This window comes from Falco punctatus (assembly GCF_963210335.1).
Source record: "Falco punctatus genome assembly, chromosome: 9".
NCBI lineage: Eukaryota > Metazoa > Chordata > Aves > Falconiformes > Falconidae > Falco > Falco punctatus.
In genome coordinates this window covers 36,917,584-37,061,762 of record NC_137589.1, presented here as the reverse complement: position 1 = coordinate 37,061,762, position 144,179 = coordinate 36,917,584, and the positions used below count along the sequence as shown (strand labels likewise).

Here is a 144,179-nt window from a genome sequence, read left to right as displayed (position 1 = left end):
ACCATGCCATTTTTACAATAGAAGTTTTCATAGGCTAGAAAATATTAGTTCCCCTTTCATCACTCAGAAAGAGTATTCCAGAGGGCAGACAGAAATCTGCACTAAATACCAGTGTGCAGCATCTGGCAAAACCAACTAAAAAGACAGCCTCTCTCACAAAGTACTTGCAAGAGCCGAGGTTTGCTTCCAGAGCTGACCTGTAGTAAGGCTGCAACAGCAACACCGTGTTGTAGTCCAGCTTCCTTCTTCAGGCAGAGATGTTTGAGGTGAGGCAGAACATCTGCCGTGTTTTTCCTCCTTTCATAATGCTCAGTAATCAGTGAGGTTCTCCAGAGCTATTGCAACTCCATGTTCTCACAACTTACTTCCTTCATGATTTTCTCCTCTCTGCTGGCTTTTCAGCACATCTGGATCCCTTTGATTTCTCTTTATGTGAATATCACCCATCTTTCTCCCTGATTTCTCTCAGAGATTTTATACACATTGTTATCTGCAACTGTCGTCTCTGCCTCGTTGCTATTCTTTTTCCTGAGCTGCAAGTGGTTTGCATGGTGGTTTCTCCTGTCACGTTTTTTTTAGGCATCCTCCAGCAACATTCCTGCATTTGCCCATTTTTGCCTAAGGTTTTGTTTACCTTCTCTGTCTGCTCTGGGTCTGCATGTTTTGAGACTGTTGGATTTCTCATAATTGCAAGGTTTGGGTTGGGTTTTTTTTTCAGGTTTGGGGTTTTATCTTGCTAAGATATATGTTTCTTTTTTCTTCCTGTGTTGGACTGTTCATTTTTAAAGGTTTCTTTTAATCAAACGAAAAGAATTAAAAATGAGGAGGGAAAGCCCAAGAATTTAAATTCCAGTCTTCTTTCTACCACAAGGAATCAAAAATTCTTTCTATTTAAGACAGTCACAGATTTTATCATTGTGACTGGTTTCTATTAACTTTGTAAGTAGAAAGACATTTAGTACAGTTGAAAGCTGTCTCTTATATGATGACAGACTTTGCCTGTTTTAATATTTTTACTGGTTAACTACCAAATCCCAAGTCTACCACTGTCTACAGCCAACATTTAGTGTTCACTACTCCTCTGGCAAGAAATATGGCTTAGAAATATATCTTCCATACTAAGCTTTTGAAAATGTGTAGTATTTTGTGTTAGAAAAACAACAGTCTCAACATGTGAAAGAAATTGCCACAGCAAGGCCTCCTCAAGAGAAAGACACAACAAAAAGAGGGTGCAAAGGGTCAGGAAGAGGGTTTGCCTCAGCAAATACAGGACGCAAGAGAGTCTACTTTAATTAATACTAATCCACACACCTCAGGTAGGGTGAACTGGTTATATAGATTGACAAAATGGTTAAACCAACAATGGTGCCATGTTGGGAATCAGGGATGCTGAGCAGGATTTTGTTTCTAGAAGCCAGGGCCCAGTTCAGTCCTGTTGAAACCCCTGTCATTGCCACCTGCAAGCAGAACGAAGCCCTCATACCTGTCTGCAGACTGCTCCCACACCTGGCGTCACGGCCTCGGGCAGCTGCTCCCACTCCTCACCTTGCTCAGGGAAATGGGAGCAATGGGAGCTAAACAAATTTGGCCAGCCTAGAAGAGACATCCAAATATATGTAACATGCAGAGTCATCTGTTCTGGAATTTATCTCAGCGGCTGGCATATATGGTTCTACAAAAAGAAATATCCCTGAAAATACTGTAATTTATGTAATATTTCTCAGTGTAAGCAGTATTGGCTGGACTATTTCCAACTCCAAGCTCAAGTCCAACCGATCGCATGAAGGCACTGCCAGCCCAATTCTGCTGTGAGGAGAAAAAAATGCATATCTCTCTGGGATAGTTACACTGGTAAAAATGGCCATGCAGGTAGAGCTGATGTCCAAACAGCTGCTTCCAGCACAGCTTGTTCAGAGACCCAACTGCAAGCTACTACTGATGGACCCCCTGCTCCTGGATGGCTGCTGGGCAGGATGGCATCTCCAGCACAGTGGGCCAAGGTCTCACATGTGGTCTCCTCCAAGCCAGGCTGCAGAGGACTCAGTCAACCCAAATATCATCCAACCCCGCCTGCTCTGCAGAACTACAGTTTTGGCTTTTAATCCTGAGCGTTTGCTTCTATTCAGATACAACTGTTGCTAATTTCATTCTTAGCTTATTATTGGAGAAAGGCTTTCCTATTTAATTATTAGAAACAGAGAATCCATAATATACTCAGAGCTGTGAAAACTTAATCCTGGATAATTTTTTACTCTTCAAGAAATGTTGCTAGGACTGATCTATTCTTTCAATCAAGTACACCCATTTAGTTTATTTTTAACATTCCTTTCATTATGTTATGAGCTTCTTAAGGATAATGAAATAATTGCTTGTCTCTTTGATTGATCTTTGTTTTGAAAGGGAACTTTAATAGTGTTATTTCTAGAGCAGGCTTACATATACAATTAAAGGAAAACATGACGTTAAAACATATTAAAGCACACGTTCCAATAATTAGACTTAAAATCCTCATCAGCTAGAGCATGGTGCAGGGAGGAGTTGCTGTAAAAATTTACGAGGGAAGAATTAATATTATTTTGCTTAATAAGGCAAATATGTTAATAATGACATTTATTAACATTGTATAGCTCTAGCGATCGGTGTACAAGCTCCTTTCCCAGACTGCTTTGGAAAGCTGTTGACATACTACAGAGAATGCCAAATTCTTTTTGATTTGGCATTTTGCTTTTTTTTTAGCATGAAAACATGTCAGTAGAAAGTTGTGTAGAGTGCTTTGACAAGCTCCATGCTTTCAGAAGTAAGAATTTTAGTTTGCACAATTCCTTGGGATAACACATGATGGGGAAAGTTCAAAACCTGACATAACTGGGTATATCTGAAGTGTGGGCATGCATGCCTGCAAACTAGGAGGAAAAAAAAAAGAACGAAAAGAGCAGAGATCCTGAACCTGGATGCACATGCTGTCAGCTTGAAATACAGCTGTGCTGATGATTAGACTGTAAATGAGATAGTGTAGGCAGGCTGTACTAGACTGTATAGGCATGTACCTCCTGCTCCCACAAAGAATTATGAAAGAACTGGGCAGAAAAGCCTTTCATCCTCAGATGACAACCTCCTGTTCTTTAAGGACACTGACATAAGGGCAAGTCTGTAGCATTGGGATCAAGAGTTTTCTAAGATGTACTTTCTTTCCCATCTTCTGTAACCTGATTTTTCAGTAACAAGGCTGAGATCCCAGATAATCAAATTATTCAGGTTTTGGGTTTTTTTGTCCAGTTGCAGTTGCATTCCATTTAAATATCTGGGGTTTGGCAGGGAAGGGCGGAAGGGTGGAAATTTTTCACTTCTTTGAATCCTAGACCAAATAATCTTTTTTTCATTTAACATCAGGGAAATCACTCAGAGACTGTTAGTTTTGTTGGATTTGCACTGGACAAACAGCCTGCCCTCTGCCTCGGGGGAAAGAAGTGGGTCTGGGGCACCCCAGGGAGCTCTGTGTGGATGTATATGGCTCAATCCTCTGATGAGGTTTCAATGATGCTGTAGCGCTTTTTCCATAGCAAATGGGGATTCACAAATGATAACGACAGTTTCTAGCATCACGTGGCACTAACAGTGCAAAACTACAGCAGCAGTTATGCAGTGTCTAACAACGTGATTTGCCAACATAGGAGGGAAAGTGAAGACTCTGAGTGAACCAAGGAGGTTTAGGTCATACTCTGTACTTGGCCAAACTGGAACCACAGGTTTAACATTTCTGTTTTTGAGAGGCTGGGCCACTGATTGAAGCTGACCAGCATTACTTCTGCAACGTGGATGAGATCTGGTCTTATCTGAGAGACATCCTGGCTGCAGGCATGCTTAAGAAGCAGTTCAAGCCTGGGACTATCTGGACTTTGGAGTTCTTGGTGGGAATGGACACCATCCTTGTTTTTCAGGATGCCTGTAAGCCTGCGTTAGTAAACACAGATGACGACAGTTATGCCTTTGGGAGAATCTTGGCACATTGGGACTGACCGTTTTTCTGATGCAGAACTGAGATAGCAGGAGAAACCTTTATTCTCTAGCTGAACAAGAACATCTTGAATCTGTTTATGTGTGTATGAAAAAAATTAATCAAACCTCTATGGGCTAGATTCCTCAAGGATGATAAACACTCGGCTGGCTTCAGACTCCTGCACAAAAAGTATGGGTTAACTTGGTGAGCTGTTTGACTCCAGATAAACCTGAGGAGCAAGGCTGTGGGGCACATGTAGTGAAATATTATCACAAGGAGAGGTCAAGCCTTTTCTGTGCATAGAGCAGGTACTGAGTCACTCCAGTTTTACCCACTTGGGTGTCTTTCACTTTGTGTTACTAATAAAGCCAATAAATATTACCCCCTTCTTTGCTTTTATTCAATGTCCCAGAGGTCAGAACATGATCTCTGCCAGGATGAGTAAGGATCCTGGCTTAGTGGTAGATAACCTCTGAGTTTCAGTTTAAGGAGGATTACTAGGAAATCAAACACAGAAATCAAACAATGATTTCTCTGGGAGGGGGTGGGGGAAGGCGAGCCCAACCTCACCTCTGCACAGCTGATACAGCTGATAGTTGAATGTAAAAGTGGCCTGGTTTAACTTGTGAGGTCAAACTGAGCCTCCTGCTTGGTTTGGTACCCTGTCCCAGCTCCCCTGCAGCTCAGAAGCTGTGGAAGGCCACATAGCTCAGTGAGACAAGTAGCTGGTCAAACCTCAGGTTGCTTGAATCATTCTCCTTCACACCATCATTCCCTATACAGAAAGATGCTGATGAGAGTTACCTCCCAGGGGTGGATTCAAATCCACTTCCCCAGAGAGGTCTGAACCTGCATCTGCCACACCCTGGCTGAGTGCCTTAAATTTTTGGTAAAGTATCTGGATATCCTCCGCAGCGTCGTAAACTCAGGCCAAAAAGAGTTTCCAGCTGCAACTATATGACTAATTCGGCCTGGGACTACTATTTTTTTGGGGCAAATATTTTATTCACAGATGAAAAATAATTGCCCTCCCCTATTAAGAAGACAGAAGGGAAGAGGCTCTACTGCTATGGGAAATGAGCCATGAGATCTTGTAGACAAGGTTAGGACACTGCACTAATATACACCACCTTTTCCCAAGCTACAGTTTGAAAAATCCAGAGTTCTCCCTGTCTCGTCTTGCATATAGCCATACACTTACATATGGGTTTCCAGGATATCTCAAAGTCACTAGCATGTTCTTATAATGTGTGCTAATAATTACATACATTTTATGGCTGTAATCCCTGGGAGTACAGGTAGATGTCTCAAATACACAATATCTTTCCAGAAAAAAAACCATTCAAATTACAGAATCATAGAATCATTTAAGTTGGAAAAGACCTTTAAGACCATCTAATCTGGTCCTAGGTTTTAAAAGACATTTAAAGTTAGGGTTCTAGGCTCATATTTAGGCTTATAAATAATAATTCAGTTTTCACATGTGCTACATTCAGCAGCGTCTCCTAGCTTACGTGACTGCAGCTGGCCAACATTTTTGAAAATTGGGATATTTAGGAGCTTGAATGCAGACTTGAGATGAGGATTTGCAAAGGGAGTTATGTGCCCAATTTCTATTGAGAAAAGGTTTAAGACTTTCATGAGCATAACTTTTAGGTATCCATTAGGAAAATTTCAGCTTTGCTGTAAATGCCTCTGGATTCCTGAGATTTCATTCATTTGGCAGCCAGGCACCCAGTTCTGTCATCTGACCTGAAAGAAATTTGCCGAGTTTTGTATAACTTATGTAGTCTTTCTTTGGAAAATAAATAAATCATTCAAATGGAAATACTCAAATAGCTGGGCATATGTCCAGATACAGTATGCCTAGCTTAGTGGCAAAAAAGTTATGGCACACATCCTGTATTGTCGAGGACACTGAATATTTTGGCTGCCCTAATAGAAAAACAATAATTCAATCATGTATTATAAAGGAATTTCCTGGAGAAGTTTGGACCCACTCAATCATCCTATTAGGTTTTTCCTTAATGTGGAAGAACAGCACATTAAATTCATTACATACATTAAGCCAGCTACATTTATTTCCAGATGGGCTTCTATAAAGTGGTTGAAATGCCTAAAAAAAGACATTTTGAAGATGCTTTTATGTGTAACTTAAATAGCATAATAATGACACTGCAGTCTTACACCACTGTATGTCCTCTTGCAATGGAAGGACACATTTAACACAACTAGCTGTAAGTATTTTAGAAATCAGTAATAATGGGCCCACAGGGCTAGGATCATTGTTTTATTTTGCTGGCAGGGGCCCACAGGACCAGGATATTATGCAAAGGCAAGAGAGGATGTGTGAGGAGATAGTTATGCTAATATACGACATTTTCTGCCTCCCTCTCTCCTCCCTGGAGTAACTGTCTTAACATTACACATGGTGATTTGTCCTCAGCAGCTCCAAATTATCTACACCTGTTGGCTCTGGCACATTAAATAAAAACCCAATTAAGCATTTCTCTGTTCACTGAGTATGAGGAAAATGCAGTTCAGTGTGCTCTGCTGCAGCCCTACATCTCTCACCGAAGTGTTTTAGATAGCTTTCAGATGGAGACAAGTTCTACCAATACCAAGCCTCTGGAAAACAGGGCTGCAGAATGATCTTTATGTAATTTCAAGGATTTAACTTGCCCAGAATGTAGCCTTGCACACTCAGTCCTGGCCAGGGCCTGGGATGGTGCTGCAGGAAAGCAGTCCGGTGCTCCCATCGCAGCTGATAAGGGATGGTGGCTGTGATGAGCAGTCTCAAGCTCCCTAAGCAAAAGCAAGGGAGCTGTATCACCTCCAGAGATGACACTATCTTTTCATGCAACACTAGCTAGAACCCCTTTCCTTAAAGCTTTTCAAAGATCAGAGCCTCCCCTCTGTGGAGACTGTCTCATATTGCCTGACTCTCTCCTAGCCTCAAAGCCACAACTCTCAGCAAGCTCTTGGTGTTCACAGGATAAATTTTAATTTCTCAGGGTCCTTTAGGTGTTCCCACACCTCACAGTCACCTTCATCTCATGAACGTGACAGGTGTCTTGCCATGTCTCCCTGGCTCAGAGACCTGGATGCTGCTGGTTAGCCACAGGACCAATGGTCACTTCCCACTGGGGTCTCAGGCCAGAAGTAGAGCACTCTGAGGGGCAGCCGAGAGACTGTGCCTGAAAGTGGTCATCTAACCAAGCAGCAGGTTACCAACATGTACCCACTCTTTCTACCTCAACCCATATGCTCAGACCTACTCTCACCCTGTGACCACCCCCATGCCACCTGTGCCCCTTCAGGGATGCCCATGGCCACCAAGCAATGCGACATGGGAGTCTTGTGGGGTAGCTTCTCAGTAACAGGATCAGACATCAGCATGTTCCTCAGTCACCACCTGCATCTTAACCATCTTGCACTCTCACACCCAGGAATTTTTAAGTAGAAATATTTGATGTGATTTTTCAGTTCCTTCCCATCTCATTGAAAACAGATCCAGACAAAGGTAATTATCTTAATGGCAACCTCCCTCCTACCTGAGGCTGCTCCGAGGAGCCCGTGGAGGTTTCTGAGCAATATTAACACAACAGTGTACATGCTGCATGTGGCTCCCTCAGCTGCACAATCAGCACTGTAAGTTAGCAGCAACACAGCCAGGCTTAAGGAGAACACCCCATGAAAATTCCTGATTATTGTTATGTTTGCACTACCAAGTTGTACCATCTTGCCTGCCTCTCCATCAGAAAAGCAGAACTGCCTCACCAGAGTGAAGATGAGCTTAACGTGGGAGGTTGGTGTGTGCTGTTCTGGTGTACAGCACCTTCTCTGCTGATAACATTACACACACTGCAGATGTGCAGGGATGGGCTGGTGTACTATTTAAGTAAAACATCACCCCTGCACTGAAATTGTGTAAAATCTCATGTAGACTGGGCTTCAAAAAGACTCGTTACTTTAGTAGCACAGGATATTTAGCTAAAGTACTTTGCTTTTTGGTCTACACGTTTGTGTATGTACAGTGCCCAAATGAGATCAGGACACAGCTGTGATTCTGAAATGTCACGGAGCAGATGGTTGCACTCAGCTACACTGGGCTGGGTGCTGTTTAGGTGCCACTTCACCAATTCTTCTCTGTCAGGGTTACCAGATATGTGGAAGTTCCACAGCAAACGTCTTCACTGATGCAGACAGGGAGAGCCATTAATCACACACAGCAAGTTCACTGCAAACTATCATTTCAACTTAGTGCTAAGAAAAGATTACTTCCCTTGGATCTGTCAGAAAAACATTTCAAGTTGCTGCAATGCCTCTCTGCAAAGCAGCAGAAGGCTTCAGTATTTCAGCAGTGCCAGTGCAAACAGTTTCTTCATCACCTTCACTCAAGTGTCTCCTAATGATACTCCTGGAGCTTGCGTTGCACTCCAGTACACATATGCTGTCACATATTTCAAAAACATCTACATTTTATGCATATATAAATATACCTACTTTGCATTCATGCATGTAATATGGGTGTTACTTTCCTAAGTCTACAAGATCTGTAGCTTTACCTGTGTATATGCATGTCTTCTGCATACTTAGAAATTGTATCAGCAAGATGTATATGCCAAGATTTTTCAGGAAGGAATCTGAATTGGGTAACACCTGGAAGAGAAGCCAGAAGTTGTGATATATGCCCATAAAGTACTGCTACACACACTGGAGCCCATGTTGTGTTCCTTCTAGTGCTGGCAGCAGAAGCAGGCAGGATGCTTTGTGGTGGCACCCCGGCAGTCCTCCTGCACACCCGGAAGTTTTTATGGAAGGTCTCCTGGTTGTCCCTCTGTATGCTACTGGTACAATTTGCCTATAGTATAATTAAATATTTTGGACTGGTTCTGTAGGCTTAGGAAATGTTAAAACCACATGTATTTGTAAGAACTCTGGGTTGCCTGATGTGCTGGAAACTTGTTAGGTGCCTATAATGTGTTTCCTGTCAAACTGAATCTTTTCCCTGGTCATTTCTGCCAGGTTTTCCATAATCCCAGAGGGCCAAAGTCTTCATCTATCAGTTCCAAATTACTGGAACCGTAAGGTTGAAAATATCACAGTTACTGAAAGCTCAGAAACTCTAAATGGAGGGTCTATTTATAATACTTTGCTATGTGGTCTCCTGCTGAGCTGAATCCAGTGTCGCGTCTCTTCAAGCCATAGGTCCTTTGTTCTGCACTGATGGAAACAGTTTCATACAATTTCAGATGTCCCACCGGGACAGTTCATTGTGGTTGTCACATTAATCATTCTTTTATCTGAACTTGCAATGTCCCTAATTCTAGTCTGTGTTTGTAGTCACACTCCATCTGTAAATTTGTAAGTTTGTAATTTTCTTCACCTTTCTTAACAGTTTGAACCCGTCCTTCCTCATTGTTTATGGTATCCAGAGCAAAAATGAGGAATTAAAGATAGTGTTCAACTGGACAGGCCCTTATGAAGTCTTTCTGCATATCAGTGAATTTATATTGTTTATAAAAAATGGAGAAAACCTGCTAAAAAAAGTGAAATAATTAAGTGCGCTGTTAAAACTAGGTAATAATTTGTTGCTCTTCCTACAGGGAAGCTTGGCACATTTTTCTACCTTGCATGTTTTCCAACCTTATTTTTCTCCATCACTAACATCCATTGCTGGAGAGCACAGCCTTTCTCTGAATAAAGTTCTACAGACATACTGAGATTATAGACTGCGTTCTGATTTCCCGTATGTTAAAGAAATACAGTATGATGCCAATTACTTCAGGGGGGAATGGCTCTGGATTTATACCACTGTATCTGAGATCATAATTTGACTCCTCATGAGTAATTGAGGTCATGTGTCTTCCTTTTTAACTTCACCACTGTAATGCCTACGCCTCATGCTGGAGGGTGAGTAGCTTGAACCATCCCAGATGACTGAGTCATGAACATTTTTTCTAGATGAATACATGAGAGTTTATATGAGAGCAAGTAATTGCTCTTCATATGTGCCTGGGATATTATTTCATTAAGCAAACTACTCCCTGTTCATGCAGAAGCCCTAAAGATCAAGCAGCTGTTAGTGCCAAATTAAGTTTTCCTTGGGGTTAGAGCACAAAGTCAAAACTCTTGGGTCCTTTTTCATTAACTTCCTTAATTTGTGACTTTGGACAAACTCCCTGGGATCTCTGTGCATCAGTTACCCATCTATAAAGCAGAGTGAAAGCTTACTTTACAAGGGAAAAAAAGAGATGTGAAAGTTAAGCATGTGGGGCCAGATTCTGCCCTCTTACTTATACTGAAACAGTCCCTGGCTCTGTGCTCCTTAACTGTTTGGCTCCATGACATTACCGAGGAAAGCCGGACTCAGTGTAAGTTTGTATGTTTACCCCTGGCTCTCGGGTTGGTAAAACAATCTGAAATTCTCTGATGAAAGCTGCCCTATAAATACAAAGTGTTCTTGTGACTCAGGTTCACTCTTTGTTTGGGTACTGATTCAACATCTCACTTCCTCGGCTTATGAGACAGGTTGTTATTACAACACTCTTTCCTACCTCCTAACACCTACTTAAACAGAAATCACTTCTTCTGCTCTCACATTCAGGGCACAGAAATCTATTTAAACTTTCCTTTCGACATGAAGGAAATCATTAAAATCAACCCAAATCCCTCTCCCCCTCAGGGACTGCTGTCTTGTTACACCAAACCTGTACAAGTAAAGCCTATAGCATGTCTTTAACTTTGCTTTTCTTAGGAAGGACCTAAGCTTTTGAGGCTGAAGAGACTTCTCTGAAGCCATGAGCAGCATGGGAGAGCAAGGGCATGGGGAAAAGAGAAGTTCTTCTCCCTAAGGAAGAGTTTTAATAAGCCTGAAGAAGGGAATTAAGACTTCAGATCGAGGCTTTAGCACCATGTTGTATAAGTGACACCCTTTAGCATAAAAATCACTGTATTGAGGGAAAGTAGGGCATTATCAGCTGTGTTTATATAATCAAATCTGAGAATATCTCATATCCATTTCACGTAACTGTAACTGGGTACATAACCAGTAAGGCACTAGAGGTCTGTTTTGCTGAGTTTTCTCCCTATAATAACTTTTCCTTCCTATATGTAGCATTTAAGCTATAGTCATCCAGGTTAGTGACAGAAAACTGTTATTTTCAAACTCCCACAGCTGTAGTGGTGGCAGGTTGCATTAGTACCAGGATGGGGTCAAACGGAATGGCACTGAGCCCAGCAGACAGCCACCCAACACCCCCAGCACACCCACACACACACTGGACACTTCTTACCTTGCCTTACTAAGCCCGAGGGTCCAGAGCCACCAATCCCAGATGTGTTCCAGAGACCTATTAGTGCACACACTAAAGAACATATTTATGATACCACAAATATTTAAGTGTGGCCTCTGTAAGTGGGAGGAGAAACTGCTCTCTCCAAAAGCTTTTGGCCACAGGATTTCCCTATCTTGCCAGCCTCCCTGCATCTCCCTGAAGCTGTGGGTTTGGTGGGAAGGCCTCAGATAATCATCTGGCAACTTTCATAACACTCATAAAAAGAGCTGGTGAGAACTCCTTACATATTATCATACGTATTTGAGTTTCCACAGGACAAAGCAACACTTCCAGGAATGGAGGAAGAAAGCATGCAGTAGGTGCTACAGTGCTCAAGGAGTCATCTGTGATGGGAGCTGATGGAGTGGTGAAGGAAGGGTCCTGCCAATGTGTCTTGGAAAGCTCTGGCCAGCAACTTCCCTCTTTGCTTTCTTGTTAGGAAAATTCAACTTTACTAGCCTAATACACAGTGTAATTGTGAAGTGAAGCTGATGGAAACAGGCCACTGTCATAGAGGAATAGGAGGCTCCCTTCAGAAGAGAACAGAAGGCCCAATATGCAGACTGGACCGACTTCTTAGGGAAGTCTGCTGCCTCCCTGGGGCCTGGGTTAAAGATGCAAAAGGAAAGTTTCCTACTCTGGTACAGCCCTCAGGTTATTACCCATTATTGATCTACTTCAGGACCTTAGGATGACTGGTTAAGGGATCAGGAGCACTAGTCGTGTTCTCCTCTGGCTTTCCAGTTACAGGGAATGATGAGGGAAGAAAAAGAAAGAGTCAGCAGATCAATACCTGGCTCCAAGCCTGGTGACACCGGCAGAATTTTGGGTTTTTTGATCACAGGTCCATTTACACGACAGCAGGCCTGCTGGCAGCAGACAGGGTACACCTGTCTCAAAGGAGGAAAAGGATCTTTGCACAGGAGTTAGAAGGGCTCACTGAAAGAGCTTTAAGCTAGATTTGAAGGGGGAAAGGGATAAAACCAGGCTTGCCAGAGATAAGCTTGAGTGCAGCATGGCAATGTTTGAGAGACAGTGTGTTAGTGAGGTCCTTTGGTCTGCCGTCCTAGTGGAAGTAGGGGATGGAGATCCATGCAGCAGCAAAGATGCAAGGATTATTGATGTGTTAGAAACCATGGAAGCACTTGAGAATGGTCATCTAGGAATTAGGCTTCTCCCCAAAAAAAGGTGACAGGATCAGTAGCCCAACTGAAGTGCATCTACACCAATGCACACAGCATGGGCAACAAACAGGAGGAGATGGAAGCCACTGTGCAACAGGAAAACTATGGCATAGCAGCCATCATGGAAACACGGTGGGATGACTCGCACATTGACCACTGGAGGGGTGCAATGGATGACTCTAAGCTCTTCAGAAGGGATAGGCAAGGAAGGAGAGCCCTGCGTGTTAGAGCTCCTTTTGGTTGTCTGGAGATTAACGATGGTGATGATAGGGTTAAGCATTTATGGGCAAGAATCTGGGGGAAGGCCAACAAGACAGATAGCCTGGTGGGAGTTTGTTACAGACCACCTGACCAGGGTTAAGAGGCAGATGAAATATTCTATAAGTAGCTGGGAGAAGCCTCGAGATCACTAGCCCCCCTTCTGTGAGGGACTTCAACTTACCAGATGTCTGCTGGAAACGAACCCAGCGGGGAGGAGGCCGCCGAGGGGTTCTTGGGGCGTGCAGCGGGGACCCCCCCCACAGCTGGTCAGTGCCAGCCAGGGAAGGCGCCCGCTGGACCTGTGGTGTGGGGACAGGGAAGGACCCGTGGGCGCTGTGACGGCTGCGGGATATGAAATGGTGGAGGGTTTGACTCTGGGAGAAGCAAGGGGGGGGTCAGCAGAGCTCCCGGAGGGCCGGCAGTGGCCTGCTGAGGGGCCGGGCTGGCAGAGCCCCTTGCGAGGCAGTCCTGAGGGGCACGGGGCACCAGGAGGGCTGGGTGGTCTTCCAGATGGAAACCTTCCAGGCGCGGGAGCAGCCCGTCCCCCTGTGCCGGCGGGGAAGGAGGCCAGCCTGGCCAAATGGAGAGCTTTGGCTGGAGCTCTGGGATAAAGGAGAGTTTATGGCCTTTGGAAGAAGGGGCGGCAGGCCACTCAGGGGGACTGCAAGGAGAGGTTATGCAGGGAGAAATTAGAAAGGCCAAAGCCCAGCTAGAACTTAATCTGGCTACTGCTGTGAAAGACAACAAAAAATGTTTTTGTAAATACGTTAGCAATAAAAGGAGGGCTAAGGAAAATCTCCATCCTTTATTGGATGCAGGGGGAAACGTAGTGACAAAGGATGAGGAAAAGGCTGAGGTACTTGGTGTCTTCTTTGCCTCAGTCTTTAATAGTAAGATCAGTTGATCTCAGGGTACCCAGCCCTTGAGCTGGAAGACAGGGATGGGGAGCAGAATGAAGCCCCCATAACCCAAGGTGAAACGGTCAGTGATCTGTTCCACCACTGAGACACACACCAGTCTATGGGCCCAGATGGGTGGATCCCATCCCAGTGCTCACCGAGCGGCTCTCCATCATTTATCATCAGTCCTGGCTGACCAGGGAGATCCCAGTGGACTGGAGGTCAGCCTGTGACCCCCATCTACAAGAAGGGCAGGAAGGAGGATCTGGGACACTACGGGTCTGTCTGCCTGATCTCAGTGCTGGAGGAGGTTATGGAGCAGCTCATCCTGAGGGCCATCGGGGCACGTGCAGGACAACTGGGGGATCAGGCCCAGCCGGCATGGGTTCATGAAAGGCAGGTCCTGCTTGACAAACCTGATCTCCTTCTATAACAAGGTGACCCACTGTGGCTGTTGTTGACCTGGACCTTAGTAAAGCCTTTGACATCATCTCCCACAGCATCTCCTGGAGAAACTGGCTGCTCATGGCTTGGACGGGTGTACTGTTTGTTATGTAAAAAAACTGGCTGGATGGCCAGGCCCAAAGAGTGGTAGTGAATGGAGGCTGGCAGCCGGTCACAAGTGGTGTTCCCCAGGGCTCAGTATTGTGGCCAATTCTGTTTAATATCTTTCACAATGATCTACAAGGGGAGTGAGTGCACCCTCAGTCAGTCTGCAGACAACTCCAAGTTGGGTCAGTGCTGACCTGCCGGGGGGCAGGGGGCTCTGCAGGGGGGTCTGGGCAGGCCGGGCCGATGTGCCGGGGCCACTTGCATGAGGTTCAACCAGGCTCAGTGCCGGGCCCTGCCCGTGGGTCACACCAGCCCCAGGCAGCGCTGCGGGCTGGGGCAGGGGGCTGGGAGCTGCCTGGGGGGAAAGGGCCTGGGGGGGCTGGCTGACGGCCGGCTGGGCAGGAGCCAGCAGGGTGCCCAGGGGGGCAAGGGGGCCAACAGCACCCTGGCTTGTATCTGAAATAGTGTGGCCAGCAGGATCAGGACAGTGACCGTCCCCCTGTACTCGGCACTGGTGGGGCCGCACCTTGAACACCACATTCAGTTCTGGGCCCCTCACTGCAAGAGGGACATGGAGGTGCTGGAGCTTGTCAAGGGCTCGGGAAGGGTCTGGAGCACAAGTCCTGTGAAAGGCGACTGAGGGAACTGCAAGTGTTTATATGGAGAAAAGGAGTTTGAGGGAAGACCTTTACTGCTCTTTGCAGCTCCCTGAAAGGAGGTTGTAGTGAGGTGGGGGTCGGTCTTTTCTCCCAGATAACAAGCAACAGGACAAGAGGAAATGGCCTCAGGTTGCACTGGGGGAGGTTTAGATTGGATATTAGGAAAAAATTCTTCACTGAAAGGGTTGTCAAGCATTGGAACAGGCTGCCCAGGGAAGTAGTTGAGTAACCATCTCTGGAGGTATTTAAAAGATGTGTAGGTGTGGCACTTAGGGATATGGTTTAGTGGTGAACTTGGCAGTGCTGGGTTAATGGTTGGACTCAATGATCTTAAAGGTCTTTTCCAACCTAAACAAGCCCATGATTCTATGATTCTGAAAGGCAACTTAAATCTGATATTCAATCCCCTGGTTTGGACTGATAAATGGCTTTCCTGCAATATACTGCTTTACAGAATGGTCAGCTTTTCCCCTAGCTTGAGCGAGAGCCAGACTATGCCTCTGTGAAATTGAAATGATCCTTGCCCCAAGGTTTACATCTTCAGCTGAAAACAAGGGATCAGGTTCCCTCCCTCAGGCTGAGTGGATTCTTACTCTGCAAGTAATCGTACTGAAACCAATGGGACTACAATGCTGTTGAAAGAGGTACTGGCATGGTGTAAAGATCGCTGGCTTAGGTTCCAAATGTCCATTCACCTTGTTTGCTTATTTCTGTATTAAAAAGCTTTTAACCCTACAGGCATTGCAATATATTGGGACTGAAGTGCAATGGCTGAGCTTTGCTGCCTGCTGCACTCTGCTGGGGTATGTAAAGAAATCCAGGGTATGGAAGGATGGAGCAGTTCTGGCCAAAATGGCATTTTATTTCTTCTGGTTGGATTTTTTGTTTAGTTTTTGCTTTTTTTCCTTTCTCCAGCCAAATCCCCACACTGCAAAGTGAGCTGTACTCCACTGGATATCCTGTCTTTAATAAGAAAGTAGCTTTTCCACTGGCAGAGAAAGAAGACAGATCCCATCTGCATGGTCTTGCTGTTTCTTTTTCTGAGCAGTCTGCGGATTAAGTGAAGTACCTGCTTTGTATACCCTCTCTGCTGTTACATGTATTTACTTCTTACATTTCCCATGATATTAATGCCATTTTCCCCGTGGCATTAATATGGCTCTGCATGTAAGGAAATAGGAGGCAAAGAGGAGCTGTGCAGAAGACTTCCTTGGATTATCTTTTAGCTGTCACTGAAACTGGTTGGAAATTTCAGAGAGGAAATTTTAATGCTGGCAAAATGCCACACTGATTAAATCAAAAAACCTCCCAGCAGAAATCAGCCAAGTGTCTCAGGTTTCCAATGAGCTCAGTGGGCTGGCAGGCTGCTGCAGAGCCTGGTGATGGGGAGAGCCCCAGCTCAGTCCCGTTAGATCCACAGCTCCGTTAGATAACTGGGTGTTAGTCACCACTATCTCTATCTGGCTATGTCACTGCAAGAAATTCATCAAGCTGATGTAATCTGCACTGGACCAAGCTTGGGTTCGGTGATGAGGCTCTAAGGCCATGCTCTGCTCCTCGAGAGACTGTAATGGAGCTCAGGAACCCCAGAATTCAGAAGTCCTCTGCTTTGGAAAATACCGAAACCACCCTGAATAAAACCCCTCACAAGGGGCTTCACAAAGGGAAGATACTCATTCCAAAATTTACAATCAAAACACTTCAAGGTGGCAAGGAGGAGCTCAAAGGCAATAATTTTGGATTGCCTGTAACAATTTAATTCCACCTTGTGCATACAATCAAGTCTCCATCCCTCTAGCTCTCTGGTCCTCCTTCTTCTCCCAGGCTGTCACCCAGTCTTTAAATGGCTTGGAGACCCCAGCCTGCCTAGAGGTGGTAAATCTTGGAAGAGTCCAATTATTAATCTCTAGAAGTCTCTACTGAGTATATATGATTTCTCTTTCAATTTTCTCTCTTAAAAATAGATTAATAGTTTTATTCTCTTGTTTTTCAGCTCAAGGCAGAAAATCTAACAGGAATTTTCAGCCTGAATGATGAAAGTTTAGTGAAGCTATACTGAATGGGAAATAGGACCTTCTCCTGGGAAGTGCTGAGCAACCTTGGCATGAGGTGGGACTCAGGCGGTACAGGGTGGGCTGGTAGAGTGTTCAGCAAAGCACTTCACCAGTAAGGCTGGTGAGTGCTGCCAGACCCTGCAGAGCATTGCACCGAGTGTGTAAATGCATACGATCTGCCCTGAGGTCTCAGGGAAGCAAGGCTGATTCCTGGTTTCATGATGTTTTCTATGTCACTGTTTCAGAATCTCCCCAGCTTCCCCTCCCTTGCTGTAAAACCCCAGTCTCTCATCCAAATCTTGATGTCATCTTCTCTCTTCCATCCCTAGTGCCCCATTTCATCTGTTCCTATCGGATTGCCTCTCTTGTCTGTAGGGATGCCAGCAGAGCAGAGCAAAGATATCACAGAAAAGAACCCTTTTGCCTTCTCATCTCTGCTGCCTCCTTCATTGCAAGGCTTCAGAAGCAGTGCCACCTCTCACCAGATGTCTATGTAAGTGTCCAACACAGGTGGGATGGACCTATAGTGAACTTAACTTTAGTGACTTGGCAGGTGCTTTGCCTCTCCTGCTTTTTAAAATTTATAACAGATAGGATTGGCCTTTTATCCCCAAGAAAATAAGCAGACCTGCATTGTTTCCATAGAAAAGGCAGGGAAAGAGGGTGGTGATGAGCTGGCACTTAGTACCAGCCCCAGCACCCGTGCTGTCCTGCCTCCTGGGGTTCCCCAGCTCATGAACCAAGACTGCACGGAGGTGCTACTGCTCCACAGTGGCCTTGACATAGTGTCATCACTCTAAAAGTTTCATTTTTTTCCCCCTGGATCCCAAGGTCTCTTCCCTGATGAGAAGTTGTCTGGCAATGCAAGAAAATAGTCTCTGTGTCTGCTCCTTTGCAGTTACAGACAAGGTGATGGGTGTGCTATGCTGACTTAAGAAAATGAGCTGAAAAGTTCTCACAAACAATAATAATAAGTAAAATAATATTTCATTTTCTCCAAATTAGGAGGGTTTTTGTTTTGCTCTCATAAAAATCTGCTGGTCCTCTGAAACGGATCAGTAGTGACATCCAGTGGCCACAAACTGAGACAGCTATAGTCATTTTGGGTTGTAACACCATGGGTTGTAACAGGCTTTATCACTATGTACATGTATCCTAAAAGTATTCTGCATGCAAAAAAAAAAAAAAAAAAAGTATATATGTTTTATAAGCACCACTGTCCAGGGAGTTAAGAAAAACATCAGATCCACCCAGATATCTTTTCGAGGTCTAGTGCAACAACTTCTTGTCCTTGGAGTTACTGTTCTGCTCTGACCCACACAATGAAGTATGTTGCCTCCCATTCGGGCTGGCCTTTGGAAGCAGCTTGACTCAATAAGGTGTTTTAAAGTGAGTTAAAGGTAAAGGTCTTACAGATGAACTTGGGTTGCCTTTGCAGGTTGCAGCTTGTTTTATCAGTTTTTTCAAAGGGCTTAGTGCCTTTCAGATGGTTTCTATTTATCTGCTTGGCTTCTTGCATGTCTTCTTGCAATGCTGTCTGAACAATGGGGCTATCTGCACTGCCCAGAGTCTTATGGATGTCGTACATGATGTTCTATAAGATGGGTGAGGGAACTGCTAATAATACTTTTTTTTTTTTTTTTTTTTTTTTTTAAGGGAAATGTATATGAAATACAGAGTTTCCTAGCGCAGACACCAATTAAAACTTTCATAGTATTATTCCCAGAGATTTAGAAATGGCCGCTAGGTCTAGATAGTCCAAGTCCAATTTGGCAATCCGGCACTATGAATGATTTTTTTTCTACATCATTATTTTTTCTTTCCTTATCATGTTATCATGGTGTTCCAACCCACGATATGCTAAATACAGCAAAGCACATACTTCAAGTGCCCAGATAGCTCCCTGACCTTGAGCAAGCAGACACCAGAGCACTGTCTTGGATTGCAGCCACCCTGCTTCACTTCTTTCTGATCCAGGGTTGCAGAATGACTTAGCTCCTGATGGGGAATACATACCAGGCCACCGACAAGTGAATCAGCTGGTTTGTACGATTCAGGAGACTTGGAGAAGACCCTGTTTCTCTTTCTTGTTGTGTTAGAAAAATACCGACCAGCCCAGCATGCAGTCACAGGAACAGCCCAGTGGGAGCCAGGCACGGAATATTTTTAACTGATTAAATATGCACTAGGAAATGCTCAGCTCTCCCTCAGAGACAATAGGCTTTTCTTCAGTAAAGTGCTGACGCTGTGACTCTGTAAAGTAAATCCTCAGAAAAATACTGTTTCTCACTTGCAATTTAAGAAGTTAAATTTACACCCTTTCTGACAGCCTCATGCCTCTCACTCAATTCTAATCTGAAGCGACTGCTGCGGTTCAGTTCAGGGTTGAGAGAGATAATCAAGTTACTGTTGGTGGGAGAGTTACTGTGTGTTCGTTGAGGCTGGGGGTTCAGCCACATGCATACTTCTAGACCCTCACAAACACACAGCAAAAATGCATTATCTTAAATCTTTTTTTGCTGACATTTAAATGAACACATTTTTCCTCAAATATGTGACAGGCCAAGAGCATCTGGCTCCACTGATGCTCAGTAAGTAACTCATTACACTGCAGGAGCTCACTCATTTTTGAGCCCTGGGCTTTGGTAATGCTCTGGTTTACGGCACTGGTGTGCTTGGTTTGCACTTGAACCAGGGTATTATATTCAGGTGCCTGAGCAACAAATTTTGCACATAGATCCAAACCTTTAATTCACAGCTATAGGAAGCAATACAGTAACCCTCCTGGTCATTACTCATTGTTTACATTTAGAATATGGATGTTTCAAGCACTGACAAAATGTACAGTGTCTGAAAACATACGTATTAAAACTAAAAAGCAGAGGCATATAAGCCAGCCTTTCAGGTCTTGCTGATGTTTTATCTGAGACAGCAGCCTGATAAAACATCCTACTTGTCTGTTTAGGATGGTTGCTTAAGGACATTATGATGACTGACTTTTCTGGCATGTCACTTTTTGTTTTGTGATTGTCAGGATGGCTGCCACTTCTCTCCTTCTTCCATTTCTTGTAATGCTTGTTTACTTACTTGTTAATGCTTAGTCCTTTTGGGATTAAATGATGCTAAGGCAGCAAATAGGATACAGACGGCAGCAAGCTCCTATTATTTAATGGTAAAGCACCAAACACATATGACTATTTATACTTAGCTAGTACTTACAATCATATGGTAGATCATGCATATTAATTTCTAACAGAGATTGGTATCTTCAGAAAATCTGAATTCTGCTCCTTTCGGAAAATTTTGGGATGACTTGCCAAAAGATATCCAAGGAACTTAGTAATACTGCAGCAGTAAAATTACCACCTCTTTTCTAAAGTGCTGATCAGACCAAGAAGTTCATTATTATCTGGAAGTTTGATTCCTGTTAAGGAAACAGAAGGGGAAAGTAAGTCGTGCCAGTCTCCACGGTAGCTCTGAGCTTCTACCTGGGCATCCCTGGGCCGTGGGATGTGAAACTTCCTATGAGCCAGAAGAGAGTGAACAGATTGCCATTACAGATGTCAGGATAACATCTGAGAAAAATATCAGGATGCAAGGGAGGAGTTAAAAATGGAAAGCTTTATGTCATCAGTGCTAGTTTGGGTGACAGAGCAGGTTGGTTGAAAAGAATGAAGAAGGGACTAATAAGAATACTTGTGTCTAGCAGAGTCTTTATGAGGCAGCGTAAGTCTAGCAGGGGTTAACATAAAAGTAATAGGATTAAACTTGGCTGAATTCAGAGCAAATAGTGAGATTTGCTTTCTCAGGTGTTTGAGATTTGGAGGTTTGGCAGTTCACTAAGAAATGAAACATTAAAAGGGGTGGTTGGAGTATTCATTGTTGTTGTTATCATTATTATTATTATTTTTATTATTATTATTATAATCTTTCAAATCCCTGACATGGATATGGTCCTTAGGTGACCCACTTGCAGAAGAGGTAATATGTATGGCGGGTGGCTGCTGGTTGAAAAGAAAAAAGGCTGTGAACTGGTCATATAGTGCTGCACTGTCTTGGAGCATGATGTATTTTTGCTTGGGTGCCTTGGTCTTTCTTCAAGATTTGAGATTGCTAGCACCATGGCGAAGTAGTGACGTCAACCACCTGCTTCTGGAGATACAGGACATACAGATTTAGTCCTTACTACGTGTGGAAGAGGGAACAGTTCCATTTGTATAGCCAGCAGCTGTTTAATTCTTGTTGCAAGAAATAAAGGTGGAATCCCCTAAACTTCCCAGAAAGTAAGTTTTGCTGGAGGAAAATAAGTTCTATTTCTTTCCTGGCAGCTTTCCCACTGCCTGCTCCCACTCCCACCCCACCCACCCCCAAAAAAAAAAAAAAAAAAGTAAATTAATGTTACAGTGTTGCCCGAATCCATTGACAAGGCCAGCTTTGTTGAGCATGGTTGAAACAATAAAACCCTGTTGTATTTGGTCTCATGTAGGCACTTGGAAGGCAAGTACCAGGCCAAAGCAGGTGTGATCGTTAGCAACACAATCACCTCAGGAAGGCTGGAGCTCACCCTTTGCCTCATGCTTCTAACTCTACCACCAAAAAAGAAAATGTTGTTTGTAGAAGGTGAAACAATATCTGACCTGTTGCTTTTTTTCCCTATAGGATTTCTTCATCCCTGTGCTGGAAAGCTCTGTCACTTTACACACAGGAAATCCAAACAATGTATAAAGATATACTTTAAGGAGCAAATAAAGCACTGACCCTAAGTGTGTCCCACAGCCCATGTAAAGGGATCAACCCAGCTCCCAGTGAAGACATGAGAAATAACAGGGACAAATAATGTACAAAACTCTCTATTAACTTGTGCTAAAGAAAAAAAAGTGCATCTGTCCAGAAAAGTCTCAGCTATTGAGATAACCAGGAAATAGGCTACTTGCTTGGTGGTGGTGGCAACACAACAAGTAGATCCCCCAAATGGAGTGGATTCAATGACTGGGTTCAATGCTGGTTTTAAGTGGACATCTCCCAGGCTCTTCTGAACGTAGACACTTGTCTGCATCATTAGCCATAGATAAAAAACCAGTCTGCGACTGCTGCATATTTTTATGCATGAGGTCATGTCTCCTTTGCTGATTCTAGTTCAGTGGGGGCTCAATCTGGGGACAAAAAAGGAAGAAGCTGAAAGTCTTCTTCATTGTAATGATTGCTTGAGTTTGCCTACTCAACTACAAGCTTTCCTGTTAACATCAATAAGCACTACTAAACCCAATCATTTAGACAATATAATGGCACATTATTGCCTGTGAAGGAATTGCACTTAGGTTTTCCAGTATTCCTCTGTTGCTAGATTTAGTATCACATTACAGGAAGCCAGACTGGACAAACCTTGGCAAGATCTAATGATCTCATGTTCCTTGCTGTTCTGTTTTGCACGCTGATGTGCAGATGCTGATCTGTTTTAGAAAGTGTGGGCTGGCTTTGCATCTTTAGCTATTCAAAAAGAACTAAGTTTTAGAGCCCCATGTCCCAGAAGATCTGAGGATGAAGCTTTAGACTCTATTTTGTTTCTTCAAGTCAAGACTATCTCCAGAAGAAGCTGTAAAAAGGATAATGTGTTTTTATTGTGCTATTTAGTCAGTAAGGCTTTTAATGCCATAGCAAACCTGAGTGATGCAGCTATGGGCCTCTATGTGGTTAACTCCTGAAGCGCTTAAGTAATGTCCTCAAATAATATATTCCATGCTTAATTAAAAAAACCCAAACAACTAACCAAACAAAAAAAACCCCAAAAACCAAACCAAAAACATCCTTAAAACAGAAAATCACAAACCTCAGTATCTGTAATATGATAGGACAGTGGGTTCCCTCCTTTCTTACCCACACAAAAATGTATTTGCTTTGATTATGAACATCCTCCATGTGCTTTTTATCCGCTCAGCTGTGTTAGTATGTGGTACCTGTTTAGCAATAGCCTGTTTGGATCTATGTGTCCAGCAAAATCTTGCAAGTCATGTGGCCTCTATTACATTTACAAATAACAGGGTATGTTTTTCAAGTTCTCCACCTGCTACTTCACCATAGTACACAAGATCATAGGCACTGTCTGCCAGACCAGCGCAGGACTTCATTTCCTTAGATGAGCTAATCAGCAAACAGGCGCCAGCTAAAGCAGAATGAACCAAGGCAATCACAGAAAAGTCATTGGAAGTTTTGTTCTCAGACAAAAATAAGAAAATGAGATTTATTGAGCATGAAATCTGCAGATGCTAAGAGCCAGATATTGCAAATTCTCACCATTGATCACAGATTCTGGACTAGAGAAGCATTAAGTACATCAGTTCTGTTGCTGAAAGTATTAACAGTTGGGCCCGATGTGTAAGCAGTAGACTTTGGAAAGGAGGTGTGTTTGCATGAAAATAAACATTCCTCAGAAAAGCTGTGACTCGAAACTCTTAATGGCTACCAAGAATAATTTTTATATTGTTTACCAAAACCCAGTGCTTCTAAATGCTTCTCTATTAGAAAAGGGTACTTTGTACTGTCGGTAAATGGGATAATAAGGAAGTTGAAAGATGAGTCACCAAGCCACAGGGAAACAAAATGTAGTGTGAGCAACCGCAGCACCCTCACTCACCCTGTGGTCCTTCGATATAGCATAACACAGTTTCCTGCAGCTGTGGCCTCCAACAAGAGCTATACTCAGCTCACTAGTGCAGATGAAGGTATTTATTCCAGCTGCCCCAAATGTGCCTACCTGACCATGTTATCTAAAAAGCTTATAATTTTAGGAAGTATGTTTATCCTGATCTTACAGGTGTGACTTCAAGGCTTGAAGAGCTAAGCCCCATCTTCTCATAGGGTTCAGGTGACAACATACCTTCTGAGGATATGAAGTGACTCTGTTATGTCTGTGGTGAGAGTTAGGGCAGGAATCCTGGCGCTGCTTCTAACAGGGCCATCCTTCTCTCCATGTTCAGTATCCAAATCATTACAATACCCTCCTTGAATGTTGGGACGAGGCAGATTAAAAGCAAAACCACCCTGGATACTGGGCAAGTTAAGGCCAGACACAGAATAACACACAAGCAGAATGCTGAGCCACAATGATCAATAGGGAGGGAAGACAGGGTTGTGCTGCTGAGTTCTGACCAAAACCTATTTCTGTAGATAACGTGTCAAAAAACCAAAACAACAACAAAATCAAAACAACAGAACGAAACACAAAATGCAAACCAAGTGCAGGACGTGACATTACTGCTAGTGCTATTAAAAGTTAAAAGTGGGAGAAGTAGAAAGGAGAAGTCGATGGTGCATGGTAGAGCAGCAAGAACTTGTTTTTAAATCTTCATTGCATCTGTGACCTACTGCTTCACCTAAATTTGAACCTGTGCTTGCTCTTAATGGCACCTATCTTGTGTCAAGTGAACAGTCTCCCCCGGTAAATATATCTTTCCAATAAAAGATGCTAAAGAGAAAGTTACTGTGGGAAGAGTCATGCTGATGGGAGTAACTGCAGGCAGCAAAGAAAAACTTGGCCTGGTGGAAAAGAAATATTTTCACTGTTCTGAGAGAGTTTCACAAATAATTTGGCATATACTTTGAAAATGTCCTTGATGGTGCCCTTTTAACCAACGGGAAAGCAGGCAAGCTCATGTTACAGCATCAGATACGCTGAGCAACTGGTGCGGAGGAAGTATTAATGCCCACAAATCTCCTGTGTAAAATCAAACACAGACAATTACCTTGGTTATGAACCACGGTGGTGTAACAGGCTTCAGCTAGCAGCCTGTCCAGCTGCTCTTTGGCATGGATCCTGAACAGACCTTGCAGTTGGTCCTAAATCTTCAGATACTTTCCTCCTCCCCCACCTGCTTGGCTAGGAGCCGTACCGATTAATGAAGCATTCACAGAGCTGCTGATGGCTGCCGTTTTCCTAGAGATATGGGCAACTCGGCCAAATTGCCATCCACAGGCTCTCTCCCAGGCTTTCCCAGTAAAACAGCACAGGGTATAAGTGAAAGGGGATATAGTCCTGAAGCAGGAGAACTTCCTAGACAATCGTCTCCAGAACAGAGCTGTAATTAGGTGAAGAAATCTGTGCTCCCTTCCTAATAGAAGGGAAAGAGAGGAACCCCCAAATATATCAGCTCACTGCACCCTAGGCAAATTCTGTGGCACAAATGCATTTCTTTGTGTATCTTTTAAAAACCTTTGCTCTCCCTTGAAGAGATTTAGCATGGGACAGAGCTCACTCCTTTCACCTGTCTATGAACACCCTACTCTTGACAAGACCTGCTGTCAAAACTCCACTTATTTTTTTTCTGCCATCCTATCTACCATGTAATTTTGACATGTTTACCTGTGATTCTCTTACCCTGCCTTTGACATCCTTTGTGCCTAAGCTGCTCCAGAGATCGAGCAGAGGTGTGTGTACATTAATAGAGTGGGTAACAGATGAGTACATGCTCATGCTTCTTAGCTTGTGCTCTCCCTCAAGCAGATCATTTCTGCATGGTAGAAGCAGTATTTTCAGACTATGTTTTAAGCATTCAAACCAATGAAACAAAGAGTAGCTTCTCAGAAGTCTATCAACAAACTTAAGAGGGTTGGTTTTTTTACACAGTATGCACTCTTATATATTATTAATGAAAATCAAGACTTGCAGTATATGTCTCTATTCCTCCTATATCATTCCTGTGTACAGCTGTGTATAAATTATTCCTGTTATTGGCCCTTGATGGTTTATCTCTTAAGATGGTTAACTCTTAAGAAGTTAACAGTGAAAAGGAAGAGCTTTCTATTTCTTCCAGAAATGTGAAGTCCCACTACCACGCACAAGGCTGAGCTTAGCCTGCTTTCTACCTGTTCTGCCTGCCTGAAATCTGCATTCCTCCCGCGAACTGCTTTGCCTTCTGTAGGGGTTAGGAACCAGGGGAAAGCAACAGGAGTACCCTGAGATAACGTAGAAAAATGCTGGGTACGAGGAGGTCTGGGAACCCACAACAGCCTTAACTCGATCTTTGTGCTGGAATCAGCAGAGGATGAAGCTCTGGGGAAACAGGTCAGAAGGAGGGGTATGTGGTAAGAACCCACATGCTGCCTCATTTCTCAGAAAAATATTGTTGCTCTTCCTGCTTCTCCTCCAGAAGCAGACATTTATGATCCCCCAGATAAACACAACCGTTTTCTGTTGTTCTTCCTCTCTTAACCAAGCTCTCTGCTCCTGCAGCAGCTCCCCACTGCAGTGCCTGTGGCAGTGTTCACGGGGGCTTGGGGAGGTGCCTTCCAGCTTTCTGCTCCCTCCTCTTCCTCCTCCTCACCACTTTACCTGCTAATTCTGCCTCTCCAGTCCCATTCCTGAGCATAATGTGCCTCCCCAGACTCTTGTTTTCTACCCTTTTTCCATTGTTTGTATGCTACCAATCTGGGGGATCTTCAGCCACAACCTGCTTGGGTTTTCTTCACTGGATCCTTTCTACTCCAGCACTCCTTCCTCCTCCTCCAAAGAGGAGATAGAGCTTTTACAGGTTCATTTTCCAGACCTGCTGTGTGTTGATAAATAATTACGCAATATTTAGTGGATATTTAGTGACTGCAAAGGAAAGCAAGCCTGCAGTGATCTGCAGAAAAACAAGGCAGTGATCATCTTTTCAAGCCTCGACAATGGAGTTTTGTTGGATGACTAACTCAAAGCAGCATCTACAATGGAAAGAGTTAATAGTTCTATTTAAAAAACCATGAACCTGAGACGAAGGTAGAACAGTTAAAAATAACTGTTCTTAATGTTGCTACGGAGACCTTTATTATAGCCATTGTACGTGATGTGCATTGATTATATTCCACGTAGGTAACATTTCTCTCTCAGACTAGCAGAGGCTGACAATACTCCCACTTGTATGAGATGGTGTGTAGGAGCATGCAGGTTGTGGAACAAAACAACAGTTGAGAGGAGGTTTATTTGGTTTTTCAATTCCTAAAAATTTGTAGATGCGCTGTTTTAGTACTCCATTAACAGTTTTTTGCCCTTGTAGGTATCCCTTTTTTAATACATTCTGCCTTTTCTAAAGTTGAAGTGCTTAGGATCACTGTAATCAGTGTGATAAACACAGGTTTTATAATTATAAAATAATTATAAAAATAAGGGCTGTCATTCATATGGCTGGCAGCGCATGCATCTGGAGCTCCTGCAGTTAAACCTGAGTAGTTTCAACATATGACATTCAAACAAAAACTGTATTGACTGCATTAAAGATTTTGTTTGTCTTTAAGCCTAGTTGATTAGGTCACTATTGAAGGCAGAAAATGTATTGCTGGTGCTCATGTAGTTACATGGGCTGCTTTTTTAAAATGCTTTTGAGAAAACGTTGCTGATCAAAAGCGGTTAAGTAAAAATCTTGGCAACAAACCTCCAAGTTTTCATTACCATTTTCTAAGCTTTACCCATTCCAATAAAAATAACGGTATTTGGAAATGCAGCCCTCGCAGAACTTCAGTTTCACTTTTTATGACAGTTTTCATCTTCCTGGCTTTTTTTTTTAATATTTATTCAGATTAAATAACCTTGTACAGATGACAAATTTTAGCAGAAATTACTCAGGAAGTCAAGCTTCTTTAGGGCTTATTTCAGAGAAGTTTTAAATTTCACATTGAAAATATTTACTTCAGTTTTTCCATTTGTTAGATGGAGAGCTCAGTAAGTAAATCCAAATAGAAGTACATAGGCTGCATTTCAGGCAGCTGTGGTTTTAGAGGCACGCTTCTAACATTATTGGAATAACTGAAAAGTTGTAGGCTGGTAGTGGGAGGAATTACTAATTTGCTGCTTTACTGAGGACAACAGACAAGTTCCTCACTTCTTTTAGCCTGCAGGCTGGAATTTCACCTTCTCAGTCAGTCCAGTATCCTCAGCATCACTGAATGCCTGGGAAAAAAAGAATGGAAATTGAACGGAACCAGAAGTATATGAATATCTCTGAGTTTTGCCTTCTGGGTTAATAAAACTATAAGATTATAGTTTGTCTGAAAATGGGGAAATTATTCTTCAGTTAAGAGAGATTTGATTTTTTTTCCCTGCCAGTAGTTTGGAATTGAACATGAAGAACACTGGTTTAACTCACATCTCTGACAGAGGTTTTCATCTATTTGTACTGATAATCTGAACATTAGAACAACCCCTCACTCCTAATATTTTCCCTCATTATTTTTCTTAATTATTTTTGATACTTTCCTTACATAGGCAGTTTACTTAGCCCGTTCACCTGCAGTGTCATATGCACAAACAAGGTAGAAAGTGTGGAAAAACTTATGGCCCAGACTCAGTGTCAAAGGATAAGGCTGATCTCTCTGTTACTACAGAGATAATACAGTTTTTCAACTTGCAAGATGTTTGTGAAACTACAAGTTGCTTCTGTCCTTTCAAATGTCACTTTTTGACTGTGAAACATGAGGTCATGTTTCTGGGTGAATTTAAATTTGGCTGGTGTTTGCCTTGCTCTGAGCAGATTCTGAACAGAAGCAGCGCAGACAGCGTAGTATGAAACCAGACTATTAAATAAACTCTAACAGAAGAAAGACGGGAATTGTAATGTTATGCTTTCTTAGCTGAAACGTGTTACTAATGGTATTTACAGAGATTTCAGTAATACGGCTATTTGTCTTACACAGCTGAACAGAATAACATGTTATTACAAATATGTAGCCCAGATTGATATGTATATGTATTATGTACGCATACATACGTGTATGTATTACAATATGTAGTTCAGATATGTGTGCAATGATTATTATTTGTCATTTAAAACGGTCTTTGGGCCATCTCCTGAAGAAAACTTGAGTTTGTGCAAAACTATGTTATGAAGGAAATAAAACTACATGTTTACAGATTAGCCATGAAAGTCCACATGCATCTTTTTGTTCTCTGAATAAAGAAGCATCAATACAGCCATGGGAAGACTGTTGTGAAAATCTGTTAGTAGGGAGTACAGAAATGAGAATATGTAGGTGTGTGTTTCCATTTACCTTTCCCAAAAGATCACGCAAGAAAAAGCTGATCTACTTTTCCATGCTTAAATGGCCTTGAGTTCATACCAGAAATGGAGCTGAAATGGCCATCTTCCAGCTTTGCAGCGGGAACTGAGGAAACTGCTTCTTTGCTTAGTGCTTGTCAGACATCTCTAAAATAGATACTTTCCCCCCCCAGATTTATTTACATCAAAACGCCTGGTCTAGCTTTGACTGCCTGAAACAAGTTATTTTCATTTCAGTTTACACTGTTAGGCTAGGAGGAGGGTGGGCTGACCAAACAGGAGGGAAAATGAAAGGACCTCTTCAGACGTTTGTGAAAGGTTCTGCCCCGCAGACAAGTTTACCTATACTTAGATGGACAGCTTTTATGTACAGCCCCATGAGGATGCCTACAAGCACTGAGAACCCCAACAAGTCCCGGAGTGGCAGTACCCAGGCGTGCCTGCCCACTGTACTTGCACAGACCCAGTAAGCAGGTGAGCTAACCAGTGATTTCCACTTTTAGTGGCTTGATACCACGCACAAAACTTTGAAGCAGAGAGGCAAAGGTGAATAATGGAGAAATCCCAGAATCTTCCTTTTCCAAGAAAACTCACAGACCTGGGCTAAAATTTCTGAGATACTCCCTCCAGCTTGGAGGATTAGAGCATTTCCCTCAAAGCCCCTACCGTCCCCTTACTTAGTTTTCCTTTCCAGCTGAGCCAGCGTTAGGCTACACGGGAGCTGTGAGCTGCTACGGAAACCCAAGACCTGCCACAGCATGTCACTGATCCCAGGACTGTAGCTGGTGAAATTGGATTACCGAGTATTTGCACAAGTAAGCACTCTCTTGAGACCAGGACAGGGATCTCAGGCTCAGATTGCTGAAGTGCCAGGCGGTTCTTTCCCACTCCCTTTCGCTCCCCCCAGCCCCCGTCACGGCCATAAAGGCTAATAAAGAGTCTGGGCTCTGCACCGAAATGGCTGCAGCGCAGTCGCAGACACGTGTTCAGCCCTGACCTGACCGCAGGGTGCTAACCTCGGGCAGAGGGGAGGCAGCTTCTCACCGTGGCCTGATTTGGCCGAGCTTAGCTGGAGGCTGGCAAGCCTGAGCAGATGCTCTGCGACCAGCTGCTGGCAGGACCCGAGGCAGAACCCCCTGCCCAGTGACCAGCTACCTGCAGACTGATGCAGGGAATTACAAGGGCAAGTGAGGCACAAAGACTCACAGGGACCCTCATCTCAAATATTATGTTCATCCTTGAAGTGTGTAATAACTCTTTAGCCATCGAATCCTTACACAAACTCAAAACTGCTTTTTAATGCAGTTTCTTGAAGCCTCTCCATCAGCCAGAGGCTGCTTTGGACTAATCCAGGAAGTGAACTATGTATTAAAAAAAATAATGTGAGGTTGTGGAACATCTATAACATATTGATCATAGCGTAATCATACATGAAATGTATTAGGGGAAGTAGCTAAAACAATCTCCACTCTGGAAAAGATGATTTGGGAGCATGCAAGAAGGCCTTAGGGAGGCTGCCTGCAGTTCTTATGAGGGATGGTGAATCTGCTTCAGAGCACGTAAGGAAGAAGTTCTTGAATGAACACTAAATGACAAATGTGGTAATAACTATCCTAAACATATCACTTTCTAAAGCTTAAGGAGCTAGCATTTACATGAATACCAGAAATCAGTGAAGCAAATGCAGGAAGAAGCAAAATATGTGTGACAAGCCTCACTTGTGCCTGCAAATTAAAGAACATTTTCTGGACTTAAGATGTAACAGCAGGCAGGGCATAAAGGAAATCTTCATTTTGCCTTGGATACTGGTAATATAAAAAGCCTGAATTTGTTATAGCTATCTGAGAGCTGCAGTTCCTAAGTGAAGGATCTTGTTTCATGATATAATAAAAGCCAGGGTCTGGGTGAGATAGTAACAGAATCCCTAATTAAGAGCCAGGATACTTTAAGCTTGAACATGAGCCTCTTGAAATAAGTATCCAAAGCACCTTTACATCCAAAATGTTAAGCCCTTGATTAAACAAGCAGAACATACTTTTGATGATAATTAAAGATGAGCTTCAGTCAAAATACTGGATTTGTATTTAGGCCAAACTAAACCTTGGATGCAAACCCTTGCTCTCTTTTTGTTTGAACATGTTCTGATCCAAACTGTTTGGGCTCTAAGCCACTATTACTAACCAGCTCCAGTGCTTTACTTGTTACATGTCAGATTGCAAAACTGTTCATGAACAGCAAAAGTATCCCTGCTGTGAGGCAGATCATAATAAATCAGTAAATTGAGACACAAAGTTAAAAACCTCTTCTTTTTCAGAAGTGAATGTAATTTTGGGGTATCTGCATCTTCGTGCATCCAAACAAGTTGGTTTTTTTTCTCCTGCTGCACAAAGTATTCACGATTCCAAAGTAAACTCTAGTTTTCTAATCAGCTTTGAAAAACTGAGGTTTAGGCATCTCAGGTAGGATCCAACCAACATTTAATATGCATTCCAATCCTGAAAACATGGGTCTATCTTCCTTTTCTGAATTCATATGGTGAGTCATTTCTAGGCTAGGAATAAAAACTCCTAAAAAATTCTCAGTCACCATCCTTAGAAGTAACTGAAAGCTGGGGGGGTCAGATTTTCCAGTAGGATAAATGGATGCATTCAGCTCAATGGATCCAACAATTTATTCAAGCTCACAATCGGGTGGCAGTTCTCTATAGCACCAATATAGCCTAAACATGATTGAGTCACCCAAACTACTTTTTCCCCTCCAATTCTGCGTGGAGGAAGTTAGCTTTTAACAGTGAGATGTACTTGAAGTACTTGGAAATTAATATTGAGCCACAAGAGATGGGCTGTCCTCTGTTCAAGGAATAGGCTCAGACAGGTCACGACAGAAGAGCCCTTCCAAGTGACTTGAACAGAAGTCTCCCCAGGGAGCAGCTGGAAGTGGCGTGAGCTCTTTCTGCCAGCACTGGGAACAGACTCATACTGCAACCTGCCCCTTCAAAGGCAGAATTAAAAAAAATAAAAAAATAAATTTACATGGCATCAAAAGAAATCTCACATGATCTAAAGCCTCAAAGGAAATCTCACATGATCTAAAGCCTCAATGTTTTTAAAGAGGTTCACACCAATAAAATGTAGGATCACCCGATAATAAGATGATTTTGCTTGGTACAGAACTGGAAGCAGTGCTGATCACTGCATTTCTTTTTTTTAAACATATCTTCAGAAGCGGACCAGATCAGCTGCTCTGTGTGCAGTGTGGCCTGAAGGACAGTCAAACGGAAAGGACACCCCCCCCAGCAGTCTGTCACCAGTGTGACTTCCAGCAATCTTTGTATTTAATAGCCTTCTATATTTTTTTCCTCATGAATTTATCTAATCACTTTCAAAATCCTGTTTCATGCAGCACCATGACAATGATAATCTAATTTTGGTCTCTAAGAGTTGTAACACAAACACAACAGGAGGCCCAGGAAAGAATGAAATAATTTTGCCAACAGGTATTACGAAAGCAGACAACGACTCCAGTCCAGTAATGAAGAAAATTACTCAACCCATTCATTACAAAACAACCCAGCACCTCCTGCTTTGAAAAATAATCTAGACTACTTTGCAGTTTTGAAAAAAAACAAAAAGAAACCCACCTGTAATTGCTTTTCTAAGCTTGTGACGTGGATGTTTCTTTCCTCAGTGCAATGACTTGAACTTTAAAGCATGCCTCTTCATCTGGTCTGGGGTTAACTAAAAATGCTCCTAAACCCAAAGATGTTTGGATCGGTCATGAATCAGATGAATCAAGCCAAATGTTTTCAGGGTGTCACTACTCTTTGCTTAGAGCAGTACTGGCTCAAACACATGTCCCTTCTGTGAATTTTTGCTACTTGCTACCTGTTAAATTACTGAGCGCCACATATTTTGCAATCTTTGTACACCAGCACTGTTGCAATCTCCTGCAAATTGTTGAAAATTGGTTTTGAAGTTCCACACTTACAGGTTTGTTGTCATCGTGTTCTAAATTGATTTGCAAAAGAAGAATATTTTCCTTGTTTAAATATAGGTGAAATATGCCTTTTAATAAACTCTCCCCTAGTGCTTTTTTTTTAAAAAAAGTTAAAATAGACATATAGGGTCTTTGTTTTTTGGTTTTGTTTTGTTTTTTTTTTTGTTTTTTGTTTTTTTTTGGCATGTCTTGCATCCTATTTAATAATTTCCAGCTGTTTAAAGTGCAAATAGTTGAGTATATTCTACACAGTTTTACAAAGCTCTATGTAACCAGGGTGGAAATTGGTGAGATTGCATACACATTCTATTTATCCAGACTTCCAGAAAATGCAAATAGTAACTTTCAAATTGGAGCCAAAGTAAAATATGCTCTGAAAGGCCCTTTTTAGATGCTATTAAGATGAATCTTCTTCATTCCTCTGACAAATTTAAATAATTTTCTCTCTTATTTCAATCCTATTTTATGTTGTGTAACATTTTTGCACATCCTTTTCGTATTCATGTTAACGCATTTGCTGCTATTTCCCTTTATTCTTTCATTCGCCTTGAAAATGCTAAAACATGCCTGATTCTTGCTTCATAACCTGTCTTCAAGATAACACAGCTCCTGTTGAAAACGTTCCTGGGAGAGCAGAAAAGTGATTACTGAGCTGAACATTTCAGAGGCTCTTAAGCTGCCATCAGGTGCACAAAATGTACCACATTTCCTATTCTGCTTGTTTAACAGAAGAAAATACTCAATTGAGACATCTGCAACATGACTTTTTTTTTTCCCCTGCTGTTCCTCCTGACCCAAAACCAAGGCTGCTATTGCCTTTCTGAATATATTACTCCTTATCTGAAAAGCCATTTAGTTGCAAATCCAAAACCTTTCCATTCTTAGCGCATATGCCTGTATTAGCCATGGTAAAGGCCCGTAACAGAGCAGTTCAAATGTTGGACTAATGACCTCTCTGGTATTTCTATAGAAACGCTTTGTTAAACACCCAGGCATTTCAACTTTCAGTCACAAGACCTATAAAAAATTCATACTCTGAATCTCTAGTTTCAAACCACAGCACTGCATCATTAAGAGCTTTTCAATCCTCCTACCCCACACACTTTATGAAGGGGGAGGGAAAAGAGGGCTTTTATCTTTCTGGCATTTAAATTTCACATTTTCTTCTTCTCTTTGTATTTTTAAGTAGTTCTAGAGGTTGGAAAAAACCCACCACAAAACAACATCTAACTGAGTTTTCTTTTATTCTATTAAAATAAAGAATTATCTAAGAACCTTTTAGCTAGATATTTAACTAAAAATGAAAACAGGTGTAAAAAACAAGCTTTATCATTTAGGTAACTTTTGTCTTAATTGTGGCTGTCTTTCAGAAATTGTAAAACTTCTATTTCAAGACTGAAAGAAAAAGACTACCCCTGACAGAGGAAAGCACCTGGAAAAACATTGTGCAGCTGTCATAGCACATTCTCCAGCATTATGTACAGCTTTGATCTGACCTTTAAATGAGCTTGCTGGATTAGAATGACAGGTGTGTTGTTTTTTTAAAATATATTTCTATTTTCCAGTAAAAACATGGTTATTTTATATGACATGTCTGTAAACCAAACTTGAATATAATAGGTCTTCTGGGTAAAGATGACCACAAGTCTTCTGGGAGAAGAACACTCCCAGAATGTTCAAAATTACTCTTTCTGGAATCTCCACACATGTTCTTCCCACTCACTGTAGTCCTGGCTTGTCATATTTCTTCTATCCTTGTTCACTACTTTTAAAGCAATTTTTATAAACGTCCGTTCTTCCTGGTCCTGTTTGATCAGCTGCCACTTGCCCTGCCTCCTGCATGGATTACATCTGTTGCCTCCCCTGCAGGGGTTACGTGCAGTCTGGGAGGCCAGATGCCTCCTCTCCTCACCTCTCTGACTTCTGCAAAGCCACGGCCTGTCCCACAAAGAAACCGCTGTCCTTGTCGAAGTAGCTCAGTCCTTCACACAACAGCTATCTCACGTACGCTGCAGGCTGAAGTATCATGATGCGTGAAGGTCTCGGCTTTCTTTTCTTCATATTCCTTTCCTGAATATGCTTGGTTAGGTTTTTTTACTGCATTTATTCAGTGGCAGCTTTTAAGCATTAGTACACAGGTGAAGAAAATGGAAACAGGCTTGTCTCTTATCACCAATAATAGGAGAGCTTGAAAAATGCTGTCAGCGTAGTCTTTTCAAAATGTGCTGAGAGCATGTCTCATCAGCAGGACACAGAAAAGTTATAAGAGGCCACAGAACTCCCACGGAAACGGATTTTGTCTCTCCCTCTCCACAGCAGCTTTACCGAAACAACCGGCATCCACCTGCCTGCCCCCGAGGCCAAGCGCGCCGCCTCTCCCGCCCCGCCTCCCGCCTTCCTCGGGCAACGAAGCGCCCAGGGAAACCGGTCACCTTCCCCCAGGCGGGGCGTTCGTCCGCCCCGTCCCCCCGTTCAGCCGTAGCTACCGCCGTCCCTGACACTCGCCTCGACAGCGAACGGCCCCGAGGCCACCCCCCCGGCCTGCTGCCGAGCCGCACCGAGCCCCCAGCCCAGCCGCCGCCACGGCCCTCTCCTTCACAGGCCGGCCCGGCTCAGCCGCCACGGAGCCCTCTCCCAAGGGACAGGCTACGGGCGGCGCTCCGGAGCTCGCACGCTCTGCGCGGGTGCCCCGGGAGCGGCCCGCCCAGGGGAGCCACAGGCAGCCCCGCCGCCCGCCCCGCCTCAGCCCGCCGGGCAGCCCGCAGCGCGGGCGGGGCCCCTCCTGCGCATGCGCCCGCCGCGCAGCACTGTGACGTACCCAGCGACGCCTTCCCGGCTCCGCCAATGGGCGGCCCCGCCCCCTGCCGGCGGCCGCGGAGGGGGGACCCGGATGAGGCAGCCTCGGGCGGCCGCGGCCGTTAAACGCCGGCCTGCGGGCGCGGCCCCCGCCATGGTGGCGGCGCGGTGAGGGCAGCGCGCTCGGGGCGCGGCGCGGCGCGGGGCGAGGATGCTGCTGGTCTACGTGATCTTGCTCTCGGCGCTGGCCGGCTGCTTCCTCACGCTCCTCCTCCAGCTCCTGCTCCTCTACAGGAAAAAGCCGGAGCCCCCCGGGGTGGCCGGAGCCTCCGACGGCCTCGTCTACGCCCGCGTCGCGGCCGACCACAGCCTTAGGGACTACCTGCAGGGCTCGGAGCCGGCCGGCAGCCAGGTGTCTCCGGAGCCGGCCCCTGCCCCGGGCCCGGCCTCAGCGCCGGCCGCCGCCGCGGCTCCCGCCGCCGCCGCCTCCCCGGGCCCGGAGCCCAGCACCAAGCAGCCGCCGCCGCAGCAGCAGCCAGAGCCCCCTCCGGCCCCCTCCTCCCGCCAGGAGACGTGCCACTTCCTCAATGCTATCTTCCTTTTCCTCTTCAGGGAGCTCAGGGACACGGCCCTGGTGAGGAACTGGGTCACTAAGAAGATCAAGGTGGAGTTTGAGGAGCTGCTCCAGGCCAAGGTGACGGGGAAGGTGCTGGAGGGGCTCAGCCTCAGGGACGTCTCCCTCGGCAACGTCCTGCCTGTCTTCAAAGCTGTCAAGCTCATCCAGCCGGTGGCCTGCAACGATGAGGGCTGCCCTGAGGAGCTGGGCTTTGAGGTAGACCTGGAGTACAACGGTGGCTTCCACTTGGGCATCGATGCTGACCTGGTCTTTGGCAAGTCAGCCTACCTCTTCGTCAAGATCTCCCGGGTGATGGGGAAGCTGAAGCTGGTCTTCACGCGCCTGCCCTTTACGCACTGGTCCTTCTCTTTTATGGATGACCCTGTGATACTCTTTGAAGTGAAATCTCAGTTTGAAGGGAGGCCCATGCCTCAGCTCACCTCCATCATTGTGAACCAGTTCAAGAAAGTTATTAAGCGCAAGCACACCTTACCCAATTATAAAATCAGGTAAGATGTCCTGGATTGTCAGTGTTTGGGTGATGTGCCTTAGAATTGCTGTTTTGCTATTTATAGGTAGAGAGAGTTCTCTACAGTATCTTGCCTGATACCAAAAGTTTTCTGTTTATAGTGGGTGTAGTAACCATTGCACAGTGAGATAGTGACATGCCTCAAACTACATAAAACTAAATGGCCAAATTAGTAGGTATAAAAAGTTTGGGGATCCTGTCAGGTGTCCAACGACAGGACCATGATATCCCCCTTTGGAAAAGGTAGATGAATGGCTCTGTGGACAGCATGTGGGTTTGGGGACGTCCTTAAGCTTCTCCCACTGATGAGCTGCCTGGGCAAGGTTTGTGGCTTATGCTTACCTGTAGAGGCAAGGTGGTTGTTATTTAATGTGAGAAAGGATAAAGTTCATTCTCCAGGGAATATTTTTGAGGTCCCATGATAAATGGTGTCTTCTTCCTTTGGGGTTTGCTCAATTTCTTCAATAACTGGGGGGAAATCTAAAAGTTGATAAGAGAAGTATTGCCACTGCTGTGGTAAATAAAACTTTGGGGCACCTCGAAAGGTTTTTTGTCTTTTTTTTTCTTGGTGTAAGATAACATGTTTTCTTATATGGATGCATGTGCTACAGCATAAACTGCACGATATAGTGAATACAATGAAATGTTTAGTGATATTTGTGTAGCAGAAATGGCAAGTGGCGTCTTTAGTTTGATTCCACCTTAATTTCTGATGAAAAGCTATTGAATAGCTTACCACTGTACAGGTACCATGCTCACTCTCTGTCATGTCTCACCACTCTTAGGATACCATGTATCCTTTTTCTTTTGTTTATGCTTTGTAGCTTGTATTATTGTTAAGTAAGGATTTTTGTCTTGACTTTTTTGTTTTTGTTTACCACATTCTTTTGCAATAAGCTTTTTCTCTGAAATTCATTGGAGATGAGTAACTGAAAATGCCTATTTGAATTTTGCAGTGCAATTAGCTCTGCAGTGATGTAATTATTAAAGCCTTTTCAGCCGGTTTTTCTGCAATTGAATTTATAAGAGTTCTCATGAAAGTGGATGTGTAAAATACCCAGGATTTGGAAAGCTCTGACAGGGCTGTAAGTAGTTTCTTCGAGTAATGTGGTGGCCCTTTCAAATTTTGAGGTGCTGAATCGCTTTCCAGCTGGGCGGCAGGGAAGCTGTCAAGAGCAAGTTTGCTTTTGTTCTCTTACTGTGTTGGGAAGAGACTGAAGCTGTAGCTGTGAAGGAGAGCCCGAAGGATAGGCTGGGATAGCACAGTTGTGGTGCAGATGAGCACTTCTGGCATACCTGGAAAGAGCAAGTAGAGCAAGTGATCTTCACACTCTCTAGACCAGTTTTTAGGGTGTCTGTGGAACCAGTGATGATGTGCTCCTCCCCTTCAGCAGATGAAGACAGACATCTTCATTTTTCCTCTGGAAGATGCATTTGGGCAGTAGGGCACACTCGTAATTTAGTTAGAGGTGATGGATTTTCTACACATTTCTCAAACTTTCTGCGCCAGGAGTAGTGGATGAGCCATGTATGAGCCACTGATACACTGAGGGGACTGGAGGGGAAAATAAAGAAGCAGAGCATAGTGTTTGGAACAGAAATGGGTAGAAGTGTGAGGACAGAAGGTAATTGGCACAGAGAACAATACAGGAAGCATGAATTATTACAGAACTAAGAAGAATGAACTGTTATTTTAAAATGTTCTCTTTAAGTTATAAGGAGTTGGGAATTTTTGAATGCTTGAGAGGGAGATAAACTATCGTATCTGGTGTTCACGCTAGATAGTAGGCTGGTAGCACAGGGTGGCAAATGTTCAGTGAAACAGTATTCAGTCCTGTATATGATTATTTTGACCTTTACATTTTATGCTATGTTCTGAATGTGTCATTCTGACCTACAGTTGTGAAGGAGGAAGGCAGCACACTAAGCTTAATGCGCATTAATGAAACTGTCTTAAGAAGGGAAGATTGGGTCATTGGTGTCCTAACTGTCTAGACCTTTGCTTTAAAGCTTCGGTTGGGAGCACAGATGCCTGCATGGGAACCTTCAGCTGTCCACAGTTGCCCAAGGTTTTGTGGAACACAGACTGAAAGCTCTTTTTCTCCACTAACACGTCTCAGATGAGTTTTATGCAGGTAGATCCCTAGACAGCAAAACTTGGTAACAGCTGAGCACTAACAATACACTCTTACGTGACGGCATAGTTAAGAATTGAGATGTTATCATTTAGATGGTATAGAGAGCTGGTTTGGGAAATCAAGCCCCCTGCTGATAAGATGCAAAAGTTGGTATTTTTAATAGAAATTATAAGAATGCATTGTTTTGGAATTGTGGTATGTTAATATATTCCTTAGCAAAGAACGTACAGGAAGAAGTCAGGAGGGTTTCACAACTGCTTAATAACCTGTTACCTTGCTTAAAGCGTAGCAATTTCTCATCTCCAGGGAATGTGCTTATCCTCTCCCCACTTTTTCCTATGGCTTATATGCCTTGTGTTTAAGTACATAGTCAGTATTTGCTTTTGTGTGTTGTTCAAAACCTTTTTGATGTCTCCCTACTTTTGCTCAAGTAACTTTGTAAATAAATCTTTGAATAGCATAATTACAACCTTGTGAACAAAAGCACTTGGTGTGAGAGTTTTATTTTCACCTGGTTAAAAGGGGTACTTTGTTACCCTACTAGCTTCCAGATTTAAGTCTACAAAGGAGTTTTATCTTGTTTCCAGATGCTAAGTAGCATTAAAAATTAAAATGTACCATTTTCTTTGTCTGTGTATTAGGCAACTTGTAGAGGTTATTACTTGTTAGAAAATAGCATAAGAAGAGAACTTTTGCCAATAGCTGGTTCTGAACATCCTATAACTAAGTTTGTGTAAAGCAGATCCCTGCCCGCCCCTTGTTGTTTAATTGTAAAATACTGTATTAAAAAAGTCTTGTATCTTCACGTACACTATCTGTTAGTACAGCCAGATTACTACACATACTTTTGTATTCTTTCCAGTCATGTATAATTCTATGCAGCAAAGCAGTGATTAGTGGGATCATCTTCCGTATCATCTATTGCTAGGAGTGACTTTGTGCGATGTGTGTAACTGTAGCTTGAAAGTGGAAGGTGTCTTGCATTCCTGATGCACTCTTAAGTCTCTTATGAGGAGAGGCAATGTAGACTAGTAAGTGCATTTTGAAGTTTGCCTAGCATTTTATGTACAGTTTTCTTCATAAAGGCAATTGTCTACTAATTGAAAAAGGAAGGATGCACTCTATGTCTAAACAAAGAAGTAGTAATTTGTGTTTTATTCTAAAAGTATGTAAACTCTTTTCTTCAGCTCTTTGAGAAATGTGTTTGCAGCTGGCAAAACACCCTATTTTGAAGCCGCTCTGCCATTGAATGGCGATTGCTGTCTCACATAGTAGAAATTCAGTGAATGATAAGCTTTTTTGGTTTAAGTCATTGTTAGTAAAGGATTTGTGCAATTCAATCAATAGTAGCAAGAGTTACTACTGTTTTATAGTTAACTTTAATCTTAATGTATTTGTTGTTGCTTTGTAATAGAGATGCAGACAGCTTTTCTGAAGACATTGTGGTCTGTCAGAGAAGTTTCTTCCTCAGTTGTGGGGAAGATCTAAAGTGGCAGGTTTTTTGGTTTGTTTTTTGTTTTTTTTTCTTCTCCAGTATACGTGAGTTCTTGTGTACTCTTGAGAAACTAGGTAACTGTCAGTCAGGACTTTTTTATAACTAGCCCTAACCTCAGTTAAGTCATGAAGAACTGTAGGCTTCATTTATTTGGCTCTAAGTACTTCATAACTCTTATTTTGACTTGAATGAGTTGTTTAAATACTTTTTCTTTAGTTCTAATGCAGGTTGGCCCAGGTACGGAGCTTGAGAATGAGCATGGAAAGCCTAGACTTACCCATTGGTTAGTTATGATGTCAACTATTGGTGTTCTGCAGGGCAGCTACTGACCCGCCAGCTGTGTTCTGCTGTCCCGAAATCTCTCCTGCTGGCACACTCAGGAACCATAGGCGGTCAGTTTTGCCCATCAGCATAGCTTGACTTGAGACTGTATTTTTCATGTAAGTTTCATTTACTAGAGCAGGATGGTAGATGCTAATTAGCAGCACAGACTGGAGTTTATCTAGCAGCCTGAATCCAGCCTTTGGTTTTTCATTGTGTCCACTCAAACAGTTCTTTAAAAGGAGTGCTATAGACACTATGTTGGTTTTAACTTTCTATATTGTGTCCTTTTAATAGTAGGATAAAGTGGTTAACACTAAGCTGTAGTTAGTGGCATTGGCTTAGCGTGTTTAGTATTCAAAAACACACAGTAAGGACTGTTTTCGGATGTCTGTCTCCTTGCTTGCTTGTGCTGTTGCAGTGGTCGTTGGTTCATGTCTGTTAGCTCTCTAATGAGCTGTACCTTGATCATTAGCCTATTAGTAAGTTGCTTATTGGTCTCAACCTTGATATTCACCTGCATCATGTCAATTATATAGGTACGCTAATTATGCTGTATTTTCTAGCCTATTTTTAATGGTCAGCTGTAGTTGTGGTGTTTTGAACAGATCCTGATCTTGCTTTGCATAGGTTTTGGAGAGCTTTGTTTTTTGGGCTTTTTCTAGACAATAAAAATACACTTTGCCATAATGAAGATACAGAGCCCTCTGTGTCTATGTAAAGGGTGAAATGGAAGTACTTGCAGTCTAGTCTCCTTCCAGAATTTAATTTCCCAGTGTTTTGTAATCAATGATGTAAAAAATCTGATAGCTGCTGGGTTTTTTTTCTAAATTTAAGGTCTTGCAAGTTCATTCATTTAGATTCTAAGCAGATTAGGTGTTGCCTAAGTAGTGAGTCAGTTCTGTATATTTTAAGAACACTTAGTTTCTCAGTTTGTTACATTTAAAAAAGCTAATATTTTGTATTGATACTAGGCTGTTTGAGAAATTATACTTTGCTTCATTTTAATACATACTACTACAGAGTGGAATAATTTTTCTTCAGAAGTAGTCTCACGAAGAATTACTTCTAACATTTCTGTATCAGATATTTAAATGACATCCTGAGCTCCCTTCCAACAAGAATTATCCTTGGAACTGATAATTTGTAATATAGTTAGTCATGTTAAATAGTTTTATGCTTTATTTGGAAGCTGAAGCTATATTGAATTTCACTGGGAAGAACCATTAGACAAGCCAATTCTAATTTACCATTATAGAATGCAATTTGAGAGTTACATAGCAATTTTTTTTTTTTTTTTTTTTTTTTGGCAAAACTTAGGCTGGGAAGTAATGTAAGTAACTATTGATTTGAAGCGTGTTTTATTATAGAAATGACTTCATAATATGGTAGTAGAGGTATTGGAAAAAGCATAAAATTTAAGAAAGTATATATTATTCATATGATGAGGTTATACTCAGAAATAATTGTCATGTTTGGGACTGTGAGCATTTCTTACTTTCAGAAATCAGCAGCCAGTAGATCCTACATTCTCTACAGCTTCTGCAAAGGGAAAGGGTACAAAGATTCTGTTCCTGAGTGGATTTCTCCCATAGTTGTGATGTGAATCTCCTACTAGTTACATCTGTAAGGCACTCCTGTTTGAAGTTCTCATTCCTGTTGCTTTTGAAAAAAAAGAGGAGGCTTTTATTTGCAATTTCTTTTTTTTAATGTCATGCCGATTCTAAGTGCAAAAATAATCTAGTATACAGATAAATTAAAAAAAACACAAAACAACACCAAACCAGGATCTGAGTCTTTCTGCTGTGCAAAATTTGATAGTAAACCAGCACTGTGTTACTTGAGAGTTTTCAGGCTGTTCCACAGGTAATGCTCTGAATGATGCCAGCACAAAGACTTGTTCCACTAATGGCAAAGTGGCAATAATTGGAATCAGTGGATCTGTCCATAGACAGTAATTTCATGCTTGGAAGATTATCTTTGTAGTGCATGGACAGTAGTTCTTATTCATACAGGAGCTGGATAAATGGATCTGTAGGCAACCCGACACACAGTAAACCATACCAAACCTTGGAACATTAAATTATTTCATTTTTTTTCAAGGGTGCTATATGTGTAAAAGGAAGCTTTTTGTAGTGCAGAGCTTCTTACTGTCTTTATTTTGGGAGTGCTCAGTCTCAGATGTACGTTTTGTCTGGAGGGTCACTGCATACGTGTTTCTTCAGATTAAATGGAAGTATGGGGTATAAAGTATGTAAATCTCCTTATGTAGATGTCAAGTTTTAAACCTATTTGTTCTAGAAGTTTTGAAACCTTTTAGTCTTCCTCCCCAGCTCCAGCGCATTGTGGGCTTTCACACTGTGACAGTCTAATTCTGAAAGAATGCTGGTTTGAAACTTGTTCATTACAAAGTCAGATTTAATGAATGACCAGCTACATATTGGACATTTCCCAATATATAAGTGGCATTATTTTCAGGTTAAGAAGTGAGCCTTCTCCTGTCATTAGTCAACAAGTGTTACATTTTCTTTTCTTATCTGCAAGGGTGAGGAACTAACATGGCGCTGACTTGAGATGGATTAGAGAAGAAACTGGAAGACCAGAGGTATAGTTGGGGACAAAACCCCCCCAAAATATCAGTTGAAGGGAGAGGTGGACAAAGACCTAAAAATAAGTTTTGATGATTGCTGGTTTTGTTTGCTGCAGATAGCAATCTAATAAGCATTATGGTTAATTGGTCTGACAGGAAAGTAAAACTTCCTTGAACTTCTCTTACTTGAAACAGTATTTAAAAGATTCTTTGTGCAATAATAATGAAAATTACCTCATTTAACACCTTTGATGTTTTGTATTTGAAAATTTCTTGATCAGTCCTGCAGTGAACTTCTTTCATGTGGATAGTGAATGAAGGCTCTGAAAAGATTTATTTAGTACTTCATGGCGTTTTGCATGCACTGGCATTGATATTTCTCATTTCTGTTCATCTGAACTCTGATCTTGAACATTTAAGCTGATCCGTCTGTTCAGTGGGAACAAATACTTTTTTTATTCAGTTGTCATAATTTGTATAGTTTTCAATTCTTTTAAATAAAATATGAAATAAGCAGTAGTACTCTTTAGTTTTTGAATGGTAACTTATTTAAAAGTAAATACAGGGCACATAGGACTTAATCACACTACCAAACTAGGCATCTAACAAATGTCTTGTTTGGCTCTGAGCCTGTCTGTTGCAGCAGGTAGGTGTGTTCAAGCACTAGAGTTAGGCTATTCTGAATCCCCTTCTGCAGGCTGTATTATGATTTTTGCGTTTTTGTGGATAGATAGTGTGACTAATGTTCCCTACCTGTCACACAAAACAACACTGGATTTTCCTTGAAGGAGGTTACTTCAAGGCACAGAGGCACAGAATTTACCTGTAAAATGGTAACCAATACATTTCTCTGTAGCTCATTTGATATCAGAATGTATGAATCTCTTGTAGAGCCGACTTTAACTATTTCACATGCTTAATATATATAATTTTTTATTAGCAAATGATGCTTGATCAAAAGCTCTTAAATAAGCAGCCTGGGTAAGGACAGTAGGTTTCAGTAGTCAGTGTGGTAGAACAGTGGGGTGCTTCAGTGGTGGTGAAGCTTAGTCTCAGGCTGCCGATTTAACTATTGGAGCTAGTCCTTTCATGTTACTGGGTTTCTATGGGAATCTGCTTATTCTGCATTCCTGCAGAGATTGCCTGAAGTCACCAGATATGCTCCTGTGTTTACAGTTCGTGTTCACACTTGTTTGATTTGAAACTTTTCACCATTTGGTTATTCTTGGTGTTATTGTTGTTTAGAGAATAGTAAAAGACTTTCAGTTTAAACTTCTATGATTAATAAGCTTTATTGTCTAAAGTGAGTATGGAGAGAATGTTACATACCTATGCGGTTTGTTAATTTAATCGATAACTTGTACCAGCCCAGTCTGCTAAAATCCATTAATTGTGGAACTACAAAAACCTTTGCATGACAATCTCAAACTGTGCTTTTGTCCAGAAGAAAGCAATGATCCCGTATTATAAATGTTAGCTGGGAACAATTAGGTTTTTGAGCAGGTTCCATTCTGTGTGATGTACAAATTTTATGTAATTAAGAAAAAAATGCTTTTCTGAAAGTCTTTGTTTTGATTTTCTAGAGTTGAAAAGAGCTTGTTTGTAACAGTGGATAAATTCTCATTTTGGAAATCAGCGTGGATGCCAGTTTGTGTGAAGGAGATTTGGGAGTAATTATTTTATAAACATTTATCAGGTTAATTGTGGCATAATACACTGAACACAGAATTTATAAATCATTCCTTTGAGTAGTTTCTGCTGCAGTCATTGAGCTTTTGGTTAAACTAAAGAATTTACTGCTTGGAATGGTGCTCATCTTAGTTGAGAGACACAAGTAAGATCCGCAAGTTTTGGAAGCTTTTTCCTGTTGTTAATTACCTTCCCTGTTTAACTATTAACAATTACAGTTGTGTCACAAGCCAGTCAAATCTAGGCTAGAATTCATACCTCCAAGATGTTCAGTGATCCCAGGCAGCATATCTAGTAAAGTAGTGAAAAAAAATCTGCAATGAAGACTTCAGTTGACAGATAGGTTTGTGTTGCAAAAGTTCCTACAGCACAAAGTGCGCAGCCAAAAGTGGAATGGTTGTGTATGCAGTGGCCTGGATGTGGCTGCTCCTGAACTGCTTTACCCAGCAAGCTGGGTATATACTGTGTTGGCTTTGATAGCTCAGACTTCTGCATCACACCTGCCCAAAGCCATTTAGGTGCATCTGCTTCCCTAAGCACTCTCCCTTCTGGAAAGGCTCTTACTCCTGTGGAGCCCAGTCTGGGTTAATAAGCTCTCTCAGGATTTGGGAGCACACCTCTGTTTGCTGCAGGACCCAGCTGGAGCCCAGCAGCATTTTAGACCTGTCTGTGGCCATATATAGCTATAAGAACTGCCAAGGAGGTGCTAGGTATAGCAGAAAAGAAAAGGAAGAGGGGGAAAACCCTCATTTTTTTGTGAGATGAAAGGTAGAAATTGTTTTCTCTGGGTTGGGCTCTGGAGAGCTACTTTGTGATTTTTTTCCTCACCAGCTGTTGTAATTCATTTGAGCCTCGAAACTAAATGGGAACAATTTACCTTTATAATTTCTTAATTCCCTTGTTCAGTTTGCAGCTATGCTGTAGTTCAGCAGAACGGTCTGCGAGAAGCAATGCAAGCAGCCCTTTCCATTAAAGCTATTTTGTGTAATGGGAAATACAGGGATTCTGCCACAGCAATTCAGTCTTCACATTTTTGAAAACTTAACCAGATGTCATAAAAATCTGTCTGCAATAAAGAGTGTATTACAGAGATCAGCTGATGATGGAGCTAATCAGACTGTTACACACATGCAAAGACGGTAATTGATTGCCAGATATGACTAGCATAGAACTAAATTAGGGTAATCATTTGGAAATACTTTTTGTCCCTGTAAGTTTTACTCTAACTTAACACAAAATTGCTACAATTTGAGCTGTAAATTAACAAAATTATTGCTTAATTTCTGTCCAATATTTTAAAAATGTCTGTGGATATCTAATGGAAATCATAATACTTACATACTTTGTTCCTGACTTTCTTAACTTAGTCTTAATTCTAAGCTTCAGTATATTTTCCTGTATCAGTTTTAATGTCAACATAGTTATGAAAAATGCCCATTCAGAAGGAAATGTGTACAAATATTAGTCTGCTTGTGAGATGACATTAAGTACAAGATTATGTGCTGTTTCCCAGTGTCACTGAAATGAAGATACTTATTCTTAAAATAACTAATACCACATATGTAAAATACTTTAAATGATGCTAAACCCTTTGAGAAATATCCTGTCAAATAAACTTTTTATATAGTATTTTATATGTAAGCCTCTGTGTAGTAAGAATTAAAATGGACGCTTACATGAGTGTTACTTTGTGTAGTAAATTACTTAAACTATTGTTGCTCTTTGAGCTAAAATAGGAAGAGTAGAAATTGAAGCTCGTACTCTTGCAGTGACATGGTAGAAGGCTTCTTGGTGGTGTTTGAATCACCACTGTGAATGGTCTGCCTTTGGTGAATAATTCCTAAGTAATTAAACAGTGGGAATGATGCAGTGTAACTCTGAAAACTTCAACAGTTTGTATGTATTTATTTTTTTAAGAATAACTCTGCATGTTTGCTAACAAAACTTAATGCAGTATGGTAGAATAAACAAAACAAATTCTAATGTTGCCAAGCGAAAAGCCCAGTGGATTACAAGGGGAGGTGGGGTGGGAACAGCAATGTTAGTCAGTGGTATTGTTTTAAAACAATACTACAAAAACTCAGATTTTTATTTTTTTTTCCTCCCCCCTGTTCCTCTGAAAGAAGGGCAAATTAGAGAAAATACCCAAATTCGTTATGGGGGTGGTGGGAGAAGATTATGGTAATTTGAGCAGCTGTTTCTTTCACATCTAACCACAAGTCCAGACTGTAATTTGCCATCAGTGATGCAGGATTTGCAAGTGCAGGAATCCTTCCTGCTAATTAATCTTGCAAGCCCCTGCTGTATTTGATTGTCAAGAGTGGTGCCACAGGTCACATCCATACTGAGCTTCTTTGGTATTTGATCCAGTTTGTTTACAGTACAAGCCCATTAATAAATTGCTGTGATTCACAAACGGTGACACCTTTGCTTGGGGGACAGTTGGAAAATATATGCCACGGTGTTTCCCCTGGTTCTCATCAGTGCCCTCCCCACCACTGCAGTCTGAATAGCTGAGCTGTCTGAAAAACAGATCCTAAATTACTTCTGCTTACAATTTTAAGGTGAACTGTCATCTTGGCTTTGATAATGGTACTACTAATCCTGTGCTGGACTAGCTCCACCTCTTTGGAAGCGTGTGAATTGGACCATCTTCTGCCTTCTCAGAAGTGACCAGATAAATGTAGATTGAGCAGCTTCGTGGTTCAAACATTTTTACACCTGACTGGAGGAGTGAAGATAAACCTTGGAAAGCTATCATATCTAGAATTTAGAACAGATACAAATGTTTTTTCACTTTTGGTTTACAGATGTCAGAGACTTGTTTTCAGTAGTGAGACAGTCATTTTCTCTCTAAGCAGTCTAAGGATGTCATGAGTGTTCATATGAACATAAGCTAGGGTTTAGAGCAGAGGATTAAAACTTTTGAGTTCAATGAATGAGTAGTGTACAAAGCTTACATTTTTATTAGAAAATCAACATTATTTTCCTCTGATCAGGACTGCAGAGAAATGATGTTTGTAGAGAGACTTGAGACCTCTTTATCGGAGAGTATATTGCTGAAGTGAGAAAAAGCTAGCATTTTGCTAACATCAGTTACTGGAACCAATCTCTAATCCAGCTGGCTAAAGGTAGATTTTTGAGGTGGCTTGGGTTTATTTGTTTGGGTTTTTGGTGTTTTTTCTCTTTGAATGCCTAAAAGTTGAACCCTACCTGCTTTTCTTTGAGCTTTATGGAACAACAGCATATTCTGCACCTTGTCTCATTTGGAGCAGAGCCATGACGATTTAGGCTTTCTGGATAGGCAGGGAAGTTTCGTCTTCATCCTGTCTGAGACTGATATATAGTAGGATTTTGATCTCTCTTTCAATTTGAACCAGCAGTTGGCTTTAGCTAGGTCACATACAATTTAAAAAAAAAACAGCCCACAAAAAAAAAAAAAAGCCAAAGCACATGAAAATTCGGAGATCAAAAAGGCATTGGCTGCACTAAGTTATCCAAGCTATTTCAGTATTTATGGAATTTGGAATTAGGGAAACTAGTATTCTTGAAATGCAAAGAAGTCTGTGCATGGTCAAATTGATGTTGTTTGTGCTCATAAGAAAGAAGTTTTGATAAGCCTGATTCAAGATTTTTTTTTTACCTGTGGCTATTTTGATACTGACAGCAAGGGCAAATCTTTAAGACTTTCCTTGCTGTATTTACAATTACTTTTGTCATATAATCAGGGAAAAAAATACTATCTTTTTGGAAGGAGCTACATTTGTTTTTTTATTTGTTCCTGTAGAATGGGTCTTAAAATTGTACAAGTGTTTGTCTTGAGTGTCTGGTTCAAGAGATGTTTCAGAGGTGCTGATTTCACCCTAAGAAAGAAGACTGCAGTTTAAGAATCTGGAAATATGTGAAACTTCTTTGAAGAAAAAAACCCAAACAATAAAATCCTTGCGCTTTTTTGAGGTCTTGATTTAAAAAGTGACTGTTCATATATTAAGAACTTATGTGTATGAGCCTCCCACATGCCTGTGGCAGAATATCCTGTAATGCAGTGGGTGGAGTACTAGAACTGATCTGCAGTTTTCCACATAGCGTTTCCTAGAAAATAAATCTACTCTCTTATTGCAATGTTTTTCAGGTTGTTTGTAAGCCAGATTTTCATGGATATGTGTAAAGCTGAAATCAGTAGATTTCTATACTGAATAAGAGTATAGTCTGAATTATGAAACTTGCCTGAATATGTATACTGACGCAGTTCTACAGCTTTGTTCCTTGTGAAGTCAGTGGAAGCTGGAGAATTGCTTTAGCAAAACCTATTGTGGCAGTAGTTTTCTTTTTAAGGCACTCTTTTTAAAAAAAAAAGTACCGATTTCTTTCACAATAAAGATGAGTTCCATTTTTATATTTTAACGTGAAGAATGGAGATTGCATTATAATACCTAAAGCTAAAAATATTAAATGTTAGCTGATAAATACTTCAAAAATCTTACTAATGTGGTCATACCTTTTTAGGAGTGGATTGTAATATTTTAGACTTTTTGTAGAAGTAAACTTCATCTTAAATACACAGAATATAAGAGTAGAGGACTTTTCTATGACTTAAAATATCTGCTGTCAATCACTCTTTTTGAAATCTACACTCTTTACAAGTGCTTGGCTTGTATTTCTGTGAATCTGATTATAAAGGAAATCTAAAAATGACTGAATTCCGTTCTATAGTTGAACCTTTTAAGTACTCCCAAAACTGAAAATAAATTCAGTGGTTACTTCTTCAAAAATACTTTAGATACTAGAATCTTCAGATACAGTAGCATGTACAAAAGTAAACTGATGGTTTACTAAACGCAGTCTGACTTCAGATTTGGTTTAATTTTTGCTTAAAGTGGTAAACAAAATTAGCAATGCTAAAGAGACTTGCATTTTTAGCTGTTGGGCTCTTCTGAGATTTAAGGTCTCTGTGCCTTGTTTATTAAGATTTAATGCCCAATTAATATAACACGATTAAAAAATTTATAAACCTGACAATATTTAATCTTTATGGCAGTAGATTAGTGCTGGAATTCATATAATACAAGTGATTAATCTAGTCTTAAACAGATAGCCCCTAATTTTTACACCACTGTTTTAGATACCAATCTTCCTTTATAAAACCAGAGAATAATTTAAAACTTTTCTCAGAACTTATTCTAGAGAAGTGTTCTTGCTCCTTGGCAAAAGCTCTGCAAAATCCTAGGCTCCTGCATTTAGAAATGAAGCTGTAAGTCTTTGTGCTTCTTCAAGTACGAGATGGAGTACTGAGAGCTTTTGAAGTTTGTGCCTGTCTGTGTTTAGCTCTTCAACAAATTTGGGGTTTCTTTGGTTTTTACACTCATTCTGGATATTCTTAACTGCTGCAATGAACAGAAACATGTAAGCGCATGGTTATCTTTGGCCAGGTAAATTGATATTTCTTCCCCACTAAATAGAGTTCCTCATGCAACTAAAAATGTTGTAGTTAAGTAGGTAGTGGTGGGAGCTGTTAATTTAGGTAATAGGTTAATTTAACTTCTGTCCTCTTCTCTGTTAAAATTTGGCTAAAGGACCACAAAACAGTCATCACAGAACAGTGAATACAAATTAATAGGAATATAGGTCAGACATTTCTAAAACTAAACCACTGAACTGCAGTCTTGTTCCAAGTAGGTGAGTTCCTCCCCCATAGAAGTGGTAACGGGAAGGAAGAATAGCATTCTTCAGGCACTGAAAACACCCAAAATGAAGGGAAGAAAATTGATTTGTTTGTTGTTGGTGTGTTTTCGTTTGTGGGTTTTTGTTTGTTTTTTTTTTTTTTTTTTTTTTTTTCAGATGCAGATTTGATCTGGACTTTGGGTGAGGTAATGATGAGATGAGAGCAAATGAGCCACCGACGTGGCTCGTGAGTCGTAGCATGAATAGGGTGTAGTAGTCTTTTATGTGAAGGAGACATACTGACTCTGTGCAGTGTCTGGAAACGTTTTTGTTGTGCTTTTTATGTGTAAGAGCTCAGTATTAAGCTATTTTAGAGTATAACTTTAATCCTGTGTATTAATTGACTATCTTAATTATCTTTCAGTGTAGTCATCTGACCTAATTCCTCATGTGAAATGACTTTTTTTTTTTTTTTGTATTTGTGTCTTGTGGTATTTCTTGAGAAACGCTTTTGCTACTTAACAGCTTTTTAAATATTGTTTTTATAGGGTTTTTTTTTTCACTTGCTAAAATTTCACATGAAGTTTGATTGTTGAATATTCCTCTTCATATTATTAAGTTAAAATGTTCAGGTTTAACTATAATTTTCTTAAGTGTGCTATCTGAATTTTAGACTTCTGGACAAATAAGATGAAAAATTTTAGTGGCGAGACTGGTAACTTAAAAATTAATTGAAAACACACTATAAGCATCTAACATAAGGCACTTCTAAAGACTACTTTTTTTTTTAATACCATGCCATATCCAAGCAGGGTTTTGGGGCAGGGGGTGTAAGGTGTCTGTTTTCTTGTATAGCAATGATGTTCCTTTGGAACAGATGAAACTTTTACAAAGGCTTAACAAATACCGTTTAAAGACAGTAATATCTGTCCCGCACAGAATCTGCCTTTAATTTTGATAGTTGTTTGGTATCATTTCACAGGTTTGGAATTGCAAAGGAGGCTTTTGTATATATGGATTGAGTTGGTATAATCCTGCATTGCTGCTTAAGATCCTGTGACATGAGCATGAATGTTGTTCTTTTGACCTTGCTGAATGAAAGGAGATGGCAGCATTAGACCCCACTTGAAAGGTGTCTAATATAGGTCCAATGAAAATCTGGCTTGGAGAGCCTAACAGCTCAGCAGTGCTTAGAAAGACACCGTATTTCTTTTAAGTACCTTTTAGTGACACTTTCTCAACTGTTGTACTGTCAGGAGCAGCTCCTTAATTTCCCCACATCATTGTCCTGACTTAAAATCTTTTTCTCAGGCTGTAGCAGGGTGAGTGGACCCACTGCAAAGCAGTTGTTCTCCACTGGTGGAGGCCCACTAACTTTTTTGGTTCCCAGCTGAAGTTAAGAAAGGTAGCTGAGAATAGTGGGTGAGTGTTTAAAGATCTAGACTGCCAAATAGAAACCACATTTATTTTTTTTCTTCTTGTTCAGGGTTTCCAAAGTGAGAGCCCTGAATTCACAAGAGCAACCTACCAGAACTGGCCAGATTCTGGGATGGCTGTTGTGATGAGGGCAGAGACCAGTGGAGATTAACTGAGGGATTAAGTTTGATCTCAAGGTTTCTTTATTGACTTTGTGAATAGAGGCTTACTGGTAGGCTACACGATCTTTTCTTTCTTCATCAGTGTCATGAATTTCTCTAAGCCATTTATTGGTGGACTTTGCTTTTTAAAGATGGACTAAACAGAGGGTAACAAAATACGCTCTTAAAGCTATTACAGAAGTTACAGCAATGTTATTTATACAATATTTACAATAAAGTTCTACATTATAATGATGAACCCAAGATGATAGGATACTTATCTCTCCTTTACGTAGGAAAGTTTGGGACAGGAAGATTCTGAATCATCAAAGGTACCATAGTCTGCAGAGCTTGGGAATAGAGTTTGATTCTCATCTTATTCACTGAATTGTGTTGTTGGCACTATTAGGTAAAAGCCTACTTTTGGTACTTTAATATGATGAAATACAGTCCTGCTTTCGTACTAAAAGTGTGTTTTATTGTCCCTACTGTAAATACTTCACGATTCCATTTTGTCTAGCAACATGATTGTTTTCAAGCAGGAAAATCAGACGTTGCAGAGGTGGGGAGTCTGGCTCTCCGCAGAGCAGAGAACACCCATCACTGTTCTGCAGCACTCCCGCTAGACTGAACAGAACTGCAGCAGCGGTGGCTCTAAGAATGCAGTTCTCAGAGTGCTGTTTGTTATTGGTGACTGTGTTTGTTTAAAAGGTAGGGTAGCTCATAGGCTTTCCCTGCCACAGGGAGAAAGATGGTAGAACCTGTGATGCCTGACTTGGTTATGTCTGTGGATTGCACGTTGCCTGTATGTGGGTTTAGAACACAAGGGAACAGAGTCTTGCCATGTTACCAGCTGTTGCCATCTGAGCCTGTATTAATTCACCAGTTCCTGGTGGAAAAGTCTTTCCAAATAAATTTGGGTTATCTTGTACTTAAGTAGTCTGTCAACAGTTCACTTACCTAATAGGTAATTAAAATCTGCTTGAAATAGTAATTTGTGGGATGTTCAATTTTGGAAATGTACAAACTTAGTAAATTACCTTAAATAGATAAGTGCTGTGTTATAAAACTAGAAAGCTTCAGAGCAGCACTTAAATATTAAAAATGCATTTACTGTGGGATATTTAGCTCTTTGTATATTGCTAATGCCAATGGAAACAGGTAACATGTTAAGTTTTTTGCTAAGGATTTTGCAAATGAGTTGCAGTGATAAGAATTTGAACATAAGTGCTTGTAAATTAAAAATGATGTTGAGACTGCTTTTTAATCCCATATTTGTTTCAGAAAATTTAACTGGTGCAGCACAAAGTCCAGCATACACTCTTAAGTGCTTTGCATATTCTTGTCTATAACTACATCAGTATTTTGGATTTTTCCCTCTTTTATTCATTGTTGTATTGATTAAAAAGTCTGTTTTGAAAATAGAATTCAAAATTATAGTAAACATTGTCTTCACCAAGAAAAACAACTTGTCTGAGGATTATTTCATCATTCTGTGCTGCAGCAAAAAATTGCAGTGTGTGTTGTACTTACGACTTTGTTCCAAAGTCTTGAGAGATGAAACTTGTTTTGGGTATGTAGGTAGATATTCCAATAAGGATGCAGACGTATCTTAGTCTTGTTATTTTGCTTTTGTTTTTTTTCCTTTCTTATTTTCAGTATTGAAAATAATTTGTCCAGGTTTGGTTTTTGTTAAATAGCCTGCAGGCTGTTTTATGGTGTACATATACGGGAAAGACCTTATCAATACCAACACTTCTAAGCCTGGCATTTGCAGAAATTCAAAGAGATGATGGCAACCTATTGGATCTTCTCTCTTTGCCTGTTCTTGCCTCCCAGAAGTACTGAAACAGTAGCTCACTGAGGCTTCTGATGGTGGTCATTAGTTTGAGGTTCCTGTGGAAGACTATCTTTTTTTTTTAAATAGATTTTGGGAGAAGGTATATGGGTAGCTGCTGGTATTAATTGAGAAGTTGTGTATTTGTGCTGAAAAAAACCCAAACCTACAAGTACTTTTTAATTCAGAATTTGGCATTATTTTCCAGTGTGCTTGCCTAACTCATTTTTGTCTAACAAAATCTGAGCTAAATCTGTACTCTGAGGTGGTAAAAGTAATTCCTGAAAGGAACAGAGTACCCTCGCTTGTGCTTAAAGTGAGGAACACGTGGGGTGGTGTGCACTGTGATGGCAGTAAGTCTTGGGGAGTGAAGACAGTGGGTTGTCTTGGTGCTATTTTCCCCACCCTTGTGATGCTTACTGTTTCTTTAATAATTCAAGAAATATAAAGGAAAATTAAGAGTAAAATATCAGACCAGATAGTATATGCAAAAGGCGTATTTTGAGTTGTTGTTCATGGTATACTCATAAGCCTAAACCATGGCCAGTGTGACTTAAAAGCTTCATATTTCTCATATACAGATATAAAAAAAAATAAAAATGAAGTATTCAAAATGGATTTTTTATTTTTTTTTAACTTGACCAATATCAAAACAGTTTTATTCCTGAAGGAGTTAATGAGGGAGAAACTTGGAACCAAATGAAAGTTAGAAGTTGAATTGGATTTCAGGAAAATGGCTGGCGTGTTGAGTTGTATTTATTCACAAGGAGAACAAAAGAAATGTCTTTCTCATGGCTCTGTACGAGGCTGGTGCTCATACAGAAACGAAGTGTCTTGAATCAGAGTGTTGAGCTCCCTCCCAGAGAGTGTGCTGACAGTTAAAGGGCACTTAATTATTTATTTGAATCTCTGAAACTCTTCAGTTCAGGTCCATGTGACTGTTTCCTGAACATATTGCGATCTCCGAATGTGACAAGCAGATGCCTCTGAGCAAACAGTACTTATGAAAGACTTCTTTCTCATGAAATGGCAGATACATCCTGCAGGCAGTGGTGCTCGTGTCCTGCTGTTTCTGAGTCTTCTCAACAGAAATAGTCATTGAGAGGCCATGTCAGTAACGGAGCATGGAAACCAAGGCACAGGGCAGTGCTTGGAAATGACAGCAATACAGGAAAACAGAAATAAGGAATACCCTGCAAGTGCTTTTTCATATACTTTTATATAAAATGCTCACGCAGATCCCATGTTATTGTTCTATTTGCAGGGTTGTGGCCCTTACTGTTAGGATTGCATGTGTGTGTCTGCCATGTGGTGGGCCAGCAGCTGTGCAGCCTCTCCCCCTCCTTCCTTCCCTCAGATCATGGCTGTGTCTGACACTGAAGCACTATCACTTAAAAATGAAATCGGTATTTATAACTCTGCATATTCTAATCAAAGAGAGAGAATTATGTGGTGAGATAATGTGTGTAAAACACTTAGTATCTTGAACATGAACTGCTTTTCCTGTAAATCACATGCTGTGATGAGGGAAATAAAGCTCGGGGCAAATATTTAGAATACCTGTATCTTTATTTTAATTGAAGAAGACTGGCTGAAAACAGCAACTGAATGTTTTTCATAAAATGAGAGAAGTATCAACCTGTGTAACTAAAGTGTACTGTTTATTGATGCATCAGTTCTCCAAGTACAGCGGTGTCATAAAAATTTACACTTTAGGGTCATAGTATCTTTTTGTCTTTCAATGCTGTGATGTTTTATGCAGATGGGTTTAAAAACCTGGTAAGATATCTACTACAAAAGGACTCTTGTGTTAAATCACGTTTGCAATTGTAGACACACTCTGTGACTTGATCAGCTTCCTGCTTTCTCAAAATTACCAGTACTATGAACTATAACTCAAATAATCTATTCCTGTGAAGTAATCTTTGTTATATATTCTCCAATCTTCAGCATTCAAAAATCTTTAGTAGTTTCTGCTTGTGACTTTTGACTAACAAATATGTAGGAATGGTAGTATTTCTCTCTAGGTGTGTTTAAAGATTCTTTGTAATCCTGTTACTTTTTTTTTATTATTTCTGTGTGTTAGTGTTATTTATGTAATGTGAATTAAGATAAGTCTGTTCTACATTTTTCAGGTTCAAGCCATTTTTTCCATTTCAAGTAGTGCCACCCGATGAATATGAAGATAGAGACCTCTGTATACAGGATTCTCTATTGACAGAAGGGCGACTAAAAGTCACGTTACTTGAATGTACAAGGTATGTTTTGTGGTCTTTTGCTAGCTGTAGGCATGTTCTGATTCACGAAATAGCAACTTTGTGTCGTGCTTGCACTCTAATCAGGAAATGTATTTTTTTTTAAGTAAAAATGGTCAAATGAAGTTGCAGTAAGTTTCTGAGGCACTTCTATGTTTTGTGTGGGCGTGTGCATTTGCCTTTCTGCTGAATTTTGCCTGGTTACAAGTTAATCTATGCCTCCTGTTATTTGGTGGTTGAGTTTTTTTTGATTTTGTTCAGCACACTCTTTCCAGGACAGTACAAGTGTTGTAATTATCCTATTGTATTATGTTGTAAGTGAAGGGAAATAATTGTTTCACTCAGTCTTACTTAAATTAATCCACATAACTTTTATAAGGCATTATTTGTTGCCTTTGTTTTGAACAAAATAATGGGAAGGAATAAAATCTACTTCCTTCACTCATTGAAGAGAAAATTATTCTCATGAAAACTGAAGAAAAGGTGTGTGGACTCTTCATTTGCTTGTTTGTTTTTTGGTGTGGTGTGGGGTTTTTTTTTGTGTGTGTGTCAGACTTTAGTTCTTGGTTTATGTTGGATCTTATCCAAGTAGTGCTCAGGTTTTGATCTAGTCATGTGTCGTTCTGTTCTGGTTTGCAGCAAGACCGTTTTTTTAAAAAACTTGTTCTTTTCATTGCTTATACTACCATATGAGCCCCTCTTTGCATTTCTTTCTGTAGCCTTGTACAACTGTCTGAACTGTTTGCTGTACTAACATTGTTTATCCACGCCATGGATTTCCAGAAGATATTTTTCTGCTTCTGAGGATTGTGTGGGCCACAGCAGTGGTTATATTTTGTAATACAATTGCTGCTTACCTGTCTGCCTAGCTTTGTTGATATGTTTTCTGTTGAAGGATCCAAGAATACTAAGTGACTCTGCATCCTTGGCTCCTTTCCTCTTTACCCGTACTGAGGGCACTCATGATCTCCCTTCATAGGCAGTCTCCAATTTCAGTCCAGCAGTGTGTTCATTTTTGTTGTAAGAGGGCCCAAAATAACTACTTTAAGTTGTATGCGGTGGTTCTTGGTTTGGAAAGAAATCTTTTAGATACTATGTCTTTCCTGAATCTGAAATACTGTATAACATCACCAACATATCACTAGTGTTGTTTCTTTCCACTACATTTAGAAGCCAGATTGCTCAGTTTGACATCATCCTCTGACCACTCAAGTGTTTTCAGCTGTCACAGATGCTTATCAGATGGTTGGGAGAGGATGCAGTCACTGGCTTGTCAGGTCTTTTAAGCTTCAGGTCTGACTTAATCAGACTGGTTTATGCAGCTTGGAATTTCTCAACACACAGTTGAAAATTATGTCTGAACAAACACCTCTCAATTTAGATGTCTGACTCTTGGTTCCATAGTAATTCCTCAGATCTTCCAGGTGTCTCATCCTTTTTTGAACTAAACTACAACTGCTGTTCGTACAGTCCCCCTGTGAGTAAATATTCTTGATTACTTTGCATTGGAAGATACTGATGAGGTAGAAGCTGAAAGACATAGAGGATTTTTGTTGTAAAAGAAGAAATATGCCATATATACAAAAGTAACAATGACAAAATTTCCCTTTTTAATCACCACTGTACATACGCGAGCTGGTGTGAGGGTTGCCTGGGACCATTCGCAATGGCTCTTTTCCAGTGCAGCACTGCGTGCTGAAATACGGAACTTTTTCATTCGTATCTGCCACAGGGACCTGAAAATTTTTCTTGGTGATCATTCTTGTTGCAGAATGAAAGATTACTTTCATTTCTGTGTGTTTTTTCAGTTTTGCTCAGTGCACCAGAAGGCTTTTATATTCCCTGTCAGTACAGTAGCCATTCCTTGGATTCTGTACAGAATTTGGAATAGGATTCTTGACTGCTACCAGTCTAGTCTGGTAACAGAGTTCTGCTACTTCTCCTGCTTAGGTCTGAAAAACAGTGGTGAAACTATAGTAATAAAATATTTAGCAAACATTTTTTTAATGTTGTAAACATCTGTTTAAATATCATTATAGTCTTCACATGACTAAATACCTGCACTTCTTGCAGTACTTTCTTTTCTAATTGCAGGCTTGACCATATTAATTTCCTTGCTGTCATGCTATTGAAAGAAAAATTAAATTTTGCACATATTTAAAATGAAATTCATGAAAAGATGGAACTTTGGTGTAAATAATAAGGAATATGTTTTGCCAATTTTTATCTGACCTGTACAAGAAAACTTGTATTTTCAACTGTAATGCCCTCACAGAATTCAGTCATTGCAAAAGTGCAGTTATCTGTCATTTACCTTAAATTCTTAAGGAAAATGGAAAAATAAAGTGACATGCTGTTAAATTTTGCTATATTAATTGCTTTGAGAAGATACACTGTGAAAAAAAGTCTTACAGCATTTAAACTCTGATTATATTAGGCGAGAATACTCTTCCAAAACTGTTATCAGGTGGGCTTTCTAGATTAGCATTTGTTTCAATAGGTAACCGTTGTGAACAAGGACATTTTCTTTAGTTATTTAATAGAATAACATTATAGAATAGTTATTTAGTAGAACAGAGTGTACCTGAGACTCCAGTTTGGAATTTTATGTGTTCTTTTACTTTTATCTTCAAGTGGACTTTAGTGTGCAGCAGTGTCACCTTTAAGTATGTGAATATTGAATCTGCTTTTGACATTCTTAAAATTTGGGGGGAAATTCTGCTTATTTTTAGCTCCTAGAATACTTGCAAATACAAAGGCCACAGCTGAAATTAAAAATTTAGGAGAGGATTGTAAAGGAAATAAATCGTTTGCTTTTACGTACCTGGTTGTACGTAAAACATACGTAAAGGTTGGTGAGTACTTTGCCTGTACCAGATTCTTGTTAATTTGCAGATCAGTAATTCATCATCATCCTACAAAAAGCAGAAACTTGATAGCCTTTGTTATTCATCCTTCTTTCTGGAAGACTATAAAGACTCGCTTTAAGCTCTCAGCTTGAGAGTTGTGGTGACCCACAGCCTCCATGCACTTCAATTGTTTTGTATCAGTGGGCAAACACTTCTTGTCTTGAAGTTCTTGTAGTGCTCAGGCTAAGTAGGACAGCTACAAACAACTGTGTTCGTATCTGTAGATAGATACTCTGTTGAATTACGTTCTTCTGCCTCATGCTTGCTTCAGGGAATCATCCATTTTGCACTTGGAGGAGGAGTAGAAATTAATTTTCTGTATGCATATTTTAATCACTCAGGTGGTAATTTAATCACGTTCCTTTATTGATTTAATTATAGCTGGAGTTATAAATTTTGTTTCTGGCTGTCTTTCATACAGATTTTATAAACTTTCAATCTGTAGGATAGATCCCCTTAACGTCCGGTTGTTTTGGTTGAATGTGTTGTGACACAATCTTAATGTCAGCCTTTATCTTCACCTGTGTCACAGAATACAGTACCTCTGCATGCTAATGGAGGTATTATTCAAACAAAAAATTCCTTAGTGTAGTAGCAGTTAAAATTTCCCCATTGTCTTTCTGAAGCTGGAAATTGAATTCCAAACTCCAGCATGAAGAGCTCTTTAAAACTTAAATGTGTGGTTTTGCTGTCCTGTGATACATTCTTTAAGTTGTGTATTGGTAACCTATTGTAAGCTGAAATCCTGTTATGGCTCGTTGTTTTCCTTGTTATTTTTCCATTGTTTCCATATAACCATATGTTACGGTTCTGGCTGGAAATTATGTTTTATTCCTATTTTGAGGTATCTCCTGTTGTTGTTCTTAGTTGCCACTAGTACAGGACAGCTAAATGGCTACTGTACTGATATTTTAGAGAGACAGTTATTACCCCTGGGAAATTCCTGAGGGTGTGTCTAGGTGACCAGAACATAAAATGCATGCAACCAGTGATCAGCTGTGGAAAAGCTTTGATGAACTGTCTGGTATCAGTGAGGCACTGATGAAACCCTGCGTTACTCTAAAGCAACTACTAAAAGCAGAACAGAAAAAGCCACAGCGAGCTGGAGGGGATGGCTTAAAAATAAGCAAAGGTGGCATGAGTTCATCTGTTCAAGTAACCTTGAAAAAACTTAGTCTTGTCCTCACAAAGTACCTAATCAGTTGATTCTGAGGCTGGATTTCTGCTTACGGTGATCATATCAAGAGCGTCTAGACAAACAAGTGCTGGTGGTCAAGCTGGACACTAACCCAAATGTGATCTTCCCCTAACATCTCCTCCATGCATTCATGTACTCAGTTAAAGACCAGTTAAACAATTCTTCGGAGAGACATAGAGAAGAAATATTTTTTTTACCTCTTCTTGCTGCAGTGTAAGCTAGAGAGCTGTTGCAGCCAGGGAGGTGTTTTCCCTTGGGGATTGGCTTTAGTTTACCATTTCGGATTGTTGGAGAAAGTTGTTCTCAGTAGCTTTACTTGAAACTTACTTTTCAAAGTATGTTTACTTTATATCTCCCCACCTGGTAGGCTAGGCACTTTTCGATCATAAATATTTAACCTAGAAACATTGTTTAACAACAAGATAAACAGGAAATTGACGTGGGTTTCTGTCAGCTTTTGTCTTTATCGTCTAAAGAGTTGTTTAACATATCACAATCATAAATAAGATGCTTTGGATGAAAGCTTAAAAACTGTCCTTGTCAAATGTATGTGAAAAGTTTGTGTGTGTTAAAATCTAACAGCTCTTTTGAAAGAGTGAGATTTGTTTGAAGTTTTATTCCAAAATATTTATCTGCTTCCAGCTACTGTGAGTAGCTGTGTACAACTTTATTGCTGTTTTATAGCCTAAAAGTTATTGGATTTTCTTTTATAGTAGTACTGATACCTACCTGAAAAGCTTTGTAGCCTTCTGGAATAGGGAGTTATGCAGGAATGGCTCTTTCATTTGTTATGAGTATTACAAAAAATTACAGATATAAGAGGATCCCAGTTTAGTGAAATAGGAACGTAAGCAGTAGTAAACTGACTTAGCCTATAGTGACATTCTCTTGAACCAAGAAGAGCTGCAGTATATTGTGAAGTTCAAGACTCAGATGGAAGACTTGTGGCTGTTACTGCTTTTTTAAAAAGAAAAAAATTTTGGAAAAATACTAGTCTGCCGATCGACCACTTTATTTAAGAAAAGGGAAACACAATAACAAAAAAAAACAAGCCCAACCAACGAAAAAAAAAAAACCAAAAAAAGACCCCTAGCTAAAAATTTTGTTATATTTGATATTTATGGAGTTCTTCCACTAGAGGGTGGCAGTGCCTTTCCTTTGGTGTGAAGCTGTATGGACTTCTCTGGGTGTACACATTGATAATAATAATAGAGTGTATAAATGAAGATTGGTAAGTTTAATGTGGTAAAGATAATATGGTATCTGGGATATATGTAATAGTATGACAATTCTTACCATAGGCTTTTCTATTTCAGGTTACTTATGTTTGGATCCTATGAAAGAGAAACAAATGTTCATTGCACAATGGAGCTGAGCAGTAATGTTTGGGAAGAAAAATCAAGAAGTTCTATTAAAATGGTAAAAAAGGGTATAATCTTTGCCTATTCCAGTATATCTTGTGTTCTTAATACATTGTCTAGAAAGAGTGTATTTTTGGACAATCAAATGGGTGATATAGTGGGGAAAAAAACAACCCAAAACGTACTAGACCAGTGTTTTGGTTTGGTTTGGGGATTGGTTTTTTTTTTTGATCCAAAGTATTTCACTGTCAAACTGACATGTATGGATTATATCATGTTCTATTGTCACAACTATGCTTAAAATGTACCTGGTTTGAATACATTGCTAACTGTCCATCTGCATTAAAACAAATAGTGTCAAGTAAGCATTTTTATAGCCCTGTTATATTTGGGTGGGGTAGTGTTTAGAAAATGCTGAGTAAGATACACCTGTCCTTTACTGGCCAGGAGTGTGTTCCCTTCTGGTGTGAGGGCTGAAGACACGTGTGCTCAGAGAGCAGTTCATGTGACTGACTTCCTTCTTTTCCCCTGCATTTTGTGAAAATACAGGCAATTGCCAGAGATCTCTGACTTTTTTTACAGCTTATGAATCCTACCCTGTCTGCTAAAGAAAAATACTTTTACAAGTGTCTGCAAATACAGAAAGTAGTAGTATTGGTGGTATTGTAAGTCAATATTTTACTAATTAACATACTAAGTAACATTAGTTTAGGAGCATTCACCATACAAATAGCCTTTTTTTGTGTGTGTGTGTGTATGAGAATGAGTTACCTCCTCCCTGGCCCCTTGAACAAGAGGTACAATGTATGCAAGAGCCTTTCAGTTTCACATTAGAGCAATATTGTGGTAGTTATCAAATTGAATTAGGCTTATAGTGAGCAGTAAGTAATGTGCTTATTAAAAACCAAAGCAAATCAAAAGAAGAACAATCTACAGAGGCTTTAAAAAGACTTTATGTTAACAATTGGTGTCATGCAAAGAAATCACTGGAACAAAAATCCTGCATTTTACCTTCTGCTGAGTGCCACTAGCTTAAGCTCTGTGCTTTTGTTACATCTGACTGGTGGTGTTTGGACAGCAGTGTCATTTTTCCACTGGAGCAGCAAGAATCCAGAATTTCATCATCTCATTCAGTTTCTACAATTAAATTCCACTTTGCATTGTTTTTAAAACTCCTTGTGACAAATGCTATGATTCTTATTTTTGACTTACTGTATATTATGGTTTGCAAAAAAACCCTATGTGGCTGAGCAACAGACAGAAAGCCTTTTTTTGTTGTTGTTGTCTTAGCTGCTGTATTCTTAGTCAACTGAAAAACTTGAAGGAAGGGTACAGGTTCACCTATGCTTTCTTAGGGTAGCCTCTAATACTGGATGGCTTTCTGAGTGCGTCAGGGAAATGACAAGCAGGGAGCCTGCAGCTGCAGCACAGGCTGAGACTCTTCAGAGAACTGTGGTTCAGCAGCCAGACATCATATAGAAACTGATGGCAGCTAGGGACTACGTTCTCCAGAGTTGTCTCTGTCTTGGCCCCCTCTCTACTCACTCCTAATGCAGTCAGTGGTGTTTATGTGCTTGTGAGTTAGCCATGTCAACTCCCTGAGTTGGCTTGCCGGGTGATGGCTCTAGTGCTGGTGGAAAGGAGAAAGAAGTGTGGGATGGCAGCAACTTCAGCTAGTTTAAGCTGCTGAAGCACAGCACCACCAGAGGTGATGGCATGAAGTGTTCCAGTGGTCCTGAAAGAATTATGGTTTGCTTAACTCTAGAGGTTGCTAGATTCCTTGAAGCACGAGGCAGGAGGTAGATCTGAGTGGTTTTTGTAGACCTATTTGTTTAATCTGGTTTATGCAGTAGTTTTTAGTTGTGTTAAACTTTTTAAATTTGTTTTAATCTAAAGGTTTAAGCCTCTTTGCATGATCGCATAAGGATACATAAAGGTAGGAGCAATTTGGCCTTAGTAGTCTAGCCAGTTTATGGTCTTAACCCCTTCCTAATAATAATAAGTATTTCAAAATTTTAAAGAAACAAGCAATACTTCTAGCATTCAAAAAAAAAAAAACCAAACCAAAACCAAACCCCAAAAAACAACAAACCCAAAACCCCAAACAGTTTTAGGATCCTCTGGACCTGATCATGCTAATACTTACTTATGGGCATGACCCTTTTGTTGGGATAAACAGTGTATGAAACCTTGCACAGAACTGCAGGGTTGGTGGTCTGGCAATGAAGGTGTCAGTACACTGATTTACCTTTACGTTTCTCTGGACAAATTAATTTGGTTATTTTTAGATAATTTTGAGTAGTAATATTGGAGAATATTCTTTTACACTCTTAACAGAAGAGGGGGAAAAAAACCCCAACTTTCCACAGTCAGTGTGGCACTGGTGAGTTTGTGACAGCAGATGGCAGTAACACTAAACTGATGGTGGGTGGAATGGCTTGTTTTTAAATTACAGAAAAGTACTCGGGGTGAAACTCTCAAGAACTCATCTCTTTCAGCATCTAAAATGAAATGGCAGGTTTTTCAAATTTCATAAGCTTTTGGAAGTCTGGCCTGTGATGTACAGAAGGGTTTTCTGTCCATCAATGTTGCAGTCCTTCATTAAGCATCATTCAAACGCTGTGTGTGCCGGAGTGCGAGGACTCCTTGATCTGAGTTGTTGCATCTCTAGCTCTGCTGTCAATATGAAGAATTCATTGTGCTCAGCTACCTTGAACTTAAGGCCACTAGGTAGGTGGCCTAATTTTAAGGTCCTGCTTTTGAAAATCTTGATATCATAGAATATGGAAACTGGAAATTAACAGTACTACCTTTTTGCTTATATTCAGCAGATGCAGGGAAATCATGGAAGTCCCTTTTCCTTAGGAAATCAGGTTAAATATGCAAGTTAAGTTACAAAATGTTAGAACATCTCACTGAGTGGCAAGGGTATCGCCAAAGATCCTCAACAATGTAAGAAGTGTTGCTGACACACTTAACATGAACTTAGTTATCTTTCTCAGAAATTGTAACTGTGTGAATAGTGGAATAGGAAGTTATAAAGAAAAAAGTGATAATTTTCAAACAAAAAGTTTACTTGTATCTTTGTGATTTCTAGCTCTAATGCAGCGTTAGCCACAAGGCAGCTGACTGCAGTACTTTGTATCTTTCTAATATTAAATCCTTCTTTTAATGCTTGTATGTGCAATAATTATTTGAGATGAAGTCGGAATTAATAACAACTTCAGAAACTATGGAGAAGAAATGATAGACTAAGTTGCAGTGAAAAGTAGAATGATATGTTCTGGTTTAAAAGCTCTAAAGTCTAAGAGTCTCACAGTCTGAATCAGAGGATGTATTGTCGTGACTGTTCTACAACACTCCTGAGGAAAGTTCTCATAACTTCCTATACTTCCTAGTGTTTTCATTCTTTATTATGTTAGTTGTGATAAAAGATTAGACAGATTTAATACTTCATAATGAATTTTGGCAAGGATTTAATCTGATCTTATTACTTATGGAATATTGGTAGGTGTCAGCATTGGTTTTGAAAAAAGATGCTGTGTTATTGAACATGTCTAGAGCATTATTGAAGTGTCTGTTTTAATACAAAGGTGTGTCAGGCTTCTGTTTTGTCAAATCAGTCTGAAACACCAATAAGACTTCAGAGAGGTGATTTGGCATGTTCCCATGTGACATGTGAACATTTCTAAATATCTTAATTAGTAGTACATGCAGCTGGAGTTAACATTAATCACTGCACTGATATGTAAAACTTCATTATGTATGGATAGGATGTAGTAATTAGCATTAACAGCACTGGATTACTAGCCAGGTGTTGTGTGGCTAAATAATTAGATGTCTAAATAATTATATATATGTTTGTAGTTATTAAATGGAGGCTGTGCCATAAATGGGGTTATATCTACTGAACTGCCAGTTAACAATACCAGATTGATTTCTACAAACAAAAAGAATAGTTCTGTCTCTCCTTGGAGCACATCTATTGAGAGTGAGTGGACCCCTGGCCTGTTACACTTGGTGAGAATTCTGCTGCTGACTTTACCTATGCCAGCACTTTGTGCATAGTGTTGTAGAAGAATAACATCATTTTTCACCAGAAACTGAATTTGCTTTTATGAATAAAAGGAAAATATAATCTGTCTGCCTTAAAAGTGGCAGAAGAATGGACATAGAAATGATCTTGAAATATTAGTAACAGACTTGAGGGAGCTTTGCAGCTGGAAGTACCCCTTACATTGACCATGCAATGCCTTGAGTGCTGTATGGGTGCTCAGCTGGTCTGAATCTTATTTCTTATGAACTGCTCTGCGTATTTTGGTAGTCATGTTGCCTTTCTTTAGGTACTGATTTTTCTGACAAAGTTAGTTTTCTACAAGTTGTAGATACTATTGCAAATAGATTGCTATCCTAGATAAACTTATACCCAGCAAGTGTGTACACACTCTAAATGGTTTGTGCTTTTTATTGGTTGTATGAATGTGAAGTAGTGGGGAAGAGGTGCTCAACTACGACAAAATGTATCCGTTCCAAGTTTTCTCTTAAGTCTTTCTTTTTTATAGAAATTCAGAGGTACAAGAGATTCATTATTGATCTTGAGATAATAAAGTTAGATAATCCAAGAAGATACGAGGAAACACCTTGAAACTCTGGTTTCAACTAATAGGTAGTACTACAGGAATAGCCACAAGTTTGTATTCCTAAAGGTAGTAAGTGTTGGGGCATGTTTGTTGTTGGCGTGTTTTTCTTTTTTCTTTTAATTTTGGAAACCCCTTCTGTGAATACTTTAGCAATACAGGAACTGCATTTCATATTCTGCAAAGTAAAAATTTCCATCTAAAACACCACATCTAGTAGCCCATAGGATTCACTTTCGTAACAGCTGAGCACACAAATATCCTCTGAAGTAAACTAATAATAGAAAGAAAGAATTAAAGAATTTTAAGATTAAGCATCCCACCACTTTTTTAGGAATTCTGCCTGATGTTTTCTCCAGTTCATTCTGAACATTGTGGTCAGCACTGCAGTAACTGAAGGGGAAGACCAGTGACACTGTCTTTTCAATCTTGCACTCTGAATTTGTGGATGTATATACATTCACATATGTAGGCCACAATCTCCAGGCCTTTTGGTGAGGATATCTTGATGGAAATGGCCTTTTGTAGGCAAATTTAATGGTAACTTTGAAATTGCTGTAGGCAGGCTGGTTGGCACCTGTTCATCAAAACCAAGTAATATTTCTCAGCCTTTGTAAAACTGAATTTCCTTTATCAGGGATTAAGGGAAACTTAAAGGTATTCCAGTACTGTAACTTATGAATGTAAAATAAGAAATACAGTAAATCAAATCCAGCACTTTCTGAAATGAGTTGCCTGAAGATACTAAACAATAATGTCAAAATTTAAAGCAACTGTGAAACGTTAATTTGTAAATACATGGAGTTAAATGCCTTCCAGTTGGCATTTCAGTGTGCTTATTTAACAGCCTGCCATTTCAGCATTTAATCCTATCAAAAGAAAGGAGGCAGATTAAAGCAAGAGAAGCTTTTTGAAAATGTCACTTTTTATGAAAATTCATGATCTTGTAAAATTTGATATTTGTAAATACAATGGGGAATAGTTCTGAGATTTGTACCTTACATAATATTCTGTAATCCGTTTTTCAAATAAACTTGAAGGCCATCAGGATTTTTTTGGTCTCATCCTAAACATTTAAGCCTTTTGACTTGCAGCTTCAGAAAGCTTTTCTGTGTTTTAATGAGAGACCTGTGAAAATGCACTGTACATCTTGGCTGCTCCAAGACTATTGAATATGAACATTAAAAAACCCCAAACCACTAACAGCTTTTTTAGATTAATTTTTTATTTTGTAGTTTGTGTATATTCAGATAGATGTTTAGAACCGAATGTCATCGCTCTAGTCACAGTGTGACCTGATACTTCTTGCCTGCTTATAAATCATTCAGTATCTATCATGCACTGCATCCTCTGTCATGCGTACCCTCGCCTGGGACAGGGAGAAAGCAGGGCTTGCCACACTTGTGCATTTGGTGGCAGACACTACTAAATGCATTGTGTGCGGCCAAGTCCGTAGCTTCCCTTACACGCACCTTCTTTCTTTTTACGTCCAAGCCTGGATTTATGATCCTTCCTAGCCTCCCTTGGAGTGCTGCAGAGATTGACTTCTTGCAATGAATCTGACTTGCTGAGTTTCAGATTTTATGTACCAGATAAAAGATCAACAGATAAAATAACTTGAGTGGGAAGAATCTGAAGTGAGTAGGGCTTAATGCTCTATGTGTGCTTGCGCTTCCCTATCCCCAACTCGTACTTCAAGAGCTGACAGTGAAACTTGTCCGTGGTACTTATACTTATGAAGAGAAGTTCTTCTGCAGCCAGATACTTGTCTCATATAGTGAAATAAGTCTGGTTTGGAGCCGCTTAATTCTAGTCTAAATCACTATTGGGTTTTGTAACCAAGTTATATTGCAGGTGCCAGTGGTGATACTGTCTGTTCAGTTGGGGTCTTCCACGCTGGTGTTTTGCAGGGTGTTGTATTCTCTGAAAGCGTGGTAGTGTCCTCCTGATTCATCAGGAAGAGACACAAGTCTTTTAGATGGCTATGTTGGGTGAACTCACCTACCTAAGACCTCTCTGTATGGCTGTTCTAGGACAAAAATTACATTAAAACTTCAAGCTTGATCAGAAACTAGTTCTGTTCTTTTGATGCTTTTTATAGAGCCGATGAACAACATTCATTTTTGCTGTGTTTTTTGCTTGCAGTTTACTCATATAACCACCAGCCTGTAGTGCAGATTCTTTGAGTTACCTTTTAGTTGCCTATCTTCCATATCCTCCTTATAGTTCCCAGTTTGAATAGCAGTGGTAAGCTTTTGTCATACTTTTTAAATTACAACTTTGCATTTAAAATATAACAGTGTTTACTTAATGGTTTTGTATCTTTTCCTTAAAAATGCTTGTAAAAACTAAGATGGGCACACAATTTTAGTGTGTTAGTAGTTGTGGTGATGATGGCCTTTTTTCTTTCTTTTTTTTTTTTTTCCCCCCTATTCTTATCTGTTCTGCTGCATGTCCAAATGTTGGATGCAGGAAAGAGTTTAAGTAGGTGTTACAGCAGCTGTATTTCTCATTTACAAAGGTTGATTTACAGTGATAGCTGATCTTGCTAAATAAATAGATGGTTGATGCATGAAAGCTAACTTGTTTGTATGAACAGTATGGCTTATTGTAAGAGAGATAACAGTGTTTTATTAACCAGAGTAAACAATGTGGTTTCTGGGTAATTCAGTATATTTCTGGAATGACTTTCTAAACTATTTTATTACATCCTATTGCAAAGTTGTATGGCCAGATGAGCCAGCAGCTCATGCTGGAGGCTGTTGCACGTGGTTGGAGTGGAAGGGGAGGAACCTGCTAAAACACAGATATCCACAACCACCTTTGGAAAAACAAGCTGTTTTGACTCTTGTTCATTTGTAGTATGTTTTAATCTTTGGTCTTCTAGTTTACTTTTAAAATGCATTTTCTTAGAGCATGCTTATAAAAGTCAACCTCTTCTTAATGTACTAGACTTTTCTTTTTTCAAGTTGAGAGACTGGGATCTTTTCCTACGAAGAGGTAGTAACTGGGTTGAAACTAATGTACTCATTTGTATGGGTTTTAGTAATGTTTCACTGCCAAATCAGGACCTCACCAAGTAAACTGTTGGGCACATGGAAAACTGTTTGCTTCCATTGGTGCACAGTTTAATCTCCCAAAATAATGAAGAAGGAAGCCTGCATTTGGATGTTTAATTACTGAATAAAAATGTGTTTTCCAGGTGGTAACAACACAAAGAGAGAAAACCTGGAGGTGGGTAGTAAGTCTAGTAAAAGGGGTCCATGGCTGTGAGTAAAAATCCTTGTTAAAAAAGTGAGGTGGTGGCACTTGGTGCTCATATGCTCTCTTATGTTTCTTTGTGTTGTAGGCAGTCTTAATTTAGCCTAAAACTCTGCATCAAGGCTATGAAACTGCTTTCAAGGCTATGACTGAGCTTACAGTCCTGCTGGAGAGAGTAGTAAATACATAACATTTTTGTTTCATTTATTGAACTTTTGCAGTTTGGCTACGAAGGGTGTTTAGCTACAACATGGGTATGTCTATGATGGGTTTTTATTCCTTGCAAACAATATTTGAGCAAAGAATTCTTTGTTTAAACACAGTTGTTTCCTGGGCTTGATAAATGTTTCTATTTTCACTACAGTTCTTGAAACTTTAGCTATTGGAAGAGAATCTGAAATAACATATATTCTAAAAATATACTTGTAATAGCTAGGAACAAACTTTTGGCCACCGTTGTGAGCAAATGCATTCAGGTTCTTGCCAACTGATGTGCAGAAGTGCATTAGGAACCGCAGTCTTGGTTACATATGACTGAGGTAACCAAGAATTGCCATTAATTCCTAAGCTTTAAAAATAACTGCTGGGAGGAAGTAATTTTATGAAAGGTTATTAAAGCAATATTCTCTCATCTAATAATTGGAATAAAAGTAAATGAGATTTACTAGAAAGTAAAGAATCTGATTCTATCTTAAGAACACAGTATTTACTTTTACAGAAGTTAGTTTCATTTCTGGATCTGTTTTGACAGCTGGAAGTAGAAACCTATAAAGGCACTGGAAATGCATCCTGGACAGAACAGACTCTCTTCTGCATGTCAAACAAATAATTTAGTAGAACAAAGAGATCTCTTTTGATATTGCCAAACCCCCAACCCACTGTATAACTCTCCAAATGTTGAAATAAATATTTTAAAGCTACAGTAGAAGAGAAGCAAGGAATGTTCCTGTGGCTGCAGGAAGAAGAGTTTAGGGAAGGATGCTGTATGAGTCTTGACTGATTGTGGCCTGGGCCTCCTTTTCATCAACGCAGTAGTAGAACAGGAGAGGTGAAAGCTAATTCCTTCCTCTTACTGCTTTTCTGTCTCTATCAGAAAATAAATCTTTGACATTGAAACTTGGCACTCCTTATTTTTTATTTTTACTTTTTATTGGGGAGTAGCTACCAACTTCTGAAAGGAATTATTCCTCTTCATCCTTTTGAAAGCTAGACTATTTTTCTTTTTTCTTGCTATGTGCTTCCTGGTAGCTGGTGTCTAGTAGTCCTACAGATTACTAGGTAAGCTTCAAGTATTATGTATTGTTAAATGCAAAGTGCAGGAGTATAAGTTCTATTGTCAATAGAATAGATTTTAATATTTTTTTAAAGGTGGTATTTCTATTGAGGCAACAGCATAAACCCAAAATAGGAGAGCAGTGGTTAACCTGCCATTTACTGGAGAGAAGATTTTGCAAATAGAGCATGAGCTTGAAGCTTATAGTCATTCTTTTATCTGTCTATAGGTATCATACATTTCTGCCTGTCGTTAATTAAGGAAACAAAAGCAGTTGAGAATGCTGAATGGCAGGCAGCTAGTAACTACCAGTTGTCCAGAAACACTTTAAAGCAGTGCCTTCTCTAAGAGAGAGTATGGCTGATACACAAAACTTGAATGAGTGCACTGTACATGCAGACATGCACTTTTTTTTTAGTATCTGTCTATCACTTAGCCCTTTCCCCACATATCTTTAGTTCCATTCTCTGAGTATTGCTGCCATTTATCTTGAATACTTGGCATAACGTGACTGTTGGTTGGGTGTCTTATGTAGTGTAAGGAGTAATTTTTAATTGGTTATTGTTAGTATGGCATTTTTTCATTATTTAATAATTTTAGAAAGTCATACTTAGTCATGCTGTGTTAAGGCAGTTACATCAACTGAGCAAGCATCACTCAAGTCTGGAGACACAAGTTTGATGTCAATTTCAAAGTGTCTCGTTATTCATTCAGAAGGTCTCGCCTTCGTATTAATTTGGATATGTCTTCCATCGTATATCCTGATGAGCATCTGTATACCTGTATAGTGCTTTTTTTTTTTTAAGAAGTAGTAAAGTAAAAAGAAAAGAAAAAAAAGAAAATTAATTTGTAAAATCTGTGAGTATGAACTTCTGTTGAAAAAAATGTGAGTATTTAACTGGGCAGAGACTTAAACCAAGGAGGCAGCTCAGTTTGGCTCTAGTCCCTCCCTTAGCCCTGTGTCCTCATTAAAGCTTCGCTGGTTGCGTTCCCCAAACAACACAGAGCTGCAACATGCCCAGGTGAAAAAAAATCTAGTTTTCTGTAGGGGTGCATTGGCTCTCAGGCCCCACACCACAGCAGGGACACCCAGCCTGGCCACTGAGAAGGTCCTGCTGCCATGGGAGTGCCAAGGGCTGTGGGACCACCCCTGCCCTTCTCCCCTCACCTTTGAGCTGGGGTGGATCTTGCCACCTTCCCATCAGGACCATGTTTATCCCTGTGAACCACAGTGCTGTCAGCTGCCATGGAGAAGGGCCATTACTAAAAACCATACATATTCTCTGTGGAAGCAAGCATTTTCTCTCTCTGTGCAATAAAACCATAGCTCTTCCAATAATTATAAGCACCATATTACTTGATGTCATCATTATATACAAGTTATGATCTTTGCACACTGCTTTTGACCTTGGACTGCTTTGTATGCAAAATACTGTTTCCAGTTCTACTCAAGTGTGTCCTTGTATGAAAATGGCAAAAAAATCAATGATGCTTCTGCTGAAAATATATAAATTACAGTTCATTTGGGTATTTGTATGACTTGGCAGGGTAGAATTACCTCAGGCTTAATTATCTTGCAGTGCTCTTGTTCAAATGGTATTAAAGTATGTAAGTCAAAGGCTATTTTTGTGAACTTCAAGAGTTCAAGAAGGGCAAGCTGTGCATGATGAACACACATGTTTATTCATTATGATTTCCTTCTGGCATTGCAGGCTAACAGACTCCTAAGTAAAAAAATAAAATAAAATAAATAAAACACTGCACTGATAGGTTTGGGTTTTTAGCTCTCCAAATTGTCGTCATTTTTCTCTCACAAAGACGACAATTCTTCATACCTTTCTCTGAATACATTGTAGTACACACATGGCAGTCTCTGCCGAAGTGTGACATGGTACACAAACAGGTAGCTGAAAATCTGAATTTAAGCTATGGGTTTCTTGGTAATTGATGTACATTAGTGAAGTTCTAATAATCAGAGGTTATTTCCTGGGAACAGGAAAATTAGGAATGTTTTGCCAGGGTGCCGCACCCACGGACTTGCAGACTGCAGTCCTCCAATCCAGATCTAATTCTGTTTTCTCTCCATCTTCCTTTCCTTGCCCAATTCTATATACTCAAGTGTTTTTACTTTTTTTTTCTTCCCCCCACCCCCCACCCCCCCACCCCCCCGACTTATTGTACTTTTTTTCTTAGGAATTTTTCAGGTACTTTTTTCTTAGGCTTTTTAGGGTGTTGTAGAGGTTATAAAAGCAAATAAATTTTTAGAGTTAACACATCTCTTACTTTCATGAACTATGGTGGGAGTTAAGTGTATAACAAATCACGAGCAAGTTGATGATTAAATTTGTAATTTTGTATTCTGAAGCTTTGCTACAAGATATTTAATCTTTTTTACTTTTTTTTACTGTAAGGTATTTCATCATTCATCAAATTGCACGGTTGGTTTTTCTATACAATTCTAATCTCTTAAACATGTAGGTTTTCAAATAAAATATTTAAAAATATGTAAGTTTAAAGAGAAACCTTAGGCTGCATATTTAATACTGAATGTGCCATTTATGAACAGTGTCTTTTTTGTCATCACAGCCTTACAGTGATGGTCAAGAAAGTATAGTACCATGGCTTGATATCAAGTATTCAAATTATATCACATACACTGTTTTTCATCAACTTTTTGGATGCAATTTTCATTTTTTTTGTTTGATAAAGCTCATTCAAATTATTAAGTAAACTGAATTATTCATACTTAAGAAGTCAAAGAATCAAATAACTTTTTAGTTTTGCTACTGATGCAGATTCCATCCTTGTAATATGTGGAAAGATATTTACCACCTTACAAATAATTACCACTTTTAAGGACACAAGTATTGATCTACTTAAGGACAGCTTCTGTCACATGTGCATTTGCCAGTCTTCTCCCCCCGCCATTGTTCAGTATGACTTATTTTTTTAGATATTTGTATTTCTTAAGAATTCTGAGGTGTTAACTAATTCTGTGTTCGTTTTTAAATGACTGAACTGTAAATTTTTTGGGGAAGGTAGTTGGGTTGCAGTCCCAAGCAAGTCCTACTTCTGGTGGTGGAAGAAAGAGAAAGGGAAGTAGAAAGGTGTTGCATTATGAAATCTGCTGGGTATTTTCCTTGTATATCTCACCAGCTACTGATAATATCTGTTGCTAATTTAAAAATAATAGAGCATATGAAATTATAGTGAGAGCTGAAGTAAAAGAAATTTTTAGGCTTGACGTAATTTCCTATCCATTCTTTAATCTACCTTACGACAGGGAGCTGAAGAATTGGTATATTACTTCCCTGAACCAGAAAATCCTTCAACACAAACAAGAAAACCTCTTGTCAAAATGCATGAACTCTTTATTTCTATTATGGGTAGTGCCCTGCTTCTTTTGTAATTACATATATATTTTTTTTTTCTTTTTTTTACTGTTACCGGAAGACTTTTTTTTCTTTCAGCACTTTTGCATGCTTCAGTGTTAGTGGTTTGAGGTCTAAAATTGTTTTCTGGAGAACTCGTATGTTCTGCTACCTCCAGAAATAATGAGGGGAGGTAAATTATGAGATAGATTTCTGCCAGAGTCATGACTAAATCTTGTGATAATGCACAATCCTGGTCTCAAAAGTTTAACAGAAATCCTTGTGGCATAGCTAAGTGGGTTTTGTTTGTTTTGGGTTTTTTTTGTTGTTCTTTCTCATAATGCTTTTTCATAGCCTGAAATAGAGGATATTCAACTCTTTGTTTAAGTAGTTATACCAATTCTGTTTTCTTGTCATTCAGATATCTAACTACAGGGGGGAAAAAAATAATCCCATTTTTTGTTAGTCAGTTATGAACATATTGATTATGTGGAGAGAAAGCTGCAAGGTCCCTTCCAAGCCAAACTATTCTATGAAAAATTCCAACCTAAATTCCAACCTTTGGATTTTCTTGAAGCATTTGTAGAGGCAAGGTTGCAAAGTTGGATAGCATGTTGATTTTCGTTTACAGCTAATGTTCAGTTTCTAAATCATTCTTTGGGTATATTGGGACATGATTCTTATGCGTGTTTTTGGGGGGGAAACATCTAGAATATTTTTCAAGTGCAAAGCAAATATAGCTGGATATTGATCTCTATTGCAAAGTGAATTGTCAGCATTTGATAGTTGGTCTTAAAGATCTTTTTCATTTTAATAGTTGTGACAATCTTTATAAGTGATGAACAGTAACAGTATGAAAAACTGGCTTCTAGGTGTGCTGTTGTCTTGGTGCTATTAATCAGATGTGACACTGAGCTGCTGTTTCAATGCCTGGCAGCGACTTGTGCCCTATCACCGTAAACAAATGGATTTGATGTGATTTGTGCTCAACAAAATAACCAGAAATAGATGTGTGTTTGTGGAAAACTTTACTGGTTATATAGTTGCGTGTTTATACTGCAGTGTTTTGTCCAGAACTTAATTGAAAACAACTCAGTGTGGTTTGGGTGCCTTTCTACATAGAGAAAGATTATTATATATGTATACAAAACCTTGGCCTTTTTTACAGCAGTTATTCAGAATAAGCTAGATATAAATCCTTGTCTCTTCCGACCTTGGTAACGTAGAATTTCAGAAGAAAAGTGATCTGTTTTTAGCAGGCAAAGGGTGGGATTGGGAGGTTGTATGCAACAGGAACTTCGTTTTGATTCAGATGGAACTTCTATTTAATCTCTGAAGAGCTGTTACGATGATGAATCATTTCACTACATCTGCTTTAGTTCCTTTGGGTTTAGCTAGTTCTGTGGGAATGCAGGAGCCTGAGCACTGATTGGGTCAAGCAGGATATTTATTATTCAGGCTTGTGCTTTGCTTTGATAGCCATCTAGCCATTAATGCTGATAAGAAATACAACAGTTGTCAAGAAGATGGTATGTTTATGCAGTGCAGAAATAACAAACACTGTTCATTTAAGTGCTGTGATATGTCGGATTGTAGAATTATGTTGGTTCTAGGTACATGTGGGGTCCCTGTTGGCTTTGACTATGTTATTGATAAGAGTGTAATTTGTATTACCCAGAATTGTAATGGTTTATTTGTAAGAGAATAGGGTTTTTTACTTCTTTTTTTCTGCACATTCTTGTGTAAGTAACTCTTTAAATATGTTGCATCTTTAATAAGTCGAATGACACTGCTTGATTTCCTCAACTTTGGTACAAAGCTTAATCTGATAATCTTGTTAAGGGTTGAGGATAGTGGAAGGGGTCAGCCCGGCTGTGGGGCTGTGGGAGAGCTGGGAAGCCCAGTGCTGTGCCTGCTGCTTTGGCCTCTCCTGGCACTGCTGGTGCTCCCTGGCCCTGCCCCTGCCTCTGGCAGCACTGACCTCTTCCTCAGAGCAAAGCTGCAGCAGGAATGCTGCTCCCATCCCAAACCCCGGGCTTTTGCTGAAGATTCCCAGGCAAGGATTTATGGAGCTGCTGCTCATTTCAGATGATTCACTGTACTCCAGATGTAGCTGCAGTTAGCATTGCTGTTGCTCTAAAGAAAACACTTCTGCTCCAGAATACAATCAGCCTATAAATAATACGCTTATTCTTTCCATCAACGTTTTTCCATCAGAAATAGAACTTTTAAGCCCTTTAAAATATGACTTTTAAGCCCATTAGAAGATCTAAGAGTTATGATTTATATGCATTGGAAAATAGTATTGCATATTTTATTTCCATGGAAACTAGCCTCTGTGATGGATGTTACCATAACTATAGTGGATAATAACTTTTCATAATTTTGTTTTAATGGCAATATACATGTCAATAATCAGATGGTTAATGCTGTTGGGTGTGATAGCCAAAACTGCCAGGCAGTTTCTTTGTGTGGAGAGGACCCTTTACCATTAATATTATTTCCGTTATAAAGAACTTTTACCTGATAGTCCAGTATTTTGAATTTATTGCATGAAGATTAATAGTAACTGGTTTATCACTATAAATTAGGTACTTCTAGGATAAATATAAATACTAGCTGGTTTAGAGGGTTTGCGTTTACTGTGTACACTTGAATGTCTTTCATCTTTTTTGCTTCAGTCTCGGAGATGAACAAAACCCTTGGCTGGCCTCTCTCATGTGCACATATTCATAGTGCATAAACTCTTTATGTTCTCATTAATCTCCTTTATCTGTAATTTGCATTGCAGTGATTCATAAAATTATACAAAGAAAACTGTTAACTGGGTAAACTTTTTATTGGTGTCACACATGGTATTATTTATAAACTTAATCTGTTCTGTGTAATACCCAATTTCAGTAACCTTATTTCAGTATTTACTGTTAGCCTACCTGAGTGTTTTTACAAAATATTTCTATGATAACCAAGTCATCCTTAAGCAATATTGGAGGAAGCCTTTTTTCTATCAAAGACATAAATGGTGATATAAGATTTGGAAGAAAAAAAAAAATCAATCTTTTCTATATTTTCAGGGCCAAAGGAAATCGTCACAGTTGGGTTTAATAAAGGCTAAAAGGATGTCAGTGAATAAGAGCACTTAAAGAAGAGCTATATTGGTGTTTGTACTAAATTGTTCTCCAAAGAGGTCTGCGTAAAACCGAAGGTCTGCATTTTACCTGCTTCTGACACTTTGAAGTTAAATGCAGGTTTTCTGCTGCCTTGTTTGTCTAACTCCTCCATTCAGCTCCTGTAATTGCTGTTTAATAAGAATGCCTCAGCAATTCATGATGATTGCTAAACAGTTTACTACTTGTGTGCCACATAACCTGTTTCACCGTACAGTTGGAAGGTACACTTTTTTAGCAGTTGCTTAGTCAAAGAGTACCTGCAATGCCTCAGAAGTACTGAGGAAAAAACGATGTAGCTCCTTATTTTGTTCAGTAACTAGCTTGTTCTGGATTTTGCTGATGTCAAATGTTTTTAGTGCTCATCAAGCAGACATGCAGATGTTTGACTTTACTACCATGTATTGTCGCATTTATTTCAGACAAATTGCGCATGATGATGAAATTAGACATGTGCGTAACATTTGCAGTATTGTGGCATTAATGAATTATTACTTTATGATCTTGGTCCAATATGTAAGTCACTTCAGAATGAAATTACCATCATATTTTGTAACTGACATTTTTTGGTTTTTATAAGATGTCCTGTAGAACAGAAAACAATGAGGCTTACTAGCTTGCTGTATAAGACAACTAGTAAAAAAAATCTCAAGAAACTTATCCATAAATATGCTTCTTCCTAACACTTCAAAAACCCAAACAAACAAGCGTGAAAACTGCAGCCTTCATCTGAGATAGTTGTGTCTCGCCATGCACAGACCACGAGTCACAGAGCTGGAAAAACTAACAGCAAAATGTCTACCATCCCACTTCCATTTTTTTCACTGTTTTATTGTCATTAAAAATCTGTTGCTCCTAATATTCCACAAAAAGCAAAGCTGGTGACTATTCCAGACCTTACTAAGAAAGAAGAGGTAGCGAGTCCATTGTTTATAAGCCTGATTTCTTTCTGTGACCCATTTGCTTTACAGACTTTCTATTTAAACAATCAAATAGCATTCTTGATGAAAGTGTAGACAACACTTTAAAATTTTCTAAATTTTATTAGAGTGGCTGAAATGTGATATACCCATTAATGGGGAAACCTGCCCCTTAAAAACAGCTTTCAGTATAGCTTGGAAAAAAATCTGTTACGCTTAAAGATACTTGAAATGGACAAGAGGAGGTTAAAAATGGTGGAGAATAATAACATCTTAGACACTCTCAAAGCAACCGATGGTGGTGCACACTGCAGTAGAGCACTGTAATATTGATATACCTGAAATAACTCAGCAGTACCAACTTATCTGTACTAAGATGTAGTGCTGTCTCAACATCAACCTCAGAATGGGCTAATTAATCTTGTGCTACTTTGACATCAGAATACAGGCTAACAGGTTTAAAGTCATCATATACATTCTGATGTTTTAGTCACAGGAGAGTGTGAGAACTGATTACTTACTGGCGGTTTCCAGATGCCAGTAAATGTAACAAGTCTTTTGAAGGCAAAGGTGTTTCATGTGTGTGTTCGGGGGGGTTGGGGGTGGGGGTGTGTGTGGTTGGTTGGTTGTTTTGGGGTTTTATTGCTCTTAGCAAAGGCAAGAAGAAATGGGAAAGTGGTGTGTAGGTCATATGCGTCATCTGCTGACTGAGAGAACAGTAACAACAATTTAAGAAAAAAAAATTTTTTTTCTGGAGCTGAGTTTTTCACAATTTAAAAAAGGTCTTTAAATGGTCCAGTGCTATTAGGACTGCAGGGTTTTTCCCCTAACTTTGAGTGCTATCTTTTCTAGTGTTTGAACTTAAACTGGTCCTTTTGAAATGGCTATGTAATTCCTCTGCTTTAATCAGTGGTTGGAGCTCCCTTTGAGAAGTTAGTGGCAGTCACATGAAACTTGCAGAGATACTTTGCGATGGTGGCTGAACATGAGTCATTCCATTACATTAGAAGTGGGTAATTTTATAAAATCCCTTTGAAGGAAAAATGAGGAATCCACAAGCTAATAATTTAGTATCTGTTCAGTGACACCCAAAAAGGCACAACAGTGTAGCCAGTCCCATAAAGTTACATATAGTGTGAATGATCAGTAGCGCTATTGGTACCTGATTTGCCTGTTAATCATTGGTGTTTCAGTTGGTTATGTGTGCTCCAATCTGCAAACATTTTCAGCTTATATGATATAGAATGCAAAATATATATATATATATTTATATATCAATGCTGTAATTGCAGGACTGACAATACTGAACAAAACTAAACAAGGTGATAAACATATTTTCTGATATTGCAGATACTTGTGCTGGAAAAATTGTTTGAATATTCATTCTCATATGACTTTGAGCATTGGCTGAGTCCTTTGTTTTACTGATGAAGACTGTTTTCAAGACAGAGTGCATTATTCAGTTTTTTTGGTGTGAGAGGTGATCAATGTGAAAGGTTGACTTTTTTAGAGGACAACAGACTAGGCAAGTGAACAGCTGCTGAGGACAGCTGTGTGAGTACAGGAAAACCTCTACAGAGTCATGGGTTTTCAGAGCAGAGTAAGCTGCAGTGGAGGAAAGCAGAACACCAAAGCAAAAATCAAGTAATGAAAATTGTTTAAAAACTTGAAGGATCCGCCTTGTCCAGAAACCCACTGCAAACACTATGGTGAACACTGGGTAGAGGCGTGGGATTAACTGTCAAACTAAGTGGTATAGGACGGTTGAAGAAAATGAGGTTATGTACTTAAATAAATTCCATAATATCCCTGTGGAGACAGATTTCTGATAAAACTTTCATATTTTTATAGTCACTGTAACTCAGTCCTGTTTGCCATGAAGTCTCACTTTTATTGGTGGTATCTACTTATGCTGTAAGTTCATTCTGTAGTTACTAGCTTGTCCTTTTTTTGGTTTTGCCTGTTAAATTTTTAACTGTTCTATCAAATTTCTTCTTCCAAGCAAAATGGGCAGAAGAATATCTTTTTTGGCAATTGCTCAGTTGTATACTGTAAAACGAATTGTGCGAGAACAATAATTTGGATATTCAGGATTGCTGTTTGACAAAAGATTTAATTTTTTTCATAAGCAGTAGATATTTTCCTTTTTAATTTCTTATTGAAATTTTATTCATATATATTTTAGAAAGGTCTAAATATATTTATATTTTATGTTAGTTTGAAAAAACAAACACCCCACCCCCACTCTAGTATGTCTAGAACAAATACATGTTAATTCAACATATGTTTGGTACGTTTGGGCAACATATTAAAGAAAATTGGGGAGGAAAACCAAATCGGCATGTTTTGAAATTAGCTGAATCAATGTAAACTTGGGAATGGGAGGAAAAAATTATGAAAAATTTCAATCAACTTTGTCGACTGCAAGGTGTATGTTTCTTTAGTATAGAGGAAGCATCACATAGCAAGGAAGTATGTGAATTATTGTTGTAGAAGTACTGATACAGATTTTGGAACAGTAACGACTTTTAAGATTTAGCTTCAATTACAGAAACAATGAAAGTCAGATTTTTATTCAAGCTATCTTAGGAAATGCATTTTTAAAAAGTTTGAAAAATAATTCACAAATCGGTGAAATAACTTCCAAGTTTGTAAATGTGTTTTCTGCTACATGTTGGTTTCTTGGAGTACAGTATTGCTTCTAGCTGTGATATATACTTACGTTTTCAGAATCAGTATATTATCTTTTGCATTAATTACCTTCAGTCTTTTTCTTAATAGTGGTTTGTAAGTAATGCTTGTTTCTCGTGGGGAGGAAAATAAATACTGAAAAGTCAATTTTCTATGTAGAGTTAACTTTATTACAGAGATTATTTACTTTATATAGTTTGTCACATGGTGTAGTCTAGTTACTCTGTTAAATATGAATGTAGCTTTTGATCTATTTTTCTTTTTTTAAAATCTTCTGTCAGCATGTTTTCACACATCTGAACTTGCTAAAGGAAATATAAAGATTAAGGAGATGAATGCACATGTCCAGTTTTAGGAAGCCAGCTCCTGAGTTTGTTCTTCTTGTGTCTGTATGTTTTTACAGTATATTTTAATGCATACTAACCAGGGAGTTGCTTGGGAAACCCAATCTGTTTGACAAGTTTTTGAACCAAATTTTTAGTGGATTTTTGTGCAACAGTGTGAGTATAAGAAGTAATAGTGAACGCCGTTTATAATCAGTACATTCTTTATTGCCTATTGAACTATTTAAGCATCCCAAGAATAAGGCTAGCTCTCAAACGCTCAGAAAACTTTCTTCTCTGTCCATTGGGAGTTTTCTTTATGCCTGAGAGATTTAAAGTGTTTTTGTCATCACAGACTGCTTGCTCAGGGTCTACATCAGACACTTTCCGTGCAAGATTGTTTTCCTGACAGTTTCCCCAGAATGCTTCCAGGGGTTATCCTGCCATGTGGACAGGAGGGCTGGAGGGTAGGGTGGAAAAGGCTCCTGCTGCTCTGGCCATGTAGTTTTGGGCTTCAAGGCTGTCACAAGGAGAAGAAAAACATCTACTCCTTTGTTAAAGCATAGATGGAAATCCTCTCAGAACATTAAAAAAAATAATTCTTTTTTTCCTTTGAGTCTAACGTTACTAAGGAGTGTGTTGTAAGACTGGTGATACCTGTTTCTTTTCACTGTCTTTAGCCGGTATAAATAATCTGGCAATCATTTCACTGTGCAGGTCATATATGATGACTGTATAATAAATAATAAAGTTGAAAAAAGCAATAATGCTAAAGTCCATATTTTAAAGATATATGCCAACCCCCTTTTTTTAATAATGCAAATATCTGAGTCTTCAGAATAGAAGGAACTGCTTCCTAGTTTTGTACTTTAATGTTGGTGGGGTATTTTTTTATTGACATGAAATATTCCTTCCTTTCCTCTCAGCATGCAGAGTTGTCTAGGAGAACGTAATACTTTACAGGCATATTCATAGACATTATCTCTTATTTTTGCGTGAAACACATTAGACCATACCTTGCAAGAATACCTAAGATCCACTGTAGTAACCATGACAGGTTGGAAAAAAATTTAAGTTTTTATCTACAGTACAGCATTGATGTGATGTCAGTTTGTGATACATAATAGTGTGTTACATACCACTGATAGTGAATAAGAAATATTTTCAAGATACTATTTTTTAGTTGATGTAAAGTCAATGAAATAAGATTTCTTACATGTGCTTGGGTGATCAAGCTTTTCTTAGCATTTACTCAAAACTGTGACATGCTTACTAAACTCTAATAAAGCTTTATTGTGTTAATGCTTACAATAGTTAAGCAAATGTGGAATATTAGAGTAAATATTAAGCTTTAAAAAAAAATTCCTTTTCAGTTCCTGAAAATAAGTGATTTGTTTAAAAAGGAAAAAAATCTTATGCTCTAAATTATCATGCTGTGGCTTAATTCTGTGACTTTTTATTTTTGTATGCATCGAATAGTTTTTAAAGTTTAGCTGAATGATGTTGCACTGTTAGTAATAGGTTGTCATACATACTTTTAGAGATGTTGTAATCTCCATATATATTAATGGACATTATTTATTATGTCTTCGCAAGTGTGAATAGAAATGCTGTATCTAACGTTAACTTCCATTGTAGTTACGAGACTACATTCTTACTTCTGTATTCAAAAATAACCGGACTTTTTAGGCATGGTTTTGGAAGAAAATGAGATGGCATACATTTGTCTGTTGGCCATAAGAGGGATATTTATTATCCCTTTGCACTTGCAAATTCTTTCAAACTGATAACTTAATGAAGCATTTGAAGCCTAAAACTGTATCCTGTATTAACACTCACGTAAATATTTGGGCATTTAAATGATATTAGCAAGCTATAAACTTCTGAATGATCACAGTGTGGCTGTGAAGTTCAGTATCTGTGTGTTAAAAAAGCTTGGAAAAATTGATTTTCACTGATGTCTAACATCTGCTATGCCTTCAGAATGATGAGGCTGAGGTAAGGAAAGGCTGTAAGGCACAACATAATTTTCTGCTCCATTGTATTTGCAGAGCATGCTTCCAATATTGAACTGAAAGTAGTGATGGGGTTGTGCTCCGCAGTTTCTCATACACTGATGCATATAAATGAACTAAAGTTTGTACTGTGAAATCAATGCCTATAGACTTTGTCCTGGAAAAGTCAGGCATCCACAGCCTCACATCAAAATGTTTTATTAATTTGAAAGTCAATGGACATCTTGTGCCCTCTTCTTGGTGTTTTTTTTTTTTTCTTCAATAATAAAACATTAAGGAAATGACTTCTCTTTTTTCCCAGGATAGCCATTCCTGCTCTGTTGCATCTTAGTCTCAACAAGTATTTCATAAATAATCTGAGGGTTGCTTACCTTTTTTTTAAAAAGGTACATTTTCTAAGTTCCATGACACAATTTAAATTTTTCAATATAAACTCTCTAAATGTATGCCTGTCACTAACAAGCAAGTAGTATCATTTGCTTTGTATTGCTCCTAATTTAATAACTACAAAGTGTTGCAGGAACTAGTAAAACAGAGCTATTAGGTCAAATTTAAATAAACTTGCTTTAATATGGTATAGCTAGTTGGTTAAAATTTCCCTTTCTCCTAGGTACAGCTGTTAATTTTTCTGCATTGCAGTGAGCTTCCTTAATAGTAAATGTCCTTTCATTATCAGCAGAGGTGGGTTTTTTCTGTGTCATTTAGCTGATTTTTGTCCTTCTGATGTTTCGTGTTCTGGGACATCCTTGTCTCTTCACATTTATTATCAAGTTTCAATTTGAGGGAGAGGCAGAAAGGCATGAAGGAGCTGTGCTGGGTATACGAAGATGCTTGGGTTTGTGAAGGTACTTGTGGGGTGGGGGGTGTTTGAGAGCTCGAAGCAGGGGTTACCTGCACTGCAGCTAGCCTGAGATATTGTGGGTTTACTTGATGAAACTTGGGAGCTGCCAGAAAGAAAAATCAAGGAAACTATTCATCTGCTTTGGGTTGATAAATAAAACCAGTTTACTTCGTGAGAAAGCTTGTGACTGTGCCAAAGTTAATAAAAAGTTGAGATGAACTTTGCTTGTTATGTTCAAAGGCGCTCCCCTTCCAAAAACAGCTTTCCATCAGATACTGCTAGAATATTGGAAGTCTCCATCAGTGAGTCATACGCGTTGTAATCTGCGGTTGGTGTCCCTGCATGGGAGCCAAATGTTCAGAGATACCTAAGTGTCTTTGGTCCCAGCTGTCCCTAGTTTCTTTTATGTGGTCTCACCCTGGGGGAGGAGGGAAGCCTGTAATGCTGGGAATCACCTCAGAGGTTTCTAGTCTTTTCCAGTAGAGAATATTTTCACTGTTAAGTCATCCACTGTTGAGATCTGCTCAGTCGTCCTTGGATTCAAAAGAAGCTCAAGAGGATGAGGGTTGGTACTGACAAACTCTGTAAGAAGGAGCTTTTGGTAACACTTTTTCCTTTTTATTGTCTAATTATGCCCTTCCCCATGTCTGCTCCTCATGGTTTGCCGTGATTGCAAGTACTAATAGTGGTTAGAGGTCATTGCTGCCTTTCTTCAGAACACTAGATGTTGCAGTACTAGCTCTTGTTTCCCTTCTGACATTCCCTTTCAAATAAGGCTTGTTGCATTCTGAAGGAAGGGTCTTTCAAAATTTTATCACTTGTTTGTGCCACTGTTTGAATGGATGAGAAAATATTGGACTGTAAAAAAGAAAAAAAAATTTGCATGTAACTCCTGTAAAAGTGTTACAAAGGCCAGTGTCCCTCTGTAGTTGGATGTTTTTCTGATCTGCACAAAGACTTGATTGCAGAGGAGTTCTCATGCGAACAAACTTACAGCAATGTTTCTTCTGCAATGATGCAAAACTAACAGACTGTCCATCTTGGATGAGCCATGACTTTAAAACGTATTATCTTATTAATTAACTCCAGTTCTCGGCATTAAGATCCAGAACTAATATGTCAACAAAATAGATGTGTCCATAAAGGAGTATAATTAAATGTCCAGAACAACTTAGTGTTAAGAGGAAAATCATCCTGTTTTGGATTTTTTTCCCTCCACCATTCTGTCTAAGCATCCATTTCTTTCCTGAAATTCTATCACTAAAGAGCTTTAAATTTGAGTGGACTAACAAAAATAAGGGCAAAAAATAGTTATAGCTTGCTTTTCAGTCTTTTGTGTGGTTCATGTTTGCTGGTGTTCCTTAAGTAGTTTAACTTTCTGATCTTCATTTGGATAGCTTACATAGTCATTTAGAGTAAGATTTTCAAAGGAGCCATCATAAGAAAAGATATTTGATTACTTAGACTCTGTGGCAAATCTCAGAAATAGTGATCGCCTTGTTATTTGATAATAATATGCAGAGCTACATAGCATAGGGGAGTGATTTCTGGAAGGAGCTTTTGTTGGAGGTTTGTATGCCAGCACAGCAAATTAATGTCACTTGTGGTTTTTTGACAGTTAAAATGTTCAACTAGTGTTGTTTGAAATTGTAGTAATTGTTCACGTTGTTTCCATGCAGCACATGCAACATTTGTGAATTGCTAACTTAAAGCCATATTATATATAAGGACTAAAGCAGAAGAGTAATTCTTTTCTTTAAAAAATGTTTCTCTCTTCTTCTGCAGGTATTTCTGATACATAATTAAATTTTTAAAAAAACCTCTTAAGAGTTAAGAAACAAAGAAAAAGTATCAGAGTTTCATTGGTGTAAATGGGAAAGGCCTTAATTAAAAGCAACAGGGGAAAAAAAAAAGGCAAAAACCCTACCACAGTTGTTTCTGCAGGGAACTACAGAAGAACCTTGAAACTTGGAACTGCAATTAAGCTTACATTTTTGTCAATGTCATTTTGTGTTGTCATATACATTACTGGATATTCACAATAGATGTTAACAAAGTTTGATAGAAAATTATCTTTAAGTGACTGCGAGAAATGCAGAAAATTATTGACAAAGCTTAGAAAGTTAATGCAAGTCTGCTCCTTCAAACTCAATACTGTACTGAAGCAAATTGTTGCGTACTGTAGCATGTTTATTTCTACAAAGAACTGAACAATTAATACAAAACCCAAGATGTGCTGCTATTAAGACTATAGGAAAGGAGTGAAAGCCATGCAGCCAATGAGAGTCATGCACTGAAGCTCAGTAATCCACTTCATCTGTGGAAAGCCATTGTACAAAATTAAGCAAACTTAACACATCCTCAGAAGAGAAGGATCAACTGCAGACAGTTCAAACATTGACAATTGAATAGCAACAAAGTAAATGCAGAAGGATGGAGAAGACTGTCTACCAAAACCCAGTAAATTGAAACCAAATAGAAAATTTCCTGTGGAGGTTTTCTACAAACAATGTCTGTCTCTGTTCTTGGGAATCAAAAAAAGCGAATTACATTTTTGTCCTTGGAGCTGAAACATAGACTATGAGTTCCCCTTTCAAACAGACACAACATGCATTGGTGGAATGATTGTAGACGATCATTTGAAACAGTATAGAAAGAATGTGCTTTAGGGGGAAAAAAAGGTATATTTTTAAATTCATAAAGGACAGTCTTCATTAAGAGAAAAGTTCTCAAATATTTCAGATACTGAGGTATGTAAACAGTTGACTACTACCTAGATATATTCTTCAATGGGGACTTCCAGATTATAAGACATCTGTGCGTGCATGTGGGATGAAACTTTACTGCAGAGATTGCACCTAAGTAATTATCTTTTTAAGGATATTTGGGATTGTGTTAAGTCTTATCTTTTATTTATCTTGCAGCATAAATATGAGAAAAGGGTTCTGAGTCTTTGAAGAAACATCTTAGGCTATTGTCAATTTAGATTTATTCTAAATATGCTTTAGCAATGTAGAAGTACATAAGTTTTCTTACTCCAAACACATTCTTGTATAGACGACTGAAGAGCTACTTGTAGAACACAAATGTGGTATATTCAAAGTGATACTTAGATTGAAGGTACAGTGCTCTATAATAACTTCTTCCCAATAAAACGGATGATGAGGTTAGATGTAGCTCTGTTGGGACTGGTGCTTTTTGTGAAGATGAGCCATGTGTTGCCTTTCTTGCTGATTTGTATTTGCGTAGGTTATCTCGGTATGTTACTAATTATATATAAACTATTGAATAGATGTGTACACATACACACTTGTGGCTTTTTTTATTATTTTGCTGACAGTTTCTTGCACTGCTCTCTAGTTTTGGCATATTTGGCTCTTCAGCACTGGTGACATTTGGTTCCATGTTTCTCCAAAGGTGTAAACTGGATCAGCAGGCAGTTAATCTATGACATGAATATCTGCTTAATGAAGTCACTGGATGTCCTAATGTAATTAAAAAAATAATATCAGTTGTATAATTTCATTTAAATGACCATTAGTAACCATTAGTAACCATGAATCCTTGCAGTCTGCTTAATCAACATACTCCTAACGTCTTTCTCTCCAGGCAGAACTAGTGAAAGGCAATCTGCAAAGTGTTGGGCTCACGCTCCGCCTTGTACAGTCCAAGGAAGAAGATGCAGGGCATGTTGTCATTGCAACTGTGACTCCAAACTCACCTGCTGCAGCTGCTGATCTACAGAGGGGAGACAGACTTCTAGCCATTGGCAGTGAGTAATATGTCAGCTTTCAAAATAAGTGTTGTCTTGCAAAGTGGGAGGACGTGTCTGCATATGGTTCAACTAGACTGCCTTTCTCAACAAGTACGGTTATGCTTGGCAGTCATAAAAATTAACGCATGTATTTATGGCCATTTAACGATATAATGCACTTGATTAATTTCCTTGCAGTTTATTTACTCTTTGCTAGGTAAATTCAAAAGGAAGTTGAATAAACATTTGAATATAAATATATTTTAACTGACAGTGATCCTGTGAGGTTCTCTACTTAGTCTCTTCCAGTGATGTTATAAAATGTGCTTAGTTTACAGAGAAAATCATAGAATTGTACACCTTACGCCTGCATACTCAGCTTTGAACCTTAAAAGTACTAAACAGAGTATGGAACAAGTAGCATAAACATATTTTTTACTTAGAGTAGTTGTCTGAAATGTCAAGATGACCCAAGAAGACCTGATGAGCATTTGATAGTATTCTTATACTTGTAGTATAAATGTTTGTTAGCTCTGACATGTAGGAGCCTTAAGTATTATTTAGAAATCAATTCTACAGTTCTTACAATTTGTCCAAAGGTCTCAAATATAACTGGCAGATAAGTGCTCTGTTGAAACAGTTACCCTTGACTTTTGTGGAGGAGGGCACTGTGGGTTTTTTGTTGTGGGTTTTTTGGTTGTTTCGTTGGTTTTTTTATAATAAAGATTCTGTTGAAATCCCTGGGCATTATGAAGTGGATTGATACCAGTTTATATTCTACAATTTTAAACTAGACCATCTCCAGGTATAGCTTGAATACTTCTAGTTTATATGGACCCTGTCATCAACAGAGAACTAGATCATAATCTAAACCATGATCAGAGACTGATACTGAAAATCTTACTGCTTTAAACTTGAGAATTGGAGGGGACCTACAGAATGTGGAAATGGACTGAAGGACAAGTAAACCATTAGCAAGAAAAGTGGCTGGTCAACTTAGTGGAAGGAGCAGATAGGAACCTGTTAATAATTAAGAAATAACGCTATGTTTTCCAGTGGATGTTGTGTGACTAAAAACATTACGAAGTAGGAATCATAAGTAGTGTAGTTTAAAGTTGTTGGGGTTTGTGTACTGTCCAGGGATTTATAAAGACCAAAAAGGAGTTGGAATATCACTGTATATTAATAAAAATTTAGAAATAAGTATAGATACCACTGATAAAATAGAATGTAAACTGAAATCATGCTGGGGGGGGAAATGGTAGAAGAAATTCTGTTAGGGTTATATTGTGAAATTTGGATATTCTCCATCATGTAGTCGGTAGAAAAAGAAATGCAGAAAGAGCTGCGTAATTCTGAGCTATATATGGTATCCCAGATATCCCTGCATGTGACAGCATACATGTCTTCTCCAAACATTAACCATATAAATAAGAGATAAATAAATGTTATATTTGGTTCTTCTGTCATTAATACGCTATAGCAGAGTTACTGTGGTAAAATACTATGAAGATAGAACTTTATACATTTACGACATGAACTGCTTAAACTCCCTGCTAGCACAGTTGTATTAATTGGTGGGTGTTTGGTTTTTGGTTTTTTGTGGTGTGTTTTTTGTTTTTTTTTTTTTTTTTTTCAAGTTTTTGCCTGAGAGGTTTTACAGAGCAGAGCTTAACCACTATAATGAGTTATTGTGATTAGGTACTGCCCAAAATCCCCATTGCATTGCACCAGTGATTTAAAAGGGTTTTGACTTGCTTTGAACAGGCAATTGGTGATTCCTCTAGAACAAGAGATTATTTTTACCTGACACCCTACATGACTTTATTTGGATTATGTGCTCGTTAAAGATATTTTAGCTTGCGTGTAATTTGTTGAATCTTACAATAGGCTGGAAATACTGTCAAATGGCTCTGAAAGTTCTGATGAGAAAGGTGATTGAGTTCACTGTTCAGCCACACTGAGAATGTAGCGTCATGCCTATATTTTATTAACATATTGGAACTATTTTCTTTGTTAGCTTGCTTCTGTTTTAATTAAAACTATGTTTAAAGAGATGTATCTCTTTTGAATAATTTGTTAAATGCCTGCCACTAAGTCCAAAGTTACAGTAAGACCAAAGTTAAAAAAGTTAGCATGTAACATCAACATTATTCTATAAGATTACAGCATTAATAACAAACAGCAAACTGGAGTATTTATGTTAGTATCTTTTCCAACTCCTGAAGTGATATATTTGTATGAATAAAATGGAAAGGGTCCATCTGTTACATTTCAATTAAGCTTTTCTGTCATAATTGACTTCCTCTGCTAGTGAGCAACAACAGTATTGCCACTATTAAAGAGCTAAACATGTTTGTTGACTATTTTTGACCATTTAGGTTGTTATCATAATAAAAATTTAACAACTTTGTCCTTTTTTTTTTTTTTAGGTGTTAAAATCACATCAACTGTCCAGGTGTTGAAGCTTATTAGACAGGCTGGGGACAGAGTTTTAGTCTTCTATGAAAGGCCTGTTGGGTACAACCAGCATGGTTCAGCACTGCAGGATGGGTTTGGACAATTAGAAGACACTGCTTTCTTGACACAGCCAGAAGATGACCAAGCTAGTTTATCAGCTGATGTTGATAACAGAGATTTTGATTCAGAATTTGAGGACTTAGCTTGCGAATCACCTGACCAAAAGGAAGATCTGCCAACAACTCAGTCTCCCAAACGTTCAGTAGTAATACTTGCTGCTAAACCCCTTGGAACTATATCTCCGATTCTGAATCGAAAGCTACATTTAGGAAGTTATCAGACAACATCAAAAACACAACAAAAAGATGGAGCTAAAGTGGCAACACCCAAAACTATTGAGAGTTCAGATGCATCGCAGCAATTGGGTAAACAATCGCAAGGATCTGGTACGAAGCCTCCTGTGCCACCTAGGCCACAAAGTAAGCCTGTTTTAACTACTAGTGAAACTCAGAATCTGTTAGAAACTGGAGGTGTGTCTTCTGAAAAACCAGAGAGGCCGCCTCCACCTACAAATAATGGAGAAAAATGTACAGAGAAGGTAATAAAGAATAACGATCAAATAGAAGATCCAGCGGTATCAAAAGTAATAACAGCACCAAAACAAGATACATTAAAAGATGGACTTTCAGAAAATACACGTAGTTACAAAGATAGTGGAGATGATCATCAAACATGGGAATCGCCAGAAATTCCTTACAAAGTCCGGCAAGGTCGATGGCCAAGGACGAGAACATCCTCCTGTCTATTTGAAGTAGAAGGATACCATAAGTACCTTAATGTTGCACTGTGGTGCAGAGACCCTTTTAAAGCAGGTGGGTTTATCTGCTTAGGATATGTAAGCATAAAACTTGAAGAAATTGCTTTAGATTGTATAGCTACATCCTCAATGGAATATATTAGAACATTTAAACTGGATGCTCCTGCACCTAAAGCAGCAGTCACCAGAACAGCATTGCGGAATTTGACAACCCATAAGGGATTCAATGAAAAATTTTGTTATGGCGATGTAACTTTACACTTCAAATATTTAAAAGAAGGTGAAATAGATGATTCAAACCTTCTCCTGGAGAAAGAAAAGGAATGTCACTTGGAAGAGGAAGCTCGTGCACTTCAGAAAGAGGATCCTTACTTGGGACAGGTTGTTTTTACAGAGAACAAGCATAATTTTCAAGACACTCAGTTTCAGAATCCAACTTGGTGTGATTATTGCAAAAAGAAAGTATGGACTAAAGCGGCTTCACAGTGCATGCTCTGCGCTTACGTTTGCCATAAAAAATGTCAAGAAAAATGTCTAACTGAGACGCCCTTTTGTGTAGGAGCTGAAAAGCGACTTGATCGAACTGCAGGAGGTTGTAGAGCAGAAGGGCAGGAAGCTCCCCAAGCTGCATCCTCTCGTGTGGATTCAGAAACTAAATCTGGTAACAGAACTACAGGTTTGACCAGGCATATCATCAATACAAGCACCCGTTTGTTAAACCTTCGTCAAGTCCCCAAAGCTCGCCTCTCTGAGCAAGGAACAGAGGTGGTAGAACCTTCGCCAAAGCACACACCAAACACTTCGGATAATGAAAGCAGTGATACTGAAATCAGTGGGCCCAGCAGTCCTTCAAAACGTGCAGCAGGTACTGGGATAAAACTGGTCCGAAAAGAGGGTGGTCTAGATGACAGTGTCTTCATTGCTGTTAAAGAAATTGGACGTGATCTTTACAGAAGTTTACCCACAGAGGAGCGTTTTCAGAAATTAGAATTTATGTTGGATAAGCTGCAGAACGAAATAGACCAGGAGCTGGAAAATAACAATTCACTGGTTAAAGAAGAAAAGGAGACAACCGATGCAAGGAAAAAAGCCTTGATTTCTGCTGCGCTGGCTAAGTCGGGTGAAAGACTGCAGGCCCTTACGCTGCTGATGATCCACTACAGGGCAGGCATTGAGGACATAGAGTCTTTGGAGAACATGTCATTAGAGCGGCAGGCCAAAAGGGTGACTAAAGATTCGGAGGAACCCAGTACAGCAGAAGAAATGGATAATGAAGATGTCAGTCTGATGGAGGCTCCAACATTCAACATCATATCAGAAGAACCAGTTGATCCACCTCTATCAGCAGACTGATATTTACATGTTTAGTCTTTGCAGGAATGGGCTAAAATACTTTGCACTTAATTAAAAACACACAAAAATTAAACTAAAACACTGGCATAATGTGTCCTGCTTCTCCACAGTTACTTGCCTGTGTAAGAGTACAGGTAATAATGGTTCTTCTCCAGCTACAGTACCATCATTTTGTTAAACAGGCTGGTTAAAACTACATTTTGGGGTTTATATTGGAAATTTATTTTTAATAACTTATTTTTATTTTTTCTAATTATGTAACCTTACCATTTCACATTAATGTGTGTGGTGTCCAATGGATTACTTGCCCCCCTACCCTCCCCGGATTGTTTGGGGTTGTTTCTTTTTTGAGCTAGTGTTTTCAACAGGAAACTGGCAAGATTTTCAAAATGTGTAGTTTCCATTGTATGATGAAAAAACTATAAGCTTGTTGCATGCCTAAGCTGATGACTGACACAGAAGTCACTGAGGGACCAGGCTTTAAAATGTTGATCATAGTTTTATTGTATGTCTTCTAAGTAGTTGCATATTTATTTTTTTTTGGCCAAACATATCATGAAAGCAAACAAAAGGTCTTTTGTCTGTTATTAATATTTACTGAAGTGAACATTGCGTATCATTTGTTTTCCATGTTTTTGTTAAATAAAAGAACTTTTCATAGTCTGTAATTAACATAAAATACAGTAATGCTATCCTAAAAAAAATCTTCCTTAGAACTTTGGGCTATTGTATCCTGATTGGGTAATATTAGATATCAAAATACATACCAGTATCTTGTGATAATTTAATTGGGAATATCTTTGAGGTAAGAGGCTGGTTGCCTTCCAGAACAAAATTCTATGTTTAAGTATTGTTGTATTATCTGATAACCTGATAGAGGAAGATTGTTCTTCACAAGAGTTGGAGGTTTCATTGCATTCTATGAAAAAGCGTGTAATGATGGTTTAAGTAATTTTAAAAAAATGAATTAATATTTTGCTGCTGACTATCATTTCAGAAAGCTTAAGGTACAAAACACTTTACAAAATAAGTAAACGGGTTCTCTCAGCTGTTCTCAGTAATCATATAGTGGTAAGTTACATTCAGCTTCTCAGCCAGAAGAGACAGTCGGAGCAGAAGGATCACCTTTGTCAGAAAAATATCCTGGAGTGTATATAACATGTTTTATTTGAGTCAAAATAAGTGAGTCCAGTAGAGATGAGGAAGAATTTCAGCCAGCAGCTTTTGAAAAGAACAATCTGGTTTTGTGCTATGTGTTAACTGTGGATCTTAGCATTGCGTGGCTAAGGCTGTTGTTATTTATTTCCCTGTAAACATGTCTTTGTTTCATCTTCTGTGTATTGAAATGCCATATAAAATATCATCTTTGGTTTAGGTACTGTGTTAGGTACTGGTATCATCATCACTGGTAGTAGAAAAAAAAAAAACGCTTTTGGAAATGGAGTTGAATCTAAGATAGTAAAATAACGCCTTTAAATTTTCAGGCAGTCTGTAATGGACCTCTCCGTTAGATTTGCTTCTCAGTTTATTTTTGTGATGGGCAAAATTAAGAAGCAGTGGCTTTCACAGATGGAAATTCATACTTGTAACTTCTAAACAAAACGGTTACTTCCGCTCTTGCAACTACTTGCACTTTTTTGTGAGTTCTGGGCAGTTGATACTTACTTAGCTGATGTATGGAAAACACTATCCATGCTACAATAGGCATGTGACACACTTCTGAAATTAAGCTTCAGCAAATAATCGCACAAAATTAGCTTCCCTTATTGACTAAAAGTTATTTAACCTGTACTTGCTTGAGATGTATATTAAGACTTGCCCACTCCATTTTCTTGGTGGCTTACCATTGGTGGTGATCTGCATTCAATCTCCATCAGTGTTTGCTCTTAGGGACTACTATAGAGATTTTCAAACATAGCCAAGTACTTCACTTAAACCCTGGTACACGTGAAGGAGCTGTGAAAACAATGCAAATACCGATCTCAAAAACACATCCATGGTTTTAAATTGACTTGCATAATATAGCGGGTAAGAAAAGCTGGATACAGTTTTCCTCATATAGTATTGCTAATGATGATTGTAAGAGAGAAATTAAACGTAGTGCAATATTTTTAAATATACCGAATGGAAAAAGGGCAAAACAGTTGTATTTTAGTGATAAGAAGGAAAACATAAATTCCTATCTGGCATTAATTATAATAAACGGTGAATCTCAAGGGGAAAATTGTAATAGTACATTCCTGATGTAATCTGTGCTTCATGCTTGACTGTAAATAGCTGAAAATAAAGAATACCACAGAAAACGAGAATATCTGGACTTAATGATATCTGAATAGGTGGCAGCTACACACATTTGCAGAAGATCTGCCTAATATGATTTTGTTGGCTATTATTTTATCATGAGAATAAGCTTTAATAAAATAGTTTTGCTAAATTATCAACTTCTTTGCATTGTGTTAATATTTTTTAAACATTTGTATTGCAGTTTATCATCTGAAGCCACTAAAAGGAAAGATCTCTGGGAGAAAAACACATTTTGCATTAAATAAAATACTGATGGCTGGATTAATTGGGCTTTTATGTATTCTTTCTATTTGCATATGCTTTTGGTTTTACTCACAGTTTAATAGGAAATTTCTTTTAAAAGTGGTGTTTCCAGTTGATTCTTTGTATAGCTAGAGAATCTTATAAAATGTTACGGATGTTTATGGTTGTTTAAGACCTCCAAGCACTGCACAAATAATAATTACAGTGGCAGCATTGGTGATAGTGACTACCACCAGAGTTACATTAGGGGAAAAAATTGTCAGAAAAATTCTTCTGACTTGCCCTGTCTTTCAGAAAATGTTAATGGATAACAACTAAACAAATGCTTACTGTTTACTAGCTCATTTTTATCTAATCAGCTTTTCTGTGTAACTCTCTGTCCTTGTTTTTTTTTCCCCTTAAATATGAAATGAAACATGTATGGAAGTTTACAACTACAGGGAAGGGCTCTGTAGTGGGAGCAAATCAACCAAGTGACTTTATCACACTTAAATTGACACAGATCAAAATATACAAAATATGAAAGAACCCAAACTATTCCAGGACAGAATGGGGTTTTTGTATGTTTTCTGTGACTAAAGTTCCTTCCTGAGTCTCAGCAAAAAGGGTTTGGTTACTTACTCCTCCAAAAGTCCAAAATTTAGAACAACTGCTAAGTATCTCTTCTAGGGGGGAAACATGGATGTCTGGGTGGCTCTTAACTCTGCCTTCCTCTAACTTCTTCTGGTGGACTGGGAGCAGAGGAAGAGCGTGGGAAACCAGACTGAGCTGTGTGGATCTGCTGAGCAAACTGGTAAGATGCTGGTTCATGATGCCCCAGTAGGAACTTGCCTTTATCTGCATTAGAGGAATGTGATCCATTAATCTCTCCCCCTCATACTTGATTGTGTTGCAGATTAATGTGAACTTTTCCTTAATTTTGATGTTCTCAAAAGTGTAAAACCAAGCCATGAAGTATAAAGCAAGCCATTCTGTGCTTTCTTTAAAGTATATATATAGGTTGCTACCTTTGCATTTCTTTCATACTTGTGAATTTAAGCAATACGTTTTGTTAATCTGGCAAATAAATGAACATATATGATAATTTAGAATTCTAACATTGGTATGTTAATTTCAAATTTAATTGAATTAACAATTTTTGGTGTTGACCAAAACAGGTCAATGAAGCCAAGTAAAATAACTTCTCTTGGAGCAAAGTTTTGAGTATCTAAATGATCTACAGTGTTAAAATCTGAACCTAATGTAAATACTCATCAGTCTGCACAAGTGTTACTTATTCAGTGGCAGAGAAGTACTCAATATATGACAGAACCTTGGTTTATGCTGTCTAATGTCTGTCTCCAAACACCTCTCTGCTTTGAAGGAAGGATGTCGATCTGTTACGTACTCAAAAGAATGTGACTGAAAATACACCATTACAAAAAATCTTTATGTGGAGTTTTCAAATCAACCATAGGATGTCTTGCTTGGCCTTTCACACCATTTAAGCCTTTTGCTTGTGATGTTTTCTCAGAATCTTCCCCCTTATTTAAGGAACATACAGGGGTGGTGCTGGTACTGCACATTTTGGCCGTAGCTGTTTCCCAAAAGCTAAATCTGAGCAGCAGCCCAGGACTGATCTGTGGAAGCTATTGCAGTTACTTAAACAAGTTGCATGTATTTATGACCTGGAGTGAAAACGTTTGTCCTGAGTTACAAATGGACTGGAAATGAGAAGTGTTTTTCCCAAGACCTAAAATATTTGTTGTTTTTTTTTCCCCCCAGGATACAGTAAAACAGAATGCATAAGGCAAATGATGAGGGGGATTCTTTCTTTCTTTATTATTCTTACTTTATTACAATAGATCATGAACTTCTTTCAGATAACTTTATTTTAATGCAGTCTGAACGCATAATTATTGACAAAGCAATACTTGAAGGTCTGGTCCACTATATTTTTCATATTTTCTGACCATAGTATATATGCTTTACAAAACTATATGTAAACATAGTATCTATGCTGTCGTACATAAAACATCTGCACGTACATGAAAGAAGGCACATAAAGATTTTAATTTTATTGATGAAAAGATACACCACTGCTAATGAGGACATGGGGATTGGTTTAAAATGTTCTCTCAAAGTCTGATTTTTCTCACTGCAGAAAGGAGCTGCCTAATACAGTGCTTCACCTGCATTATACTGTGTTCCCAAATGGTAAGAGCTATTGGCAATAAACTGGTCATTTTTTTCATTATTTTTAGCAAAGTTGAAGGTGTGTGTGCAAATACAGAACAGATTTTTGTTGGAACTGCTGAAGTTGCTAGCTTACTTTTGGTACATGCTAAAGTTAAATACTATGATACTGCAGCTTTTCTTAACCAGTCACTTAAGATGCATCTAAAATGAAGTTGGGATATGTTAAAACTCAAAAGATTCAAAAGATAGAAATATAAAAAGTACCTTTATGCTGTTCATATTCCCTTTAAGGGAAGGGAACAGTGCACATTTGTATCTACTTGTTTACCTGGTGTAGTGTGTTTTGGGGGCTTCATATTGCACAACTGGTTAACAAAACTTCATTAAATACTGCTGACTAACAGCAATGCACTCATCTGTTTAAAATACTGTTTTCCACAATATTCCATGAGTGTTTCAGGGAGAACTCGTTTTTTCTAAATTGGCAATGAAGTTGTGTCTTTTATTTATTATGTATATTATGACCTAAAGTTGATCAAAAAAGTGATAATGATATCCACACTAAATTCCAGCCGTTGGCTCCTCTCAGTGTACTTACAAGGGTGCAATTTAAAAGGATGTAAATTAGATAGGTTTTCTTTGAGCTTTGCTACTTTTTTACCCCCTTCCAATTAAATAAGAAAGATCCGAGTTCGTGGCAGTAACTTATGACTCCAAAGTAAGAAACATTGTATGTCAACGAGTTGGCTTTAAAAACCAAATAGTTAAAACTGACATTTATACAGATTTATACTACACATTTAATAAAAAATATAGTGTAATATTCAATAAAATTAAATACACAAAATAAAGATTAACGCTATACAAACCCTCTATAAAAGCTTCCCCACCCCCCCATAAGGCGGTTAGCAGTCTGCTTTGTAACCATGGGCAATTAATAATATAGCTTTGGTTTTTTTGACCATTTCACTATTAGATGTACAGTACAACTATGAGGATGAGATGTTTCACATGAAACACTGCATTTTGTACACCAAACTATGTTATATGGCTTTTTCATGTTACTCATCGCTTTCGTATTCTTCTTCATCACCTATGGGGTAGGACTGGATGTTGTTCTGGGTATACATTTTTGTTTTCACAGGACAGTTGTGATCCATGAGTATTGCCTAAAAGAAAACAGTACAGCTGTTAAGTGTTTCTGCTTAGCTGCCTCTGCCACACAGCCATGCTGCTGTGTCCATCGGTCTGGGATTCGCCTCCCCTCCCTGAAAGCAGAACCTGGACTGATTTCAGAGCCAGTCAAGTCCACAGCTCTGTGTGAGGTGGGAGCTTGGCCCTGAAGGCATCACCAGCACATTTCTGGTACTGGAACCAGTATTTCAGCACATGTATTAAACTGAAATACTTCTGCCTGCTCTCCACTTACACTAATTTGCCTCTCCTATATTTAATCTCCATCCATTAAAATCTGGATGGCTGAGCCAGAGAAGCCTTACTGCCTCCAGCCGAGTCTCCCTTACTGGCTTTTCTTTTCCCACCCCTTTCTGTGGAGCTCCAGAGCAGCATCACCAGGCTCTGCCGGAAGTGGTGGCCATAATATTGTGACCTGACAGCCATGGCAAGCTGAGTGGCTATCATATGTAGGGGCCAGCTACAATACTACATTCTTTGTCCTAGGAAAAATTCATCCCAATCAGTCTCTGTCCTTGAAGCAGTTGTGTAGCACATTTCATGCTGAAGGTGATTGAGTTTGGTTTTTTGATTAATCACACCAAGAGCACAAAGCAGGGGCTCTCCTTTTGCCTCTCTCCAACCCCAGAGGTGGCAGCACATCTGTCATTGCCACAAGCTACTTTGGGAACAGATGTCCCTTTGCATTTACAGGCGTGGTGTGGGGGGCAGGCAGTGGAAGGTGCTTAAGCCAAGGGGAGAGATCCTGTTCCTTCAGTGATTACCATGCTACAAGTGAAACCCTGGCAGTGACCAGGGAAGCACATGATAAACTTCATAGCACTAGCAGCTTTTTTTTTTTCTTTGGTCTTTCTATTCCTTGGCCACTGAAAAAAAAAAAAAAACCAAAACCAAAAACAAACAACCAAAAAAACCCCAAAACATCAATGCAGTCTGCAAAGGTCATGACAAGGTATTAACCAAAATGTCCAGGATTCTGCAGTCCAAATATGTGCAAAATGAAAGGTCTCTGGCCCCACGTATGCTGCTCTTTCATCAAGATTCATTTCTCTGCCTTCTGTTCTGCTCATGCCAGTACAAAGCGTGAGCAGCACACACAGCTCATTCTCTCCTTACCTTGCAGAGATGTGATGCTGCATAGCATGACCATGGCCATGCAAAATTACATTTTCTTTTCACCTGAGTAAAAAGCTAGAAACTACATTTTGGCCCCAGGTCAACCTTGTTCAGCAAGAAAAAGGATGGAGGACTCGACCCAGAGATGGTGACAGATGTTGCAGCAAAGACTGGTACATGTTTTCCAGGATTTTCCCAGCCCTGGAATCACAACAGGGATTGTTCAGTATACTGACTGCACTGCCTTGTGATTCCTTTGGGAGCTTCCTGTCTTTTTGCGGAGCTGAAGATGCCTAGTGAGCAAGGCAATGGACCCCCTCCTGCAGTAAGAGGGCTTTTGACCCTGATCCAGTATAAATCTGTAGGAACAGCAACTGCAACAGCAGCATAGGGGAGCAGATAAACGACATTATATGAAAGGGTAGAATGAGCTACAGAAATGGGAAAGGAAGGGAGGAGAATGGTGTAGGCGGGGTAACAAAGGAAAGGACCAAAGCAGGAATCTATCTTTTTCTGAGTGACAGGCTAAGCAAACAGTGAGCAATAGGAGTGAAGGAGAGAAACATTCCTGCAGGCACATTCATGGGTGTCTTGGGGTAGAACTGATGGATTAAGTAGGGGAACTCCTCACTTCAGGTCTTGTGGGAAGTAGATATTTACATTTACTCAGCAAATGTGAACATCAACAGGGGAAAAGCCTGTTAAAGGCTGTTAATCACAGTGTCATTTTATACTCTGGTCTCTTAGCCCGTAATTTTAGAGCTGTATTACTGCCTGCCCCGAGTCTCATCCCTAGATAGCCACTGCAGGCTGCAGGGGACTGGGCAAGGTGCTGATTTGGCCAAGCACCACTCTTAGACACCATACAGCAGCTGGGGAACAGTGACTGCTCTAGAAAATTAAGTCATTGGCAAATTTATATTAAAAAAAATAATGCAGGATATGACCCGTGGTACAGATAGGGTAAGAGAAGCCATTAGTTTGCAAGGGCAAGTGATCTGTATGGAGGGAGAAGGAGTAGGAAAAAATATGATGCAAAAATACACTGTTGAGGACTGTGGGGAAAAAACAGGTTGAGGCACACAAAGGAATAAATCAAAATTGGGTGCCAATTCTGACACTTCAAGGAAGACAAAAGTAGCTTTCATACTGCCTGCACCACAGCATATGCTGTTGCAGATGCATGCCTGCTGACCCTGTTTTATGATAATAAAATTTGTGACTTTAACATGTGAGTAATAAAAAGCTTTTCTTTATACATCTTGGACATAAAAAGAAAGGGGAGTTCATTCCAAAAATGATGCATGAGGGGGAAATAAACTATGCTGGTCCCCTTTTGGGGACATTAGAGGCAAAGATGCAGAAAAAAGTTATAATTCGATTCACCACAAAAAAAAACCAAAAACAAAAACACCACACACAAAAAAAGAAAACTGAAACCAAAAGAAAGAAACCACATTATGCTTACCATTTTCTCCTCTTTGGCAGGTGGACTTCGAAGGAAAAAGCACAGGGGAGCAAAGAGGATATCCACAATCCCTATAATCGTCATGAGCCATGGAAATCCAATGGCCTTTGCAATGGCACCACCAGCAGAAGGACCTTATATTAATAAAAAACCTTTTCTGAAGATCATTCAGACACAAAATCTGCAGCACTCAATTTAGACAACAGTAATTTTATATACAAAAGTCCCACTTTACAAACTGATTTGAGGAATATAAAGACATCTTTGTAATTATAACATAAACCTCTCCTGGTTCCATACTCCACATTCATTGAATAAATCAAAAATGCTCCTAGAGGCATCTGTATCATGTGCTCAGGGAGGCAGGGGGTCAGTGGGGAGTTATTCCCCTCGCAGACTATTAGGAGCATAGCTGTAGTAGCAGTTTCAAATGTTCCTCTTTCCTACTGATATCCTATCTGCGTTCAGTGCCTGACACCTTCAAGCCTCTTATAGCTGATGAAGCTGAGTATGGCATCACAGCAGAGGAGGGGAACAGATGCCAAACAATTCCCTCTGCTTTTATTTCTTGTAGAAAATAAGAAACCCCTGCTCTTAAAGCCTGCGAATGCCACTGGGATTCACACCTGGCATTGTAGCATATTCTCTTTTTTTAACTGTGCATTGTAGGCAGCAAAAAGCTGGACTTACCTATGGCAAAGCCCATGCAAAAGGCAACATCGGCTATTGCGTACACACTGCCATAGACAGATACGTGACGCAGATCTACGAGGTAGCCCATAATTGGCATCATGGATGAGTCCACCATTCCTGGTTGTGAGGGAGGGAAACATATTTCAGGAAAATACTGCCTTTTTAAATTATTTTAATGTCTTTGCCAACTACGTGCTAAGAAGAGATGCAAAAGCAACTAAAAGAATACTTGTTCTTAAATAAGCAAAAGATTTGCATAAAAAATAGACTGTATTATTCATGCTTTGTATGGACTTTACTGTGTCTGAGGTCATGTATGGGCATGTGTAGACGTGTAGGTGACACTTGTCAGAGGACAAGAGATATACAAGCTTAGGTGGTACCAACCACTTGCCTGCAACTGTGCATGCAAAGGCTCCCACCTCCCATTACCAGCCAAGCAGCTTTCCCTTACGGGAAGTACTGCAGGCCTAAAAGATTGCATTAGCTTCCAGTCAATCAAAATTATTATGGTGATTTTAACATGCCTTTTGAGCCACACCGTCATCACTAGCAAGAAACACGCACAAGGCAGATGAAAAAACTGCTGAGATACTGTGGATCTGTAGTTGTGCCTGTACTTCTGTCCGAACTACACATCCTTCACGCGTGAAGATGCCCCAGAGCATCGGCTGACCAGCCAAGTGCTAGGCACCAAGCCATGGTTCCCACTCCAGGCTGGCTGCGTGGTCCAGCATGAGCAAAGTTCTACTTGAAGAAGACTACTTGCACATGGGCTTGGGGATTCCTATCTGATGAACAAAAATTTAAGACTGTTTTTTTCTTTTTTTTATGAAAACGGCTATATAATTTTTTTTCCCCGATGGGGAACACTGGGGCTTTGGCCATGTGTGGCTTTATTTGTGAAAACAACGTATGCATTCCTAGACAATTTGAAAGATCTGTTTACGTCGATGGAGCAATTCTGGACAGATTTCAGAATCCAGCTTGTCTAATAGCAGCCTGGTTCAATCTGCCAGAGCACCGTTCTCTAATCCTTCTTGCTCTACCTACCAGTTTGGGCCACAGCTTAGGCTTCACTACTGTCAGACCAGAATGGTAACGCAACTGATTTTCCACGTAACTTCATATAAAATAATTTTTACACAAACAACAGACTGTAAGAAGTCTTACCAATGGCAAATCCAACTCCAAAATTTGGTGCTATGAGCCCATAAATGTTTTTAGCAAACGGTACCTGCAAAGGAAATTTCAGGCAGTTAATTATGTCACACTGCACATGCTAATGAATTAGTTTTCTTTTTGCAAGATAAATTCTCCAAGTAGTTACAGCACACTTTGTACAGATGTGACAGAGTCTGATCCTTGCGCTGGGCTACTGTTTCAGACACCTGTGCCATTAAACCACTAACACACTTAGAACAAAATGTTGATCACCCTCCTTTCAGAGCCATTCTTCCTTAAAATAACTGAAGCACTGAAATTTGAAAGCACTCAAAACTCTGATCTGGAACCTATTAACTATGCATTGTTTAATAATGTATCATAAAGCAGAAACTTCAGCAAAATCTCACGGGGAAAGCACATATTTGAAGATGAACAGATGAACATTTACATGGTTTGAAAGATACATGATCTTCTACTTACACATAAAATACTTATTCCCACGATTAGCATCCCAAGCAAAGCACAAAGCCACCTATCAAAGAAGAAACATCATTCAGAAATCAGTGATATGGAGAGGGTAGAGCTGATCCTGAACATTTCAAAGTTACGTCTAAAGTGGCGAGTTACACAACCAAAGTCGCAACATGTTCAAAAAAACAATTTTGTTACTGTAGAGCAAACTTTAATAATTTCTGCTATCAATAAACTACCCTGGGAAACACTGAAAATGGTACAGGAACAAGCTGGAAGATTATGAGTATTTTTAAATCTAGCATACCTTCCTACTTTGTGCGCAAGTATCCCAAAAAGATTAGTCCCAATGAGATAAGAGATACTGGCTGGAAGAAAAGCAACGCCTGAAAAATATGAATGAGATGTGTTATCAGCACAGATTTTAGTGAAGTGTTCAAAGAAACTAATAAATTCCAGACACTGCAATTTTGTTCTGAATGCATCTCACAGAGCCTTTGTGCTTAGCCCAGAGAATCAAATATCCGGTTTGTTGCAGCCTTCTCATGAAATCTAAGGGCACCATCTATGACATGCGGGAGTGATGTGACGCCTTTGGAAAGACTTTTTCAGCATCAGCTAAAAGAACTGGTATGGGAGAGGGGATGGAACAACAAAGAGCAAAAAGTTTATATCTAACTATAATAAGCTTTGGGATAGGTCAAGGAAAGCAGCTCTTGCATGGCTTATGGAGCATATGCTCCACACGTGCAGCAAGCCTGGAGCGGTCAGGGGTGGGTGAAGCCCTCCCTGGAGGGGGGAACAGCACTGCTGCAGTGGCTTTGCAAGTCACAGGCCCCTTCCAAGCCTGTGAATGCCGTGAGGCCTCAGGGTACAGGCAAGTTTGCAATGCTGGGATATGGTCCTTGGTCAAGCAGCCACTGAAGTTAAGCATGTATCAATAATGCAAAGGGGAAAAACCCTTAAATACATGGTTTGGAAATTATTTAGCCAATATATTTACAGTAAAAGTTAATTAAAGAAAACCAGTTATTGTTTTAAATTAAAAATCTATCTGTAGCAACTTGCAGATGAGGGCACCCAAGCAAATTCCTTCTGACCCTGATGGGAGGGTACCCAGACCCTTCCATCTCCCACACATCCACTAGGAAAAACATACTGTTGGGACCAGCAATTGTTTCTAGTCTCGAGGTTTCCACAGCAGCAGCTGTACCTGAAGCAGATGCTGCCTGCATGCTGGCCAGAAATACCTCTGATTTAAAAGCCAGTTACAGCCTGTACTTGAGGATTCATCCTCTCCCTACACGTAAGTCGCAGGGCAGGACCCAGCCGGAGGGGAGATGTCAAAGGAAGAAACACTAACGGCGAGTGCGGCGTGCCGTTGCCTCGGCTGCCTGGAGAGCACCAGGCAGGATGCTGTGGGAGCAGGGGCTGCCCTTGAGGGGAAGGCATTGTATGAAAAAATATCCGAGAGGCAAAGGAACAGGGTGGCTGTGCCTAAAGCTGGATCCTTGTGCGACGGTGTTGGATGGTTCATGTATCCTGGAAGAAATTACACTTTTTTTCTGTTCCTGTTAGATTTTGCATCATCTTAAGAAAAATAAAACTGGGAAACCTGACAAAACTGGGAAAGCCTGACAAATGAGCGCATGCCACCACGTTTGGTCACTGTTAAGCCAGGTAATTCGGATTTAGAAAGCAGCTGTGACATTATGGTACAGAATCGTACCATTTCCTTTAAGTGTATATGCTCCTCATCCTTCACCAAGACAACATAGATTTTCTCATTTCCTGCCTATCCATCTTCCTTCCTATCTCTCTGATATTCATAAGAAAAAAAAAAAAATCAAGAGGTAATTTTTAGCACAGCAATATCCTGTGATTAAAATCCTTGCAGGTTACAATGGTGATACTGGGGAAACGTTTTCACCTGCGTAACCGCAGCTGCTTCAGTACCACCTGGAGCTATCTGCTTGTACCAAACAGTCACGTGTAGCAGACCTTGACAGATGTAAAAAAACCCTAAAATAATAATACTGCAAAGGCTTGTTAAATAAGACTTGCAGGTTGGTGTGTAAGCTGTGGTATACTGAAGCAGAACTGTAATTTTCTAAATAAGCTTTTTATGCACAGTAACATTAATTGATCAAATCAAGGTTCTTTATACCTTCTTCAGATAATGCTTCAAACAGCTGGATCTCCAAATTGCGTAAGATAATAATTTGCTTAAAACCCTGCAGCTCAAGATATAATTTAAGAGGCTTAAAAACTTTAATTAATGCTGTCAAATCAGACAAAGCATAATGGAGTCAATTACTTATATCATTAAGGGGTAAAATTAGTCTTAATTTAAAATGGATATTTTCCTTCTAGGAACCTCTATTCAACTAAGAGATTTGTAAATCTCATTTGTGTTGCACCAATAATATGAAACTAGCGAGGGAGGCAGATAAGCAATCTTTCTTTTTCTTCATGAGGTTTAAAATGTCTAAGTTTGTGTGATAACTTTGCTATATCACAGGCTAGCAGTGTTCAACAGTACAGCAGCACATTAAGGACTGCTCCCTGTGGCCACCCTAGATCTGAGTTGCAATGATTAGAACTAAGGTTTGTGCTTTCTGTATGGTGTAGGGATGCTTACATTAACATAGAGTAGTCAGATGCTAGCTGAACATAATTTTCATAAAGAATTTTTCTTTTCCTTTCAAATACCCAATATTGATATTAAAAAAATACCCTTGTGAAATGTCCCAGCACAGAATACTTAATTAAATTTATCAAATAGATACATGTTGCATTTGTAACGGTAACTCTTTCCTACAAGCTAACACAAAGGCAAACGTTGGTCAGGCTGATGCAGAGGACCAGCACGATCCGTCATGGCACATGGAGGGCAGACACCCCCCACCCGAGAGGATTTGCATCAGCCTCCTACGCACAGTTTGGCACTCGCTGCAAATTAGTCCATTTTCTTTTCTTTTTCCCTCCTGCTCACCTCAAAGAGAAAGTAACTGCCCCACTTTTACTCTCTAATCTAACCTGATCCATGGGACACAGTTCCAGTTTGCCTGTGGACACTGGTTTTCTGAGACTGTGTCCCTGGTGCATATTATACAGTGGTCCAAGATGGGGCTCTCCCATTGCTTTCTGTTGAACGGGATGACTAAGCCACCACTAAAAGGGTGCCAGATCTATCAAATTCAAGGACAAGTGCTCATGTCCTTGGTGGCCACATTTTAAGTCAAGTCCATCCTTCTTCCACATGTTACCAGGAGCAGCCCCTGCAGGTGTATGTGTTGGCATGAGCATGCTCTGCGCCAAACACAAGCACACAGGCTGCACATTTCTGGGGCTGCCTGCTCCCAGCAATTCAAACTAGTAACCGAGGATGGATTCCCTCTGGAAAAAAAAAACCAAACAAACTGTTTTTCTCTGCTGGCCTGGCTCTGCGGCTCAATGGGCATCTTGCAGCTGGCCCAGCCAACACTCACTGGCAGAGGTGCTGCTGGGCCACCCCAAGGAGCTGGCACAAGCACAGTGCCCTGGCTGCCTGAATCTGGTTCTCCTTGCAGTGGGAGTGTTGCCCCTTACTGGAGCCTCTATTGCAATAACATCAATCCACTGCTTATTTTTCTTACAGATCAATGTTTGGAATTGTGCAGGTATAATTCTGACAATTTAAAGACAGAAAAAAAAAAAATTACCCTGAAGCATAGAAGGAAAGCATCATTAGCAGGACCAGAACTGAGACAGTCATTATAAAAAATATAGAGATGTAAATAATATACTGTACTTTACCAAGCTGCCATTTTTTTGAACACATGGTCTCCATCATCCAGATGGGTAAAGCTGGTTCAAGCATAGCAATAGCCATGTTTGCAAAGCAGATTGATCCTTAGAGAAAGAGGGGGAGGGAAAAAAATAGTAGCAATTATTTCTTTTGACTATGAATAAAAAGCCACACAAAGAATGGATGCTTTTACATAAAACATTGTGCTTTTTACAGTCCTATTTGCCATGCATCAGATGTTGATTAATGTTAAGTAGAACAGAATGTAAAAATCAGTGAAGACTAACTTTCTATATGTTTCTATCTCCTAGAAATTCTACAATAAAGGTTAAGCTATTTTCATAACGTGAAAGTTTGCAGTGAGCTTGATGACATTTAGAAAGTTCATGAGGTCTGACTGTTGTACAAATGATTAGCTAAAACTACAGTCTTTTGGTCTTCATCTAGTCTCCCGGGGCAAAACCGGAGCCCTGTTCTGACCCTATGCCTCCATCATCTGAGGACGACTATGATGGGATGTGGAGGTCTTGAGCCTAAAAATACCAAGAGACAGCCACAGAGATGTCCGACCCCTACAAAAGGGGATTGTGTGTCAAGATCCTACAGCTAGCAGCCAGTAAACCTGTGCAGCAAAGCATGAGTCTGGCTGAGCTTGCCCAGCCCTATGAATTTCAAATGCTTCCAAATCTCTTTTGAATTTCTGGACCTTTAGTCACCCAGATGCAAAGGATAACAAGCGGTGGAAGTGCTGATTCAGTCTTGCCCACCGGCTCTGCTCTGCCCTGCACCACTGCCTGCAGATCCAGGCTCTGGTGGGTTTGTGTCAAGTTCATCTAGCCTCAGTAGTGCACTTGAGCTTTAGCACAGGGGTTATTAAACCCCATAGTATTTCTTTGAATTCAAAATGCCTTTCCCACTTACTCAAAAGACCCCAAGGCAGTCAAAGCCTAACACAGGGCAACAGGACACGTCCTCTGTGCTAATCCATTACAGAATGGCTTTCAAGGGAGTTTGGAAGTCATTCCTACAAGTGATAACCTCAAACACATCTTCCCACTTTTCTTCCTAATATTTACAGTCCCTGAAATTCAGGAGAATATTCTAGACTCTTACAGTTGTTTACCATTCAAATTTTACTTTTTTTTTTTAATTAAAAAAAAAAAGCTTAATTTGTCTGAGGCCAGAGAAACATTTCTCCTGGAACAAGCTCCTCATCATACAGTTCAAAACAAAATGAGCACTGATGCCATTCTTTGCTCAAACCTGTCAGAATATATCAGGCTGTGTATCCAACATTCCTCAAATGAACTTGCAGGCTAGCTGGCTCACTCCCTTCTCGGGGCAAGGAGCCACAGTTCAGCACTGCTTTACCCTGAGGACAAAAGATTAGATGCAAAGCTAACCTTTCCACTCCGGTGCAAGCTCCCACTAGCGTAGCATCTGCAAGGAGCCACAGTTAAACACCTCGGGGCTGCCCTCTTCTAAGCCAAAATCAGCCACGCTCAAGCAGCTTCCTTGGTGCTGGAAAAACGTTTCAGACCACACAAAGCACAGCCAGAGGAAGGAGGGCCACTCTAACAGAGATGGCTTAAATAGCAAAGATCTCACTCTACTTTTAACAAACTTCACAAAGAAATGAGAAACAGGTGTGCATGCACATGTGTGAGGCATCTTCTCATTGGGTCAGGAAGCATCACCAGAGCTTACCAAAGTGTATGGTGACAAAGGTACTTCAGATCTTTAGGATGTACCCCAAAAGAAAAGTGAGAGCCTGAGCTGGTGCTCTGCGAGCTCAGGGCAAAATCCAACAAAGACGCTGCCGCCTTAGCAAAGCTTCCCCAGAAGATACCTTTTTTGCCTCCTCTGTCTTGCATGGAGCTGACCTCTCCCTAAAAAGCCATGTCTCAAGGGCATAAATTCTACATCATTTCTTCTTTAAATTAAATTAAACATCCTGCACTGGCCAGAAGGTGTGAAATTGCAACCTTCCAGCTGGATTCCATCTCTGCAGCTGAGAATCCCACTCAGCTTTTGGCTGAGTGCTGTAGACATCACTGGTACTTTTCTGTGAAAAAGCGAGTACCCAGTGAAAAGCTGTCACACACCTTCTCAAGAACCCATGTGGTCATGATGATACCTGTCTCAGCTTTGGTTTTTGGATTTGGTAATTTAAACTCATGTGTCTGTCCATGCAATTTTGTCAGCCAGTAGCACCTGTTTCTTTAATCCCTGTCAGTGAGGTCTGGCTGCAAGAATGCCGTTGACCTCATTCACTGAGCTCCTACTAGCACTGACAGAACATGCCAGTAATGTTTCTTTTGCCTGGGTCAGTGAGCACTGATGGCACTGACTTTGAAGCATCACCTCTGACACAATCCACACAGGAGGCAGAGTCTGTATTTGCTCACGTTTCCTTTCTCCTACAGGGGTTTTCATGTGAGCAGCTTCATCTGGTCCCATCCCTCTGATGCCCACATCTTTGTGACCTCCCCACCTGGACTGGTGAGTGCATGTTCAGCAGAAATGACCACAGCCCACACTGCAATAGCTGCTGCTGGCACTGGCCAGGCAGTAGGGCTGGCCACAGGGACTGTGACAGGCAGTGAGTGAATGACAGCACCGGCCTCCTGTCTGTAGCAACAGTCAATGTTATTAACTCACAGGCAACATGGCTTTATCAAGGGAGAAAGTTATGCTTTCACAAAGAAAAGAGAAGAACTCCACACTTAGAATTCAAGACACCTTGTGTTGAAGAGGAATACTGTGCTATAGATAAGCTAAATTGGTCAGAAAGTGCTTGTACTTTGAGAATACAGACAATTATGTCTCAAGTGCATGATGCACACTCAGGAGATTGAATCTGAATTTGTAGCATGAAATTAGTTTACCTAAATCAAGAGTGCAAGAAACACCAAAACTGCTAGCCCGTTTGCAGCATGTCCCTGCTTTTCACTGATGGTTACCAAGTCAGCCCACTAGAGAGGCAGTCAATTTTTTAACGAGGTAGTCAACTGCCTTAAAAGCCATTCAAAACCTCTAATCTCCCTGAGCAGTGCAAACCTGGTGGGACTTTTACCCTTCTCCTCTCTAATTCTTGTATCTGAATGTCATGCACAGTGTGCGCCATCTACATCCACAGCATCTTGGTAAAGGAGAAGACATATATCCTCAATGTGGCATGGTGCCTTGGCTGATAGCCCCAAGGTGTCAGATCATGGGGAGATCAGCTCCGCCATCCCAACCAACTGATTAGCCACCCTTCCCTGTTAGCATCAGGATCAGAAGTTCCCAGCTTAGAAAATAAACCAAGGAAAATACTGAACTCCTTGGGGTAAGGGTGAGCAAATGAAACTTTCAGACCCATTTTACTGCAAAAAAGCAACAGCTTCAGAACTGAAGCAATTAGCATTTAAGCAGTGTATTCCTGGTGCATCAAGAAAGCTGCATTTGGACTGAGGTGTGGATAAACTGAGGCCAGAGAAAAGGTTGGCTGAATTTATAGCTGGTATTTGGTGCTGAGCTCTGACAAAACCAGATTTGGTCTGCAAGGGAAATAAAGCAGGAGGAGAAGAGGCTGAGGTTAGAGAACATCATCAAACTGTACTGTCAAAGCGCTGGGCTTCTCCATCCCGGGGGGCAGAGACCCTGGGTGCTGTACCTAACCCTGCCGGCAGCCCGCCGGGGGGCCTTTCTCCTACCCTGGGTGCTGATTCCTGCTGGGAGCAGGACAGGTCATCCAGAGCAGCTGGCGAGCAGGAGGGATCAGAACAGAGAGGGTCTTTATGTCTCTACCCCTCTGTATATCCTTCCTTTCCCTGCCTCCTGCTGCGTCCAGCTGCACTGGATTGCAGGTGGAAAGGGGAAACAGGAGGCACTGGCAGTGCCTGCGAGCACGTGCAGGGAAGCAAGAGGCAAAGAGAGCCAGGGCAATAAAGGGAAGGTCTCTCCAACGCACACTGCCCCAATGCCAGCCTACCAGTCCTTGAGTTTTCTTCGCCACTTTGGGGCTCTAACCCTGCACAGTCCTGATTTACAGAGCCCCAAAACATCAGCTGAACCAGCTACAGAGGAGGGAATAGCTGCAGAAATTGAATGCCATGCAAATGTGTTAGAATATCGAAACAAAGTCCATCCCTGCTCTTCACAGACGTTGGACACGGTCAGAATAGTGAGATCCATGGTCCTTGCTACCTTTTCGTTGGCTAAGACTAAGCTTGGCAGGAGTAGTTAAGTCTTAGTCAAGCAAAGTACCCCTTAAATTCAGTCCCCTGGTCATATTTTGCAGTGTAAACCAAGCTCTGTTACATATTAGACCTTGGCAGGGATTGCATACAAAGTAGATTATCTGGAGAATAATGTTAGATGACCCTCACCTTGCAGCACCTGCTTTAACCACTGTAAGAGACAAGGTATTGAATTAGATGAATGAGAGATCTGACCTCTTATGGCAGGTACTGTCTTTGCTACTCTTTTCCCCTCAAATACTTTTACTCTATGGAAAGGTCTTCTAACGCTCCAAGAACTTCTCAAGTAAAAGTGTTTGTATAGCTTCAGTCACAGCTTGACCGAGTGTCCAGCCACAGAGTTACGGTTATGATAATTCCCCGAGATCACCAAGAAACAAAGAATCTGAGAAATGCCTGGAAGAACTGCTTTGAGGGACAGGTTAAGACTAAGAAACAAAACTGCAAAAATAATTATGTTTCCATTTATTTTATCAATATTAAAAAGGGCCAGGCTTGATTACAGACTGCAGAATAAACATTCAACAAAATGCAATGCAAGAAAGCAAACTTCCCTCGAGACAGTGCAACTCCTTAGACAAACGATACAGGTAATACCAAATGCCATCCACCAGTCAGCCCAGACCTTTTCTGAAATAGAATCCACGCTCTAGGGACCGAGCTCACTCCCTCTTCAAACAGAAACCAATCTCAGTGTTATTCCCGGTGCCTGCCCATGATATGCTGGCAACACCTCCCTCCAAAAGCCATGGTCCTATTCACTTGCCTCACAGAGAGTTTCACAGCCACACTTCATCGCCTTAGCAAGCAACCACAAGTCACGAGTGTCCTCTCAGCTGGAAACACATCTACATTTCAAACCTTCTGCCTGTTACGCTTCTACTGGTAGATTCATCCTGTATCACCAACAGTAATTCAACGCAAACGAAACCAGCAAATGACAATATTGTTAAACCAGCTCAGCCTGAGGCGTTCCAGGATGCCATGTATAACACCAACAGTTGATTTAAAGGCGGGGGGGGGGGGGGGGGGGGGGGGGGGAAGGGTCTGGTACCTGCTGCAATAATGATATATGGGTCCTTCAAAAGTGTCAGTAACGGTGTCCCCTTCTGACTCTATGAAACAAAAGCTTGGGATTAGGAAAGACAAAGTGTCATCCATCGCCTAGACGGTTTTACCTTAATACTTACTTCTGCTTGTGCTCTGGATGGCTGCAGAACAAATAATTGAACAGCTGCAAAAAGAAATCGATACTGTAATATTTCTTCAAGAAGGGGGTTAGATGGTAGTAATAGGAAAGGGAGATGCTGCATGGTGATATTGACTTTTTGTATTTACTGACCTCCATCTAACAGAGCTAGCGCTGCCAGCACCAGGAAGGGAGAACTCTTCCCCACAAACTCATACATGACGCTCCCAAAAGGTGGGCCCACTGCCAGGGGGAGAGAAAGGACACAGTGGTGAAGCCACAGCCCTGCAAGCATTTGGGCATCCTGCTACTGGCACTCAGGGACCCAAAGCTCCCTTTAAAAATCCCAACAAAGCTCATTGCTCATGACAATAACCATATTCTTCACTCCCCAAAATACTCTTCCATACAAACAAACCCCAGACATCTCAGAGGTTGAGACACGTATCTGGCACGTGTATCTGTATAAGAAACGTGCTGCTGTGGGAAAAACTGTTCTTAACATGCATCATGAACGTAATTTGGAGACAGCACAATAACGTTACAGTCGATGGGACTCTGCTGCTGCATTCATAGATCACAAGGACATGCTCTGGGAAAGCTGGGCGGTGGTATCTCCTGCCAGCAAAGCCTCCAACTCACTGACCTAATACTCCCATAGCAAGGCCTCCCAGTGCAATTCCCATTGCGTTGCCTCTCTCTTCATCATCTGTATAGACACTGGCGAGCATACCCATCCCTAAAACGAAAAAAAATTTAAAAAGAAAGAAAAAAGCAAAATGCACAACACAAAATTAAGCATCTGTGTACTACAGTTTATGGACATCATTTGCCAGCACTACTAAATGTTATACAGAGATGACAGCAGTTACATATATATATATGTATGTAAATAAATAAAAATAAATATAGATACAAATATTTCCTCCCCATAGAATTCACTTTGAAGCAAAAAGGGGGTTTGGCAATGTAAATGATCTCCAAGACCGTGTTCTACTGTACAGCCTTGCTCAGGTAATTTAATGATGGCTTGATTTGCTGGATTCTTTATCCCTGTCTTTGTCACAGAGCTTTTCGATGCATTTCACCCAGCAGAAACAAAGCTTTTGGTAAGTATTCGCTATGTGTTATCAGTACTGTGGGTGCTTGACACAAAGGTCTGGCGACCACTCACAGCTAGAACCGTGTGCAGTGCGAGCTGTGCTCTGGGCATGAGGTGTTATGCAGAGCTGATTCCTTTGGAAATGAGTATTTCAAGTTCAGCTTCCAAAATTAAAGGATCATTTTGACCTTTATCTTCACGTGCCTCACTTCTGCTGCGTTTGATGAGGAACCTTCATTACACAAAAGGAAACACGAAGCCTAAATCATCTGTGGTTTTGTAAAGCACTCAGACACTGCAGACGTAAATGCTGCAGGAGAGTCCTCACAGAAATGAATAATTCTGTTTTCAAATCAAGGTTTAAGTAGGACTCAGTAAATGAAGTCCATGGCTACACAGAAAAAGAAGACAAAAAACTGCATGATTGATCATTGAGTGAATACCACCCATCATGTGCATCAAAAGAGCAGAGGTCCTGTGTGGATTAACCTGCTTATTGAAAATTGTGTATGATATCAAATTGTTTGCATGAACACTTGAAATGTAAATTAGAGAACAATAACTGAATTCACAATGATTCTGTGAGATTTGGAGAAATATTCTGGAAAAAAATAGGAGGGAATACAAGGATGATGATACAAAGTGTTACACGTAGGTAGGCATGATTACGTGCACAAACGCAGGGCAGTAAACAACTGGTTGGTAGCAACACTGCAAAAAACTTCCTTTGCCTGTGAGATCCATGAAGTGACCCTCGCTGCCACTGGCCCTTGTGAGGAGTCAGATCTGCTCCTGGGCACTGGGGCTGGTGTTCACAGGAGGAAAGGCAGGGGTGACTGGAGACCATCCAGAGAAGGGCAATGAGGGTGAGCAAAGGCTTAGAAAAATATCTGAAGCACAACTGCAGGACTTGCAATTTAAAACCAGAGAGGAGAAAACTGATGTGAGATGTGGCAGTAGTCTTGCAATATGAAAAAGTGCCACCAAGATAAAGCAAAGGAACCATTCTTCCTGTTCTCTCAAGCACTGGAAGCAGAAACAGGTTTACATGGCAGTAAGGAGGCTTTAGATGAGCCGTCAGAAAGAGCTTCCTGACAGTAAAGGTACTTAAGTATGAAGCTAGATGCTGAGGGCGTTTCTGGAGGTTTCTGAGAACATGCCTGCCAAGTGCTCATGAGGAATGACAAATACAAAGCTGTCCTGCCTTCAGGAAGGAGGTGAAGGAGGTGGTCTCCTGGTCTTTTCTGCTCTATTTTGTAGGCTGTCTGTGAAAAAAAGTCACGTACTTGTCTAAGAGCCATACCTCAAGGCGCACACTTGCACAGGGACCAAGTTAAAGCTGAACAATAATTTTGGTTCTGGCACATCTTCCCTTTGGAAAGCTTGACTTGGAACCTCAAGTGGTACGAGGAGAAAAGGTGGATTTTCTTGTCTCTGCCCCTCCTGCTTGTCTTTGCCTTCGCCATCCCAGCCCCTCACACCAGCCACTGCCTGCCCCCCAGCCACATCCTCACTCGTCCCACTGCTCATCCAGGTTTAAATCTCGCTGTGTAACTAATGCTTATTGTGCAGCTTCAAACCCATCTGAAGCATCAGGTGCCTCTTGCTCCCATTCAAATGCTCAGGCTGAGAAATTCTTGTTAAGTTTCTATGGAGTGTATGTGAACCCTGCTTATAGGACAGTCCAGCTTGGAAGGGGGAATTTTTCTGAGGAAGCCAAAACACACATTCTTGACAAAACACTGGATTCACCTCCCTTCCCAAGCCAAATTTATATTTCTGCTGCCACCACGGGAAATTTTTCCAAGAAAAGACTGCAAAATGTTCTAACATGAGCAATACCTATTTTCTCCAGTCTCAGAAATGGTTGAAAAATTTGGGCTGAAAACCCATACTCCATTTCACCCACTCATTTAAAACTTGTAATCTTGCATTGGAAATCTGGTACAGCTAACCTGAGTCCAAGCTGGCAGATAGCATGGTAAGTCCTTGGAAACAACATTTTATAACAGAAATTTCAGTAACAGACAGAGCTCTATCTCTGCTGTAATAAGTACCACCATAAGTTCCTGCTGACCTTTAAAATGGCTAAAAATGAATTTAAAATCTTGAAGGCACAGATGCGGAAATCCCAGGGAGAGTGCACTTCATTTAGTGCTCTACCTTACTGCAACCCAAATAGCATGGAAGTCTGAAAAGACATTTGCTTTTGAGCTACTTTATACAAAAGGGACAGGAAAAAAGTGAAATTGATTTAATTGAATATTTTTGTATTAATTATTGAAACTGCAGACAAAATACAATTCAGAAAATGACTAAAACCAACAGAATTGGTGATCTGCATTTTACTCTATCGTCTCTTCTCTTACCTGCCACCGAAGAACAAGAGGAACCCACTCCTTGAAGAGACCTGGCAATAAACAGCAATGTGTAGCTTCCAGAGAAGGCAAACACTACAGAAAAAACGGAGGTAAATTTTTAAAATTAGGTTAACTCTAACTGGGTTAAAAAGTTAGATTTCTTGAAACTATCACAAAAACTTCATACAATTCGGTCAAGCATTTACAGTGACTTGTGCTGCTTTCAATGCTAACTGCATTATTTTCTCTTATTGCATTTAGATGTGTCAGTGTTGAATTGCTCTCAGTTGTCTAAGCCTCCTGGTGACACAGAATGCAAGCGCACAAGCAGTTTTAACTAATTACATAGGATTTGATTACATCCTGCTCTGATTCAGCTGCACACAGGAGTAACAAGATCTTTCTTTCCAGCCTGCCTCTCCATGCTGCTTCTTTTAAGGCTGCTCGGTCCAAAGCTCCAAGCATTTGGGGAAACCAAGCTTTAACTCACGCAGCTGCATGCACGCACCGGTGTTTCCTCCAGTAAGTAAATGGGTGGACAGAGGTTTTACCCGGGTGGTGCCAGCTCCACACCAGGTGCTGTGCAGCACAGCTGGCTGAAGGGGCAGGGAAGCCAGCTGCACCCATGCCAGGGCTGTAGCACCTTCCCCATCCTCCCAACAGCAGAGCACCAGAGAAATTGCACTAGAGAAGGTGCTTCTCTCTATCTCCCCAAGAGATTTAACCTCAGGTCCCACTCTCGGCCACTGTCTGCCTTTCAGGACAGAGCCCCTGGCTGCTGCACTCATCCGTCCAGCTCAATACCCCATCCACAGCACGGGGGAGCAGGAGTGTCCCAGTAACCCAAGCACATCTCTGCTTGTAGAGCCTGTGTTACGGTCAATGTCATTAAATCTGCACTGAGATTTTAAAAACTGTTTTCAGCTCCTATCTGTTGGCCACCTGAGGAATTTTGCCAGGCTGGTTGTAGCTGTGGGAAGGTGTAACGCACAAACTGAACACAAGATCCCACATGCACTTCTCCCACCCACCCTGTGGCATTGTGCCTCTTGGGCTTTTCACTAGGTCTTACAAAAATCCCTATCTACATGGACAGTGAAAAATCCAGAAAAATAAAAGAAAGAAGGATGTCAGTAGACAAACAGCAGTCCCCTCTGCCTTGAATTAGGCTCACTACTCTTATCTTCATCTCAGCCAAAGTTTGTTTAACATGTTCCTAAAATGCAGAGACTCTAAGAGCAGGTAATCCTCTCCAGTGCTTCAGTCCCCTTGAGGATAGTTTTAAGCTTGTTGGTCCTTCTCTTATGTACAGTGAACATGGAAAACTGTTTGTTCCCTTCCTTTTCATCATCAACTCCGATATCAAACTCTGACATTTGCCTTCTGAGGCAAACCCAGCTCTTTCACCATTCCTCACAGGCTTCTAACAATCCTTAATATTCTCCTCCATACTCTTGTCATCTGGGCCACTACTTTAACCACCATGCCAAAACCAAACATAAAACAGCAGCTAAAGACTTATCAATCCCATTAGAGCAGACAAATTATCTCAGCTGACTTGCATGCTATGCCCCTGTTTCCACATCCCACAGCAATGTTAGTAACGCTACGATACAGTTCACTCATTCTACTCATGAACCACTGCAGACTCACAATCTTTCTGATAAGCCCCTGCATAGACAGCTGTTAAGAAGCCTGCAAGATAGCCCTCTCATGGCTGATAATCTGCTTAAAACTGTCTGAGCACCACTTCAGAGTACAAGAACCGGAGAGACAGCTGAGGAAGAGACCCGCTGAGGTGGGATGGAAGGTTGTGAATTCCTTAGAGCACATTCCTAAGAGTGCACTTGTCAAATCCCATCAGCACTGCCATCCACATGGAGCAGCCACTCTTACATTTTCCTTGGAAATCAGTCTCTCTACATCAACAAGAATAATTCATAGTGGTAATTATTATAGATAATTTATTTAAAAGTTGCATCTGGGCCAGACCAAATAAGATGTGGACACTTACTGATTGTTGACACAAACATGATGCAGAAGCCAGCAAACAGTGGGATCTGGTAGCCTATTCTGGAAAACAAAATGAATATTCACATTTCTGGGATTGTCTCACTGAGATTTTGAGTTAGACTAACTCACATGAGTGCACACACTGCAAAACCCCAACTTGTAGCCCCTTGGTAGGCTTTGAACTATTTGCTGTAGACTACATGGTCAAAGCTGTCCATGTTAAAATGCCTTTTCATCTGGCACAGCAGACTTTGTATCTGAAATCCCTGGAAGAAACCCTTCTTTCGTTAGAATGTGATTGCCTTGTTCTTGTTCCACCATAATTGTTCCCAATAAAGCCCCTCTGGGCCTCCATGGGGTTGCCAAGGATATGAGAAGGGAAAGATCTGCCTGAGCATGCTGAACTTTTGAAATATCCCAGTAGTGTTTTAATGCTCATCTGTTTCCATCCTCATGAGACAATGACTATAATGAGACACAGTCATGCCAGTGGCTTTTTTACTGGAAAAATTTGTCGTCAGCTTTGTTGGGAGTTCTGCCTCAGCCAGGAGCACTGGAAGAATCCCAAAGAGCTTGAGAATAATATTTTTGCTTTCCATGGGTTTAGGAGTAAAAATGGAGCTGATCAAAGCCTTCTTCATCAGCTCACTTCTTCATTAGGACTCAGAACAGTCTGTAGAAATGCCTGGTTGCTAGAAGTATTTTCAAGTTTCCAGGAAATAAATAATTTTCTGTCTGGAAAGTAAATACATTTTTGAGCAACTAAAACTGAAAAAAAACCCCAAAAAATTCACAATAAACTCTTTTTCACACCATTAAAAATCTGCCCTAGAATCAAAAGCTCTACCCAGGTAGCTCCGAAGTCAGTCTATATGTTCTATTCAGCACACTTTATTCACGGCTTCTTTTTTTGTAGGATTGTACATTTCAAATGTATGTGCAAAGACATTATTTAATGGCCAAATTCTTCAACAATGGGTAATACTTTTCAAGGAGCACTGACTGACTTCAGCTTCCGATGATTTGTCAGTATTGGGCATTTATATTGGCAGCATTGGCTAAAGTAGTCAATCAAATAATGGAAGAGTCTATAATGGCCCTTTTAATTTTTAATAGTAGCAGTTGTGACATAGGTAAACTAAAATAATTATTCTGAGCTTCGTTTGTTTATGTAATTTCTATATGATTAAGGACCTTGGATAATGGAAAACTCTCTGAAGTGTAGGGTTCAACATTCATTATATCTCATTGTAACACTTGTTTGAGTTTTCTGATTGAAAGAAATCTAGCATGCGCATTTCTACACAACAGAGAGATATCTAATGCAGAATAATTTTGCCTTAAATATCATCACTACATTAAAATATGACAAAAACATAGTGTGCAGATTTTTATAGTGGAAATTTGTAAGTAGGTGTTGCAAATATCCAGCAGAGGCTAGTTACTCATGGAGTACTTAACTAGACTGGTGTTTCCAAAGCAAATTAAATCCCTGGCACTGTCACAGGCTTGTATGTGGACTTATGATAATAATTTTAATCTCTCAGCACCTTGATACCTGGCCTGTAAGAGAATAATACTACCTTTTTTTGTCTGCTTTACTTAAAATGGATGGTTTTCCTAAGCCTTTCTCTTGCTGTGTGTATAGCAGATACTATACAATGGGATGCTAATCTCCACTGGTGTTTCTGTGTATATGAAGAAATTAAAAAATTACCTGTTACCAGCTTCTTGCCTGCCTTAGAGCTGAAGTGGGCTCTTAACTTCCCAGTGAGCTCAGGTAGAACAGGCCACAGAGAATAGGACCATAATTGCTTCAAGTTTGAATTTTAAATTGAAGAAAGCACTAATAGAAGTACAGAAAAAAAATTCCCCCAAACCTGCAGTTATAGTGAGCAATATCATCTTCCTCTGTGGAAGGAAAGCAAAAGTCGAATGTCCTTATGCCCCCTTCCACTGCAAAGTAAAGTAGGGTTGTGTCTGTCAAGGACATCCCAGAGGCATCTAGGATGGACACTGAGGGGGAGAAGTCTGATTTCAGTACAGAAATCAAGCAATTCTTAGACTTGACACAGGGGCCATGAAACAGCAGTTTGTGCTGCCAGTACACCAAATTAAAAATCGGTTACTTGCATGAAGACAAATCCATTCGGATTGGCTCCCACATTCACATTTCCATCACTAGATCACAGACATAAGCTGTGAGACCTTCCATAAACATTAATAAGTTAAAGAGAAGGGCTATCATACTAGTTCTAAACGATACTCTCCCAAGCTAAAGCAGATTTCAATTCTTCCCATAGGCTTCCTATATGTGGAGAGTTTCTGGTGGTTGAAAGCTGTAAGAAAACAAGTGCTTCGGAATCACTTTTAATGCTCAATGAAATACCGTTCAAGAATTGTTCTTAGGTTTTGCAGTCACAGATACCATTCTTCCTTTATCTTGGACAAACGGGGGTCACAGCAAGCTCTGAAGTGCTACATAGCAGAGGGTGATGAAGGCAGAACTGGAGCAGAACTCAGCCCTACTCTTGCTACCCAGCTGACCACGATTCTTTATCACACATACCAAGGTCTAGCCTTTTGCTCCACACAGCAATTTATCATTTCTGGACTAGACTCTGTGTGGGCACAGTTAGTCATTTCAGCCAAAGTCTGCATTGCCAGTGACCCATCATACAATATGATGCAAAGGTGTACAGGTCAGCACCGAGCATGCCTTTGTGCTGAATTAAACAAATCATTATAATCCCCTGAAAAACCCTAAAATTACCTGGCGCTTCACCCATCATTTGGAGATGCACAACACTGGTGTGCTGCCCCTGGACAAGGCTGTTGAGCATCTAGAAGTCATGCTTGCTCTTGCTCAGGGGACAGTCTTACCCACACCCAGCTGCCAGTTAGATAGGCAGATTGTCCTTTTCTGCATAATCTTAGCAAACTCTGCCTCTTAGCAAACCCTGCCTCCTCCTGAAATAGCAGCACTAATTAGCTGGCAGTTGTGCTACCACAATTGTCTAATCTGCAGCTGCATTCCCTGATCTATCCAACAGATATTAGAGAGCGCTGGCTGTGAGTTTTGCTGAACAATTACTCTGTATAACATAAATAATCATAAAAAGCAGAAGCACTACTGAACAGTTAAACTGTACAACATAAATAATCACAAAAAGGAGAGGCATTACCTATAGCAGCCAACTAGTCTGTGATTTTGTCCTGGGCCATTCATGTTCTTGCCATGCAAAAACCTGTGAATAGGCAGTTTCTACTTCTCAGTCATGGCACGGCATACTCCGTGACAGTTATCTCTACATTTTGTTCCTCTGTGTACAAAACAAGAATATTACAGCCTGTCTTCCCTCTTCTTTTTTCTTGTTACCATGCTCAAGCATGTAATTTTCTTAGACACTCCTTTCAAAACCCTCTAAGAGAATCTGTCTGAAGCAGAGTCCAACATGTTTCACCAAGGCTACCTGCAGCTAAAAATACTTCCTGCAAGTATTTCTGACCTCTGAAAAAGCTGGAGTCATTAGCCAAAGGAGAGCGAGGAAAGGCTGCCACTGATAGAGAACACCTAAATTACCCCATTTCAGTCTCATATTAGCCCCAGACTGCAGAACAGCTTAGAAGTGGATTATACCCATTAACAAGGTTACCCCACAATAAGACAACTGATCAATGGGTCCTGTGCAGCAGTAAAATAAAGGTTACACTGACCAGGTTAGCAGCTGTGGATGATTAGAGACTAATTATCAATCCATTAAGGTGCTGCAGATCCACTGACTTCAGCCTTGTTGTCATACAGCTACACTGGTACCACTGTGAGCACCCCTTGTTAAGTCTGTCCTGGCTGGCTTCCTCACAGACTGAGGAGGACATATGGCAAGAGAGTATTTTCCTCAAGGTTATGAACCACTGAATGTGTGTCAAGGTAAGGAAACACATGCAGCGGCAGGGAGCATGGTCCATGACCTCTCCATCTCCATGGTGGAGCATAGGGCAGGCAGAGGGGCTTTGTCCACCCTGCAGAGCTGGGCATTTCGATCACCTGCCAAAATCTGAAAGGAAAGCTTACATAGGAACCGAGCTGTAACTAAGCAGTTACAAGTGATATTTATTTCTCTGTGTTATTCTTTGCATATGTCTTGGCTGTGAACATGTCATGCTCCTAGCCACTCATTCTTTCATGCAATTAAGTTCAAAGCTGTAGCCAGGCTGGTGTAAAAATGATGAAAACGCCTGTTTGTTAAAAAAAATAACAGAGCAAATCAGTTAGTTACAGAAAGCACAGCAGCCTTCTGCCCACTCCCTTCACAGGAAAGGCTTAGGCAGAGCCTTCAGCCTCCCCTCGCCAGGGCACCCTCCTCGCGAATGCCCTGTATCAGGTGCTGCGCTATCCGGATGGTTCTCTACCAATTTCCTACAAGGAAAACCACAACGTCCATCTGAGCCATAAAATGTTATCAGCTCTGCTCTAAGAGCATGCCACGGTGGGAAGTGTGTTGTTGACATCCCACGGCAAAGCCATCACTGAGCGCTTCCTGCGCTAGGACTTCGCTAGACCGAAGGTAACTTGTATTGTCTCATGGACTGCAAACCAGTTCACTAAGCCAGGTGTGGTTTTCTCTGGTACTCAACGGAAAGAGCTGGGCTTTAAATAAGTATTTCTAGCAGAACTTGCTTCTTGAGTAAAACCAATTTTGAAATTTCTTTTTAAAAAGCTATACCTCCAGTAGTTACAGAAAAAGGGAAGAACAGCTTACAAAACTTCCAAAAAGCCCAAGTTAATTATTGGCAGAGTCACAAACAGAACATCCTGTTGCATCCTGTACAAACTCAAGCACTCCAAGCCAGAGCCTACTAAAAGCCAGTAACTCCATACTCGACTAAAAATCCAAACCACTCTTGAACATTTGTTTGACTTAAAAATAAAAACCATGAACAGAGTGCACTACCTGTTTGGAAAGGAAACTTACTTCACATCTTAACAAACTGCGCACACTAATACTGAACTAAGCAACCAGTTCTCCTTAAGCTGTGATGTTTTGCAAATGTAATAATGGCAGTAACAATTTTCACTAAACAGCTTGTCAGTGGTAAGGAAGACTCTTTATAACGATAACCCAGATATTTTCTGCTTCATTTATAATAATCACAGTTTTCACACTGCTTTTTAACTGATCATAAACCCTATTATTAGGAAATCTTAAATTTTGTTGTTTTTTTGGGGTTTTTTTGCCAATGACTTCTATTGATGTTAACTAATATTTCCCACTAAACATTTCTCAGAAGAAAGGCAGATACTGGTACCAAGATACAAATAATGCATGAAAGAAAACCAGTAATCCTTAAATCTAATTTAGGGCCACTTTGCCACTTAGGTACTCATTTCTGCTGTATGAGAGAAGATTTTGTCACACAGGACACTGGGATGATGCGGTCCTTGATTTTTCTTCTCACACTGGATGGGCACCTGAGCCCCCAAACCTGTTCCTGTGATTGCAGTCACACACTCAGCCCTGTGCAAACACCTGTAGGATGTTTCTGGGAGGAAATCTCAGGTCCCTGCAGTAATGTTGGCACTGGTGTGTTGCCAGCCCTGCTCCTGACAGCAAAGGGAGATGGTATGGGAACATCGCTGCCCCATTGACAGACCTAAGGATATATCAGGCATACCCCACAGCCAGCTCCAGGGGAGGGGTGTTACCCCGTGCCTTGGCACCAGCAGCACCAGGCTCCAGTCCTGAGATGTTCCGGCACACAGTGTGGCATCAGCAGGGACACACGCCCTCTCACTCAGGAGATGTCTGAGATAGTATCTACAGAATGATATAACCATGCTATTGAAAAAGTCATCAGCAATGTGGAGTGTATTATTGCCTTTCTCCTGGTTTGGCAGGTTGTGGGAATGATGATACTAACACAGAAAAGTAAATATCAATTAGACAATCATTTAGACATTTAGGAAAATCTAGAAGAATACCTAAAGAACTATTATATAAATATTACTTGACATTGTTACCTGTGGATAAGTTATTACAGCCTCACAAAATACAGAAAATCCAAGTAACAAAAATCTGTTTTCCTCCTCAACTTGCAGCAGTATTTGTGGAAAAGTGATTTTGCAATGGCATACTTATATCTGTGTAGGGGTGTGCAGTAGGAGATAAGGTGAAATCAGAGAGACATGAAACTGTCTGTCTCATTTAGAGCTTTTGTGTTTAGATCAATTCCACCAATGTAATACAGCTTTTGAATTCGTTACACTATGAGTCAAACCACTGCTTAGCCCTCAGTTGGATAGTGTATATATACATATATATATATATATATATATAAGCTGTAAAACCTAAGAAAGGTAGTTTTGGCTTGAAAACCTGAAATATCTAACATTAAAGTGTGTTAGTTGTTTTGGGTATCATCACATACAATAGGCATTGACTACTTAAAAGTGTTTTACAAGGACAAATTTCTGCCACATATTGTCTGAAAGCAGTAATTCTTCTTTATAAAAACAACTCAAATAAGAAATATGAAAATTAGTGATCTGACTAAATACAATTTGGATTTTATTTCCTGCAGAGATTGATCTCATACTGTTTAGGAGGACTGCAGCTGCTTCTGTGGGGAACGGTCACACAAAATGCTAACAATAAAATCAAATTAAGATCAAAAATTGAAATGATATTATAAATACTTTTACATCTCGATGTAAACATCAGTGCTCAGATTTGGGGGTATGTGTGTTCTAAGTCATTGATATTGCTGCTTACACCCTTGATCCTGGCTCAGACAGATTTTCTATGAAGTACCAATTAAGCATATTTCATGCCAGACATCATATATATGCAAAGAGACAGAAAGAACAGTTTGAAGGCTGGGCTAGATCACGTACTGATGGAAATCCATGATCCACTGAACTTGGTGATGAACATGGTATCAGCAAAGTTTGACACTTGTTCATTTTTCACTGAAGTCCACACAATTTCCCACCAATTCTTACCTTGGGAGACTCCAGATCACTGCATACCAAATCACACCAAGAGCTGGGCATCTCTAGGAGAGCAAGGGAGGGATCTGAATCCCACCTACAGTTTCAATATCATGTTTGCCTAATATAGGTGTAAGAAACATATCATCAATTTACAGTGCTTCGTAAATAGTACATCGTAGTGTCTTTTGTCCCCATATAACTATTGAAGATGTTTCGACACTTTTTTCAGCAAAAGTTTCTATAAGCACCTGAGGTTTGAGGAGCTGGAGGAAAAGCGTACGATACTGAATGTATCAGATGGTTCATGTGCAGCTTACCCATTTATTTTGGAAAGGATGTAGGTGTTTAGAAGTGTTCACCAAATGTATTTCACTAAAATTTTCCTCCAGATAAAGTGAGAAGGACAGTAAGCCAGAGCCACAATAGAATTAAAAATACTTTGTTGAAATACCAGTCCGGACTAAAACATCACTACAGGATCCTAACAGAGTAACGTAGCAGAAATAACATACCTGTTTGTCAGCGGCCCTATGAAGGGATTAGTGATGAGCTGCACTGTTGCTTTGGAAGCAAACAAGAGACCGACTTGAACGTTTTCATTCAGCAGGTCCTTATCTTCCTTGGGGCAGTCAGCCGGGGAAGGAGTCACATTTACTGTCATTTGTTCTGTCTGAGCACGAGGCAGCTCTCCGGGTCCTGTCTGATCAGATTCATTTCCAGTAACCATTGTCGAGTTATCGTAGTAGGAGAAGATGCTCTGAAAATTGTCCATCGTTGTTGAGACTACGTTAGGCTTAGTAGTCTGGATTTCTGTGTCATTTTTCGCATGTTTGATGCTGTAAAGGTAACTGGGAATTATTGGCACTGGAAAAACAAATAGAATATATCGTCATCTTACTATCAGGTTATTTGTAAATGGAGTCACCAAATTTTCTTGTTTGCTTTGCCATTGATTAGGAAATGCAAGGCTTTCCTACAGAGCACATTAGTAAGGATTTTAAAACATGGAAACACAGAACTGAAATAGAAGTTTTCTCAGGGGAAAAAACACACCCGTAACTCAGAAGTACAGTTTAAAACAAATTCTTTTATGTTAGTTTTTATTTTTGGCCAGTTTTCACATATGTGATTTTCTATACAGGCATCATCCAGAAAGCAAAATATAAGCATCAAAGCCCATGTCTGAAGAGTCTCTGTTACACTTGACTGCACAAATCTATTTATTAGATTGTGAAAACATGAAAGATAAGAAAAGCATTGAAACAATTATCAAACCAAAATATTAAAAAACCTAATAAAACACATTTCTAAAATAAACCACAAAAATATCAAGAAATAACAGCCATAAGAAGTAAAAAAGCATAACACTCCTATATTAAGTAATCAGAACTAATGTGTGGTGGTGGTGTTTACATATCTCATTTTTTTAAAAAATGTACATTGAATAGATCATCCAAAAGGGATTTTCTTTGTATTATTTAGGATCATAGATGAATTTTAATTGCATTAATATGTATCTCAGAAATCAGCATTTCAGAATTTGTCAAAACAGATGTCAGGTTCATTCAATTTAACACTTAGTGACAGAACCACCCTTCCTCATCTTGCATCTCTTCCTGAAAAAGCCACTCTTTCAGTAAGTCTGAGAACTATCATAATTTCTAGGGCTTCTAGCACTGAATAATTAAATGTTAATAACTTCCTAAGAAAATATATTCATGTAAAAACCATCCAAAATCTACTTGCTAAAAATACATCTGTGTTTAACTGAGGTCTACCCTATGGCAGTAGCTTTTAAGCCGAAGTCCCCCCAGACATTCAGAAGTGATTCAGAAGCTGAGGCTGCAGCATGGTCCGGGCGCTGGCTCTGCACAGCCTGGCTCGTCGCCGCCAGCAGCATGTGCCTTCACGCGTGTGCCCGCACAGCCGCCAGCTGTAGCCTCTCTGAAGCCTTTTCTTTCAACTCCTATAAACATCTGAAGATGAGGGCTCCTAAAACTACCAGTGAAAAATATTCAAGCCCCTGATCTGAGTAGATTCCTGACTTGACACTAAGCCACTGATGCCAGTAGAAGCTGCATCTACGACTTTGATCAAAACTTGAAAAATTTTATTAAACCAGCTCACAGAAGTGCTTTTCTTAAAACCCAGTTAGATGGGTTTCTTCTTAACCCCCCATTTTATGGCCAGTGTGGGGGAAGGAGGAACTATCACAAGGAAACAGGCATCTCCAATGTTATCTAGCCTGCTGTTTCAGTTGCATGACCACAGGAGAAAAAACGATGATGAGCTAAAAATATTGTTCTGCGAAGTATCAGTATTAGCAGAAAAAAAAAAAATTAAGACCTTTTTATCCTGCAATGAACATAGAAATAAAGCGAGACTTTGACGTGTACAGCTGGGTGTTTGCCATACCTAGAAAATCATTCGTGTTTAAAAAACAAACAAACAAACAAACAAACAACAAAATAAGTGCTTGAAAATGTTTTCGAGAGCGTTAATCGTGCGGGCAGGGAGTGCAGCTGTCACCGGAGGTTATTCCTGGCATCAATCGGGAGGAGGGGAAAAAAGCCCACCCAGACCCCATTGTACCTACCGACCACGGTCAGGAGCATGTTGTCCAGCAGCAAGGCGATGAACACGATCAGCAGGATCAGTTTCCTGGACTGCCGGCTCTCCCGGAGCCAGCGGAGGAGGCTGAGCTCGCCCCACGCCATGGTCCCGCCGCCCGGCCCCGCGCCGCCGGCTCTGCCTGCCCAGGGACAACGGGTCAGGGGACGGCACCGGGGCACCGCGGGCGGCAGCTCCGGCGACTCCCCGGCAGCGGGAGCCCCCCAGCCCGGCAGCCCCCGCAGCCCGCAGCCCCGCAGCCTCGCAGCCCCCCGGCCCCGCAGCCCCCAGCCCGCAGCCCCCCAGCCCACAGCCCACCGCCGCCCCGCACCCGGCCGCCGACAGCCCGGCCCGGCTCCGGGCGCAGGTCCCCGTCCAGCCGCACGCTGCCAGCCGGCAGCGCAGAGCGGGGAGGAAGAGGAGGAGGACGAAGAGGGGGAGGAGGAGGAGGCGGCACCGCTGGTCACCGTGTGAGCGCGGGGAGCGCGGGAAGCGGCCCGGGGGAAGGGGGGGGTCCCGTCCTCTGCCTCCCCGGGCTGCGGGCAGCGGGCAGTGGGGCTGCGAGGCTGCGGGGCTGTGGGCAGGGGGCTGTGGGCTGTGGGTAGGGGGCTGTGGGCAGGGGGCAGCGGGGCTGTGGGCAGGGGGCTGCAGGCAGAGCTCCTTCTTGCCCCTCTGGGCCACGCCAGAACCCCTGCGTGCCCGCGAAGATGGGCCAAACCAGACACCGAGGGGGAAGATGTCACTGCTTCTGTGCCTCAACACGCGAGCAGGGTGCCCCACGGGCCGGCCCAACACGCCAGTGTGCTGACCCACTCACTGTTTTCCTACAAGCAGGAATTTCCACTGTTTGGCCTTTCAATTGCTCATTTTTCTTGCCTGCCCTGCACTGAATCCCAAGTGTTGCACCCAGCCTTGGGACCCGGGTGTCATCTTTATGAATTTCTTTTCTTCCCAGTCTACGTTCAACAAGAGATTAACTGCGTTGAACTGACCAAGATTTGCATTTTTTAAAAACCATTATCTTTCACATCACGTAGCACACTGCTTTCCTTTCGTCACCCAGTGCTGAACCTTGCGAGCTGCTCTTTGCTTGGCTGTCCTCACCGAGCTTTGCTCGAGGTAAAGCCCACTGAACTGGGGGATGTCTCTTAATGAGCGTCACGGCCCCAGAAGCAAATATGAGACTGAAGCTGGTGATATCGTGACTATGCAAATCCTCTCCCACTTTAAACGCCTTGTGCATGCTGCCCAGCCTGGTGGTGCCCACTTCCAACGCAACGTGATCCCATTGCCAGGGCAGCTTGCTTAGGAAGCGGTGCCCAAACCTGGGCTGGTGCTGCTGCAGCAGCAGGCGTTGTATGCTGTAAACACCCAGGTTCAGGAATAACAAAAGGCATTTCCACTGTGGAGTTTTGCCAAGGTGAGTAACAGTAGAAGCTAAATGGTTACGGTCTAAATTGCTCTCTTAGGTCCTAATCCCTCTCTGGATGAAGTTTAACAGGCCTCAGGCATGAGAGTAAATTTTCAGCGCAGTGTGTTATTTGCTCTATACAGGTTTTTCTAAAAATAATGGAAAGTGGGAGAGGATATGCTGATAACACATCTCTTCTGCTTGCATGCAGGAGCTTTGATTTTATTTGATGTGTCTGCCATCCATTATTTTTATATGGGACCTATTGCACTGGTACATGGCAAATATCACCCAAGGCTATTAATAAGCTATTTATTCTTGAATGATGGCTTATAAACGGTTTTTTATTTTCCAGTTTTTTTAACTGGCAACTTCAGGAGTAGGGCAAATTTGTGTTTGAATTTCCAAAATGAAGCATCTGCTCCTGTACTCAGAGGAAATAGAAAAATACGACCTACTGGACTGGGTCGGTGAGAAATGCTTTATCCTCCAAGTATCAGATCCTGAAGGCACTTAGACAGCAAATTACATCATTTTGTTGAGAACTTGTGTGGAGTGCAGTGGGAGATGGGGAGCACTGGCTCTGGGTAGCAACAGAAGCAGCATTAATAAGGGATCCATGTCAGTGAAATGCCAATAGCAAAACTCTGCCAGGAAAACATGGGTTTGAGTATTGTGTATTCCTGGCAGTTCACAGGAGTTAACTGACATTGGTGCTGCTGGTACTGTCACCTGTCAGAAAACAGATGTGGAGAGGAATAAGATGCTTTTCCAGCCATTTCTGATGAGGGACATGATTGTAGAAATGCCTTGCCTCTCTCTCAGTATCATCTATACGACAAGGTGAATGTCTCCTTCCCCCCGCCTCCCCTCCCAGGCCTTTCTTCTAGAATATTTCTCCTCTCCACCCGTCTATCAGTGACACCCACACTGACAGCATCTGGCCATTGTGCTCTGCTGGACTGTACATCACTCTTCCTGCTGTCCTAATTTCTCTCGCCTTCAGCCAATTGATTGATAAGTAATGCTACAATATATACGCAAAATCATGCCTGCACTATTAGCGTGGATAAGCATGAGAGCATTTGAACCCTTTATTTGCATGTAAAGATGCCTACACGTGCACAGATACTATTGCCTTACTAATCTGGCCGATGAAATTGTGGTTACCTCTAGGAAGTGAGCAGGTCAGGAACCTGCTAGGTTTGCTGCTCTGCAGGTGTAAACTGCATTCAAACAAGTAATGATTCTTTCACTAATCTTTATCTTTAATCTGTGACCTGTGTCTACTGGAGTACAAACAGAAAACTAGTAGGACCACAGCCAAATCAGCAGTTACTCTTGGGAACCTGTTGCTGATTTGGTTTTCTTATTGAACTTTTTACTATTATGTAACTGTTAATTAAGACTGGCCAAAAAGGAGGGAAGAAAAGCTGTGGGATTTTTGCCAGGTGTTATTTGAGTTTTCAACCAAATGATTGAGCAAAATTTCATGCTTTGAGAAATGCTGGTCAGCTCCATCTCTTTTGTTAAGTCTCTACCTTTTATTTTCTTTAACTATCCTTTAAAGTATACATGTGCTTATTATACCGATATTTAATCATATTATCACTTTATTAATTTTAATAAGAAATAGTTATAATCTCTGAAATTAGTTCCAAAAGCATATATTTATTTCGGAATCAAAATTGCGAGGACTTATAAATACTTATCTCCTAGTGAAACACCCTTAAGTCATTACGGCATGGGCTTAAAGGCACGGGGCATCATAAAGCTGGATGATAAAAGATGTTTTAATGCGGTATCTGACTCTCAGGCTTTGGCAGACTGAATGGTAGACTCTCCTGAATCACCTCTGCCATAGGGCCTGCATAACCAAATGAGCTATGCAGACAAATAAAATAGCCGTAAACACACAGGCAGGGATACTGCAAATGATCACCAGTCTGGACATGATGTTGGAGAACAGTACTTACTAGCAGTCAAAATTTTTACCCCAGCCAAAAATTCCTCTGTGGCAGTGTGTCCTGGCTGCTGTCATGGGAAGTGGCACCATGTCTTTACAAGCCCAGGGGAAAAGTGACATTTTGCTGGTTTGCCTACAGGTTCCTGAAGTGATGAAATTTAGAAAAAAGCATTTCTGGTTCTCACCATCCAAGCTGAGAAATGCACTACCTTGCTGGCTTCTTTGGGAAAAGTAATCCCTTTTAAAGCTGTCTCTTTTTAAGATTTACATTTATTTTTAGTGCTTGGAGTTTAATTTGCAATAATTCATAGTTATCTCAGCTTTCTGTATGAATTAATCACTTGCAGTTATTGCTATTGGGGAAAATTCCTGCTATAAATAATTCTTACCATTTAAGTTGGAAGACATACCTGGCAGCTTATGTTTTACTAATAACAAGTAATATACTTAGTCAGCTTTTTTAACCTTTGTAGCTCTTTCAAGACTTTTTTTCTTCGTGCCCGCCAGTCATGCTACTAATTACTCGGTAGTAAGACTGTGTGGTAGTTGGTTCCACTGAATAATGCATCTCCTCTTATGCAGGCATTGAGGATGTGTATTGTATTTTAATTTTCTGCCATATAGCCTACAGTAAATATATGTGTGAATGTGTATATTTTTATATATATATGTAAATATATAATATATATGATCGATTATACAATATATGATTGTTCACCTTGGCATGCAGTGTTTAGAGGAGAGAGGAAAAAAAGCAGAAATTTTGCTTTTAAGAGGGTCACTTATCAATTAATCTGTAATGCTAAACATTTAGCTGAACGACTGTGCGTGTGATAAGCGGGTCTGAGACTGTGAGGGGTTCATTTTTAAAGCTAGAAAGGCTCCAGGTGGAGAAAGGGTGTACAGGGAGAAGAAGGCGTATTACACAACTCATCTGTCTGCTAAGAAGAAGCAAAACATCACTTGCTGCCCTCTGCACAGAAACAGCAATATTAATTTTAACGTAGGAACATAGGGCAGCTGTTTCCCCACGCACCAAGAAACTGTGGCAGGAGGTGCAGGCGTGTTTTAGAGATGTAGGAAGGCTGCAGTGGAAGCAGAGTAGAAGGAGAAATGAAGATACATAGCTGATGCTCTGTTGTGATGTTCATGGGAAGTGATAGACATTAGCATACAGGTGTGTCGTGGAGAAAACTCTAGACCACAACACATTATGGCATAAGCTATCTCTATGCACTAAAGAATTTAACATATTAAAAAGCAAAGTTTTTCAAGTTAGGGCACTTATTCTAAAGTATTGTTCGCACATAGTCTTGACCCAAAGTAGCAGCAGCAGTCTGAGGTGCGATCTCTTCAGGTTTTCTCCATACCATTCACACTGAAAAAACCCCATCAAAAGCTGATATGGTTGGGAAACAGTATTGTAAGAGTTTCAATGAGGGTTTGAAATTTTCAGAGTGTTTCAGAACTAGGAAATTTTATTCTACAGCACAACATCTTTCCACTAAAATTGACTTTTTAATCTATTTTGCTATTCACAATGAGAAAAAATATTTGGCTACTCTGGAGTTGGGGAAGTGGTTAAGCAGAAACTCACCGCTTACCCTGCTCCCTATTTAAATGCCTGAAGAAAACTTGTAGCCTGAAATGTTGTAGCATGAAAACAATATTTAGCTGTATATGGGAAAATATTTAGCTACATATGGGAACAGTAGTTAAAGCAATGGTAGGATGAACACCAGTAATGCTTGATCCGTGCAATGGTTTCCCGGTATGCCTCAGGTGTATAACCTCACCTTTTAGACGTGCTTGAAAATTTAGCCTAAAGAAACCCAAAACTGATAGAGGAGGGGCCACATATCAGCACTGGCCCTGATTTCTCCTCCTGTCTTCCAGTACTATGCTGTTATTGCCTGCCCACAACATGAGAGGAGGGAAGGGCAGCCCCTTCGGTCCCACACCCCAGAACATCATCGCTTCCGCGCTGCACCCAGAATATCAGTGCTAGAACGCTGAGAGCCGCGTTACCCTCAGGATATAGTGTGCCTGTCCTTGGGCTCTGTCAGGAGAGCCATCGTGCTGCAAGATGTCCAGGGAAGCAATTTTTAGCCTTTTCCATGGCAGACTTTTTCTAACCACTATTATTACTGACCACAGGTTGGTGATGGTGAGGTCTAGCTCTGACACGTTTCATCGCTCTGACAAGAAAAAAGGGTCTGCCAAGCACATTAAAAGCTGGAAAGTAACTAGGCTAAATAACACCTTGTTCTATCTGTTCTTTCCAAGCTGGTATTCTGTTTGCAGTGAACAGAACCCTGAGGGCAGCCCACTGTTAGCTTCACGATCAATGGGAAGACATGCTGGCCTCAGTTTTACAAACCTAATTATTTTCTTCAGAAATCTGTCTGAAACTAAAAGGCATCTGACAACAAAACCTCTCCTGTCCCTGGAGCTTAGAGGAATTCAGTCATTTCATGTAAATTGTGTTTATATTGACCACTTACATGTCTTTTGAAACTGGTACCTTTTAGGTGTCTTTGCAAGAAAGCAGAGTCCCCTCCAGACACAAACCATGTTCTCCATGTATTAAGAAATATGGTTGGTAATAAGGATATAGTATGTGTTTGTATTTATACCCACACAGACATAGGCACATAAATGGTTGCATGTGTGCGTGTGCATGCGTGTAAGATGCCACTGTGCATCAGTTACTCAGGTAATGGTGCACAAGCCACATGCCCCGGGAAGTCTGAAGGGCAAAGCAGAGGGTGAGCAGGTTGTGGGGAAATGAAACAACAGCTTTTCCTTCAGTGGCTGGGCTTCAGAGGCAAATACTTTCCTGCTTTTTTAGCCCAGGCGTCAGCCTGTGCACTGACTTGGAGTGTACAGGAAGCTTTGAGGTCAGTTTGGTTTAAGTACTTGTTCACCTTTAACATTTGTCAACTGGTTAAAAGATTAGCCGGGGTTTGTGCGCATCGTAAGCCCTTTGCCACAGCATAGCTGTGCATCAAAAACTGGATTCAGCCTCTTCTTTCTGCTGGTGTGCAACACACTGCCTGCATTCACACTGATGAGTTTTGCAGAAACCGGCCGACGCTGCGTGCATGAATGCAGGGGTGTCCCGAGCAAAAGAGATCCTGAAAGTGAGGCAAGGCGAGTTTGAAGTATGACATGCACTCACTGTCAGCTGTGCTATGGTAGGAGAAAGGAAAGGCTCAGAGACAGTGAGAGTCATGAAGCCAAAAAAGTTCATGAAGCAGAACTTCACAGAGACAGAAACATATAAAGCAGGACTGCTGGGCAGGGGAATACTTTTTCCAGGTCTTGAATCAGTTATGGGGAATATCCTCCTTGAACTCAACCCGAGTAGCTCTGTACATTCAAGACACAACTCAAGAGTTAGTGAAGGGGGAAACGTTTGCCTCCAAGAGGAGGAAGCAGCTGGAGGCCAGGGCAGGCTCTCCTTTTTCTGTGCACCTTCAGAACAGCCAGCAGTGAAGAGGTGGCTCCATGCCTCCCGTAGATCTGTAAACCTTCATTTAGCACAAAGAAAGAGGTGCAAACCAAGAGAGAAAAATGGGTAAAACATGAAGAAGCACTTCTACCTCTTGGTTGCATTTCAGGTGAGTTGCTGGCCCGTCATGACAAAGCATTGTGTTCCCAGACCCTGAAAGTCATACCACAAGTCCTGACTTACCTGAACTCTTGTCCAGGTAGTTGTTAGGGTTCTCCTGTCCAGGATCTCTCCTGTCCAGGATTTCCATGCTTGCTGACAGCCTGTTTACTGCAAATCCCACAACGTGAGCATAGTGGACTGTTTCAGGACCTCCTGGCTGGCTCAGCCATACCCATGCACCGCGGTAAAGGAACCTACGTGGTGGGTGGGTGCTGTTGGCACCTGATGGCACCACATCACGAGGGCACAGCAGTCACGCCAGGGCTGCCGTGCCGAGCAGGTGGATGCCTCGGACTTCTTGTGAAGTCATTCCTTGTTCTTTAACACAGTTTTAGCACAGCTGGCTTCTGCTTATGTGAAAAGGTTAAACCAAGCTGTAACTTTGTCTTTCTAAAGGATGAGTTGAGTGTCAATAAAATAAAACAATGTTTTGTTTGACATGTTTAAGAGTTCACAATAGAATCCCCCAAATACAGAATCATCATTAGTGGAAGTGGCTCCAAAAAGTTGGCTTACTTTGCTAACATTTAAGAGCAAATCCCATCTATTGTGGAAAGTGAATCCACTCTAAAATCCTTGAATTGCCTGTCAGACCTACACCTAAGTATATTATCCTGGATTAAACCCTGTGGAAAATTCATAATGAAAAACAAGCCAACCATGCAGAGCAGGTGTGACTTGCAGACTGCTGCATGCTGTGATTGCTTCCCATAGATTATAATTTTAGCAACACCTGGGCTCAATGTGCTGTGCTGATGCAACAGCCTTACGGTTCCTAATGAAATAATTATGGGATAATAGCACAAAGAAACGTTCAGAGCTTGCAAGAAAACCAACAACTGCAATGCAGGAACAAAGATACTAGATTAGCTGGAGATGAAAAGCTTTTGTGTGGCCTTATTTATATTGCTGGTGTAAATAAAATCTCTTCAGACCTGTATGTAATATGTTATATATAAATGCAGTCAATGAGAAGTTCATGGGTATGGAGGGAATTGCTATGGTTTTGCAAAAGGACAAGGCCTTACATAAAATATCCTGTTTGTTTGGGAAAGGTGAGATGGCAGAAGAAGAGGAGAGCTTTGTACCACCTACTTCTTTCCCTGCTGAGCTCCCTGAGAGCTCAGGGAAGGGTGATTGGTGCTTTCAAGGGTGGCTGCCCTTGCTGCAGTCTGAACTGCCCTCTGCAGCTGCCTCTCTGTGCTAACCCATCTGACTTGGGAGAAGAGACAAACCCTCGGTATAATCACTTGCTGCCTCAGTATAATGTGTGTAACACTCTTTACCTGATCACCAGTAGCTTCACACAGTCTTGTTCATTAACATATATGTTATGTTTGAGAGTCTTCCATGAAGGATGTCATCGAATAACCAGCTTGGGTTTATTTATTTAAAACAATCTGCCACAAATGCAACAAAAGTTTTCTAATGAATATCAGCAAAAAACAAGGGAGGTGCAACCCTGCAAGTAGGAGCCATGGGGCTTTCCCAGACAAACCTGCAATGTCAATTAAATTTCCTTTTGAAAGGTGATACAGGTCAAGTTGAAGGATAGATTGGTCAAAAGTACCAAGAAATAAATACATTCAACATAAATACACAGGTCTGAAAGATCTGAAGGTTAAAAATTGACATTGGACAGCTCTGAATTCTTGCAAAATTTCTGAGTTTGTTCTGAATGTTGCAGTAGAATACCAGTGAAATGGGGGGTGCATGAGCTCTACCTCTCTGCTACATGTATAACTCACTCAAGATCTCCTTAGACACCTGGAACAAAACCTTGGTTGTTGTAGGGCATCCAGAGTAGCTTAAAACCATCTTCACCCTTTGTTAATGGATGAAAATCAAGGAAGATTTCTACTCTAAGACTGGATCCTAAAATGTGCTAGCAATAATAATAAGCATTTAAAAAAAATGCTCTCTGAACAGTGCTCTTTGTGTAACCTTTTGATAGAAATTCTGTTTCACTGGAATATCTGTTCCAGAGTCAAGTAAATAGACACAAACCAAGTTTATATCTTACATGAGCTTGTTGAATTCTTAACGCAGAGAAATGTGATCTATGATCTAGAATGACTGAAATCTTTGCTTCATCAAATCTGTCAAAATCTCTTAGATACCTGCATGCACTACTGGAAATGCTGTAGGAAATGCCTTCAGCCAAATTCTTTTTTAAAAACCTTACTCAATTTTCTTCCACCAAGAGTGCTTATGTTTTTGCATTTATTTTCAACAAGAGATATTTTTTGTTGCTTGTACCACACAATCTGCACAGGAGTCTAAACGCACTTGAAAAAATAGGAAGCCCTGGCCAGGAATATAAATTGCACTGCTGTGCTTAGTCACAAATGGCTGAGTGCAATGAGATTTTACAATAAACCAGAAATGTCTGTGTTTTGTTGTGTCAATAAATGTTCCAGTGATGCTCTTAAAGACAATAAATTACTGGTAATGGAACACTCTCCTCTGCATGTAGAAGTCATTTTCCACTTCCAGACATTCTCAGATTAGGTTTAAATTGCTATTAGAAAATCCTAAATGTGTTTGTTTGAAGAAAATCTCTTTAATGCCTAGAAATAATCCAACAGTGGCTGGTTAGAGCAGAGTTAGCTAGAGTATTCCTGGGAAGCAGAGTTTACACATTTGGACGGAAACTCAGCTCCAACAGATCCTTACTGCTAACAGAAGGAACAATACAGAGAGATTTCACAGCCTGTAATTTTTTGCAGCTGCTTGATGGTACTGCTCAGCCAAAGAGAAAACATGTTGTCAGTCTGCTGAGAAAATCATTGTGGGAGTCTGACTTTATAACATGGGCATGGGACTCGATAGTGAGACAGCACCCCTGGGCTACACTTGGCAGAGGGCATCTCATACAGGTTGTTAACGGAAAGCCTTCGTGGAGGCAGAAATAAACGATGGATGTTGCAAGCAGGGCAGGCTAGGAGGTGAATGGAGGAAAGGAAGAAGTGATAAGTGAAGGAAACAGCAGAAAATAGGACTCTGATGTTTAACCATTAGCTCTTTCATAGGCAGAGCTGTTGGTTTCCCTGAAGTTCCACTAAAATCCATGGTGTTTTCATCGCTGGAGTTCATGTGCTTGGTAGTGCTTACAGCCTGGACCTGAAGGTACAAGTGCTGGGGTTCTTACACGGCCTCTTTTCTTCAGCATTGACTTCAGCAATAGAAAATCAAAGCAGGACAACCCCTTTACTTTTTTTCTTATTAATGATAGCAATGCTACAGATCAGAACAGTGTGTCTGTTTACAAGTGTGATGAGCTGTGAATAATCTCCAAGACTGACATACTCTCCCTGGTCCTACACTGAAAAATGAAAGAGTGAGCTGGAGATGTAAAGCATTAAAAGGAATTTTAAAACGGACTTTCTGAGGTTTTCCAGAAAGAAATCCACAAGGGATTGAGCACAAATTTCAGAGGGGCTAATTAGCTCCACACTGTACGAGAGCCATCACTGGCAAACTTAGTCTGTGCTGGATTGGACTGTGCTGTCTTACAGACTAATGACCCCCAAAACACTGAGCAAATGATTCTTTCCCAATCAGTACCCAAAATGTATTCCATGCATTCAAATTCAAAATTGCATTTCCCTTAGCATAAAGCCTGCTTTGCTTCTTATTTTATTTTGCTTTATAGAACCGAAAAATGAAAAGAGAATAAATCGGTGCTGCTAATGGATGTATTTCCATTAGCTATAGCAGGGCTTGCCCATACTCATGAACAAAGGTTGTCATTTCATGTTGGAAGCCATCAAAATCGGCTGTGCTGCTTCCTATTTTCTGTCAGTGTTTTGAGCTTTTGGAAGCCTTGTGCAGTCTGAACGTGGGAGGTAATTTTGCCTTGTACATGCAGGAGTCCATGAGCATGGACATGTAATGTCACATTTATATGTAAACATATGTATGTGTATGTGTGGGTACATTAGATACTTCAGGTGCGCTCTGTAGTTTTATTTTCAACCCTACTTAACAAAGAGATGTGAAGCCTTATGTGTGTGCTCTGCAACTGCGTATTTCTGTTGGAGCATATTGGACTGAGCTTCCCCTGATGTCTTTATTGATATTCTCTATGGGGACACAAATAGCAAAAGTATTAATGGACTCTTGATTCTGACTGAGCAGAAGCTATGTTAAATGCAGTCAGGAAAAGAGGAAGGAAATATGAGCCAGAAGGTTCCAAGCAGTAAAGAAAGTTCTGGCTGTTGGTGAACTTGCAGCATGTTTTCATGTGAGATTCCTCTTTTAAGGACCATATCTTTCCCAGGGTGTTAGATCCCCTGTCAGTGACAGCTTCTCAGTCCTGAGATGAGCTCTCTCAGTGGTACATGGGCTAGAGGATTTCCATGGATCTTCCAGGGGAAAGCAGTTTAATAAAGTGCTTTCTTACGCTTGTATTTTCTTATATGCCTTTCTTTTTACCATTTTATTCAAATATTGATACTAACACAACAGAGAAGTGAGCTGGCATGGTGTCAGACAGTTAACAAACCAGTAATTAACTGACATAATGGCAAGGAATCTTGACTAGTTGTGTCTGGCATGTAGGAAAGGAGGGGGGTGTAGATGTGAAGCAGGTGGCATCAAGCGAGCAAAATGCTGTCAGCCCTAATGCAGGTGGGAAAAGAGTTGAGGAAGTGGCCTCATGGAGAAGGGAATTTGCAGCATCTCTCAGAAGAGACCCCATTCAGTCATTGGGAGCCGAGTGGTGCCAAGCTTCTTCACAGAGTCAGGGAACGGAGTGATTCACCCTTCTTATGTTGAGAAGTTAACTATAAGTAACGGAGCTACTGCTGAGTCAAAAGATGCATTCATTCGAACTGCGAAGCCATGAACTGTAAAATCTAAGCTGAGCCCAAGAGTTTTCCCTCAAAGCCTTAAAAAGGCTCAGTTTGGCAACCAGAGATTTTTCCTTTAATATAGCAGAATGCAACATAATAGATAAGACCACAGAGGCCATGAAATAGAAAAATGTGATTTGCTGAATGATGCATTTAAAAACCTGCAGTACATCTGTCTTCATCCAGGGATGAGCCTGTGAGTAGGAGAGTGTTTCTACAAAGGGGGTGAAGGGATTCCTCAGTGCATGATGTCAAGGGTATTAAATTTTTGCTGTATAAGACTTCTACCTTTCTGAAAAGGAAAGAGAGGAGTTATGTAAAATCATGATTCTGTGACATGGAATATCTTCTTTGTCATACAATATACATATATGAAATGGCTTTATATAACTTTATATGATCTGTATAATTTTATATAATTTTTCCTTCAGCTTTTCTGTGTGAAGAAAGCCAATCACATATGAAATATGTGGGGCCAGCTCTTCAATATTCACAAATCGCTCTTGTTCCTCTGTTTTCCATGGCAACTCACTACAATTGAAATATTGATCCAATACAGGTTAGTTCATTGCTGAAAAGTTTAGATGTTTTAGGGGAGGGAAGTTTCACAGTTAGCTCTTCAGATCTAACAAACACTTAGGATCCTGATACACGAGATGTGAGTGGAGGTGACATACCTTCCCACCTCTGAGCATCATCAGAGGCCCCACCTGCTGAACTGCTTGCCAGCAGCATGTTACTTGAGGCACAGGGCAGCATCACTGCCCCTCTTCTGCTCCAGGACCTCACGTGCCAGGTATAGCAGGTCAACCTGCAGACATCTACGGCTGACGTGGGGTGATGGAGCAGGAGCCAGGCAGCAGCAGCTTTCTGCAGATGTGTGGGACGTGGGCACCACAGCTGCGCCGTGCAGCACAGAGCCAAGAGGCTCGATCTCGCACCCGGCGTGTGACGCTGGCTGGGCTGTGTATTAGATTAAGCATCCACATTCTCTAGTCACCAGATTTTCCCTGCAGGGACAGTCAGTCACTGTCAATATTTATAAAGCCCGATGAGACCTTCTCACTGAAGGGCAGAAGAAGCGAAAAGTGTTTCATCATGATGAGTTTCCAGCTCTTCAGTGACATTTGATGAAATCATATTAAGCATAATTATATTTGAGGGGAGCACATCTAAGTTCCAATAAGCCTTTATAGTTATTCATTATCTGATGTCCTCATTTTCATTTTCAAAAGGTTTGTTTGCTTCATTCGGTGAAATCAAGGGAGAATCATTTTCATAACCTCTTCAACTTTCAGGCCCTTTAATGAGCTTTATGGGTGAATATTTGCACTTGATTTTTGGCTTCTAGGGGATCCCATCATATTCATGAAGTTATGGACAATAGCCTTGCAGATTTAGAGGCTGCATTTCTTTGGTTATTATCAAAGGAAGTTGTTACATAAAGAAAGCAGACTTTGTGTTTTCAGAAATTACTACAGTTAGTGGGATGAAATCCAGGCATTACAGCTACTTCACACCAGAGTTGTATGCAGATTTAAAGCATAAATCCCATTTTGTCCATTTTGAGGGCATACTCAGGATTTAAATGGAAATGGACAGAGCAGCACACTGACTTGTACTACAGATTAATATCTTCTCTCCCAGCCTGGTCTAGCTCATTATTTAAGTCCTCGACGTGGGGACAAAGGGTTCTGGATTTTAACAGGAGTCCATATATTCATTCATTTTTTCCTTCTCTTTCTGTGCCTTTTTCATGACAAATCCAGGTTAGAAAGCTGAAGGCTGCATATTGTATCTGTAACTGTAACTGTAATTATAATTATAATTAACTATCTAGATTGCCTCCAGTACAGAAGGTGAAGAACTGATGAAGGTGCTAATTGGCTTCTGCATAATGATGTATTTCCCAATAACTTTTCCTGGTAGTCTTGTTAAAAATCCTTTTTTGGGGAAATGAAGGATGCTTGAAATAGTACATTGTGAACAATCACCATAAGAAGCTTCTGATAAAAAGTAAGAAGCACCAAAATATTAACAGAACATAGTTGTTGAACACTGTATATCTGTAACTGATAATTTTCCGAAATTAAATATTGATTTTTAAAACGTTTTCTATCTACTGAACACCACTGATTGTCTACTACAGAAGTACATCAGATGAAACCTGAAGCAGCATAATTTCTGAGGAGGCTTTCTTTTTTTTCTAGAGGACCATATATCAGGCCTGGAGCAAACACTGGAAGTTCCTTCCCTTTTTGTAACTGCAAGAGGCCTCACATCCTTCTGCCATATCTTGTGTTAAATATTAAACAACACACTGTCAGCCAGCCGGCTACAGTGAAATGAAATTTGTTTGGATTGCAGTCATTCAAACGCAGGCCTGGCCGTTCAGTGCAAAATTGTCTCATGGAGCACTGCATCTTCTCTTCCATTAACATAACAAGTACTCCTCTGTTATCTAGAAGCTTTGTTTTCTTTCTGTATCTTCTTAGATTGCTGCATAAGTATATTGTAGGAGATCTCATGTACTTTCAGAGGGAGGACACCCAAGGCAAGGGTCTGAGAATCAGGCTCCTGTAACCTTCAGGAGTTCTGGAAATTCAAAACTCACATCTAGGTACTCGTAAATAACCTTTGTTTCTGGTATGAGCTGGACATCTCTGAATTCTGGGCTGATCCCAGTCTCATTCTGAATCCAAACATAGCTTGAACATCTCTCTGATTTCACCTATTGTTAAAGGCTCTGTGTTTTGCTTCCATGTGCTTTCTTTTTGTCAAAAATAATCAGGTACTCCAACTTCCACTTTTTGGAAACAATGACCTGTAATTTAGCTCTGCTAGAGCCTGCATCGACATGAAAGGAGCTTTCAATAGGCTGCCTCCATCACCTGTGTTTTCAAATCATAATATTTGCATAGACTTTCCCTTCACAAGGATAAATAAAACAGAGAAAGCAAAGTAATAAAGGGGGGAATCAAGGATAAAAGAAATCCGCAATCAGAGTTAAGGCAAAGCATTATGCTACATCTTTGTTTTTTAGATAACCCAAAATAACTTCAAAGTTAGACTTTAAAGGCAGGATCAATATCCATAGCAACTAATTGCACTTACTGCACCTGCTGGAAAGTGCAGTTGCTGTGTCCATGAATACCAAAGTAAAGCAGGATGCTACAAATAAACACAGAGCCTCCCTGAAGGTGTGTCCTTGGGTGCTTCTGTGCTACCAGAATGCTTCCACTCTGCTGCTGCTGCTGCTCAAACTCTGTTGTGTTTTTAAAAAATACCTTGTGCTTTTTCTCCTGTTATTCTTGACACCGAAGGCATTCTCCAGAGAATTAAAGAAATTTTGCTGTCCTCCCTCAGCCCATGAAGAGTACAAAAATCTTGGCCAGCAGATGGACAGCTGGCACATAGAAATTGATCATTAGGTGATGCCTTCTTTCCCTTTGTGCTCTGTAATGCAGCTCTCCCTGCCTCTCCTCTCTTTGATGTAGATTATATGCTACTCAGGGCAGGCGTTAACTTTATATTATTTAGTTACACAGTGCATAGAATCAAGGGCTTCTACTCCTGGCCTGGGACTACAAGCTGCCTCCAAACAGACGCTAACACATCAATAGGGATTTATCATTACTATTAACACCACCCCTCTGTTAGCACCGAGCTGAGCAGTTTGTTCCTTTGCAGACTGAACGCAACTGCCCAAGTCCAAACAGCACTTCTATTAACCATTCAGCAGTTCCAAATTCAAAATTTTTACAAAAGCAGATGCAATATTCTGTAGCTGAAACTTCTCTTTGTGGATATTGCACAAGCAGAGCATACCTTCTTGGTATTTATCAAATGTTGTAACTCGTTTGTATTTCTTTATGAGACAACAAGCAACTCAGTGTAAATGGCTCGTAATATTAGAAACTGTTTCCTATGTGGTATAATTCTATTAGATTACACAGATAACGTGTTTCTGTTTCTATTTGTCAGTTCTATAAGCAGAACTTGTGGAATCAGAAAGAGAACCAGGTCTGAAGTGTACAGAGGAGATCAATAAACAGAAGCAAAGATATCTTGTCTTAAACATTTACATTCTCGGTCACATAAGTCTTTCCAGTAATTTCCTATGGATATATGATATTTAAAGCACAATGCTTTGATGATAGGTGTTCAGATGGTACCCTTAGGGAACAGATCTTGCTCTTTTTAAAATCTGTGTTTCTCCAAAACAAATTAATTGACAAATGTTAACAAATACTCACTAAAATAATTTGCTTGCTCCAGTATAATTCTTGAGCATTTTGTTAGGGATTGCCAGTC

General features: G+C 40.3%; 2 protein-coding genes across 6 annotated transcripts; one reads left to right on the top strand and one right to left on the bottom strand.

Moving 5' to 3' along the window:
• The first annotated feature begins 35,834 nt into the window (after positions 1 to 35,834).
• PDZD8 (PDZ domain containing 8) lies at positions 35,835 to 95,261 on the top strand. Its single transcript, XM_080403257.1, has 5 exons — positions 35,835 to 36,886; positions 56,350 to 56,472; positions 61,893 to 61,995; positions 88,046 to 88,208; positions 90,623 to 95,261. Exons 1-5 carry the CDS (start codon positions 35,973 to 35,975, stop codon positions 92,818 to 92,820), a joined length of 3,501 nt encoding a protein of 1,166 aa, XP_080259383.1. The 5' UTR covers positions 35,835 to 35,972; the 3' UTR covers positions 92,821 to 95,261.
• Positions 93,350 to 128,405, bottom strand: SLC18A2 (solute carrier family 18 member A2). Of its 5 annotated transcripts, none has more exons than XM_080403267.1 (16): positions 128,275 to 128,405; positions 127,943 to 128,098; positions 125,859 to 126,210; positions 118,354 to 118,412; positions 116,349 to 116,432; positions 113,524 to 113,616; positions 113,031 to 113,120; positions 112,879 to 112,922; positions 112,743 to 112,803; positions 107,453 to 107,548; positions 103,962 to 104,040; positions 103,664 to 103,715; positions 103,190 to 103,253; positions 102,014 to 102,133; positions 101,324 to 101,457; positions 93,350 to 98,714 (listed from the first exon to the last, which is right to left on the bottom strand). In XM_080403267.1, the coding sequence occupies exons 2-16, from the start codon at positions 128,061 to 128,063 to the stop codon at positions 98,607 to 98,609; spliced, it is 1,557 nt and encodes a 518-aa protein (XP_080259393.1). In that variant the 5' UTR covers positions 128,064 to 128,098; positions 128,275 to 128,405; the 3' UTR covers positions 93,350 to 98,606. The 5 variants fall into 5 exon arrangements, with proteins under 5 accessions (XP_080259393.1, XP_080259392.1, XP_080259394.1 ...); XM_080403266.1 differs by having other exon boundaries at positions 128,288 to 128,402; XM_080403268.1 differs by having other exon boundaries at positions 127,943 to 128,094; positions 128,288 to 128,346.
• Positions 128,406 to 144,179: the final 15,774 nt, after the last annotated feature.

Excerpts from the sequence above, each read along its gene's own strand:
- PDZD8 (XM_080403257.1), top strand. The coding sequence starts at position 35,973 with ATGCTGCTGGTCTACGTGATCTTGCTCTCGGCGCTGGCCGGCTGCTTC. Across the intron at positions 56,473-61,892 it reads ACGTTACTTGAATGTACAAG|GTTACTTATGTTTGGATCCT; the intron begins GTATGTTTTGTG and ends TTTCTATTTCAG. Across the intron at positions 88,209-90,622 it reads CAGACTTCTAGCCATTGGCA|GTGTTAAAATCACATCAACT; the intron begins GTGAGTAATATG and ends TTTTTTTTTTAG.
- SLC18A2 (XM_080403267.1), bottom strand. The coding sequence starts at position 128,063 with ATGGCGTGGGGCGAGCTCAGCCTCCTCCGCTGGCTCCGGGAGAGCCGG. Across the intron at positions 113,121-113,523 it reads CCTTGCTATGGGAGTATTAG|TGGGCCCACCTTTTGGGAGC; the intron begins GTCAGTGAGTTG and ends TCCCCCTGGCAG. Across the intron at positions 102,134-103,189 it reads TGGAGTTGGATTTGCCATTG|GAATGGTGGACTCATCCATG; the intron begins GTAAGACTTCTT and ends CCTCACAACCAG.